The following is a 110178-nucleotide window of genomic DNA, read 5'->3' on the forward strand; positions in this document are numbered from 1 at the left end:
CAATGCTGAAAATTTGTTTTTAGAGAATCATATGCTCCCATCCAGACAATGTGTCTTGCATATTTCAGCAAGACAATGCTAAAGCACATGCTACATCACAACAGCATGGCTTCAGAGAAGTCCGGCTGCTGAACTGGCCAGCCTGGGGTCCAGGTCTTTCACCAATAGAAAGCATTTGGCCCATCATAAAATGGAAAATACAGAATGCAGCAACTGGTCTGCTCGGATGTTTAGTTTTTTTTTAAAAAGAGGGGATGGTACACAATGGTAAACATTGCCCTGTTGCAACTTTTTAGAAATGTGTTGCTGTCATCTAACTGAAAATGAGCTAATACTTTCCAGTGTCTCACTTTCAAAACCTATGATATGTTCTATTGTGAATATGGGTTAGGATTAGAAAATTATTGCATTCTGTATTTGTTTTACACATTGCTCCAACCTTTTTAGAATTGGGGTTGTACATTTGTGAAGCTATCACCAAAACGCAGTATTTGTATGTTTTTTCACTGACTAATAAAACAGACTGATTGGTGCAATACCCATACTGACATTTTTCCTGGTACAGTCTCCCCAACACAAAAATTCAAAGACTAACTCTGTAGTGTAGAGATTTTCTTGTGTATTATCAGAATTCAGGTCGAAATCCACCAAAATGCACACAACACTTTGCCACGGAAATTACTTTATTACAGACAAGTGGGAGAGAGTTTTACTGGCTATTAACCATATACATAGTCATCACAGTTGTACATTGTTGGACTCTGGTGCATCTGAGAGACTCACATAAGCTGTGAACCACATACTGTAAGCAGTCATAAAGATAAAGGAAGGCAGACAAAGCAGTGAGAACGCCACCAACTACAAGCCTGAGTACCTGCAGAGTTCCTGAGACAAGTTGGCTGTGAGAGATTAGACTGCTGGAGCAGTTTTCTCCAAGTGGGCAATATGTTGTTCTGGAATTGTGTTCCCCAGCAGTTTAGCCAGAATTCAAAAGGCCTAAATCCACTCAAATCATGAATGCTGACAAAACTATTTTATTAAAAAGAAAGCTAAACCTTTAAGTATGTAACTTTAAAAAACATCACAAATAAAGTGGTTAAAGAATCTAACAGGTGTATTTATTGTTATAGGAGCCATATTCTGAATTATTTTATAGATGATTGGAAAGCGAGTGTTCTTCAAACAACGGCTTTATCAACTATTCAGCCATGTTGAAAGGAAACTGCTTAACAACCATTTCTTCTCACTACTGAACTCAAGCAGTAAACAGATTCTTCCACCTGGACTTCCTTACAGATGCAGTATTTGACATTCCAAATCCCACAGTCCAGTCATCTTTAAACCACTAACCACTTTTAACAACCACAACAGATCAGGAGAAGTAGAAAGAAGGTATGAAAGCCCTTTTGACTACAATGTTCGTCCTTGTGCTCCAGCAGTGCAAGTCTTCAGTAGCTGCGTCCAAACAGGGTGTAGTACTGAGCAGGTTCCTTGCCGCTGATACACAGGTGACCAGGCTGTAGAGTCTTCAGCGGAGAGAAGGGGATGCAGAGGCTCTTGGCTCCCATGGATGGAGCTCCAGGTTCCAGGTCCTGGTCCCTGATAAGAACAAGCCACGAATATGTTAAATTGTAGAAATTGTATTGTAGCAAAATGAGGTGAAACCAGGTAGAAAGAACTAATAATATTTTGTGTTTTCCAAAAACCTGATATGAATAAAAAACTATGAGTGATTTGAAAAAAGGAAAGACTATAAAAAGAAGCTAAATATTCCAGTTTGACCTTCTGCGACCAAAAGTCATCACTTTTTGCATAGATATATACTGTGTATATATAATGCATATTTGATAGTTACTCTTTTGTGTTTTTCATCGTTTCTACACTTTATGTGCCTTTTCCACGCTCAACTTTTAGAGCAAGACACTGACTCTAATGTCAAGCTCTGGCATGTTAGACATACTTAGCAGTGGTTTTCTTGATCCAGTCCTCACACTCAATTTCTCCACAGAATGGGATCTGGACAATCTGTAAAGAGAGACAAATATATTATCAACTAATTACTTGGCAAGAACAGATAATAAAATGTACTGCACTGACTGGATTGTGTTACTCACTTTGCCCTGGTCTAACTCTTTCTGGAACTGTTCCATTGTGTCTGCAGTCACCATGTGACTCTTCAGGTCATCTGAAGCCCTGATGAATAAAAATAAAGCCCTCAAATTCATATTCTTATTCATTTTTATGGACAGAATACAATTCTTGTACTTTGATGCAATTGCCTTTGACTTTGTCGTGTCACATTTATAAGCTCTCTGATAAACCATAAATGGGATGATGCACGTGGATGAGCTGCGTGAGAAATCGTCAGCATTATTACTCGGGACTTAGAGCAGGTAGGATTCACTGCAGTTTTTCCATTTATAAAGTAAGCAAAACCCCTTTTAATACAACAACACATACTTTTCTTTAGTCAGTTGTTCTTGACTGGCCAATAAAGAATAATTTGGTCTGACCCTGCCATGTACTGCGGCATCTTACTTTTTGAAAAGGCTGCTCTGGATGTCCTCTAACATAGCAGCCAGCTTCTTCTCCACCTCAGCCTCTGGAATTGTCACCTTTGCACCTGAGTCTCTCCTCACTGCAACACACTGCTGCTTCTGCATATCTTTGGGGCCTACTTCTAGACGAATAGGAACTCCCTGAATGAGAAATGCATTCAGAAGAAAACTTAGAGATTAGATGATAAAACTGCAGCAAATACTTATTCCAGTATGATGGTCATATATGTAAACACCTTTACATACAGTAGGTATAATAATTTTTTTGTGCTACTGTACATTTATTCTAATTATTAGTGACCTTTAGTTCCCAATGGTTGAACTTCCACCCTGGGGAGTAGTTGTCTCGGACGTCACTTTTCACCCTGATTCCAGCATCCTGGACCCTTTTCAGGTATTTAGAGCATTGGTCCATCAGCGCTTCCTTCTCCTTCTCTGGTAGGGAGGCAGTTATTCCACATGGGATGATGACTACCTGGAAAAGGAAGAAGAAACTGTCTATACTCGTATATCATTGAAAAAAGTAAATCTCTTCAAATGTAATTAGTAAATATTAACATTTTAAAAACTCTAGATTGTTGTACGGTGTGTTTATTTATGCCTTCAATTTAGTATATGTGGTGTATTTCAATATCTGTGTGAGTGACAGTCTACCTGGAGGCAGGCGACCCTTGGTGGCAGTACAAGTCCCATGTTGTCTCCATGGACCATGGTGAGGACTCCAATGGTCCTGGTTGTGATTCCCCAGGAGTTCTGGTAAGCCAGCTGCTTCTCTCCTGGCCTCTTTGGATCTTCAAACATGATCTCAAACATCTTGGAAAAGTTCTGGCCAAGATGGTGGGATGTGGCACCCTGAGAAAGCACAAAGCAGCTAAACCTTTCTTTTCCTGGACTTCCTTTATATGAGAATTAAGTGAATTGAATCCATATACTACAGTACCTGAATGGCTCGACCACTGGCAGAGATAAATGCCTCCACAGTAGTGGTGTAATCTCCTCCTGCAAACTTCTCCTTTTCTGTCTTCCTGCCCTTTACCACTGGTATTGCCATCAGCTCTTCATATACTCTGGCATACAGATCCAGAATCTGCATCACCTACAAACATTTGATATGCAGACACAAGCATAGACATATTTCAGGTTTGGTGCCATTACAGTTTAGTGAAGGTACAGAGTACTGTGAAAGTTCTCCGTGTACTGAACTGAAGTATTTCAATTGCTGCGTCTCTGCACTTATGCATCTAGATCAGAGTTTGCAGGTGTTTTACCTCCTCTGCTGCCTCTTCTTTCGTGGCAAAAGCTGTATGTCCTTCCTGCCACAGAAACTCTCTTGTCCTCAGGAAGGGTTGGGGATGTTTGAACTCCCATCTCTATAAGGGCAAGTGGGGGAGTAACAGCAAGAGGAGAAAAAAAGACTTGCTGTGAGATTATGCTCTTCATCAGCTGTGTAAGTCTGTACTTGTTGAAACATGAAAGTGCACATTTGGATAATGTAAATATGAGATTTCAGTTTATTTAGTAATTATGAGGATACTGACCACAACATTACACCACTGGTTGAGTTTAATTGGCAGGTCTCTGTGGGACTGGACCCATTTAGCGTAGGCTGGGTACATCACTAAGGTATACAAAAACAGATCCCAGGTTCACACCAACAACAAAACCACACCAACAGTATCACTGAATTAAACAGTGTTTCTATAGTGTAACAGATTAAAATAGTGTATATGTTCAGTCTGTGTAGTAGCAGAGTTGTATACACTTGGCTCTATTAAGTGGCTGTGGTTCACACCTGTCTCACTGGTGGGTCTGACAGCAATGGGCTCTGCCAGCTCAGTCTTTCCTGACCGGGTTACCCAAGCAACCTGACAAAAAACATCAGCATTAATAGATTTTAAACATTGTGCTGTGATATTTTCCTATTTTGATTAAAAGCATCTAGTTTTAAACAGTAAATATTTCATAACATTTTAAATGTTTTTTACTTTTTTTAGTGCTGCAGTCAAGTTTTTTTTAAACCATTACTTTGTCTCAAAGAGGTCATCTTTACCTCTGGAGCAAAGTCTGCAATGTGGGACTTTTCCTTCTCCAGGGCCGCTTGAGAGACAAACATAGGGAAGTAGCAGTTCTCCACACCTAACTTCTTAATTTCCCGGTCAAAGAATTCTTTAATGGCTTCCCAGATAGAGTAGGACCATGGCCGCAGCACGTAGCAACCACTGACATCATAGTACTCAACCATCTCTGATTTAGTGATGACCTAAATATGAGTAACAATATTATATTAAAAAGGAATATGGAAAGGACAAAATCCAGATAGCAATGACAAACATGTATGGTCTGTTTTAGCAGAGTAAAAGAGTATCTGTGTTTATTTTACTCACCTGTGCATACCAGTCAGAAAGGTTCTCCTCTTTCTTTGCCTCCAGGCCCAACCTGACAGGACAGATTTAGTTAGTATATGACAAACCTTAAGATGATAGAATAATTTGTGAAAACAATTAAATAAAATCACACAAATTCAAGCATAAATGCATGTTAAACTCTTCACCGCCGTCATATTGTTTAATCTTTTTATTGGAAGAATTTGTCAAATGAAAGACAGTGGTAATGAAGCACTGCTGCTAAAGTGGAATTAGAGCAACTTGGGAAGCACCAACGCCACAAACACCTCATTTGCAAGGTCATGCCTGATTAGTAAGTCTACTGTACAATGACGTCCAGGTAAAATGATCATCACTGCATTGAGACAAATAACAGACCCATTGTCAATCTAACATAACCTTACACAGACAGCAAGCTAGTTTTCTGCTGCCACGGACAAAACAGAAATACAGTAGGATGATCATGATTATTAGTTTTGTTTCAAGAAAAAAAAAATTCTCTACTTTTTGCATCATAAAAATAAAAACAACTTTCCACTTTCAGCAGGACTTCAACTTTAAGTTTTTAAAGATGCTAATGTGCCAAAAAAAACACAACAAAAAAACAAAAAACAAAAACACTCCAAAGCGATGCCAGCTTGTCTGTGAGGCTGAACCATGCTAACAATCTCATGTTGACCATTGTGTTTGCATGTAAAAATGTGTTAATTAGCACTAAACACCAAGTACAGCTGGGGTTGATGGAATTGTCCATGCTTTTCAATTATTCAGTACAAGGCAAAATTTTGACCTAGTGGTGGTGCTAAAGGAAGTTAGGTGGTCACTAAAAATATCAGGATTCATCCTTAGGACACTAAAGATATCTGAACCGAATTACACGACAATCCATCTGCATACACAATTAGTAGTGCAGCCTTCCTTGAGACGGACAGCACACAAGAACTGATGAAGCACATGAAAACCACAGCAAACATTTAAACTCACCGAATCTGAATATGGTAAGTTGTTAAGTTACAGCCACAAGAGGGTTGTGCTTACAGATGATCTGTCTTCAGTATCCAGGCAAAAAAATCCAAGTCTTTCCCAGTTTTGGTTTAAAAGCTAAAATATGCAGCTTGTGGCATTATAAGGTTGATCTCCATCAACTTCCAATTACTGTACATAAAGTGTTTTTTGCAAAAAAATTCAACACTTCCAAACAAAGCATCTTGCTAACAAGGCACTGTAATATGTGAACATGCTTATGAAGGGAGAGATCTTTCCATAAACTTCAGGAAAAAGACTTTATTTGCTTCACAATTTCATTATACATACTACCTATAGTGCCCATGTTTAAAGCTTGCTGGGCTTTGTTAAACACAGGACTGATCAAAAATACAGATTAAAGTAAAGATGAGCAAATGAAAGTGAAAAGCATTTTCAGAACTCCATCCAGCCATCATTTTAACCACTTATACGTGTTCAGGGTCGCAGGAAGTTAAACTTTTACTCCTAGTATTCACTGTAGTAATACTGCAGTATTACCAATTTACCCAAATGTTTTGAGTTAGCTTGCCTTCCCGAGGGGGGGAAATAAATAAAAATCAAACAACAGCAAATGCTGAGTTTAATCGCTGACTGGATCAACTTCTTTACCTTTCTTACTTGTTTCTAGACTCTCACCGTGTTTGTTTCTTAGGTCCTTGACCCTCTCCTGAGCCTCCTGCGCCTCCTCCTGATGACTCTTTGCCCTGACCACCCTTGTCTCCTTTACCCTTCTTTCCTCCTCCTGCTCCTCCTCCTCCTCCCTGTTTCTCAGACTTGTTCTCCTTTTCCTTGCGGTTTTTTTCCTCTCCTCCAGTGGGTCCAGTGGCAGTCACTGGTTTGTACTCCTTTCCAGTAAGCGTCTTGTACTTGCCCTTCAGGTCCAATAGAGTCTTCACTGCTTCATCTACCTGGTCCTAATATGAAAGAGCAGTTAACGGCTACAACACTAACTGGATTTTATTGCACCCAGACTGGCCACTTACCTTGGGGGCCTTCTCTGACTTCAACTTTCTCACCAGCTCTCCCTGTGTTGCTACCTGTGAGAAAAGCTCCTCTGACTGTGGGGAAGAATTGGACTTTGTTGAGGAAGAGCTGGAATGGGCCTGGGCAGGGCTAGGTGGGGCTTGACCTGGTTTGTAATCCTGCCCGGTCTGCTGTTTGTACTCTGCCTTTAGATCCAGAAGTTGTTTTACTGCAGCATCAACCTGATCCTGATGAACAAATCACAGAAAGAAACAACCATTCAAGTCAATAAGTCAAAGAGCAGTAAACAATATCAGGACTAAATTTAGACTAGATCAAGTCTGAAAGTAGTGAAAACTCAGTTTTTTCACCTTGGGAGCTTTTTCAGCCTTCAGTTTCCTGACCACTTCTCCCTGCTCAGAAACCTTCTCATAGACCTCTGTGGCAGCAAGGGCAGAGTTAAGGGTTTTCTGGACTGGAGTGGAGGATTTCTGAACTGGAGCTGCTCCAGGCTTGTACTCCTGGCCTGTGACCTGTTTGTACTCCTGCTTCAGAGTAAGCAGCTGCTTCACTGCTGCATCAATCTCTTCCTAGGAGAACAAAATACTACAACTTGTAACTTAAGTGAAGGACAAGATGCATGTGCAAATAGAAACTTGGTCTTTAACCAGAAAGACTATGGCTCTTGTGTTGCAGGTAATTTTAATACTGTCACCTATTCCAACACTGACTATTATGGGAGTGAGATTTACCTTCTGTATTTTGTAAACAAAAGTTGTCAATTAAATGAATTATTAGATTCAAGGTCATAAAGCCACAAAATAGCAGGTTTCTCGCAAGTTTTACTTAAAGACTATTTGGACAGAGTACAGATGTTAGTAAGTAAACCTAAAATAAATCATGACTACGAATATTGGAAAAGATTTTCAGGCAGCAGTCACAGTGATTCATGGCATCAAAATTTAAAAGAGGGGAATGTGTGATTATAGGTGAAGTAGGCTGGTGATATTCTAGTTACAGTTCAGTGGTCACTTTTACTACCATTTCGCTGAGAAATGGTAGTAAAAGTGTAGCAAAGTTCTTTCTTTTAAGAACAAGAGTTTAAAACCTTGAGCTACTTAAATTATAATTTTTTTATTACAGAAACAAAAATAAAATACACCAACCATTTTGGAAGCTACAGCCGGAGATTGTTATAGCTAATGTTAATAATTTACTATACATACAAACAAATCAAGCATTTCACCTATAGCTTGTTGCAATTTACCAGCATTTCTTGAGGTCTCGTGGCCAATAATCACTCTGAAGCCTAATGTTCCCCCAATGCCCTGCCACCACTTGGTTGAGTAGTGGTCTAAGTTAATAGGCCTCAGTCAACAACTCCACCAGCATAAAGTGTATATAGTGTGTGTGTGTGTGTGTGTGTGTGTGTGTGTGTGTGTGTGTGTGTGTGTGTGAGCTCCTAGTCATCACTGATAATTGATATTTGTCATAAGCCGCATCACACTAATTTTTGTTATTATTCTCTAAGCACCTTTTTTTCCACGATAGATACCTTGGGGGCTTTTTCAGACTTCAGTTTCCTCACAACTTCCCCCTGTTGTGCAATACACTGATACAGGTCTGAAGAAGAGGAGGTCGCTGGAGAAGGAGCTGAGCAGGCCACGGTGGGGAGAGTCATTCCTGGCTTGTATTCCTGACCAGTCAGCTTTTTAAACTCTGCCTTGAGAGCGAGGAGCTGCTTCACAGCTACATCAATCTGGTCCTGGTACCATCAACATATCATCTTATAGTTGCATAGTCGTAAAGGAAAAACTTGATTGGCATGCAAACAGCATGCGGACATGACCCGTGACTGGACAAATAGTTTAGAACAACACCAGCAAGCAACAGGACCAATTAGTTTGGACATGAGAATTTACTCAACAGACGCATGAAGGTGCGAGAAATAGTGGGACAATTTGTGATACTGATATCAACAAATGGACAGTGGAGTGCGATTAGTAAAAAAATGAGTGTGGACCTCATTAGTGATTGGACAAACATTCTGGTACCTTAGGTGCCTTCTCTGCCTTCAGTTTCCTGACCAGCTCGCCCTGCTGGGCAACACGAGTGAATGGACAAGAGGGGGAGTCTGCAGAAGACACGGGGTGGGCTGGAGCGGAAGTGGGAGGAGCCATTCCTGGCTTGTACTCCATACCTGTTTGCTCCTTAAATTGTGCCTGCAGAAAGACAAAAAAATAAGATAATTAATAACGTATTCAAATGAAGTGTCGTTACTTAACATAATATCAGATGTACCTTTAGAGAAAGCAGCTGCTGAACTGCCTTGTCCACTTCGTTTTTGGCCGCTTTGGCAGCCTTTAGCTGGCGGACAGCTTCACCCTGGGCTACAATGCTAGAGAACAGGTCACCAGCTGAGGTTGGGGCAGGTGTGGGGACAGAGGCTAGAGTGGGTGCTGGGGCAGAGGTTGGGGCAGCCTTTATAGGGGTGGAAGCATAAGACAAGAAGCAGATTTAGAGATGATGAATGACAAGAAATTGTCCGATACCAGTTTATACTATAATTTCTGCTTTTTTAAATGTTATTTTGGATTTTAAAAATAAAAGACAAAAGCAAACAAATCACAAATCCTCATCGCATCCATTTCTTTCTCACAAGCTAGTAAGTAGCTTGCTAACTAGCAAACATTGTGTAAAATGCACAACCAGCACTTTTCCCAGCATGTTTTGCTGAGCTGTAACCTTGTAGGACAGGGACTTAGAATATAGTGACCAAATAAAGTTCAACAAACATTCTCTGCACAGACATGCATCCGCAACAGGTGAATTTTAACTATTTAGCAAATGTCAAATTTATTTTCGGTGTATTTTTTGGGGGGGCTAAAAGATGAAGCAGCCACCAGGCAAACATTTCCCTAATTTGTATTACAAGTTACACAATTTCAGTCAGTAATTTCATAACCAGTGAACACTAAGGAACAAAAGATCTGGGTGCATCTGGGTGCTAATGTCTAAATAATTAAGTTAAAGCTTTGTCCTTAACCCTGAGTTATCGAACACCTGTAGCCTTAGTGCTACAAATGTCATTTTAGATGTTTTTGATGCCAAAATCAAGTCTGACACCGACTACAGGTATATAATTAGTGTTAAATATAATAGGTCCTGAATCTCGTTTTGTCTGAAAGCACTTACTGTGCTGCTGGAGGCCTGGTTCTTGCTCTTATCCTTGGATCCAGCAGTAGGCATTTCTTTGGTGTGACCATCAGGAATATAAAGCAGAACACAGGGACTGTCCTTACAGCTGTTCGGGCTAAAGAGCACAGAAACCAGAACTATCAGAACATTACCCAAAACATCTAGGACCTAAAAACAGTAATAGGACTTATTTTGATGATTGAAGCAAGGCTCATCCCCCCCCCCACACTAAACACAGTTTCCCTCACCTGACTGGCTCATAGGGCTGGTCACAGATGTAGAAGCCTCTTCTCTGAAGCTGGATGATGTCACCTTTCTTTACATTCTTCAGACAGGGATCACCAAGCATTTTCTCCTCGGACTGAAATATTAAAACCAGGGGAAAGAAAATATGTTAAAATGACTAAAATAAACATACTTTTTGTACTGTACAGTAACATATGAACAAAAGCTGCAGAACAAACCTTGCTGTTTTTATTAATGTACTGTTTGAAGTCATCATCTTTGGTGATAACAGCTTTGGAGATAATAGGCTGGTAGGTGATGCAGATGGTGGGCAGCAGGGGGGCACTGTTTGTGTCAGTCAGCCATGTGATCTTGGTTGTTTTCTTGTAGTCCTTGTTGTCCAGGTTGAGACGAGCCTCCAGGGACGTGACCTTACCATCAGGCCCTCTAGGTGGTGAGAAAAGAAAGACAACAATTTAACACAACATCACATGCTTATTAAGAACAACATGAAATAGCTGAGCAATTGTACATACTTGTTGATCTTGGTGATGATTAGGTTTCCCCAATTGATAAAGGTGACCACCTCGCCCTCTGACAAGGTCTCAGCATCTGCCCCCTCAATCAGAACATGAGGTCCATACCAAACCTCCTTCCTTCCCACATCTGTGTTCTGGTTGTAAAACATAATTAACTTTAGAACTAGCAGGTCTTTTTCTAGTAAAAGATTTAAGAGCACAGCACAGCCTAATGGACAATAACAGCGATTTCACACAATCAGCCTAAAAAAAAATCCATTGTGCTGACAGCTTACATTACTGAAAACCACTGCCCAAGTCCTGTCGTAATTTTAAGTACATTCTCTCTCCCTTCCAAGGCCACGCTTGTTTCTGTTTCAGAGACCTAAACATGCTCACCATAGTTAATTCTTTTTAATTTAGCCTGTTTTGCATTAAAGTTAGTCAATGTTACAGTTGTAAAAGCATTAAAATCAAATGCTCTGTCAGTTGTCTGTGATAATAAAGGTCTGATGACAGAGCTTTAAATGTAGCTGAATGTAGCTGCCACATAGGACCTTATTATCATCATTATCATTCGGAGTGTCTGGAGACTTACTAGTTAATAAAATATTCAACATGAATGTGCTGAAATGTTCTAAGCAATACAGAATTGTGTTCAATTGTCTACAGGACATGGAAGGTGTACAAAGAATATTTGGTTTGAAATCAGCACAACCACTAGTTTGAGAGAAATGTAGTGTCACCAAGTACTGAAAGTAAAACAAGGTGTTGTAAGCTCATCAATTAGAGAAATGTAATTTGTATGTTTGTGTGTCTACCTCTAACCTTAGGGTGTTTTGCCACTTCTTTCATCTCCTCTGTAGCCTCTGGGACAGAAACAGGAACCACATAGGAGGCAGACAGAGCAGTGTATCTAGGAGCTACTGGGTCAATAACCTAACACACACAGACAAAGACACACACAGACACACACAGACAGGTCAGTAAAAGAAAACTTTACAAAAATCTCCACATACAAAATGCCGAGTAATGAAAGGACAAAGCAGAAAATGGTGGTTTCATTAGGCTTCAATAGTTCTGTCTGGGGGAGAAAAAAAAACAAAAGTAAAAGAATAAATAAATCAAAATCACATAAATATTCTAGTTTAGAAAGTGAAAAGACAAACAACATAGAAAACAAGGGGAAGAAAAATAAATGCTGATCATGAGTCAGTGACTTGTTTGTTGCACATCAAGGTAACAAGCTTGTATTTCAGCTGCTTATTCAGCCACCATCCAATTTCACTATTTTACCAGCCAGCTAGAGTGACTAGGAGCCCAAATGTTAGATGAATGATATGCAGAACTGACTAAACATTACAGAAACAAAGGGGTCACGTTGTTTAGATTTCACGAGAACATCACACAAAAAAAGATGATGCATGCTCCAAGTGTTACAGCATTATATTTTGCACAAAGCACATCTGAAGTCTTACATAAATGATAGACCTGTTAAATTAGGTGGATGTAGTCAATTAATTAAGAGGGAGCTCCTCAAATACTTGCTCAAAAATATGCAATGGACAGTAAAAATAAAGGAAAAGGGATAGATGGAGAGGAAGATGTGATGGAATGACAATTTATCTAAGAGTACAATGTCCTGGAGTTTTTAGTTTGACTACATTTTTGCCTCACATACAAAAGACACAAGAGAGAAGTAATGCTAATGCACCTTATTGGTGTTTTTTTTCCCCGTCCTCATAAATTTAAGTCTTGCAAACTTTTTTGCAGTGCTCACAAAATTAAACTTTTGACCTTATAAATGCCATAAAGAATGCAATGCAATACCCCTGTCAGTGTCATGGGGGCAATATAAATATAACATAATTCTTCAACCAACAATTGTTTATTCATTATAAAGTACATAAATGTATTAACATACATTCGTGCATCCAAGTGGAGGTTGGGCACATGGAATCTGAATGGATCATGTTCAAAGCTTTTATTGTGGAAGCAGCTACTCTGTGTTTTGGCCACATGGTTGTTGGTGCCTGTTATGTCACCAGCCTGAGAAGGTGGAGATGTATATAGCAGCCAGGCTGAGGGAGAGAGAAGGCAAGGTTGAAGGACTCCTAGAGTTTAATTCTCCCCCATCTCTCCGGCAAAGCTCCTCAACAGCCGGGTGCCAAGTGTGGATGTGATTAGACCTGAGATGCTGAAGGCTCTGGACACCGTTGGACTGTCTTGGCTGACACGCCTCTTTAATGTGACATGAAGGATGAGCTACGTGGCATGAACAGAGAGACTGACAAACCAGTTCCCATATTTTAAAAGGGTGATTGAAGGGTGTGCTACAATTATCACGGTATTACAGTACTCAACTAATGCCAGGATGCTGAAAAAGAGACACTGACTGTTGAATGCCAAATTCAGAAAGACCAGCGCTGTGGAACAGTGGACCAACTCTACTCTTGCAATGCTGCTGGGAGGTCATGGGAACTTACCAATAGACTCTACATGTGTTTGGTGGATTTGTAGAGGGCACATGTTCTCGTGGGGACTACTGCATAAGGATGGGATGCCTTTGTTATCTAGACCTTATATTACTGAAGTGTCCACTAAGGTGCACAAAATAACCACAAAGACAAAACTAAGGCTTTTTAATAACTTCTCAGGCCTTTTTTTAAATCCAAAGGACACGTCTTTCACTACTACATAAGTGGTGCCCTTTGCTTCCTAATTTTCTTTATTAAGAGGTAAGTTATTTGGATATATTATACCATATACATACACTGATCAACCACAACATTGAGTACATCTGTACAGTCTAATGTAATCCAATACATCAACTTTGACAAGGTTACAAATTTCTCAGTTTTTAAGTTGAAACTTATTACTTATTCTTAAGGTCTTAGTGGATGGTGAAGTCTTAGTGGATGCATTAAATTGGGATGTGGTTCTAATGTTTTGGCCACTCCACCAAAAACGATGATGGGGGCAAAACATTAGAATCACCTCTCAATGAAATGCACTCCAGTACATTAGATTATACAGTCGTAACTAATGTTGTGACTTGTTGGTGTATACATGCTGAACATCTGTTTGGCTGGTAAAATAGGCAAAGCTGTTGGTGGACTTTCAGTTAAACCAGCCCATGATGAAAGCAGGGAGAGAGTTAGTGAAAGTAAGAAGAGGAGAGGAGGAGGTGGAGGAGTACCTTCAGACAGCTAATTGGCAGCTTGGAAATAGAAAAGTGAGATGCTGTTTAATGTCAGATACAAGGAGGGAGGAAGAGAAAGAGGAAAAAAGGTAGACACATTTACACGGAAGGGCCTATTTATAAAGGTCTTCCCTCGGCATTGCACATTTCTGTTTTTGCTCATCTCGTCTTGTCGAGCCCTTGTCTAATTATTTTTTGCTGTTTACTCTGCCTTTTATTAGCCTGAGTGTAAAAATGTAAATGAAACTAGTTGTATTTAACTTGCAAGTAAAGAAGCTGCAACTGTGTGGGAAACAATCAAGTTTTATAAGAATACAATTAATCTTAAGATTTTAAAAAGGGTTCGCATGCACGCGGGTTCGCACACGCACACGCACACACACACACACACACACACACACTTTGTGCAGGGATATGTTAGTCAGTTACTCAAAATTGATTTATCATTTCATTTAGGTGTTCTGGGAATTATACCTGTAAGCCTGTGCTGTAGTGTGTACTGTTATTGCAACATTTTGAATATTGTCAAGGTGACATGAAGGATTTTGGGGCATGACACTGGCTGAAGAGTGTAGGGAGGAGCAGGTTAGTTGAACATGCATAGGAGAAGCAGCTGTTAGTTCACAGATCTTGACCTCAGTATAAAATGATACTGCTACATTTGGGCCTGCCACATAAATGATATTCTAAAGATAAGCGATTAGCATATTCAGCCCCTCTGAATTTAAATATTTATTTAAGGACAGTTTTTTCTTTTTGAAATAAGTATAAAATATGACATTGATTCAAACTGGATCTCACTTGTCAACTTCACACCTGACCTGGGGATGAAGCAGCACATGCCAGCGAAGAAAGACACAAAAGAAGCAACACTAATGTCCTCAAGGAAGAAAAGAGGGTAAAAACATGAACGCAAACCACAGCGAGACACAAAATGAAGCAGCTAGCTTATTTTTCCAAAGTTCACATGGAGGGTAAGGGTAGGGTAATGTGGCAGGAAATGTGGTGGCAAAATTAAAGTATTCAAAAAAAATGAGATTACAAAGCAGAAAGCCATGCCAGCGGTGAACCTACAGGTAATTCTCTAAACCCCTGTCAAAGACAGGGTTTAGCCTTATAGCATGTTTACGCATTACATTGTATACTGATCCATTCAGAACATCTTCAGGGGTAAAAGTGAACCAGATAAATAACTTTACCCTGACCAAGAACAGTCTTTCGTTAACTGAAACCAGTTATTTACAATGGACTCTTACCTTAAACACCCTAGCTCAGTAGATTCAATTAAAACAATTGCGTGCACAGGAACATTCTAACTAACTAACACTACCATCTAAGTAAGCAAATGTATCAATTTGTGTAATGTGGAAAGTACTAGCTAGTACAATTAACTTTTTCTATCTCTCAATTAACCTACACATTGGTAGGGGTCAAAGTGGTCTACAGTAAGTAGTATCTAATTGTTTTATTTTTTATTTGCAAGATTAGAGAAAAATTAAAAGATGTACCTTCTTATTAAAGGCCCAAATCTTGTCCCACTCCATGTTCACTACTGACCGTGATCCACCCTACAAGGAAAAAACAACATAAAATGTATTTTTTTATTAATATTATATATAGGATCAAGTTAAAAAAAAAAAAATATATATATATATATATATATATATATATATATATATATATATATATATATATATATATATATATATAAATAAATTTTTCTGGGACTGTTCTTCAAACAATCCAGGCAAACGTGGAGTTAAAAAAAAGGGGCTAAAATGATTCTTATTTAGCTACCCAGATCTGGCTAATTGTTCCTCTTTTCTGAAAGAAAATTGAGTAGAGCAGTAATTCATTAAACCTGAATAAAGATTTAACTTAAACTAAAATAAACATTCTTTATAGAAGACAAGTCTCTATCCATCAAACCATGCTCCTATCTTTGTTTAAAAGAGCTATGCTACCAAAGTTACCTGAGCTGCTATGAACTGTTTCAGACCCTCCACAGTCATTCCTCTCCTCAGGACTCCTCTGACAGTGGGAAAGCGAGGGTCGTCCCTGGAGGATGAGGTGAGAGGGAGTTAAAAGAGAGCACAGAATTCGAGATGGAGAGAACGTCAAGTGAAAAGAGGAAGAGAAAGATTACTGAGGGAATCTTATCTAAACCCACCATCCATCGACATATCCCTGGTCAACAAACCAGGTGAGCTTCCTCTTAGACAGCACTGTGTTGTTGAGGTTGAGCCTGGAGTACTCCCATATGTGGGGCTTCCTGAGGCGCAGGGCAGCGATTATCCAGTAGAACTGCTCGTCACGATCATGGTACTCGGTGGTTCTAAGAGCGTGAGTCACACCCTCCAAGCTGTCCACGATAGGGCAGGCAAAGTCATATGTTGGGTAGACTCTGTAAGAGAAGTTATGCAGAGTTAGAAAACATAATATTTGAATGAAAATACTCCATGTTGAAGCACATGGCAAACAAAAGTAAAAAGTCCAGTACTTGTAAGTGTTTCCAGTACGAGGGTGGGGAGCATTCTTGCAGCGGTAGAGGGTGGGATCTCTCATGCAGCCATTGTTGGAGCTCATGTCAATCTTGGCCCTCATGCAGCAGGTCTGACCGTACTCTGTCCCAGCTTTCATTTCTGACCACATCTGCATGTTCCTCTCCACCGCTACATAAGAGAGAAGTTGCATATTGGATGTTCATAAAGTTTTGCAAGTGTGGCATCAAAATGTACTGTGATTGTTGCCATGTGTTCCAGGGCGTACTGTTTTTTCTGCATTCGGACTCAATACGCTGCTCTCGCTCCTGCTTCATCTGCTCAGGAGGGGTGTTGTCAATGTACGCTTTGCCCTCAGTAAGCAGCTGTTCAGCAAATTGCAATATAATGGGAAAATGGTCGCTGGTGTAGGTGAACTGGTCTGGATGGATCTGGAGCATGGCAACATCCTCGAGTATGACCTAAACAGAAGCAGAGCCATTCAGGAACAACACCACCAAACTAATTTTGAGGCATTTTGTATAATTTGAATAAGGACAAATTCACCAGTTTTCATTTTCTCAGAGACCTTTACTGTCTCACCTTCTCAAAGTCCTCCTTTTCCTTCTCTGGGTTGGTGTCATCAAAGCGCATAATGAGCTTGCCTTTGAATGTAACCTGATAATGTTGGTTGAGCAGTGCAGCCTTAGCATGGCCGATATGCAGGTACCTAAACATAGAGTGAGAGAAATGTTCCCGTTAAGAAAAGGTACCAGGTGCCTAAAAAAAAAAAAAGACTTCGAGAACTATCGGTTGTCTACTTTCTGAGCTTCTGATAAAATCCAGATCAGGCCTTACCCGCTGGCTTCAGGAGGGAATCGAACCACCACTTTGCCCATTTCAGCTCCTGGCAAATCCACAAACTTTCCAACGTCCTGCTTTTTCTCATTCATCTATCAAACAGAGACACAGTCAGTCAGTCGTTATTGATTATTGGGTTAGTTTTGAATCAGGGACAGAGCATATTCTTTGTTTATTCAGTATCCTAAGCACAAAGCCCAGGTCTGACCTGTGTTGCTTCACATAAATGATCTTCACTAACAAATATTATGTTGCACACTTACTTTGGACTTACTCACTGGAGCTTTCTTACTAGTGTACTTGGTGCCAATGGAAGTAAAGGGGACCTGTGAGCTAAGGAAAGAAAACCAACGATTGACGTGGGAGAAGGATTCGCTCTGTCTTGGCCATTCCTCATGACCTGCAGAGAAACAAACCCAACCCATAGTTTAACCACAAAAAGTCCATACTAACAGACAGGCAGCAATGCAAAGTAGGACTTTTCAGGTACAACAGACCTTGTAGGGCAGCCCAGATGGATAAATCAGCTAGGGTAAGAGCATGTCCAACCAGGAACGTCCGCAGGGAAAGGGCCTTATTCAGTTCATCCAGTGCCACAGTCAGACCAGGCTGACCGCACAGACGCCGAGCACTGAACTCTAACCAGTGGTCGACCTGCAGGAATCAGACAGCAAATGAGAACAGAGAACGCAAAACTGTTACAAAATATATCACACACGGACATTAAAACATAACAAACCTCAGTTTGCTCCATCATATTGGCTCCGTAGAGGCCAAGAGCAGGAGCCACTCGAGCCAAGTACCGAGAGATAGAGTTGGCATCACTGAATTGAATGGAACTGAGGGAAGGACACAAATGAGATACATTAGTAATAAACTATTACAGCAATAAATTTCACACCCTCAAACTCAAACAGGTCCATTTAAAAATTAATTGCACACATCTTTTTTCACTTTTTTCTATTTTCTAATTTGCAGATGAATACTAACGAGATCAAAACTATGAGATAAAGGCTAAAATATGCAGCAAGCAAATTTAAAAAAAATAAATATTTTATATTCCTAGATGACAGTTTTGCACAATATTTGTAGTACCTTCAATAGCTACATGAGATCATCACTTTGAACTTAAGAGTGACAAAGGTTAATGGGTAGAATTCCTTCCCTTCACCATGTGTTCGGTGCAATCAGTTTTGTTATGCCAAGGTGAAGGTATTAGTAACCGTACTACTGTAGTTATCTGTATTATAACAAGAACCATTAAAGTAACTAATGAAAAATAACAGTTCTCCATATCTTTAAGATATAGAAGTTAGTTAAACCCAGAATATTTCTTCAAGTGCAGTTGCAAAACCCATCAAATGCTATGAAGACCTTATGAGGACCCCTGCAGGAGAGAGATAGACCATGTTTTACTGCTACAGCAGAGCAAAAGCTGAGCAGTGTTAACAGCAACAAAAACACTAATTAAAAGGCAGCTCAGACCAGAGCCTAGACGAACACATCTGCATTTTTTTAAGTGGTGGAAAGATACAAACATGGACTTCAACAGAGAAGTTTGTGCTAGTTTCACTCGAGTCGGACTTTGAGAGAGAGCCCTATTTATTACATATTTCTAAATATGTTATTTTACAGATGTTGTCAGTATTAATACAATGAATAAATAAATAAATAATCACGGAATTTGTCCACACTGTTGACTGATACTTTACACCCATTCACTTCTATGCCTTAATGCTGCATGTTTGATCAGCTAAAAATATTTATAAAAAAATAATTATGTCACATACTCTGAGACATGAAGCTGCGTGTCGTTGCCTTCTTTTACTGACACCTGCACACTGCCCTTCACGTGCTCAGCTGCCAGAAGTGCCCCTGCAGGACAGACGAAGAGGTTTAACATTAGTGTGTTTGTGCAGTGATTCTGAAAAATTAAGTTACAGCCTGAACCAAATCCATTCACTTCGTTTAGTTACTGGTATGCTACCAGTTTCACATCATATCCAAAAGATCTTTTCAATTCAGACATTAATGACTTCCATGACTAAACCTTCAAATATTTATTAAAAACCGGCTAAACTGGTCTTTCATCTCAGCCTGCTTCAACAGCTGTTCACCAAATACAATGTTAATGTTTAGTTGAAAACTCAAATTGACTTGATATTATTATTATTATTATTATTATTATTATTATTATTATTATATTTAAAAGGAATACCGCTTCATTGCAAATGTGCAGCATCATGGTTCCTTGGACATAAATAACAGTAGGAATGTTTATAAGATAATCCAGCAGGACAATAAGCCTTAATAAACTACATTAATAGAATGTTAAATAAAATACTGTCAAAAACAAACAAACAATGACAGTTCAATTATGCAGTTCAACGCAGGTCAATTGTCTGTTTTTTCTTTTTGGTGTCTATGATTTTGATGTAATGTAACTTCTGCATTACAGTAAAATTGGAGCTGCAGAATGTTTTCTACTTTCGGTAGATTCTTCCCGACAGAAAAGAACTAGGATTGTGATCATCCTCACGTGCCAATGATCAAATCATCTTCCCATGATTTCCGGTGCTGGGGAAAAGCGAGTGAAATAGAAATCATTAGGCTAAATTTGCACTCCCTCTCCAACTCTCCACGTTTCACGATGCTTGCATCAGCTTTGCTGTACACTGCCAAGGAGGAGCTGTTAGCCACTGCTAAAGCTAGTCATTACAGTAGCTAATGGTGCAGAACACTATCCCTTAGAAAACCTAGTCCCGACTTTATTAAACACTGTGCAATCAAATGTTGCATATTAATACAATGGGTGATAAATTCATTTTAGTTTAGGTTGTCGAAACGCAGAAAAAACAAAAACAAAACAAGTGAGCTAACCAGAGTTAGCTAATGTCAGGCTGGTAACTCATTCAATACGAGTGTCCATTGGAAAGATATGATTTCTCTCCATGTCATTTCCAAGTTCATTAAGACTTTTTGCACATAATGAAACAATGTTATGTGTCTGTCACATTGCACGTTTAGAGTTTTTATGTTATGTAAAATGTCAGCTGCTGATATTTAAAGGAAATAATAAAAAAAACTGCCCACATGTTGTGGTTTTGCGAGTGCCACGACGGCAAGCTAACGTAACTTTAGCGTTAGCTTAGTGTAGAGCCCGGAAAGTAAAGAAATCCAATACACACCCCATGTGAACATACATGGACATAGAGTCCAGCCAATGTCAATTTATATACAGGTCAAGTTACCGGCGTTGCTATGCTGAAAAAGACCACTCCGTAAATAATGGCATTCTTCAAGTTTCCTTCCCCTGCTATTTATTTCGGCTGATTTCGAGACAGCAAAGTTAAATTGTAATTACAATTGTTACTTTTGTTTTTTTTTTGTAATAATGTTTATGTCTGCTGCATAACACAGACGATCCTAATGACAGTACCAATATCTCAGTTTTGAGAGGCAGCTATCTACGTTGGATTTCTACGCAAACACACAATGAATATGTACAATTTCCACATGACTTTGTCAGGATTGCACGTAACGCAGCTAACAGCTAGCTAAGGCAGCTGTCACTGGGTGCTTTCAATGCACAGTCGCAGGCTGCAACTCACCTAGAGGCGGATTGCTTGTATTGATGGTGAGGTTTAACGCCATACTGTGAGATCGTTCTTCCAGCCAGGTAGTAACAACCCTGCTCACTGTTTAGGACACAAACAAGAAAGCCAAAAGAGAGGATGGACTGATTCTCCACTCCACACCGAGTACCAACCACGGCATGAAGAGGCAAACGTTTGTCTTCTTCTTCAATTGGTTTTGCGTTTTTTTTTGTTTTGTTTTTTGCAAACTGCCGCCACCTACCGAACAGGGGTGTAGAGCGGCGATTCACAATAAATTTCTAAAATTGTCTATTTATGCTTGTTTTTAGAAAATATTGGATGAAGTGACTATATTAAGGTATCTAATGGAAAGAAAAACTTCACTTGTTTTAACTATCAGTCTTTTCTCCTAAAACAAATGCAATTTAATAACACGCTTAACATGCTCTTGTTAATTTAATGCAAACTTAAACCTGTTAATTGTTTGTCTGTTTTATTGTCTGATTAAATCATGTGTGCCCTGAGATAGGCAAGAAGTGTTTTGGTTTTCCAGTTCCTGCCTAACCTTCTTCCACTAAAACATGATTTTCTATTCTTTAAAACTGCCTTACTTCGTCACTAATATCCCAGTGTTTTTCTGCACTTTTCCTGTTTTGACTATTTATGAATGTTTCAGCACAACAGTATATAACAACTTGCCTGCACGATGCATCAGCCTTTATTGTAAGTCTCAATGAAGGCTGTTGTATTCTTATGGATGAAATATATATATAATCAGTTTATAATCAGCTCCACCTTTCAACAGCTTCTTTTTTGTTCCACACACCAAATCGCTTTGTCCTTGGTTTTTAACCCCCCTAGAATTGTTATTGTTTACCATAATTGCTCATTTGTTGTTGTTTTTTTTATTTGTTGGACTAGACTCATCAATATTGATAAGCAAAATCAAGTTTAATTCTTTCGACAAGTTTGCACTTTTAACTTATTGAGCTTGCATTTTCACCTCCGTATGGAAGAGTTAATGTTATTTTCTTATTGTAATTGGCAGATAAATGAGCCGCAGCACAGCTTAATAACACTGGAGTTTGCAGACACACTTCTCAAAAGATAAAGAAAACAGGAAGCAAACCACCACTAGGAATATCAGTTCGGGCGGAAACAATGTTTTTCTTGAGTTCTTCAATTTACTTTAATCATGTCGTTTAATAATTTCGTTTTATTAATAATTTTGTATTTTAGAAATTGTCACATGAAAAGTTAAAGACTACGCTCGTGTGACCAACTTCAACGGGAAACGGGAATCATCGTGTTGCCATGGATACGGAGAGTCACAGTGTCTGCGGCAAATAGAACCTGGCTTTATAGCCTAAATTGAGATTTAGTGTGCAGCCTATTTGTTGACATTGTGTATTGAAAATTGTGACTGAACTATTGTGATACGGAAGACATAATGCTGAATCTATGGCAGGCGCTGAAACGGTCTCATATTTATCAGATGCCGAAAGTCATAAATACGAGAACTGTACAATGTATGAAACGAAATGCTGCATGCCCTTGTCTTTGTCCACGGACACCTACACACTGGCCCCTTCACAATTTGTTGCATAGCACTAGGTGTATTGATAATTTCTTTGGTCGCATTCATTGCGGCTTAACTGATTGAAAATGGGCTCATGCCCACTCTGCAGATCCACATCCACATGAACTCTCTCATTTTCATGTGGCACTGTCTGAGACATGGCAGCTTTTGTACAGTAGACCAGAACTCATTTTCTTTAAGAGCCGGGTCTTTGCAGCATGTATGAACAGTACACTCGAGATTAATAATACATAAAACAGGACTGTGCGAGTAGAAGGCATGAGGTTGTGCAGTGTCCTCGGTACCAGCAGGAAAGAATAGCGCTTAATGGAGACTAGTAGCGAAACGATTTAGTCAGAGGAAGGTAGTTATTATGACTCTCTGTGGCGGTAATAAACGTAGAAGATTTTTGCGAACTAAAAAAGAATAACATTGTTTCCACCCGGACTGATATTTCGAGTGCACCCACTGCACTGTGGCGGTTTGCTTCAGGTTTTGTTTAGCTTTTGATAAGTGTTGAGTTTTTCATAAGTGTGTCCGAAAACTCCAGTGTTATTAAGCTGTGCTGCGGCTCATGTATCGGTCTTGGTAAAGCAAACACCGCGTTTGGCCGGTACGTTGTTTAGCCTTCTGTCAATAGTAGAATGTTATCGTTTCTGTTTGTTACTCATTGAAAAGCACGGATTGCTTTTCCGTTGTGATCGTTGCAGTTTTGCTGCTTAATCTTGAACAAGTTTGTCCGTTTTCGCTGCTGTTTATATGTGTTTAGTTAATTCGTATTTATATTGTTTGTGAATCACGTGTTTCATCCAAACATGCCAGTTTGCAGATCTGTATTGTTCCCATTCACACCTTGGCTTTTGCACTAGATCTTCGATTTGATATATTTGTGCATTTTAGTCAGAAGCACTCAAATGTTCTTAGTGCATTTCTTTGTTCCTAGCTACAAATCAACAATAGACTTATATGCAACAGTCAGGTGAATATTACAGTTCTTTAAAACTCAGGGTCAAGTTTCAGCAACATCAGAATGTACCTAGCCTTTGAAACACTTGGAAACACATTTTGTCTAAATTCAGGCCCAGCCGACGTGAATGACCAGTGGTTTTACTTCCTGCTGATCCGCTGACATTTTACCTCTCTGTATGTCTGGACAGGCATGTCTCAAGACAGTCAGCACGGCAAGTGGACCATCTCCAGTAGTGATGATGATGATGATGATAAGGACCTTCCCCCTTCTGGGACTACAACATCAAAGCCCCACCAACCCTCTCAGTCTAATCAAAGCTGCCATCGGTCTGCCTCTCCCCTCAGCCTCAAACTGGAACCAGAACCAGCCACTGTCGAAGTGAAACCAGAACTAGCTAAACACTCTGTATTTTCACTAGTCACTGTCTCGGAGGTCAGAGAGTCAGCTGCAAAGAACCAGCTGAATCTGCAGAAGAATGAAACTAGTCCACTGTTGGCTGGAAAGCGGAAGAAAGAGGTGTTAGACGCTTCAGGCTGGGCTCTGTCAGATAGTAGTGATGATGATCGTGTAGATGTGAAAGAGAAGAGACCCATTAACTTACCAAAGAGGACACCCCCAAGCCCCAAAACAAAGAAGCCTAAGGTGGAGAAGGAACGCCCTCCCAGTCCCCATGGTCGACTCTACTATATTGACGAACCCGAGGACTTCTTTGAGTCCAGTGTTCCTTGTCTTAATGACACATACAGGTTTTATCTCAACAAAGTGACAGGTCTGGACAGGAAGTACAACAGTGGAGCCCTGCACATCAGAGGTGAGCAGAGTTAACTGTTATTTGATGTGATTATGTTTTACATTTCAAAATAAAAACAAAACTCAATGACTGAGAAAGAAATGAGAAGTCTTCTCCACAAAACAAAGGACTAAAGGTTACACCATTTGTCATCATCAGTCTTTTTATATCTATAATCTGTATCTTTACTTTTTCTCTTTAATCCAGACATTCTCTCTCCATTATTTGGAACCCTGAAAAAATCTGTTCAGGTGAGAAGCCATGTCATGTCTGTAAACAAATCTAATTTGGTGTTTAAAAGATTGTTGCATTCTGCAGCTGCAAAAGTAGCTTGTGACTTTACAGCTTCAATAATCTGCTATCTTTCCTCATAGTTTAACTACTGCTTTGACATTGCCTGGATGGTTGAGCAGTATCCACCAGAGTTTAGGTAGGGGTCCATTTGCTACACGTCACATTGTGACAAACATCTGCTGTCTTTCACATCATTCTTTTTTATAGTTTTTGTAAACATGGCTTTTTAACGTTTCTGTGTCCAGCTGTATTTGAGCATTTTCGCAAAGGTTATCCTAGACTTTGTTCTTATGGTGGAAAAATGCTGAAACAATTTAAAACATTGTGGTATAAAAAAACCTATACTAAAAACCTTCTTCTTTTGCATGAATCTAAATCAAGTGCGTAACATTGCACATAAAAAAAAAACAACATTAAAATGAGTCATTGCTATACCAAATGCATTTGAATACAGTACAAGTTAAATTTTCATTTTGGGTTGTGTTTTTAGGGATCATCCAGTACTGATTGTCCATGGAGATAAGAGGGAGGCCAAGGCACGGCTGATCCAACAGGCTCAGCCCTTCCCTCATGTTCAATTCTGCCAGGTACAGACTCACCACCACTCAAAGCACTTTTAGACGGGTGTTAATTCAGTTATATACTTTTTTACCAAAAAGTGGATAAAATACTATAACACCTGTAAACAGCCCCACAAATGGCAATCTGATCTGATATCTTGTGGTCATAGTATCTTCTGTAAGGACTTTGGATTTCTCTTTAAATTGGACTAATGGGGTTTTTTTTCTGACAGGCCAAGCTGGACATTGCTTTTGGAACTCACCACACGTAAGTATTTCTGTCATGCCCACTTTATCTGTGGTTTCTTTTTTATGTTTTTGCTCACAGTTATAAAGACGACACAATAAAATGGTTACAATTAGTTTTAAAATAAGAAGCAGAATATTGTGTGTTTGCAGGAAGATGATGCTGCTGTGGTATGAGGAAGGTTTCAGAGTCATCATTCTGACCTCCAACCTCATCAGAGCTGACTGGTACCAGAAAACACAAGGGTAAGCCATTAAGTTGTAGATTTAACCTTAATTTACTTATTTAGGGCTTTAAGGAAATGAGTATTCAAGCTGTGAAAGACAATATTTTAATATCTTTTGCACAGTAAGATTTGGGTACAGCAATGTCCCCGATTCTTTTATTTTCAAAATAGGATGTGGATGAGCCCTCTGTTTCCACGGCTACCAAAAGGCAGCAGTGCGAGCGCAGGTGAGTCGCCAACTTTTTTCAAGAGGGACCTGCTGGAGTATCTGGCATCGTACCGTGCGCCAGAACTGGAGGAATGGATCCAGCGAATCAAAGAGCATGACCTGTCAGAAACAAGGTAAATACATGTGCTTCCTGCTAAACTCTTGATTTTGATATTGAAGTAGAATCAAAATTGGCTCATAGACCTAAAAAGATAACATTTACACTAGTTTGTATTGAAATTATATGTCTGTAGTTCTACGATGTTTTACTGAATGGGCCTACTGGGCACAGGATCATCGGGGCCCTGGCAGGTCAAGGGCCTCTGGGTCCTCTGTATGATATAGATGTTAATATTACTTCACAAGACACAATATGGTCAAAAACATAAAAAAATTTGACCAAAGAAATAACACAAAATGACCACTAAGCAGCATGTGACACCTATAAATAGCCAAGAGAAAACCACCACAAGATTGTACCAAAAAGACACACAATATGAATACAAATGATTAAAAATGTATCAAAATGAGACGAGAAATTCACTACACGCAGTTAAAAATAAACTGTCATTGGTGCAGCTGTTGATGAGTCAGTGTAATCAATGTACTGCAATATTATTGTTTCTTATCAGAGTGTATCTGGTTGGCTCAACCCCAGGTAGGTATGTTGGTTCAGACATGGAGCGCTGGGGCCATCTAAGGCTGAGGAAGGTAAATATTTCCTTTTCCCACTGTCTGGTTTCCTCAGATCCCGCTATTCTCTAATAACTTTCACTAATTTACAGTGTTTTTGCAATGTTTAGTTTATTTTATTTTTTTAGCTCTTGCATGACCACACAGAACCTATTCCTGGTGAAGAAAGATGGCCTGTGATTGGTCAGTTCTCCAGCATCGGCTCCATGGGAGTGGATAAGACCAAATGGTTGGCGGGCGAATTTCAGCGCACCCTGACCACACTGGGGAGATCTTCTCTTCGCCCAGAGCCCCCTGTACACTTGGTATGCTACTGCAACACAAACCTAATGTGCTACATTAATGTTTGTTTTTGTGATACAAACCAGATGCCTTGAAAAAAAATGCTACTCCTGGCTATTAGGTTCTCTAGTGTTTGCCTCACCTTTTAAACTGTTAAATAATCGATGAGAGTCATTTTAAGGTGAAATTTTTTATTTTTTTAATGGACATTTACTTGCTTTCACTTGCTGCAACTATTTTTTACCCGTTACAAACACAATAATCAGCTGCTTTACAATTCTTTTTAATATTCTTTATTGTCATATGAAAACACATGAAAATGTAACACCAACCTGATACAATGGTGCAATTTTCTCATTGCACCTTTTTTCGTCAAGTGCAGAAATGCTACGTACTTTATGTCTATGTCAAAAGACCTTCAGAAATGAAAAGTGCTGAAATTCTACAGTGATGAGCTTAATGGGTTGACATTTTGCAGGTGTATCCATCGGTAGAAGATGTGAGGACTAGTTTAGAAGGCTATCCAGGTGAGGAATGTCTTTAATACCTGAAGTTGTAGTTATAAAATATATGGTTTGTCCTAGATGTTAAATGGAAATAGAAATTTCCTTTACATAGTGCAGGATTATTTCTTTTTTACTACTTACTGAGTTTCTTAGTTTCTTTTTGAGTCACTTTGGAAAGTAAAGTCAGTGTTTATGATTTCGTGACTGTTGTGTTTTGGTTGATATATACATCTTTTTTGTTGTTGTCCAGCTGGAGGCTCTCTTCCCTACAGCATCCAGACAGCCCAGAAACAGCTTTGGCTCCACTCTTACTTTCAGTATGTTTCATAATAATAATAATCAAAATTAAGTCCATTAACATTAGGGTACTTTTTAGGTAACTTTTCATCTTTTATGAAGTTTAATTAAACAGATTAATGAAATATTGTGTGTGTGTGTGTGTGTGTGTGTGTGTGTGTGTTTAGCCAATGGAAGGCTAATACAACAGGCAGAAGTCACGCTATGCCACACATCAAGACGTACATGAGGGCATCACCAGATTTCACTCAGCTTGCCTGGTTTCTTGTTACAAGGTGGGTGTGCAATCTTCAGCATAGGTGAGGAACTCACGGGTGTGTGTATATATAGTGGTTTTGCTCTTTTTGTAGCATTGACTGAAGCTGCTCTACTGAAATACCCCCCAGGTTACAGCCATATGACAAAATGGTACAGAAACAAACTGAAGTTGTGGGACTCACAAATCTAAAATCAATCTCTATGAAAATGATAGAGAGAGAAAAGCGTGAGGAAAAAAATTACCAAAAGCACCACTTTGTCAAATGTGGTGATTCTGTTGTGGCTTGGACAAGATTAATATTTATGCATTCTCCCACATTCTGTAAACTCAGATTTAAACAAATGAAATAAAATGCACTAGACAACATTGTGTTATTCAGAAAGACAATTATCCCAAACAGGCCAGGCAACCAGAAGAGTTTTTCAGAGTAAAGAGGTAAAATATTCACAACTAGCTGAGTCAGCTACAAGGCAGAGAGACGCCACAACAAGCAGGAGCCAAATGTCTCTCCAGTGAAATTAAGGGAGACCTTCACAATGTTAAAAACTATAAAAAGGATTATTTGTGGGACAGATGTATGTATGCAGTTCCTACTCATGCCTGATAATGCCAATATGTTGTCTCTTTTATGTGACCCAATATGTTGTGTCACATAAAATAAATTTTAATACTGTAATAAGAAATTATAGAAAAATAAGCTCAACTTAAATGAACATTTGAATATTAAAAATATCTTTAACAATTCTATTACAAAAGTAAGCATGGAGCAAAATAAAGGACTTTAGAACAAGATTACAATTATTATTTGTAGAGCAGCAACAACAATATCTGATAAAACTGCTTCACTGTATTTTTAAATCATCAAATGCACAAACTCAATTTGGTACAGAAAGCTGCATTTTTAATAAAAGTTTGCTGATAAACTATTTCCTTACTTCTGTTGAGCAGAAAGTTACAAGTCAAGTGCTCTGATGTACTACACGTAAATTACACATAAAGTAATGTTTATAGACTCCCTCTGTTTCTCCACCTTATGGAAGAAATACAGTCTGAATAAGTTGTTAAGCCTCAACATCTGGTTAAACTCTGTGTGTGTGTGTGTGTGTGTGTGTGTGTGTGTGTGTGTGTGTGTGTGTGATTATAGTGCCAACCTGTCAAAAGCAGCATGGGGTGCACTGGAGAAGAACAACACTCAGATGATGGTCCGTTCATATGAGCTGGGAGTCCTGTATGTGCCCTCTGCCTTTGTAAGAACTGCACACACAGACAAACACTGTTCCTGACCCGACATGTCCACTGCTGGAGAGACGAGGCCTACTACAGGAAGATGATTTTAATCATGTGTCATATGTCCCCCTCTCCAGAACATGAAGACTTTTCCCATTCACAAAAATCCATTTCCTGTCTCCTCATCCTCATCTGGCTTCCCTGTGCCCTTTGACCTCCCCCCAACATGCTACTCCGCTAAAGGTACAGGAATGTGTGTGGTCTTTGTAAATGTGTGTGTTAGCCTTATTTAAAAATAAAACTTTCCTCCACTTCTAATTGGTTAAATTCTGAGCTTTTTAGATTGATTGTTTTTTTAAGCACAGCCATTTAATTCAGTTTCAGTTAGCAGATCAATGAATTTGTAAGGCGATAATACACAATCTAAGTGCGCTGATTATGAATGATGAGGTGTAACAGGTACCACTTAAATGTTTGGCGTTGTATGCAGCATGTTTGTCTACGTACACAATGTAGATGCTTAAGCAGGAAAAATCCTGCCATTTTGTGGCTCTGCGTAATGTCTTTTAATGTATTAACCCAGACTTTACTGACCTCTTTTCTATCTTTGCTTTCAGATCGGCCCTGGATCTGGAACATACCATACAACCAGGCTCCTGACAGACATGGCAACATCTGGGTTCCCTCGTGAACAAGCACACACATGCGCACACACACGCAAACACACACACACACCTTTTATTACTTTAGAACTTCTATGTCCCTGCGAGTATTTATTCTATGTGTTAGTTGTCAGTAACATTATTTTTTTTATTTTATACTTCACTGTTTACTCACGTTTTCTACGAAAAAATAAAATACTATTGTCCAGTGGTACTGTTATGTTTCTGCAAATGTTGCTGCCAGATTTAAATGTGGACATTTAAGGACATTCTGTATGAGTTTGGATTATACATGTTGAGGAATAATATTAATTAAAATTAGGATTCCGCTGAAACTAATCTTTATTTGTTTACTGATGGCCTATCAATAAAATCATGAAAAGATGGAAAAACATTATACACTAATATATTCTTTAGCTATGTCATCACTCTGTGTATTTGTATTAATTTTTACAGTAGGCCAGCGAATTAGCAAAGAGAAAACACATCTATCCTTAAATGTGTTATTTGGGGTCACTTCTCAGTTTCTCTTAGTTCCCTAAAATGACAACTCATCATAGACCACCTCTTTCAAACCTGCTGTATGATGTGTAGAGGTTTTTTTTTTAATATTATACTAATCCATCATCATCAAGGTTTAATTTTAATAAATAGACAACCTAATAACACATTTGCTAGCAGACTTCCATGGCAGGGGTTTTAGTCCAACAGCACTGCTTTCTTTTCTAACCTACCAAAGAGATGAAGCATTTCTGTAGTCTCCCAAATGTAAATTTGTCTCTGATTAAGGTCCTTTCTTTTCCGAGTGGTAAAATAACTTTTTTTTTCAAAACTTAACCAGTATATAAAGTGGTCAGATGGGACCTTTTACCTATAAAGTCACAGTGAAAACTATAGTTTTATAGGCCCAAATATCCTAAAATAAAGATTTCTTCAGGAGCTGCACTTAATGCAATCACCATATTATTGTGCCTTTATATCAGAAAGAACCTAAAAATAACCATAAGCCTGTGCATAGGGATGTAAAAACTTATGTTTCATTAAAATTTGTTTTCACAATGGAAAACAGTCCCACCTGCTGCAATTGTTTCATGTTACTACGGGGGGGAAATAGCTTTGGATGGTAAAATATTAGTCCTATGCACATGCATGTGTCTGGTCCAGCATTTTGCAGCTCTGAAAGTATAGGATAAGTATGATAAGTTTATAATGTTAGATTCATTTTAATGATTAAAAAAGGAGCTAAATAATTGGAAGGTTTGTCATTAAGCTGCAAAACTATCCTTAGACATACCCAACCATACGTATATCCTGTAGTAGCCTAGAATCTCCAGATTAATATATAGTCGAAATAATACATGTACAGAAACGATGAACACCATAAACGTCATAAAAGTTGGTAATATTGCCATGATACTGTATTGAATTTCCCTCAGAAGTCGGGGTACCTAATAAACTGGCCCACCTGTGAAGCACAATAAGCTCTGTAAACTACGACTCCCGTCGTTCCTTGCGTTATAGCGTCAACATGGCGCCTGTTTGCTGGACAAAAGGCGAATCTGTCTGACGGTGGGTTGAAACCCAATTAGAGACGGAGGAGACATTTTGGGAAAACTGTCAGTGTCCGTGTGTCCCGGTGCTCTACATAGTAGATATATGGTAAAATAAGAGTGTGTGGAGGCTCTACGACTGGGATATTAAGGTAAGTCCTGCAGCTCCAACTACTGCGGTCTTTCAACGGTCCTGCTAACATTAGCCCGATACGTTTCCTTTTCTCTGAATGGTGAGAACGTTGACTAAGAACTCCTTACAAATTCTGGCAGTGTTGCGGTATTTTACTCGATGGTAAAGGTTTACATCACCTAGGCTGATATTCTTGAGCTCTCTGAATACTAAAACGCCTCTCTCTAATTCGGCATGGCCCTAGTTCACCCATAAACACTTCAAATCAAATACAATGTCAACTTTTCCACTCGGTCTGTTTTACTCCGCAGTCGAACCTGTAACGTTAACGTTTGTAAAAATGTCCCATTTTGCTGTGTTTAGAATGGGCTGTTTATTATAAGAGCTGCCAAAATAAGGACTTGTTCTGCATTATCCACGAAACGGCTTAAGACGGAATCTGCTGTGGATGTGTTGGTTTTTTCCCCCTGGATTAGTGGAAAATTGAAATCCAGCATTTTACAACGCGATTTGGCGTTAAAGTCGAAGATTTTAAGAAACCATTTTGCATCGGGACCGACGCTAACGTTACTTATGTATTTGGAGCTTTTTAAAGTGTCGTCCACATAACTAAGCTGGTCTTTTTTTTTTTAGTTGAATTTCAGGTTTCAGTAACTATGTTATTGGTGTCTAACGTTACTGTAATTACATGACCTCTGTGTATGTGCTCAGCTGGGGCATGGTCTGCAGACTGGTTGCAGGGTTTGCCACGTCTGGGCAGGATCTACGACAGGTTACCGGGTTCAGTAGGAGAGATACAGTCATCTTCAAAATGTTCCACTTTTCTTAGATTTAAGCCTTTATGTTTAGCTAGCGTGGACGTATTTAGTTTTAAGAGACAAGTTAAAGGGAGGTCTTTAGATCAAACTAGATGGTGACAGAAAGCCGAAACCCAGAGTCAGCTGTAGAGCTTCTTCATACATTACAACATCATTCTCTAGAGACACCGTGGGGGAGATGTTCAGGGGGATGCCAGAGGTCAAGTTCAACTACAGGGGCTGGTGGGTGTCCCAAGCCTTGTTTCAAGGACAGGTCTCGGTTGTGTGAGTTAAAGGGGCGCATGGCTTTTGGACTCGGACTGTTACAGTATTGCTGATTGTGACCTCAGTGTTGCTGTTTGTGTATTTCCATGTGTAGCCGTACTCTGTACACTTAATCTGCTTGTTGCTGGTGCTTATCAGAGATCTCTTAAGGAGCAGTGCCAGCACTGTTTGATTACTAGTCTCTCTATCCCAACTTGCACACATTGCTGTCAGTCCTTAACTCTCAATTCTCCCCAGCTAATGTTGTTCCTACCAGAGCTGCCAAAGCTGCTGACTTCCATTAAAAATTAGATCATGTGATGTAAAACTTTATGGTTTCTGAACTATTTCTGGCATTTTCTTGTGTTTTCTCCATTATAGTTTAAAAGTTATAAAATAAAATGTAAACAACTTTGACCACTTTGAACCAATGTCATTTTACTAACAATGACTGTTTCTGCTGAAAAGATGCTGTGATATACTGTAATGTTCAATGTTGGTCATGATCTTTAAGGCAGGGAGGATTGAACTGATCTGGTAGCCACGGTTGGCGTGTGTAAATCATTCTATGCACTTTATGTTAATACTATTTTTTAACTTGATGCAGTTTTGGGTGGCACACACTGTTGTTTGCTAGTCTATAAGAAATGATGTGTCCTAGGCCTTTCTTAGTACAAGAAGGAATAGCTCCTATTTGCTGTTTGGGCACATAGTGTCATGCATCTGAAGCCACTGTATTCAAGATGAATCCCATAGGGAATTTGCATATCTTATGACAGTAAGCACCTTTTAAAGTTAGGGTGGGTTTCTGGCAAGAGGGCTAATATATTGTATATGTTTTTGCCTAACAGCTGGTTGTAAAGATACCCCCCCCCCCCCCCCCAAAAAAAGGCACAATGGGTTGACAAAACTAGACAGTGTGGTGACGATAAGTCTAGCTTTGCTCCAAGTTTTGTCTCATAGTGTAGTTGGACTGGGCTTTTAGATCAACAGTAGGCTGATGCAGACAAACAGTTATGTCACCATTTTTAAAGAGTCAGGTTATCTATTGCAACCATGCCTTCTATTCTGCATATAGAGCACACATGTATTGTGTGGAAATTAAGAATGTCTTTTTTTTTGTTTTATAGTGAAAATAAGTAATATGCATCATATTTTACCTTTTTCTAAATATTCGTGGAGATGATGAGGAGAGATCAGATGTAGAGTTAAAACCGTATTCTTGTTGGCACACTATGGTTTTATTGGACTCCAGAAAGGCACAGTGTTAGTGCATTGTGGGCTTGTCAAACTGCCCTTAGATGCACCTTGTTTCTCTGGTCATGCTGTATTTGTCTCCACATTGCATCTGGCAAATATACACATCTTTTGGAGGCCTCACAGTTCAAAGTGCATGTAGAGCAAAAAGAGGTTTGGAGTCACTCAGTCTACTGCCAGAGATGAATGAAAACAATATAGCTGAGAAAATAATTTTGGCATAATTTCACAGCCCTGTATCGATCCTGTGTATAAGTCTAACTTTATACAGCATGACTCATCCTCTGCAGCAGAGGGAGAAAGTATGGTGCTTGGCTGCTTGAGATGTAAATTTTTCTTGGCTTTTTGCCCAAGACGTACACACACACAGATACACCCTCACCCTCCCTATTTATGTAAGTGTTGACGTGTCTGCTGACTTTGAAACTCTGTTGTAGCTTGTTTAATTTTCTTTGCATGAGAAAGAAAAGCATCATAACAGATGTGTTATCTCTTTTGCATCATCTTTTGCTTTGTGTTTTCTCAATTCGTTACAGCAGCGCTTATTATGACAGTTTTTTCAAAACACTTTACTCTAATATAAGTCTGATTTTAAAATGGAGGAATGCACCTCATATCTGGAAAGCAGCTGCTGAGGTCTGATGTTGTCTTGTGTTTTTCATGTGTGCACTGTAATTCTGTAGACAGGAAGCTAACAGATGTCAGTGTAGATCCATTTAGCTCTGTAATTCTCTTTGTTTTGGGAATGAGCTCAATGGGTCAAAGTCACACTTTGAAAAAACCCATTTTCTTTGTATCAGATTTCAATTTTATTATTATTTACATTCACCATTGCATGAAATAACCAATGTATTTGTTTCTTTAATTTCCATGTGTAGTAGTTTCTACTATTAGACTTGCTCACTCTCGCACAAGCAATTTTTACAGAGAAGTATGCATACACATACTGGATGGTATTTGGAAAACAAAAGCCATTGCATGCTCATATTTCATGCAATGCAGAAGACTACTTTTAATTCTGAGTTTAGTTTCACTCTGTTGGATAACATTCCTGACTGTCTTCTCCGGTCCCCTGTATTTCATATAGATGGATTCAGTGCCCTGTAACAGTGAATCCTTTATTTTGTTCTTTCTCACATTGATCAGTGTGTGTTTTTTTTCAAACAGAACTATAAAATGCACTTGCTATTGGCACCAATCAAAATCACTGAGGACTGAAGTCCCATTAAAATTCATAGTGCTATGTGGTTTGCACATTGTCTGAGAAGTGTGGTGATTTTAGTTTCTTTCCTAAGATGATTTAAATTTAAATATACATTTAAACAACTTATTGTTTAAATCTATTTTCTGATTGGTCTTTGTTGGTGCATTGCTGCACTTCTTTGTCGTGTTATTGGCACCAGCAGATAGCAGGATGCCTCTGTGTGCACTCCAACAAAAAAAAAGAGGGAACGGCTCATAAAAACACTGCTTTGAAGCAGTACTAGTGGCCATAAACGTCACAGGCTACCTTTACATACGGCTCATCAGTGAAATAATTCTCCATAAAATTTTACTTGCGTGATAATTTATGTTTACCTACATATAGGTAAAAATTGTGTACAACAAAATGTACATATTAAATTGTATACAATTGTCAAAAATGCTTTTAGTAATCTTTTAGTACGTAGATACAGTTTACAATAACAGATTTAGTACAATTGTACTAAATTACAGCATCTAAATAAACAAGTCCTTCTATGAGATTAATGATATTGTTATGATCTCCTGATCAGGATGTTCCAGCAGTGTGAGGAGCCTCGTTTTACCATCGAGCAGATTGACCTCCTCCAGAGGCTACGAAGGACAGGAATCAGACAAACAGAGGTCCTCCATGCTCTGGACACCCTGGAGCACCTGGACCGGCGGCATGGACACAAGTTGACCCATAAACCCTCTTACTTGCCTCCCTCATCTTCCATGTCTTCCTCGAGAACCATCGCCGCTTCTTCCTCAATGACTTCCACTGCCACTCAGACAAGTTTTCCTGAGAACCAGCTTTCACTGTCACCTAATACCAACTTCGACACCACATCTCCACCTATGCCGGTTCCAGTAGCATCTCCTGTTGTCATGGCAGCAGTAGCTCAGAATGGTCTAGTTGCAGTCACCAATGGGAAGCTGTCACCACCCCGATTTTCTCTGGGGGTGCTTAGTGGCAGTGTGACAGGACCAGGCTATGCGTTTGAGACCACCGAAGAGGACATAGATGTTGACGACAAGGTGGAAGAATTGATGAGGTATAATACTAGATGAGATTTGTTTTAACTTTTAGCTTTGCCACTAGACCAGGATAAACCACACTAGACCAGCAAAGTGCCCGAGAATGTTTTATCCTCTGTTTCGTAGATGGTTCCTGATGATGAAATCTTTATTAATCTTTATTCATCTTTTATTATTCTTTGGCTTTGGCTGAAATCTATTAAATGCATTTGTCATTGCTTAACATTGTATTCATATTGACAAAGGGTGGATTCAGTTATATACTGTATATAATACACACAATATGAAATTGACAGCCTGTGTGTCACTCACTGTGAATCTTAATGCTATGTGAGGATTACCGCCTACATGCACTTACACATACGACACACACAAACACAGACCCTCCGGTGCCTTTCATCTGTAGTCAGCCAGATGGCAGCAATCAGAGTTATATTGATTTCAGGGTGTGCAACGATGAAATGAAACCAGAACAGCAGAACATATTACATCAAGATCTAGCCTCCAAATTCCTATACATATTTAGCTGCAACTGTTACTGCAGATAATATACTTGTGGAAAAGCTTCAGCTACAGTATTTAAAGTATATGCTTTGTAATGTGCGTTAGGAATATCAGGCTGCAATGTGCCTGGATATTTGAATATTTATTGTAATTATTGTGTGAACAGTACAGTCTCTCTCCTAACAGAAGAGACAGTGCTGTGATCAAGGAAGAGATTAAGTCCTTCCTGGCAAACAGGCGAATCTCCCAGGCCGTGGTCGCTCAGGTAACAGGTGAGTATCTAATCATCTCTACTTTAACCAGGGTAATGTAATCACCACCAAATAGAAATGCATGTTTCATTGCTGCTCTTCCACTAGGCATCAGTCAGAGTCGGATCTCCCACTGGCTACTACAGCAGGGATCAGATCTCAGTGAGCAAAAGAAACGAGCCTTCTTCCGCTGGTACCAGCTGGAGAAGAACAATCCTGGTAATATCACAATTCACCACCAGGCCCTCCTCTAAAAGATAACCTTCTCCTTTTTCCACTCATAAAAAATACTGTAAACAAAAGCAACTAAAACCTTTTTTTAAATTAGCAGCAGCTCCAGTTAATGCAGAAGCATCTCTACCGTTTTCAGGGTCCTAATGCTGACTCAATAAAAATCTGACCTTTTAGACTTTAGCTGCCATGACTGTAGCTCATTGAGTCCCAGCCCTACTGGCTACTAGTCAAGTGTCTCAGGTCAAGTGGCTGAATCCCAAAATATTCCATATTGTCTGCTGGATAGTTGTAAGTCGCTTTGGATAAAAGCTTTTGCTAAATGACTAATAATTTGTCTAACTAAATGATAATTAGACAAAGTCTTTTGAGACCTGTTAAAAGTATTTTTAAAAATCGTCAATGTACATGTATATTTGTCCACTACATATTGTCATAGTTGGACTGAGTTGGACCCAGGACACCCATTTTGACATCAATGTAGAAATGCGAATTTTGTAACAGTTTTTTCAGCCTTTTAGCTCAGTATGCAGATGTGACACAGGTTGTAGTCATTCTTTTAAAAGAACAGTAACAAGGGCTTTTAATGATTTTTTTTTTGTCCAATTTTTAATTGCTTGATGCCCTAAAATAAATAAATATAGGAATGTAACAGATGGTGTGCAGTGACTGATATACAATAAGTGGTTTTAATGATTATAATTCACTCAGAGTTTTAGGTGGAGAAACTGATTAGAGAAGTGCTCATGAAAAAACAAGCATTACCTCTGTTCAAAGACGCAAAGAAAAACCGTTTAAAGAATTACAGTAAATCTGCTGTTTGTTGGGCCAGGCGCCACACTCGCTATGCGAGCTGCCCCATTGGCTTTGGAGGACGTGACGGACTGGCAACAAACACCACCCCCATTTGGCGCAGCCCCAGGGGGCTTTCGACTACGGCGAGGGAGCAGATTCACCTGGAGAAAGGAGTGTCTGGCTGTAATGGAGAGGTGAGAACGATGTAGTGGAGCTGGGAGACGATATGATGATAAGAAATTTAAAAGGATGAATTGAGTAGTGGCTGAACAATCAACAAAACAACTCATATTTAATTGGCTTTGAAATTAAAGCATGGAAGTGTGTGTGTGTGTGTGTGTGCAGCTACTTCAGTGATAACCAGTACCCCGATGAAGCCAAGAGAGAGGAGATTGCCACTGCCTGCAATGCCGTCATTCAAAAACCAGGTAGGTCAAAGTACTGACACCACTTACTTTTGTAAAACTGCTGTGTATAGAAGGGGTCATGACATGGCATAACCTAAAAGATTAATGAGTTCTTGTATTGGTAGCTGCTTTTAATCTGTGAGAGGACAAGAATTTATTGCCGTGCTCAAGAGCATAGCAGTTTAGTGGCATTTTTGAGGGTCCACATCAAGTAAGCAAATGGTTTATTTTGGTACATTTTTTTAATACTTTTTTCAAAATAAAAGTAACTGACTTTAAGATGTTTTTAGTAACTTTAATTAATTATTTTAGTAATAAGTTTAGTTACTTATTTACTTACATAGTATAACAATAATATGCTTGAGTCAGGGAGAGACTGAAGCAATAGAAGATGGTGAAGCTTAGCAGTTGTGATCTGCTGCATATGTCTGTGTGTGTGTGTCACAGGAAAGAAGCTGTCTGATTTAGAGAGAGTGACATCTCTGAAGGTCTACAACTGGTTTGCCAACCGCCGCAAAGACATCAAGAGGCGTGCTAACATTGGTAATGTCCTCCTCTGTGTGATTGTTTGGAGTCACTAAAGAACTCAACATGAAACTAAGGCTAAGAAAGTCCATATGTGTCCATTAAGAACTCTACAGCCTCTTGTGCTGCACGTTCTCTGAAAGAACTCACTTTATGATACGTATGGTCAAATAGACTAAATAGTTATACAGTCATCTTTTGTATTAGTGTCTTAATAGCAGCAGACTAATACGCTCCCATCCAATGTTAATATATGTTAGACTGCAGGAAAAAAGACTATATTGCTGTTTTTGTTAAAAGTTTATATCTGTTTTATTGTGCATATAATTATTATTGGTTATCGGTTATCTCCAGTGTGTCTCACCTTAGCTGGGCTGCCTCTCTGCCTGTTGTCTGGAGGAGCTGCACTGCGCCCTGATGGCATTAGTGCCACAACTATAATGTCATATCTGCTAGTCTCTCTTGCCAATAAAACAAGAAAAAAAATCATACTTGGAGTCACTCACATCAAATGAATAAATACATTTTCAGGCGCATTTATGACGATCCTTTAGATAACATTTTTGCATGGCACATTCTTACTTTGCTTTGCCATGTGCTTTGATGTGAATGAGTTGTTATTTGTGGTCAATATGCTATAATGAAGTTTGTGTTTTTGAAGAAGCAGCCATCTTAGAGAGTCATGGCATCGAGGTACAGAGTCCAGGAGGTCAGTCCAACAGTGATGAGGTGGATGGCAATGACTTTCCCGATCAGGTAAAGCGGATGTAGTCAGTAAAGTTAACTCAACACTAACAAAGACACTACCTCATTTTCCATATTTCATACCCCTACCTCTTTTTGAGTGTCCACTCTAAACAGAGTCAGGACCACTGTATGTATTCAGACAAAAAATTGACAGATTTCAGATAAACACATGCAATGTATTAATAACCCTCAGTTTTGAGTCTCTGAAGCAATTACCTCTGTTTGAAGACCGAGACAGCCTTATGACTTTACCCCCTTGCTGCAAAGTGAAACCAGACACCCCTTTTTATTTAGACTTTAAATTTAATTTGAAAAAGGCATTATAGTCAATTTTGTATTGTTGTGTGTTTGTGAAAGAGTTTACACTTTGTATTAATCTAGTCATTCAGAATATTCAGGCTACTCATCAGTTAGGGCTGAATACATTTTTTGCTAAGCATTGAGCCCTGAATATATGTAAGAGTAAATATGCCCTCGAGCTTAGTGAACTTTGTATGGTTCCTTAAAGTTAAACAGTATTTGAACACTACACATATGGTATGTTGATTACTAATAGTAAATACAATTCTTGTGGCAGTGGAACGACCTGCTTATTTCATAAATTCTGTGCTACTCTGTTAAAGGGTTGTGACGTGTCCTTATTTGACAAGAGAACTTCAGCCAGGCAGTTTGGTTTCAGTCGAGCAGATCTCTCCTCTCCTACCCAGGTACTACTCCACTACCCATGCTGCTTCTACAGTATGTCACAACCACAATATCAATCAGAGAGACGAGGGCAGATTCACAAAAAGGAAAATCCCGATTGAGCCACACATTTACTTATCAGTCACCATTAATTTTTTTTTTATCTTTGCAGGTTCCCACACTGCTTCCCAGCTGGTTTTCCGTCCTGGGTAGAGGAGGCTTGTCTGGACAGAGGGGCACTTCTCTGATTGGCCGCACCCTTGTGACAGGGGCTGGTCTTCAGCCAGAAGGTTCAAGACTGACAGGAGTGTCCTGGTCTCCCCCCTCCCCTTCCCTCCAGGATGAACCCACGATTCACAGCGCGCTGTCTGAGTCCCAGGACAGAATCAGCTTGGAGAAGGCTTCTAGTAATCACAGCAACCAAGCCCTGGCCAGTCAGGAGGATGGGGCAGGGTCCAGTATGGGTAATGACATCAAGACAGAAACGCTGGAGGATGATTGAAGGGGTGGTAGATATCGGAGTTGTAGAAGTCATGAATACAACAGGTGTGTTAATATGCAAGCAGATTTTATAGGAATGTAATGTGAAAAAAAGAAAAAAAAGACCAAAAGTCGTGTAAACTCCAACCCTGATATACCTCCCAACCCTACCTCCAACCACCAACCTGCTCTGCTTCGCTCTTATAGATGCTTCTAGTATATTGTAATTATGATGATAATGATAATAATGATAAACCTCCTCAGCAGACAGTGGAGGATTTAAAATGCCTAAATGTAAAGGAATCAAAGAAAATGAATAAATTATAAATTGCAAAAAAAAATTATTTACAGAAAAGCATAGACGCATCAACCTGTAGTGTTTTTTCACTTTTCTTCTTGGTTGGCTTGTTTTTATTAAGGCATTTTAAATCTTCCATAGAATTAACAGGACATAATGCATTGTGCAGATTTCCTTGAAAACTGCATTTTCACAGCAGTTCCAATAGTTTCAGGGTCTTGCACTGTGATAACAACTGAATAGCCTCAAAAACTAAATACATCAATTTGAAAGTTTTAACTTAATTTTAACTAATTGTTTTAAAATTATGTAGCACATTTTTACCACAGTTTATTATATATTTAATTCCTGCTGTTAATTCCTCCCTGAGAATAGGAGAACGAGCTTTAAATCCTTAAAAAACAAAAGCTCCAATATACTGGTAAGATTTTTGTGTTGCATAAAGATCCACCCCTCATGCAGCCTGATTAAAGAAAGCTCAGGATAAAGAGTCGAGGCAACATGAATTTAAGATGATTTGGATTCTGTAAATAACAAAATAATCAAATACAAAAAGTTACCCCCCCCCCCCTATACTTATTGTTGAAATTCAAATACCACAGATAAATTTGCACTGAAATATTTTGATCTGGAAGCTACTTTTCTGACAAAATTCAGTTGTCTGAACTTTTCTTTACTTTCAAATGACAACATGTAATTATGGCAAACGTTACAGAATCCGTAACTGTCACAGGAAGCTGAAACTGACTACAGATTTGTATGGAGGGGGGAAAAAAAAACTATAAACTTAGGCATCCAGGTGAATGGGTGGTACTTATTTATGCCCACTTACCCCACATGTTATGCAGCAGATTGATCACTGTGAGATCATCTATAATCAATACAAATCAGTCAGCTTAGAGGGATTTAGCAGTGTAACAAACCGTTTAAATAATGCAGATTGAAATGAAAGTGAATGCATACATGTATTCTACATGCGTATGTATGCATACAGTATACACATACGTATATACAGTATATTATATAAACTGTGAGGGTGTATCTACCCTATCTATTTCTATATACAGTATAAAGACATATTAGCTTCAGATGAAAGAAATTATGAGTTATTCTTGTTGGTGAAAGGCAAGTGAAGCTTTAGCCAAAGTATTAAGTTTAAACTTTGTATATGATGGTCATTAAGGAAATGCGTATTAGACAGATGCTAATTAAAGACGCATCAAATGTGTCAAATTATTGCAAGATAGATGCATCATTTTCCTTTTTTGATATGTGTTTGTGCTCGAAATGTCATGTGTTCTAAACACATAGTCATGTTGAAATTGTATTTTCATTTTTAATGACACTTTATTATATCGACACCATGGTGCTTAGATTCTCTGCTGTTTAAACATTTCAGTGATCAGTGCAAGTGACAGACAAGGAAGAAAAAAAGATTGTGAAACGGAAGTTTCCCACAGGAAGCCAGCGAGTTAGATTCTCTTGCAATAACCAAAACAAGAAGTCTAGTTTACGTGAAAAATAAATATTTGATCGAATCATGAAATGTTTATCCCAGTACAGCCATTGTTGAAGTCCCAACAATTTTCTGTATAAATGCATTCCACAATACGACGTTAAGTCAGGCGCTTCCCCTTGTCTGTGTTTCGAACAGATGAAGCACGAGAATTTAGTTTTAAAAGGCCAAATTACAACATGCAAACATGTCACTAAGTGGATATTCACTAGTTTATCAGAAACATTGTAGCTTATTGTTATATATCCCACTACAATATGCAGTATTTATTTCTCCCAGACACTTTTTGATTGAAAGTTGGACCTTAAAGTAATATTACTATTTGCGGTGGTCACTTGGGGGCAGTGACATACCTTCACCTTTTAAAATTTTGACTCATATGTTATCAGTTATGAGGCACTTAACAGCTGCCTCATTACTCAGGCACATGTCTGTTTCACAACACTCAACACTGTAAGTGCAATATATACTCTTCTTATAGCTTTGTTTCGAAAGAATTGCATTTACTTACATTTGAGTACTTGGCAGTACCAAGGACTGACATCAGTACTAAACTGTTTTGCTTTTAATATGACTCGCTGGACAGTAAAACCCTCGTGCATCAACTGAGCAGTTAAGCTAATGAAAGACAATTGACAGACACTGCTTGTCCAGATTTGGAGGAATAAGGATGAAGGCTGGGGACACACCTGAAGACTAAGACTTTCAAAGACTGGACAGTTCACACTTACTATTTTCTCTGACTGGCACAGATATTTAGTGTGTCAGCAAGGAGAACACACAAGGAATAAAAATTCTTGTGTGCTCTTGTGCCAAAATAAACTTGGCAGCAACCGGTAACTTGTGCTTTAGCACAGCTACATGTGCTTTAAAAGATTAAACATCAAAACAGGGCTTACAATAGCACCACCACTGACAGATGTCCACCTCTTCCCATTCAACCAATGTTATGGAGGTTAATGTGAAGTGGTGGTAGTAGTAGCAGTAATACTAATAATATTTCACACCATTTCATAACTATTTTATATTTTTTAGCACTTGAAATGTACTGTATTTAAGTTGAAGTGCCTTATTTTTTGCATCGTACTAACCCCATGATCAGTGCATGAAAGAGGCACTTCAGCAATGGCTGTACACACATCACTGTATCAGTACTAATGCAGGTTCTTTAACTGCAGCAACACTAAACTGGCTTCATTCATACTGGTTCATCATTGCTCATCACCAGGTGCTTTACAGGCTAAGCTACTAGTTCAGAGTTGAAAACTCAACATAAATACCTCACTCTACCACCCTCAGCTACAGAATAAGCTACACCCCTGCATTATTTTCCACAGCTGCTTCAATGTGAAACAAAACCTAAACTGTTGGGAGTAAAAAATAATGGTAGTACCGATGTTTTGCGATGAGACAGACAGCAGACTGTGATGAGGTTGTAAAGGTTGTTCATGATGGTTTATCTGAAACAACAGAAATGTCAGTGTCTTTTTTTTAAAAGGGAAGTTTTAAGGGAAGCCAATTAATATTAGATTGGAAAGAAAAGGGAAAAGGTGTTTACTCATTATTAATTTTGTGCGTTCACCCGAGTCCATAAAATACCTGTAAAATACTTTCCCCCTCAGCCTGGTAGAGTATTTACACAACTCTAAGTTTTGGTTTCAGGTTACATTTTATGGTTTAATTGTAAGACAGCAGAGCTGTCTGGGTTGTCTTTGCTTTAAGCACTTATAAAACTCTGAGGCATCATGCATTTTAATTATGTACACCAAAATATCAAAGTATGCTATGAGTTTTTTGTTTGTTTGTTTTTGATTATCTGCCAAGCAGAGGCCTTGAGAATCTTTTGGGTTTTTTTTTTTTTTTTTTCGGGACTTTAAATTGTTTAAGTGGCTGGTTTTATCGTGTCTTCATTGAGTTGTACTTCTACAGTCCTAAAGCAGCAAATTGATTTGCTTGTTTGTGTCACTTTTAGTCATAATAAAGCCAAAACATCTGAAAGCAAAAAGAAATTCAAAGCATAACACAGAAACAGAACATGGAAAAATGCACCCGTTGAAATGGAAACCAAAACATAACTGTAACTAAGGAATGAGAAGAATAAGTGAGGATCATCTAGTTTCCCATTCACCAGTTTTCTTTTAATGGTGTGGAAATACATGAAATACTATCTTGACTAATTACTAATATGTGAATATTAAAAACAGTAGTAGATAAACATTAATTGGAGCAGCTGTAGCTCAGTTGGTAAGGCAGTCGTCCACGGACCCTGTTCGATCTCCGGTCCTGGCTATATGCCGGATTGTCTCTGGGCAAGACACTGAACCCCTGACAGCCCGTTCCCACCCCCAGCTGTGCAGTGCTGGTCCAAGCCCGGTAGAAATTGGGGAGGGTTGTGTCAAATTAACAATTTTACATAAAAATCAAAACTAATTTCGTGATCACAATCTCACAATTGCTTCTGTTGTTTTGTCTCCTGTTGTTTCAGTCGTTTTTGTTTCATTGTCTCTGGCTTGACTACATTTCGTTTTGCTTTCAGAGTTTGATCCCAAACTGCCTCCATACATTTTGTGCCAGAAAATATGTATTTCTTATATTCAACTGTAAGTGCTAATTAAGTCAACATTAAGATTATGGAATAGAACTACAATAATACCATGTTTCGTTTTGTTTTTCTAAATGAAACAAATCCTGTGCTCTGTTGTTTCGTACTGTCTTGGCTGTTTATGCACGTGTCTTCTCATTTGTCAAAATGCTGTTTTACCATCTGCCTTCTGTTGTACTGTGTTTTGTTTTTTTAATCCTGGGCTTCCTTCAGTGGTTCTTCAAAGGAACAGAGCAGCTGATGATTCAGATCGAGTCCTGTTTTATACTTTGCTGCATGTGCACCGCTGGCATTGACATTGACATATTACACATTTGTCTTTGCCATTACTGTCTCTTCCTCTCATCAAAGACAGCACAGTAAAACACTGAGATACTGACAAAGTAATGATCCATGCTGATGAGGTTAGCAGGGTTGTTGAGATCTGATCTGAGATCTGTTTTCTGGACAAAGAGTAAGCACGGGGATCTGGTCTTTATGGTTTCAGTCAGGTCAAGCCTCAGGACTGAATGTAAATGCTCACTCCCACCTTGCTCCTTCTAATACCATAGTCAATATTGTGAAACCATGAGATGCAGTATGCCATATGAAGTTATAATGGTGAGAGATATATTCCAAAATGCTGTTTTTATTTAAGCGGAAAAGATGTTATTCATGTGTGCACCAAAAGAAATGTAGATGTTCCAGTCTTCATGTTCTCATTTAATCAACCAGTGACTGGAAATTTTACATCTTGTTCAGACCTTTTATCAATCATGTGAAGTCTTCTTAGTTTTAAAACTCAGACATTTGTGCCGTTTTATTCTGGCAATAAACTCTCCAATAATTCTGTGTAAAAATGAAAAGTATCAAACCTCAGCAGGATGTCTGTCAGTTTGAATTGATATTTTTTAATCCCCTCTTATTCTCTTATATTTCAAGATTTAGTGCCTTTTTTGGACAGTAGACTGTTCTGTAATTGCTATGTAGGAAATCTACATATGCATTTTGTTACTTTTTCATCTGTTGGATAAACCTTTTTTGTTATTTTTAAAGGTGTGTTTTTATTGATATTCTATTTACCAGGGAATAAAAAATGATCAATCCACGCGTGTTTTGGTGGTTTGTTCATGTGATCGTTTGTGCCACAGTAATTTCTCATTTTAAAGCATGTTAGCCAGTATTTCCCACAATACTTTATGGCCATTGAGCGCAAACATTTACAAATACGTGTTACAATGAAATGTGTTCTCTGCATTTCACTTCTGCCCCAGGGGATGAGCAGTGGACAGTCATAGTGGGGGGGCTGAGATTTGAACTGGGAGACTTCTGCATCCCACCAGGGTCCGTTTTGTTTTTTTTAAAATTGTTCTATATGTACTGATTTGAACTGTGTGATCATCTTGGAGGCCGTAGTGTTTGAAGCTGTTGTTTTACTTACAGGACTTTCTCTTTACTACAACTTGTATCAATGAAGCCGAATGGAAAGTACAGAAACACCTCTTTAAAGACGCAGTTTCAAATTAAACTGAACACCATCACCTTCGTTAAGTGAGGACTTATTACAGGAGTGTTGGTTTCGACTGACGTTTAGCCGCAGTTGTCCCTGATAAATTAACGAAGTGAGAAGTAATTATTGTCTGTAAAACTGGAGTTCATACGACAGCACAGACTAAATAGCTCCCTTAAATTGAACATTATAGATAAAAACACTAGGCTTTAATCACTGAAAGTTCAAAGCTGAATATAGAAATCAGTAACTAACACCATCACTAAACCTCTTTTCCTGTCTCGTTTCTCCACCACGATGAGAAAGCAATTACATAATCATGGGATTAACTTGACAGGTGATCTCAGCTGCTTTTACACAATTTTCATGCTTGTATGCAAGATTTCAAGTAACAGGTAATCAGGTATCTTAGTTACCACTTACCTTGAAGAGCTGTGATTGGATTTGGTAGTTGCATTACAGTTACTTACTACTACACAATCTCCCACAACTCACTTCCATCTAGTACAAATACAGAACAAATGCTGTGTTAATCTTGCTCTTTTTATTATTTTTTTTCTTTCCTGATTATGGTTCTGATGGAAAAAAAAAATTATAAATGTATTATAATACATGTTTATTCTTTGGATTGCAGCATAAAATTACATAAAACAATTAAATTAATCAAAACCTAAACTTGTGCTCAAATGTCTTTTTATAGGTTTTAATATGCGCATACTGTATATACACATACATAGAACCACTCCGATGGTGCACACATACAAATGACACATCAAGACAAACCAACTCATGATTGGTGATTAGTTAGAACAATTGAGATACAGTAATACTGTCGACCAGGCTAAGGCCACATTAAAACCACAAACAATTATTTAAATTTATCTTCAGATGAATGTGGAGGGTTTTGTTTTGTTTTTTTTGCACTGGTAACATGTTTCTACTAAAACTCCCTGACTTAGCAAGCACCAAACAGTCTCTGTAAGTGCTCTTATAAGCTTTCCATTACACAGCTCAATTAAATGTGGCTGCTGGTACCTAGAAAGAATATTGATACCAACTGGCCCTTATAATGCACCAAGAGGAGGAGCTGCCACTCCACCTCCCACCCCAAAAAAAGAAACTAAAAAGAAAAAAGGTCAGAAAAGGCTGTGCACCTGCAAAACGGCTGTACTGCATCACCTAACAGCCACATATTGCTCATTTGTGTGGTTTAGTATTAGAATGTGTGAGAACAAAGTGAACTGGATGCAGCCAGTTCACAAGTGACGAAGATATAAATCGACAACTCTTGTCAGCTAAAAGGCCTCAGGGAAGAAGTTGGCAGAGCATTTTGGATAAACAAGACCAAGGACAGGAGGTAGTAACAAGGTGAGAACTACCAAGGCAGGAAGATTTTTTTTGTCCAACACAAATTCAAAAACATTTTGTACTTGTATGAATTGAATTCCCTGTGCGGAATAACTGAAGGCTGAACAGAAACGTCTTTCTAGTTGAAAAGAGTACCAGAGTACACCGAGATATACAGCATGTTAAATTACAGCTGGGATCTGGTTCCAGGTTAAATGCCACATTTTGGCCCATGTTTCTCCAGACCAATGATCCCATAGTTGGTTAGCGCAGAGCTGCAGGGAATGTTATAGGAGATGTGTGCAACGAAGATATGGGACCAATTGTGAGCACAACAAAAGAAACAAACAAACAAAAAAAAATCAAACCATTCTGCAGGATTGAAGATTATTACAGATCCAAATGCACTTTGCATATACTTGGACACAAACCGCCTCAATAAAACTACAACTAAATGTGGTTCTGATGATTGATTCAGTCACATAAATAACACTGCTGCTGGCTTTGCTCTAATCTGCACTGTGGCACAAATGCAGACCACCACAAAACAGTCATTGTGATCAAAACGATTACTATTGCTATTTACTAATCTCCTTTTACAGTTTCTTAACAAAACGGTTTGCACTGCCCTGGGCATCACGCCGCTCAGGAGCTGCACATTTCCTAACGTCAGCACTGCACTCTGTCTAATGAAGCAATAAAATAATGATGCAGCAAACTATGTGGCGAGTTCCAGAGGAGCATGGTGTGTTTATGTTGTCATGTCTTACTGCTACACTTGAACCTAGCACTGCTGTCATGTAGAACACTACAAGTGAAGGAATATTGCTCCAATAAAAAAACTAAATAAGAACTCGAGGCTGAAAAAACAATAAAACAAAAAACGGTACGTTGAGAACATTTAAAAGCGTTTCAGATCGGACATCTTCGATTCACTCTGGAGATAGGTTTTTTGTGCAAATAATTAAAATTTTGATATGAAAACAGTGTGTGGAAGATAAATGGTCACATGGTTTCTGAGGCACAATAACATAAAGGAACATCCAGAAGCCTGAAGTGATCTCAAACCCCTACAACAGCGTCCAAGCAGAGACCAGGATGGGAAATTCCACCAGGAACAGAGACTGGAATTTTAGATCTGTCAGAAAAAGCAGACGTCTAAAGGGGCAGCTGCTGGTGGCTTCCCATCATGGTGAGGACAAACATCAACACAAACACACACACAAAAAGTCAAGACTCACTATCTCACACACAATACACATGGAAACTTAACTTTGATCTTCATTACTACATAACTGTTATGAACCACAATATTTAAGAGTCCAACCAATAAACCACTTCACATCCCGCTGACCAATAACAAACCAAACCTAATAAGCCACCTACAGTAACCAGCCAACCAATCAGAAAACTCCAGGGTCCTGCACTTCAAGCAATGACAATATGCTGTATATACACTTAATGACTCAACTGTGGTGATAAATATTTCATCTCTTTACTTTAACTTTAAAATTAAATGCACCGACTTACATTTCCTTATCTGGGATAAAGAAAAAACAGAAACATTAGCTCGTACAGTAGGAGATAGAGAGTGTTAAATGAATCACTTGATCCATTTACAGATAGATTTACAGTGCTAATAGCAGCAATTTTCATGGAATCATTTGTGCAAAATTTATTAAAATTAAAAAAGGCATTCATTTATATGCAATAAAGGCATGTGTACAAGCATTTTAAATATAAATAGTAAAATCATGCCTCTTGATATAAGAAAATGATAAAGAAATGAAAAGATAAAGATAGTATCCATAAAGATGATAGTGTTCAGACATACTGTGCGTGAATACATGCTCATACATTATCCCAAATAAGATATAAAAGCATCATCAGAAATCTTCATAGATTCTACTGTGTCCAATAATTAACTGTTACCATAGAAACAGCCTAAAGAAGGCAATCCTGGCTTCGGGGAAACCAATGACATGTCAATGTCAAACATATTCTAGTTTTTCCAACATCAGAATAAGCTTACGCTGCTGTAAACAGGAGGAATTACCCAAATACTGTGGATCAATTCATTTTCAACCATTAAATGAAGCCGTCAGCAGATGCCTTTAGCTCACTTGGTGAGACTGCACTGACCTTACACTAGTCCTCCCAAAAAGTTCAAGGTTTCGATTAGATTGGATTTTAAAAATAATCAAACAAATTAAAGCAGCAGATCAATCCTCAGTTTTAGTATATATATAAATACAGGGAAAGCTCCAAAACACTAGAGACTAATTAAGATCAATAATAAAATCCTTTCCTCTCTTCCGCAGACTATTTCCCATCTGTGTGTCTGTAGCACAGGGATTCTACTTTGTAGATGTAGCAACCCCATCAGGGAGATTTGTTTAGACTCCTCTGGAATCTTTAATAAACTACTTAAGTCTGCTCGTCGTGTTGTCCTGTCTTTAACTGAGTCAGAACTGCTTCTGCATTTAATACTCTCCCAAAACGTACTTGGAGCTCATTGTCCCACATGAGTCCTTTTAGAAAAGAAAAGATAAAAACTAGATTCCTTTCAATCAAATGCATAGAGTCAAACTAGTTCTTTTCCCATGAGTGAAAACACCCACCATCCATCTCACTTTCTGTTCCTTAACACATACACGTCCTCATTTCCACCAGTACATCACCAACATCCTCGTCCAGGCAGCACCTCCCAGTGATCGCGTCACTGGTCACTTGCAGAGGATCACCATTATATCTGAGGTCAGAAAGCGGCATCCAGACAGTCCTCTTAGATGGAGAATATCCTTTAGTTAAAGGCTTTCAACAACCATCATCATATTTCTAAAACTAGTTTGAGGTAGGGCTGCAACTATCCATTTCTTTTATTCTCAAGTAATCTGCTGAATATTTTAATGAATCCTTATGTGTATAAAATGCATCAAAACCTAACATCTGAGAAGCTCGATCCAAACAACGTTTGGCATTATTGCTTTAAAAATTACTAAAAAACTGTCAAAATAATAGCAGATTAATTAAATTGTTGCAGCTCTAGTTTGAGGAGTCCGTCAACACATCATCTACCTCTCTGTCTCACTGCATCATGGCCACACACACACGAACGTTCTGTTTACATACAGAAGCTACTTATCCAACATCTCCAGTGCAAAATCGACTTTTAAAGCCTCCCAGTACAACTCGCTCTCATAGTGGCTTTGTCCAATGAGGACATGACTTCACCGACAAGACTATGACAATATAAAACACTGTACAACATTTACAAATACACTCACAAACGTGCACCCCCCCCGTCTTTTTTCCTCTACAGTCCCTGAGATCACCTCAAACTTACCACAAGGCATCCTCTAAATTAAAAACACAGAAAAAACAAAACAAAAAAAAAAAAACACAAATGCAAATTGAGCGATGGTGAAGGCACATACTGGGAGGATCTATATGTTCAACAAAAAAGAAAACCAGTCCAAAAGGGAGTGACTCGTTCTAACAAGTGTCAGTCTGGATCAAGAGAAGTCTACTTCAAGAATTCTGGCACATGGTCTAACCATTAACTGCAATTTGCAATTTACCTTGTAATATTTTCCCACATGATAAACTGTCCTTCCATAATCTTTTATTCTCTTTAAAAGTCTTTAACTTAGTTGCATTGTTCATAATAGTTTCTTCACTGACTTTGATTCTATCCATTTTGTGAACAGATGTAGCAAATTTAGTTTAGAACTATAGGGAGGTGGGCAGTAAGTTCTGATGTAGGAGCCTGCTGCATAGCTGGAAGAGAAGATGAAAAGACGAGGAGGAAGAGGCTGTGGGGTGTTCATCTCTTGCTTCCAGATTCGGGTGTCCCTGTCTCAACTGCTCCAGGACTTGCGGTTCTCCCCCCGCCGGGCAACAATGGCTTCTCCTCGCAGGACGGGGACGTGGGCAGGAGGGGCGCACTCTCCAATCTGCCGAGTAGTCCGATCGCGACAGGACAGCCGGTCTGGACGAACTAGGACCCCATATCCTGGTTTACAGTGGAAATACCGATGACCCCCAACGGAGCCATCATTCTTACCTGTAGGAAGAAAACACATTGCATCACTACACTGAACAGCTCCACCAATCAAAAGCAGTAGTTTTTAGGTTATTTGTGTAATTTGTAAGTACCTACCTACAGGTGTGTCCAGCTCCACCCCCACCCACACTCCCTCAGCAAACTGTGCCACTCCCACGTAGCGCACTGTCCCAGCCTTATTGCTTCCTACTGTAACATATGCCCCCTCAATCAGCCAATCAGGCACTGCATTGTCACGGGTATGTTCTTCATCGTCCACAAGGATCTCCAACCTCTCATAACTTTCACTACCTCCTCCTCCTGAGTTTGTCAGCATGTGTTTAGAGCAGGTGTTTTCCACTGTGACGGTGCAATGATTGACTGAGCTGTGGTAAGCGGGGGGAGCAACGATGGCCACTCTGGAATCACACTGAGAAGCAGAGGTCAAAACATCATTTCTGTCAGGATCCAGCAGCTTGGAGTTTGTGGGTAACGCAGTCTCAGTACCCATGAGGGAGGAAGAAGAGGAGGAAGGTTGGAGAACTTCAGACAGGGTAACTGTAGAAACACTAGTGGAGAAGTAGCCACTTGATGATTGGCTGAGGGGGCTGAGGGGGTTGGTGTCATGCGGGTCATGCACAGGAAGAGGAGGGACCTCTGGGGACTCTGCCTGTCTGTCTTTGGCTGGGGGCCGCGGAATAGCAGTCTACAGGAAACCGACAGTTCACGTTGAAAGAGAGACACAGTCAAGAGCATGCAGACAAGACAAAATAATAAAACAATCAATTTCCCCCAAATTTTTAAAATTACCTTTTGTAATATTAAGGACTCTAGGTTATGTTAAGTGAGTTATTTGTAGGAGCATCTGCTGCATCACATATTTGACATTTGGAGCCACATAGTGGTTGACTACACACTAATAAGCTAATAAGTGAATTAATTAAAAAGGTCAAAAACAAAGAAATCTACACATGCAGTACTGCAAAATATAGCGGAACCAGACAGAGGTGGAACAAGAATAAACAATAATCATGGTAGCAGTTGTAACACAGTACTGACATGCTCATATACAATGAGTGTAACTGATTCTGGGCTGTTGTAATTCTGATTCTTTCCTAAAGTGGTTTTATTGTGAGTGATTTGAAACAAAATGCAGAGTCGTCATTTTGAGTAAAATCCGAGCCCCAAAGCTGAAACGAGGCTCCAGCAGTCAAATCCCACATTTAAACACCCAGTTCTTTTATTTACTGTATGAAATGACTTGGTGGTAAGTTGCTCATCTGATTGGTCTCATTCAGACTTGTCTGAAGTCCCATATTAACTCAACTTTTTCCCCCCCACACTGCAATTCTGTAAAAGGGGCACTTTGCACATTAGGCAGCATTGGTAAATACTCATGTATAAATACTCAAATAAAATCTCATGTTGTGTGTCAACCATGAGGCAATAAAACAAACTCAGATCAACATTTGAGGGGAAGAAAGACAGGACAAAATCTCACCGTTTCAACCTTTACTCGACTGTCATCCCCTCCCGAGGAGGTCACGATGCGAGGCACATGCTGTAGAGGAACAACAAACTAGGTTGGGACAAGAAGATAAGAAAACATGTATGCATACACAAACACCGAGTCTGCTGGAAATCTACTGGTTTTACCAGTTTTGCATAGTTTAATACTAATAATATATTTTACATTTCTTCAGCCAAGATCCCCAAATTCTACACGTGCCACATGTAAACACCTTAGTTAATTTGGTTTTAATTATAAAGTCACAAGAGCTGCTAGAACTGTCAAGGTGAGGCACTGAGCTGAGCTGTACAACAACTAGACCGTTTCTGTTGACCTGCTGGTTGTGTGGTGAGGGTCTCAGCTCCTTCTTGTCATCTCGTGCCGGAAACAGTGACTTGAGCAGTTTGGGCATCTGAGGAACCAGCGCCTTAACTGAAAAATAAGAGGCAGCAAGTCCTGAACGACCTGGGGAAGGGAAGTAGGGGGGAAAATCCAGAAAGGAGAAAAAATAGGCAGAAGAGTGGAAAGAGGCGAGGACATGAAGAGGTGTGGGAGGTTGGGGAAGCATGAAACATTAAGACAGGAAGTTGATAGCAAGTCCAAGAAATGGCAAATCCTCCAACACAGTGATAGACTGACAAAGACATCAGCTGGATGGTTGATCTAGCATAACAATGTGATAAAAAAATAAAGAAAATCATTGGATTGAGAAATAGATTAAACAGATATATATTAGATGACAACCAATTATCAATTAATTCTGTTTTTTTTTAAAACAGGTTTAATTGAAACCATGTTACATAAACATGAATTTTGACACCAGTATGTTAATGACTATGATGAGAGATGAGAAAGAAGTTGATGAGAATAGAAAGAGACCCAATATTGTATAAAGTAAGAACAGGATATGCAAAGGAAGAGGAGGAGATCGTCTGGAAAAATGAGCTTCAAGTCTAATTAAGATAAGCGTACGTAGAAAATAAATAAATGTAGTTCGAAACCAAAGAAAGCAGAATGAAAGAAGAATGGAGTTAAATAGACTTTATGGGGGAGAAAGGAGTAGAGGGGAGTAGACATAATGGAGGTAAAGGGGATTACCTGGCTCTGGTTCCTGATTCTGTGGGGGAGTCGTGGCAAAGGGAGTAGGGGATGAAGACGGGGAGGTGGAGTAGGTAGAAGGAGAAGAGGCTGGGCGGGGGAGGGTGCGCTGAAACTGAGAAGGCATGAAGATATCCTGCTGACTTTCCCATCGACCCTGAGAAGCAGAAACATGACAGGTTTGAAAATAATTTTAAAATATCAGAAGACTCAACTATACTGTGAACAAGAAAAAAACAAAACAAAAAACGTGCATTACCTTTTCGTCCAGAAGGCAGGTTGTGGACAGGTCCTGTCTACTTCCTGAGAGCTGAGGATGGACAGAAAGAAAGCATATTGAAAAAAAAAAAAATATTATTATTATTTTTTATTTTTTGTCCTTTCGGCTTATCCTGTGAGTTCAGGGTCGCCACAGCGGATCATTGTCTGCATGTTGATTTGGCACAGTTTTTTATAACGGATGCCCTTCCTGACACAAGGGCTTGGACCGGCACTGCACAGCTGGGGAGGGGAAGGGGCTGTTAGAGGTTCAGTGTCTTGCCCAGAGACACTTCGACATATAGCCGGGACCGGGGATCGAACCACTGACCCTGTGGTCCGTGGACGACTGCCTTTACCAACTTAAAATTATATGATAATATATCGGCATAATCTATGGTAAAACATATTGTATTAGTGTTTTACCCGATGGACGGAAGGAGAACTGAGGCTCCGTCTGTTGCTCCTCCCTCTGCTAGCCAGTTGCTCCTTCACAGCCACCTCCTAAAAAAAAAACAACACTAAAATGTAAAAAATAAAAATACTAAATTGACACAGTAAAAAGCAGAATGAATTAAAGCTGCTGGGTTTGCTAAAACTTCAAACATTCATAGACACTGCATGCTTGACCACCGTTTTCCACCTACCTGTCTGAGTCTATCCAGTGTCAGGATGTTCTCAAGACTCAGGACACTTCTGAGGTATTTCTCAATAGCAGCCTCATCGTCAGGTGATTGGCTGTTGTGCGCGCTGGCAGCAAGCCGGGCCAGCATCTCCCTGTCTTCTGATCCAGGGGCATCCTGATGGCAAAAATACATCATGCTCTTGTTATCGTCAGGAAAATATTAGGGCTGCACAATATATGATTTTTTTGTTGTCGAGTTTGACCTCATTCAATCTCATTCTGGCATGAAAACAATACTGTTTGCATGCAAGCTACCCTGCAGGGGGTGTACACAACAATCAAGATGTTCATATTTCTGACCAATGAGTCAATCATCAAGGAGTCGCATGCTGACTGCCGACTAGCTTGGTTTTCAATGACTAATCACGGTCATTTAGCAAGGCGACTCCGCTCATTCATTTCAAGAAATCTGCGTGGACTTTTTGCCCCCCATCGTACAATCCTAAAAAAAACTTGCTTTGCAGTAGACCCCCACCCTAACCATTATTTCATTCCTCCATTTTACTGTCTCTTCACTGCCAAGTCATTTCAAATCTCTTACTGTATATTTATTTAGTAAGTAAGTAAAAGTCACATTAAATGTCAAACGTATTATTTTTCAGGTAACCACAACAGAAAGAGATTTTGTGTGTCATTAGGTTTAGAGAGACAGACACACACGCATTAGAGCAGGAAGAAAGTAAGAAGAATCAAAACAAACTTTACACTTCACTGCCGATACCAACACACACACACAAACATTTTTTATTTATAGTTTACCAAGAATCATGCAGCCCAAAGAGACAGTTTTCATTTTTCTCACCCCGGGGATGTTGGAGACCACTTCAAATGTGACCCCGCAGCCAGGTATGGTGCTGCGGGTGGACATCCTTCTGAGAAAGTTGTGAGCAAATCCCTGTCGTCCCGGATTAACATTTACGCAGATTCTCTTCCTCAGGACCAGTTGCATGTCAGCTGGGTGACTTAGCTGAACCACGACCCTTATGGTCAGGTACACACGCTGCTCGGGCCATGCTCCCCCACGACTGAGCTGGGGACAGTCATGGACAGTGGAGTCCCACGATGCCTCAGCTTTTACCTGTGGGGTGAAAAACAGTTACTTACTGACTGAATAAATCAGGCCCTCAGTGGGCATTCACAGAAAGATATTTGATGGAGATACGTCTTTACCTCTCCATCGTAATGTTTGACAATCTGCAGGTCAAAGAAGTCATCCTCATCCTCACCACTCAGGGTAGCATCCCAACCACCAGCTTCAGGAACCTCAAACTGGTCTTGAGAGCTGAGGTCATCAGCTGAAGTAACAAAAAAAAGAAACAAAACTATTAGAAAGCAGACTGAGGAAAGTGAAGTTACTCCACCAATAAAATTGTTAGTGTTTATTGTAAAACTCAAGTTTTACAATAAAGAATACAATACAATAATAAAGTCACATTGTAGTATTAGATCGTTTTTTATAATCTTAGCAAGGAACCGACGTACGTTTGAGGTTCAGAAAGACGACAGGAATATGAGTCTCCATGCCTGGCAAAGGAACCCTGTAAAAAAACATACAAACATTGTGACCAACATGCAAACTTGCTGGTGCATTTGTGCCACATAAACAATAAAATAACAAGGTCAAATATAATAACATAAGGTCACAGTGACAGCCACAATGGCATATAGAAAAGCAAACAAACATATATCCTGGCATGTGTCGTACCATTCAGCTGGTGCGCCAGGAATGCCACTGCCAGCAGAGGGCACCATAACTGCATTTCTCTCCTCTGTCAGAGTCAAGCGCCACTCCAGGAGCTGGGCCTCTCTTTCCATGTCATCCTCTGTCTTTTCTGTGTACACAAAACCACAGCATACATTAAACACATTTTATACTAATCACCAGCAAATCTAAAATGGCCTAATTCTAAAGATACCTGAAGGCTACAAACAAAGGTAAAAGCCATACAATTAGTGTTTTTTTGAAGGTCTAAGTGATTTTATCTGTGGGCAGTGAGAGTCCCTGAATGCACAATATGTTTCCATGTTACCTGCTTTGCTGACAAGACTCTGCAGGTGTTGGTCGAGGTATTCCTGTCGCTTGGTGAGAGCAGCCAGCCACTGCCGACGCAAGCGCTCCAGATCTCTTTCCTGCTCAACAAATCAGTCAGTCAATCAAATCAGCTGTACCTCAATTTAAGATTCCTAAAAGGAAAAAAGGCCGTAGACGGAGCTGTATTAAACTGGTCTACCTGATAACTGTCCATCTCATCTCCTTCATGGTTTGCTGTGCTGTTTCTGATCTCCACGCAGCCCACTGACACTGCAAGAACTATCTCTGCTATCAAAGGCATGGTACCCGAGTCCTGAACTGAACGCACGTCTACCTGGATCCGTCTCGACTGACCCTAGAAAGTAGGGAAAGAAGGGGGAGCAGGATACAGAAGCTTAGAAGACAAAACAGTCTGAAAACATTTAGATTATTTTTAAGCTGGCTTTACAGCTGAAGATTCCTGTTGTGGCATCCAAGATTATGTGTAGAACTACCTGCCGAAGCTGGAAGATTCCCCCAGTTCTCACATCTCTAGCAGGAACCACTTCCACTGGGACAAAGTCTCCGTTCTCATTTATCTCTAGGATTTGAATCCAAAGCTCCAGGCGACGAGTTACCTCACTCCATCTGCAGAAACATAAATTATTAGTATATATCAGCGACACCAGTGTCTAGGATTTTCCATTATTTGCTGTAAAGCTGGTCTGGCAGGACAGAAGAAGAGGACCAAAGGATACTGAGAGTGTGTGTGTGTGTGACTACCTGTCTCGTAATGTGCGTGTCTTGGCCTGGATGATGCTGAGATCCCAAAGAGCAGGGTTCCTGCCTGCATCTGCCTGCCTGTGTCCGTATACCTCAATGGCAACTGCTCCTTCTGTGAGGTACTCAATGAATTCCTCTGTGACTGACACTGCCAGCTCCTACAGCATCCACAGAGACCAGTGTCAAACCATCAAATTTTCCAGTCTTGAAAAAAGTAGTGGCAGTGTTTGAAATTTCATGTTTTATTTGCATAAATTGGTCATGAAATTTGACCTGATCTTGGGCAAACACAATATCACTAAGCTGGCAAAATCATGATCTTTCATATTTTTACTGAACACAACCATTAAACATACAAAAGCAACGGAGGTGAATACTTATGTACATGTGATTTCATTTTTTATTTGTAATAAATTTGCAAAGATTTCAAACTAACTTCATTATGGGTCATTATGGGATATTGTTTGTAGAGTTTTGAAGAAAAAAAAACAGGTTTATCCATTTGGAATAAGGCTGAAACATAACAAAATGTGGAAAAAAGTGAATACTTTCTAGATGCACTGTATAACTAAGTGTGGCCTAATAATTATCTTAAATCTTTAAGATTACTGTGTGATTCTGTCCAGCTACATGCAAATCGTATAGTACATAGACACAGAATGTTTTTTTTTTTAAGTCAAGGTAGCTCTAAACCACCCCTCCTTTCTCGATTCATTCATTAAACAGCAGGTTAGCTTCATCTGACTCTAGTTGATTTTTGGTGACACTAGCAGGCTAGAGTTGCCATTGCTTTTTTCACCATCACTTTGTATGAGTAATGCTTGTGTTCAATACACACATTAAAAGTTCATGATCATATTTGAGTTCTATCTGGAATTTATGCAGAAAGGCAGGAATTTGTAAACAGTGCCCTTACGTTTTTCTCATGACTGTAACTACTGTTATACACAACAATGCTTCAACCCATACACAGATCTCAAAAACTCTTAAGCTGATTGTTAAAGGCCTCATAAGAGTTGTCTCCATCTGTCACCAGTGTTCACCTTGCAGCTGTCAAACACCACCATGCAGTGTGGGTCCTTGGTGCTAGGTGATGAGGATGATGGGTCGACTTCAGGAGCCACGATGGTGGGCTCGGGCTGATCCCAGAATGAGTACTGACAGAAGACAAAATTGGAGAGGAACTGGGGCAGACCAGTGGCCTGCAGGATCTTAATCTGCAGATGATACAGAGGTCAAAGGTTAAAAAATAAACATTTATATTAAATTAAAACACAAAATCAGATTAGAACAAAGACCCAGGAATGGTTGGTCAGTAACTGCTGACTGAACTAGTTCGGAATAGTACAAGATGATGCTTTTTTTCTCTGATGATTCATTAAAGTTACCATGCAGACAAGTTTGCGATCTTGGAATTCAGTGTCTTGGTTGTGATCTGGTTCATCTCCTCCGGCCATGTTGTCCTCGAAGCCCCCTCCAACTCTCACAATCTCCACATGGAGTCGCCCTGCAACCTGGCCACAGGGTAAAGTTGCTATGGAATCATTCTATTGTCTTGAAAGTCACAAGACACAGGTGTTGGAGATTTTTAAAATATACATGTGGAATGGAAGTATTTTGTGGGTTTTTCTAAAACCGCACTAAAGAAAGCTGCATTTCTCACACTTAGGAATACACCACTCCTTTTCTCACACACACACACACACACACACACACACGATGTTTGCAAACCCTACCTCTCCCTTCTGGTTGATTATGGGAACAGCATACTGCAGCTTGACATCATAGAACAGACAAGACAGGAAGACATTGGCAACGCCGATGAGACTGTGATTTTCCTGCTCGTCAAAGAATGGGTCAGCTCGACGGAAATACGAGCGCATAACCTACGTAAAGTACAAGGAGAACAGAAATTTTTTTTTACTGGAATGTAAATTTTAAAAAAGACATTGACCGTGAGTGTATAATAATAATAAGGTGTTTATTATTTATGATTTCAAAAGCAGAGCAAAGGCCATGTCATCCAGTAAAATTTGCACATTTCGCATCCAGCTTTAAAACATAAAAGTGCAGAAATTTTGCTCACAGTCTTAAACTTCAACACATATGTTGCATCTCGTCTTAATAGATGTATACAGCCATGAACTGCACTGCTGTGATAACCAAGCAGGGTTACTGGAAAAATTGACATAGCAGATTTGTTAAAGGGCGACTTTTTTAAGCCTTTTACTTTCTATGGCTTTATTTTTGGGTGTAAATGTATATTAATGCTTTTAAACTTTCCTCTATATATATTTATAACTGTCTATCTATAAAATATTTCTCTGCTTCTAGCTAAAAAAGCCCCCCAGATGACATCACCTGGAGGAGTTTTTAAGTTTTTCATTATGTGTTCAGAGGATGTCATGATGTCAGGATGTATGAGCTCTGGAAAAGAAGGTTGACCATGATTAAAAACTCCATAGTGTGAGCAACAAGAAAACATAATCTGAACTAAATGTTCCTCCAAGTGACGTCATCTGGAGGCATTTCAGGATACAAGTAGAGAGATATTTTGATACAGGGAAATCAGAGGGAAGTTTAATGGCATTCATTTACATGTACTACTCAAACTAGACCCAAAAGAAGCAAGTTAATGAGTGAAGGCGTCCTTTAGGTTCACTCACAGGGTTATCATTGTGATGGAGGTTGTAGTCCTGCCACTCCTGATACAGCTCTCTCATGTCCACCAGACGGTTCTCCATCTTCTCCAAACTCCAGATCTGTTTCCCTCGACACCGCCTTCGAACCTGAATCGCTGGTTCACTAAGCACAGCATCCCTCTACACACACAGACACATTTAAAGAATGGCCTGTGTTAATAACAAGAATAGTAAATCTGTACACGAGTGTGTGTGTGCGCTTGTGTGTGTGAGACCTTGCGGTTTGCATTGAGGTTGTCTGATGGGATCTGCAGAGTCACTCTGTACTCAGTGTGTCTTTCCAGCTCCTCAGCAATGAAACAGGCTTCTTGCACAAAGAGGTTTGCCCTCACTATCTGCTCCCTCAACCTTCGCAGACTCCTCACCAACACTGCCTCCCTGCAGGAGGGAGCGAGGAGGCAGCAAGGAAGGAGAAATGAAGAAGGAGCAAAAGATATAAAGGAATATGGGCTCAATTTGAATTCTTATTCAAACAAAGCAAAAATAGCTAATTAGAGAAGCATTGACAATTTGTTTTTTACATGTGCATCCACACACACACTCTCTCCCTTACCTGTCCTCACTCCACTGCTTCAGTCTACTCTGGGCACTGCTTGAATGGCTCATCCCTCCCACACTCAGTCTTTCCAAGCTGCGGTAGTGAGACTGCTGTCCTGAACCTTGCTGACCAGACAGCGGTGCTCCAGAATGGCCTGTGGACAGACGATCTGGATTCAGCTTCTTACGGAGCTGTTGGAGCTCCTGCTCGTACATCTGCCTCTGTCGTTCCAGAGCAGAACGCTTCTCTTCTTCATGCTGCCTCTCCAGAGACTGGAGGACTGCCTGCATGGGGTCTGATGGGAAACAAGAGACCAGTCACTAAACACAGTCAGGACACTAAACTAATTTATTCCTGTCTATGAGGAACATAAATATAACATTTTTCTACTTACCATTGTTTCCGAGTGCCTTCATCATGACCTCTGTCTGGGCAAACTCATAGGAGAAGCTTACGTCACTGGACACTTCACTTGCTGTGTCGCCATCTGCATCCAGTTGCTCACTGCTGCCACTGTTCTTCATCACCCCACCATCACCCTCCTCATCCTCGACTCCCCGAGAGCGCCGCTTAGGCAGGTTGATCCTGCAGAGAAGGTGTCCAATTTATTAACTTCTAATGGTTAAAATGTTAATTGTACTAAACACATTGATCTGACATAAAAAAAAACTTAAACTACCTAAAGAAATGGTTGTTTCCCCAGAGAATTCGGTCACCATGGTGAAGCTGCAGAGCACTGGTTGCTGGAGAACCATTAACACATGTCCTGTGTAACAGTAAAAACAGCAGTGACATTAGAATTTACTAATGTGTATTTAACAATGTTATTGCTAGAAACATTGACAGTGTTTGTGTCTTCCAGTGAGATCCTAAGTATTTATTTTCTTCTTTTCCCCCCCAAGTTAGATGCATGTTCTCCAGAATTGGCATGAACCCTGGCTCTATTACTTTACGGTACTTACCGAGCATTGCGGTAGGGGGTGAGGATAACTGCAGCATCTGCTGTAATGTCAATAACACAGTGTTCTGCCTGGATGCCCATCCCGCATAGCTGGATGTCCTGAGAGTCTGCAGATCCCACCCTTGTGTGTTCCTGAGACAAAACAGTCAAAACATTAGAAGATGACATTAAGTTAGAGTTTGACAAATAAATAAACGAGTCATGTCTAGTAGGGCAAGGAAATTTTTTAAGTGCATCCACTGAAATTCACTTGCCCCTCACTTTATCCGTTTGGATTTAACCCATCAAATAATTTTGTTCTTGACAACTGTTTATTCACTAACTGATGAAATTTGTCTCTTGATGATTCCCAACACACAAAACACTTATTTCTATAAGTACCCATCATCAGTTACCAAATTAAAACTTGATTTCCTATGAACTGTGGGAGATGTAAAGATTTTATTTTATTTTTTTGTCCTTTCGGCTTATCCCGTGAGTTCAGGGTCGCCACAGCGGATCATTGTCCACATGTTAATATGACACAGTTTTTACGCTGGATGCCCTTCCTGACGCAACCCTCCCCAATTTCTACCAGCCTTATATGTGAAGGGCAGATAAATTGGAAACTGTTTCATGTGATTAGTGATTTTATGTAAATAGGACAAGTTAATAAAGAATTAAATAAGACACGATAAAAAAGTGGTTATGCGTATTTACCTTCAGGTAGTACACCAGCAGCTCGTTAAGGGCAGGGTCAGCGTTAAGGTTAACAAGAAAACTCTTATCGTCTCCAACTTTAATCCCTGAAGACTGAAGAGAAATACCCAGACTTTCTAACTGCTTCTGACGCTCCTAAAAAAAGACAAATACAAACATAATTTTTCAATAGCATGGGACATAGTATCTTATTGATTAAAAAACTCTATTTTACTATTAAGTTTTCACAAGTCTCATGTTTCTTACCTGTGCAATCTCTTCAGTTTTGCGAAGCTTTTCCTCCCAGGTGATGGTCATCTCTTGAATCAACTTTTCTGACTCTTCAAGACGGTCTTTAAGCTCAGGAGCCTTTAACGACTGAAGAAAAACACAGAAGTTGACATTAGTCTAAAAGAAGACATTTCTACATCCCAATTTCTAAACATTTTTGAGAAGTTTCACCTCTGCCTGGGTCAGCTGAACTCTGAGTTTCTCTACTTCCTCTCGGAGCTCCCTGATGATGCGAGCATTGGGGTCTTCGTTAACAACAGCATGGTTGACAATGCTTTTTGCCCGGTCTGCATAGCGCAGTGTTGACAGTGTCTCCTCATAGTTGTCTGCAGCTGGACTCACAGTTGCAACCATTGCTGTGCGACTGTTGCCACCTAGACAGTCCTAAAGAGAGGCAGACGAAAGAAGACAGGTCATCTTAAAAAATAATCATCATCATCATTCTCTTTCTCTCTAACAGTTACGCTAATCATATATGTACCTTTAGTAGCCATGTGAGAACAGAGTCCCTGTAAGGAACAAACTTGGTCTTGTTCTTGGCAGTTCCTTGTTCAGCCAATGCTGAGATCACTAAACCCAGCGTAGTCAGCGACCTGACAAACACAAAAACCATCAGGTCAAGGTCATCATTTTAAGTGCTTGTTCATGGGTATGCATCATTGTGTTCCTCCTTTTGCATGTGCAGCCTTCTCACGTTACGTGTTGATGCAAGCTTGTTTCAACAATTCAAGGTTGAAGGTTGTAAAAAGATGTATAGGTTACATGTTAGAAAAAAAAAAAAAAAGAAGATTGCAAAACAAATTTAACACAGGCAGTATTACAGTGGAAGAGTCTAGACTTCAGACTCAGGCAAAAAGTCTGGTTGGGACTTTTTGTAAACAGCCAATAACAAGTTTGCATATCTGCATTTGGTTGCACTCACGTACTTGTTAATGTTGCTTCCCTCCTTCAGGCGTTCTCCTGCTGCTCCAGTCTTTGCAGCTCGCTCACTTCCAGCCAAGTCTACCAAACTCAATCGACTCACCTTCTCTCCACTTGTCTAAAGACAGAAACATAAATGACATCATTTGTTAAGAGTCACTGACTTAACAGTTTTTAAAATTGAAAGAGACAAGCTATATAGTGTTCTAGAGCACTGTAACACTGTAGCCTGCTGTAAGGACATCCACATAAGGTCTGACAAATCTCTGATGGAACTTTATTTGCCAAGAAGGTGCCACATGAAGGCAATGTCTGCCTTTTTTTCCCAGCAGCTTTCAACTGAGAGTTTCAAGCATCAGAGCGAATCATGAGGTACGGCTTTAACATTCTCAACAACATTCCCTGCTGAGTTAGATGCTTTCCTTCACTCTTGCTCAGTACTTCTCTTCCACACAGCAGCAACCACATAATTTAAAAGCTTAGTGAAGCCTTTGGTTTTTCAACTTTTGGCCTCTTGTTGAGAGACTGTCTGTCTTCCCAAGAGCTGATGAAAATGTGGATATCACTTTCACTTGTGTACAAGGACAAATCCACTCCAGGCCAAGCGTGACAAGCCAGTAGCTGACAAGGCTGAATATAAGATCTGATCCATGCCTACAGCAAAAAAAAAGTATGTCAGCAGTTTAATATCAGCAGATACAGTCTCCTGTCAGTCATTGAGTCCACTCCACATATGGCAAGTCCCCAAAACACTTTCATTTACTCATGGTAGGTTCTTCAGTTGTTCTTCGGGGCTGACAAAGCTCTGTCAACTTTGCTTTTACTCTTAGTTATTTTTCTCCAGTTCCTATTTTGTCTTGATTGTTCCTAACAGGTCACATGTCCAGGTATTGAGCAAAACAAAGAAACAAAAAATTTCAACTGAGCATTCAACAGTGTAGCAAATCCATGTGAAACTAAAGTATCCACAAGAATAAAACCGATAAACCAGATGAAAGTACAACTTTAGCTCCTTACTACTTGTGATGTTGGAGAAATTTGGGGAAAAAAAAAAAAAACAACACAAATATCACTAGTTCTGGGCAATACAGTACATTGTAAGGCTCCAAAAGTTCCAGGAATTATGGGACATAAACTCTAGAGCTACGCTGGAAACTAAAGTTTTGGTTACTGGAGAACCATTAATAACAACTACAAGTTTTTGCCGCACATTTCCACCACATCTCAGGAACTTTGGTTTTATCTTCAATTACCACTAGGGCACATAAAAAAAAAAATTGCAGCAGTGTTATGGTTTTCAAACATAACAAAACAAGTCAAAACAAATCATCATTTTGTTGTTTGAATTTACTGCTGCAATTTGTTTGAGTTCTCCTTGGTTAATGAATGAAAAAGGAGACATGCAGTGGAAGAGAATTACACTGGACATTCCAAACCACGATACACACCTATGTTTCTGCTTTCCTGAAACAATCAGCAAGTTAAGTTGTATTTTTCTCTCACTCGCTTTGTTCTCTGTATGGCCACGTGTTGCTTATATATTCACTGATGTTCTCGGCTCATTTGCGTTCTGTTCCTCACTCTCTTCTTTTAAAAAAATTTAGAAAGACAACAGCAAAGCTAAAACATTTTAATATTTATGAACAACAAATACTGTCATGTTCTCATTTAAGGTCAAAATATTTAATTTTAAGAACTGCTACACAATATGAAGCAAATCCAGTATCTGAACAGCACTGGTCAATCCTGAAAACCCTGTTGTTACGGTTCCTGAACCTATAACCTATAACTAATCATTAAACATGCAGATGTGAAAATAAACCAAACTTATGTTTGTATGTATGTTTTAAAATGGGACAATTGTGTATATGTAATGAGAGCTGGTGACTGAACACCAGCACATAAAGCAGCAAGCTGAAATTAAATAATTATACGCCCTTATTGCACTGGTCAGTGATTTGATTGTAATCTACATGTGCCACATCTTGGTGGAAAACCAGTAAACCAACCATACTATTTCTATGTGCGTGTTTGGGTCACTACATTTTAATTTTAAGTGTACAGTATACACACACTCCTTAGTCCTTTTCTTATGCAATTTTAAACATCTCTGCGAGTGGTGAAATAATGAATGCGAGAATATTAGCAACAGTGTTTGAAGGTAGAATCATGTAAACTGGACTTCTTTCTTATTGGTTTCCCTAGTCACCCAGTCCAGTTAACATAATAAACCAAATAATCAAACCTGTATGACTGAGAACCTTCACCGATGTATCAGCCGCAGTGGCATTTTACCTGTTAAATAAGGGATTCTGTAACAAGGAGAGCTGATACCTGAGGCAGTAACCAGATCAGCAGGAAGAACATGCAGCTTGTCAGCCTTGACAGCATTAAAGGACCAAGACAAAACAAATGTCAGGGCATCCACATACTGAAGGGCTTTAAGACACTCATGGTAAACAATCTACTAAATGAAACCATAGTAAATCATAATTGTTTGAACACTTGGGACTTCTGCACTATACTAAAGTAAAGTTTGACTGGATTCAGTTAAACAGGGAACAAAACAGCCAACGCCTGCAGGAGGATTGGTAGCAGATAGGGCAAAGTGCAGCCTGAGTGAACTTTTGGTTTACAAGTTTGAGAAGGACCTGCAACTGAAAGGAAATCCAGTGATCGGATGTTGAGTATCAGAATGACTCATCCAACATTGAGCGATTGTGCTAAACAGTTCCTTCACACTGCATGAGCCATTAGAGGGCACAGAGGAGCTCAAGTAATGCATTTAATACAGTTGAATACTACAGATTCATTTTAATAAAATAAAGAGTCTATAACAAATCAGAAATGTATTATCGAAATAGTAGGTGACTGTTTTTGATGTAAATTTTAATTGCCGAGGTGACGTCTCTCTCACAGATTAAGAAATGTTAAAAAACCAAGTTAAGATAGATGTTTGATTGATTACATACACACTCTGCATGTATTCAGCGGAGATGATTACTCATTTGACAACTCTATTTTTGCGTACTGTTCACAGCACCGTTTTCCTTAGGCTTTATCTCCACTTTATAAACAGGTCTAACATCACTCATAACTGCAGAGTTTAACTAAGGCAAAAAATATGGAGCATAAAACAGGTATTTCTTTCAAAAACTTAACAACTAGCACTGCAAAAACCCTCTGAACATAGTTCCAATTACAGCAAAATAAGGTGGCATGAACTAGCTACAAAGAAGAATGCAATCAATTGTGAATTCTTCCATTTATTTCTTTTTTGTTTTTAAATTAATAATTAAAAGCCAATTTAAAACAAACAGCATGTATGTATGATATGTAATAAAATTGACTCATGCATTTACAGGGCGTGATTCACTTACTCACTACACAGCCTGTGCATTAGCTCTTGGCTTGATGAAGCTACTGACTGAGTAATGTAATGACTTGAAAACCAAACAGCCTGTATCAGCTGACAAGCTCAAAGTCGTGCCTGTGAATTATTAACAGGATTCCCTGGCAGCAAATTTGTCTGGAAATAGGAGAGAGGAGGAGGAGTGGCCAAGTGAGTCAGTGAGGATGGAGAATTAGTAATTTACACTACTTCTTTCTGAGAATGCCAGATCAGACAGCTGAGGATGACATCAACCCATTTGGTAACTACCTTTTCACCAACCAGCAGCAGTAGCTGATGGATCAAAAACTTGGCAGACATGGTTTGTCCAGTCAAAGTGCACATAATTACACACCCTGACAAATTCGAGGAAAACAGAAGGCCGGGCTGATATGCGAACTAGAATTAATTTTATGGTGCAACTGGGGTGGAAACTGAGAAATGGTGTAACATGTAGAAAAAGACTTGACCTTTACCAAGTACTGTAATAATGTAAGACCTTCTGGAATGAAACATTCTCATTATATCTTAAGAGAATAAAACCTCTAAATACTGCACACATCTTGAAGTACAGGAGCAATCATTGACTTACTACAGTTTATTTCATGTTTGCTGACATACTGTAAAAAAGTAAGAATTTTGAATGCTGCACTTACTGGTCTTTTTAAAAAAAAGTATTTGATTCTGTAGAAGTGTGTGCTCATTATGCATTTGAGGCACATTAATTGTGAGCGAGCTTAGAAGTGGGTGGATAAGAGAGCAGCTGGATAGAGCAAGAGAAAAATCCTCTTTAAAGAACTGGGTGAACAAGGCTTAAATCCCATTTAGTGCAGACTGTAACATATTGTCTGAAGCTTTAGTTTTTTTCCATGAAATTTAAAAAGAAAACTGCCATGGTACCATGAACCTCGGCCATATATTTTTCCCTCAATGTATACACCCAATTTGTATCTGTATACTGCGTATATTCTCCGCACCATGATTGTCAAAACACCAACCCAGCCCCAGTTCTATCCCGTGGCAAGAAAGCCCTGCTCCCTGTGGAGGCTGTGAAGCAAGCAGACTAATTATCTTGTGAATGTTTCCAATCACACATGATTTGTGCAACTGCAGCCACCACACACCCCAGAACTATCTAGAATTAGCTCAAACTGAAGCTCTTCTATTGCAGGTTTCAACATCAATTACATCTTGAGTGATTAGCTCAGGATTTTAAGTATCCACTTGGGGACCACAACAACCTCAAAATAAATCTAAATACAGTTAACCTGGAAAGTTACAAAAATAATTCAATTGTGTTTAATGTAAGGGTCTTATATGGAATATCTTACCCCGGACCGCAAATCTTTGAGTGTGTGTGTGAGGATGATGTTGAAGACAGCATGTGATCGACTACTCTCCTCATTCATGTTGGTAGCAGCAACAGTCCGAGACTTGTTCCCCTCTGACATCAGAGATTCAATGTCCTGCCAGAAAAAAAAAAGGGAACAATCTTAATACTACTACTACTACTACTACTACTACTACTACTAATAATAATAATAATAATAATAATAATAATAATATATTTCTAATGCAGACTTAGTGTTGACTAAATCAAATTTTCATTGTCATATGAAACTGCACGATAAGCACATAGCAAAAGTGTGGCTGAATTGCATTAAGAGAAGTTATTTTGAATACACATACTATGCGTTCATGCCTCATATGCGAACATTTGATCAGTCCGTTTTTTAACATACATTTTATTTGGGTGCAACAAGTGAGAATAGTCAATTTGAAAGTATAGTTGAGCTGCTGGAATTGCAATCTCTATCTCCTGTCTGTGTCGATATCGTGCCCTGGAGTGCAGTGCAGCTCCTCCAGAATGTGGCCGGTTATTATGTTAGGGTTAGGTTGTAAACTTAAGACTTAAGATTGTAAAAGAATGTACTGTATAATAAGAATTACACAACGAATTTTGGCTTGTCCCTTCAGGGGTCGCCACAACGGAACATTCCGCACATTGATTTGGCATATGTTTTTAGGCCCCATGCCCTTCCTGCCGCAACCCTCTCATTTTTTTTTTGTCCGGGCTCAGGACCGGCACCAAGGTTGCCCTTGGTGGCTGGGTGGGGTCACACCTGGTGGGGTGGCATTCGAACCCGCTGCCTTCTGCCTCCCCACCCAATGATCTACCACTGAGCCACCAGGCCCCCTATATAATAAGAATTACACAAAATAAGAAAAATTAAACAGAAAATTTTTTCCCTCCCATTCATAAAATTTGTTTAAACATTTAATTATATTACTAAAAATTATAATCTATAACGACTCTAAATTCCCCATTGGAGTTCATGTGATCGTGAATAGTTTCTTGTCTATCTATATATCTCTCTGTATTGGCCCGAGATAAATTGGCCAGATTGTACTGTACAGCTCACCAGTCTCTTTTGTACCCAACTGTATGCACAACCAGTCAGTCTAATTTATCACATAAATATAAAAACTGAAAAACTTCTGAGGACTTACTCACTCAGACTGCAGCTCACACACTCTAGACCCCTTCCTCTACCAGCTGTACCCACCCCAGTCCTTGACTTGCCTGCTTTCCTAGGGCAAACTATCACTGTGCAAGTGGAATCCGTCACTCAGTTAAAAAATTGGGCGTGAGAAAGTGAGAAAAAAATGGATGTGGCAATCTGCAGTGTTTCCCAAACACTGATTTTTGTGTGTCGCTCTGCTATAAATTTTTTCAAACTTATTTAATTGTAGACCTGCACATAGGATGTTCACTAAAAGTACACCAGAGACCGGTTAATTTTTCTGTCATTTAATACTGTCCCAACCCTATTTACTAGTGTCACCATAATTTCACGAAGAATTAATACCCTTGATCAGCACTACAAATGAAGTGCTCACCCTGTTGAGTGTGGGTAAAAAAAGTGTAGTGCAGTGTAGAAAAGTTTCAGAAATTAGCTTCACATTTTGCTGATGATTTAGCGCTCATCGATGCCGTTTCTGGCTAAAACAGAACTAAATGGTGCGTAGACAAATCAGCCACAATCCCACGAGTACTGTATTCACTGAATGTCCGGCCTATAAGGGGGCGTATTAATATAACTGACTTTAAAATGTTGAAGTCTTAACTATTTAGGACAAAGACTTTTACCTTGTAGCAGGCCACAGCTAGTCGAGACAGACCATCCACGTAGGGACCTAAAACTTTATGTTCTCTCACTCTCAGGGTTTGTCTGCCCCTGCAAAAAATAAAATAAAATAAAAACAAGTGTAAAACAAACTGTTGCTTAGTGTTTTTCTCTTGGTAAAACACTTTGCATCCTATGTATTAGCAGGCGTGTACTAGTTCAGAGAGCCTATGCTAGCATTTTGCTCTCTTTCCGTAATTTAAACTTGCTCCAGGTTTGAGAACTTCATAAACTGCTGCTCAACAGTAAAGCCCATATGGCTGTCAGATGGCCTCCTTCTCTTTGGCCCATTTGACTCAAGATAAAGGTCACAAAGTGAGTGAAGGTCAAAGGTTATGCTGTCTAGGGCAGTAGACACAGGCCTGCACTCCTGATTTACTGCTGACCTCCTGGACACAAACCTCTATCAGTGACTACAGGACAGAAGAATAATTCTTTTATCAACTGACCACAGCAGCTGCTGCAATCGTAGTCAATGCTTGACTTTCTTCATTCTACCACCATACTAGCATTTACATAAAATGCAGGTTTACACAGAAACATAACATTACAGCTGTGTGATGTGACAATATATATTGTTTGACAAAAGAAAATGGTCTGTTGTTCATGTTATGCCCTATCATTTATTTAGTTGTGTCGCAAATTGCAGTCTTTTGGCAGCTTTCTTCCACATGACACAGATGCAGGCAGTGTAGAAACACAAACAGAGGAGCGTGAAGGTGACTGCACCCAAGTAGTTTGTTTTGAAGGTATTCATTTACTTACTTGTCAGGCAAATAAAGCAGGGTTGGCAGCAACATCCATTCTGATCAAAAAATTGCAGTGCAAACAGATGTTATGCTGATCTATAAAAATGGAGCTCAAGGTTTTATGTGTGTATTACTAGGTGCCAGTTAGCTAGCAACATACAGATATAATGGTCTATTAGTTGCATGACAAATGCTTTACCAATATTCAAGTGCTCTTAAAAACTTTAAAGAATTTTAACCAGATTTTGCAAATCCTTCTCATCAACTGGAGAAAAAAAGGGGGCAGAGCTACCCCTGTGCTGAGAACAGACCAACGTCACTGCCACCTATAGAGGAACCCATTAAACAGTATTAAATGTTTGCCTCACCATGCGTTAAGTTAACTGAATATACATAATAAAGCTTGATAATGATATATATTGTTATTGGGATATGACATTTTTGTCATTGCATAACCGTTCACCATTTTTTATATATAATACATAAATAAATAAAAGTATTAGCTTTGAAGTTATAGGATTTATCAAAGCCGCCGTATCATCATTGAATTCATGAAATCTGCAGTAGGAGGAGGTCGTACCCTTTGGGGTCAAGGAGATCCCGGACTTTTTCATTGTAGATCTCCATGTAAGACACCTCAACAGTAAAGCTCTCCTCCTCCCGCTGTTCCTTCTGGGTGCGTTCAAACAAAGCACTGCACAGGCGTGGAATCAGACCTGGCTGGTCCCCTGAACCCATCATTGTGTAAGACTTTCCTGAACCTAAACACATGCACAGAAACACAACACAAGGATTCTGTTAACGAGAGCAGGGTTATTATAATCAAAAGTGAAAATGTCATCTTTGTGTCAGCTAATGAAAAAGTTTTTAGTAATTAAGAGAGGTTAAGTAATAATGATTATTGTTGCTGATTATTTATTGGCAGGTCATTCCTGTTGCCAGCTTACTTTCCTTTTTGAGAGCAAGACAAGTTTGTTTCTTATTTTGTTCAGAACAGAATTAGGTAGACTGGTTTTCATTGCTATATGAATATTTTATTGTCTGTGGCAAAATTGCTATTTATATTCATTTGGCTTAAGGTAAACTCTGCGCCTAAGCCGTTCTATGGTAGCGCAAACCCTGGACTTTAGTGTTCAACCGATGTGGATGTATTAGATTATGAAAGATATTTGTGCCACTCCCTTTGAATCATAAACTATTAAAAATAATGTCATGACCTAATCCTTCTGTATTGGACTTCATTGATCAATTCTAACTTGGCTCCTGAATATTTGCAATGCCGAGATTATATGTGAACTACAGTAAGATTAAATTGTAAATTATGCTTTTTACATTCTGTCAAAACAGCACATGACTTTCTGACCGAACAGAAACTTTCAGTAACTGGTACAGATATTTATTGTACAACTTTTGCGAAGCACTACTTAGGTATCTTTGCTTTAACCAAAAGGGTGCAGGCCCACAAAAACTATTTAAATTTTTTGAGCTGTTCCTAAGCAGCCTGTCACAATGCATACGAAATAACACTCCTTTTATTCATTTATACAAAAACCTTATCTGCACCTTTTTATAAAAGGAACATATTTTATCATTTTTATTTACTGTGCCCAACATATGTAGTTATGCAAAATGTTCATTGATTTGTTCTTTGACATAGTAATCAATGAATCAGCACCTCTATAAAACAAACAGGACTATTGTCCTGTAATAAATAAACTGACAACGGTGTATATTTACATCCTGTTGATGACAGAATTGTGAGGCTCATCATCATAATTTACCAGTTTGTCCATAGGCAAAGATACAGGCATTGTAGCCCAGGAAGGCATTGTGGAGAAGACTTTCCCCAAGGCACTGGAACACTACCTCCTGACCTGGAGAGCGACACATATAAACACAGGCGCAGACCATATCAATTATTGGATAGGGTATATTTAGTCACTCAATTTAATGTGTGGAATGACTTTTATGGCAAAGTAGTTTTTAACTCAATGTCAAGTGGATCTGTATTTTAAAAACCAACCTGCAAATTTCTCCTTATCCGTCTCGTCCATGGACCAAAAACAGTAATCATAGGCAAAAACCTGAGCAGCACATGGAGAGATACGCAGTGTGAGACAAAAAGTAAAATGACATATATATCTAATTGGAATGTTTAATAAAAATCAACATTTTAGTGTGAAAAACAGAGACCACCAATTGTTCATTATTGTAAACAACAATTACTGAAAAATGTTATCTAGATATTGAGCATCTTGAAAGTGCATAACACTTGATTAAACTTTGAAAAATAAAATAAGACATTAAAAAAAAAGCTGATGCTTTAAAATAACTCAACATATTGTACTGTCAGCATAGTGTCATGTGGTTTTTGGTGGCCAGACAGCCAAAACTGCCCCAGCAACAAGTACAAGGTTGATAGACTCTTTTGAAAAAGAGTCCAATCCTATCAGCACTACTTTAACAGATACACACAGTTCCCAAACTGAGTAGAATATACAGCGGCTTCTTTTTTTTAACCGCAGAGATGACTCATAATCATGGAATTAGCTCAGTGGATAATATGTCTGTGTGTTTGCATGTGTGTGAGTGCTTTACCTTGGACTGACTCCTGATGAGGTTGGGAGGGTCAAAGTCCACAGGAGCATGTGGAAAGACAAATGTCAGTTGTGCACATGTTAGAGATGATACAGATACAGTTAACAGTCCACTCTGAATGTTGGCTTATGCGGACTAAGAATAGAAATCATTTATGTAGACATCTCTCTGACAGCTCTTTGTTTACTGATCTCATGTGTCTCACTAGAAAACAGAAATAAAAGTAGGAATAAAAACAACAGCATGAGAAAGAGACAGTGGTAAACAAACAGAGACAGAGCTACTGGCCTCACGATTTCCTGGTGGTACACATTTAACTCAATATCAACCTTGTGTGTGTGTATGTGTAGCTTTTTTTGTTTTGTTTGTTTTTCACATATCAAAACCAGCTTCTAAGTGGACTTAGGATGTCGGGGTGGGCACTGCATTCACTGAGGGCTTGGGGAGACAAAAGAATCTCTGGGTCTTGGTGAACTGTTGAGGGAATGTCTGTGTGTAGGCATGTGTGTGTGTGTTTCGGCATGTGTGTGTGGGTGTAAGATGGGGGGGTGACTCGGTGATAGAGGAGGTTGGTATTTAAGTTGGCAGAGGATAGAGATACAGTGTGTGGTGGAATCAGATGGTGGTGCAGAGGGCTGAATAGATTAATCTCAGACAGAAATTAAGAAAGCTGTGGGGGGAAAAAATTTGAAGATGAAGAAACAACAGGGCCAATCGACTATAATCCACATATGAATGCCAAACAATGAGGAGTGATCCATAGTGATTATGCATCAAGTGTGATCTGTTACACTACTATGCCTGATGGTTCCAAAAAAATAAAAAATAGACCGTGATGTCATCACTGCAGCACTGGTTCCACCCACAGTGCAAGGACAGCTGCCAGTCAGAGAGCTGAATCAAGTCAAACTGTGAGGCCATAGGTTAGACACTACTACTAGTGGCTTACACACCCAACCAAACATATAATTACTTCTATACTTCTGACTTATTGTTATATTAATTTAATATCTCTGTAATGCTGAGCATTACTGCCAAGTGGCTGACCCTGATAGCATATATATAACCTTTATGCTATATCATACAGTAAAATACATGCATGTACATTCTAATATCGACAACTTAACAAGCCCTTGTAATGAGGAAAGCACATGAACCCACAAACACACACACCTGTTTTGTTTTACCTATGCACATTCTTTAAAAACTGCTAAAGCTGCAGCTCTTGCACAAATCATCTAGCATGCAGTCCAATTTGTAACACTTCATATTTCACAGACGTTCCACTGTTGACGTGCTGCACTCAGAGAGCAAATACATGCAGAGTAAAGCCTATCTGCAGCCTAATTGATCCCAGTAGCTCTTCAAACGAGCACACAGTTAGGGCCTCTTCTACACAACACTGACTTTATTCATATTATTCCTTTCAGCAGTCACTGAGGGTATTCTAAGTGTACCAGAGTATAATCATGTCGACAGTGCATTCACACATACAGATACAAAGTATTTGGCAGGAGCTGGGTTCTGGTGAATTGGACATTCTGGGGAGGAGTTGTGCTGAGCATGTAATTTACTCACTCTGCTCTGCCTGGATAGTTGTTTTCTGACCCATCTGCCTCTGCCAGACGTACTATCAATGTCAACAATTTGTTTGCAAGTTGTTCCTTTTCTGCGCACAGTGGCAAAGCTGGCTTTTCATTTAGTGCATTTGCATGGACTTAAGTAACCAGGTTACAGTCTGCTTACTAAGGAAAGCTGATTTCTGAAGTGTCATGAAAGCCAGTTTTCGAAATTCGGGTAAACGATTAACAAAACCCAGTTTTCCCAGTTAGATTTTCGTCAGAGAACGCAGATTTCTTTGCCACCTATAGGCACAACCAGATTTCTAAACGGCTTTCTCCAACTGTTCATGTGCTTAACAAAAGGCTGCAGATAGGAACGTGCAGCTGATTGAAAGGAGAGATCATTAATGGGGCAATACTGCCTCATTTTTAAAACCAACAGCTGTCACTCTCCTGTTACACGAACACACACACACACAAAGAGAAAAGTCAGAAAGCAACATATTAAGTCGGAGCTTGAGGAGAAGGTAGATTACTCTTCTGCTGTACGTCTATGGAGATTTACAGTAATCAGGTTTCTTAAGAACAGCATTCTTTACAAAAATAGCTAATTTGAGTTCAATATGTCAAACTACATTCCCTTATTTAACAAGTATCTATAGGCTCTGTTTATTTGAATCTAAGTGAATACCTGATTTTCAGATATTTTTGTTTCTCTAAGGGCTCCTTCGGGGTTTAAGGGCATACATGCCTACTATCTCCTCACAGTCATCTCTCCAAACGCTACAGTAGCGCATAAATTAGTGTGACAGGTTTTGACATACGTAGTGATGACAGCTGTCATTGCTGCTTCAAAGCCTGCAGGCAAGAAGACTCGGGTGTCTTGCGCTGAAGCACCCATTAACGAAGCTAGGGGCCCCCTCTCCAATCAGAGATGAGAATAAAATGGTCAGGAGAGAAATGAACCCGCCTCCATCGGTCCTCAAACACTTCTATTCGTCCCTGCTCTCTACAGCCTGTAAACTCTGCACTGATCACAGTCATTTAAAAAATAACTTAATGCATGGTTGCTTCCCCCCCCCCTCCTCTCGCTTTCTCTACTGTTCTTGTATTCTATTTCCCCCCCACTCTTTGGGACTGTACCATCCACGGCTGTGTAGGGAGTAATAAAGAATGTAAGATAGAAAGGAGGCTGAAGGTAGCCATGGGGTTAGGAAGGGAAGAGTGTGGAATGTAAAGCAGGAGCAAAACAGCATGAGTGTTACACAGTAGCAATATTAGATATTGCCAAAAATATTATCCTGTTTTATTCCTTATTGATCCGTCTCAATAATCCTCAATACTGTATGTATAATGGTGAGTACTCCTGAATATGGATGTCCTGATCAAGGTTTTTGGCCCTGATCTCAACCTGAGTCCTCATAGTACATTATCTTCCTGCAATCCGTGGTTGTGACCCCCCACTTTTATTTCCGTACAGTAAAGGTTTATTAAAGTGACACTGAAATAACAAGGCCATCCTACCTAACCTGTCACAGTATTTCCCAAGAGATTCCCAAGCTACTTCAGTCCAATACTAAAAAACTGCCCGCTGATTTTAATGTCAAGGATGCCACATTACACCACCCAATCTGAGGCTGGTTTTAATCACAGTGCCTGAGAAAATTTGCTCAGGCAGTATCTTGCATATTTTTCTGCTAGCATTTATATCCTATTGTAAATATTACAAAAGTTATCACCTTAAGACTGATGTGTGTTGTGTAAGTGTTCTATGAATGCATGCCAAGAATTAAAACTATCAAATTTACGAAAGTCTGCAAGCCTTAATACAGAGAAAAGTACAACTTTCTAATACATTGTCATTATGTAATCCAGCATTACTGAGTAATACTGAGCCTTCTATTTCAATTCTATTTTGACTTTTCTTTGCTGCTATGTGTCAGTCAGTAAGCCATCAAGGTTCTTTCAACCCAACTACAGGTATAACATACTTCCATAAACTGGTCAACTTCGATTGGAAAGGCAAGCATATTTATACAAAATACCCACTGACAATTACACTTACCAAGCTCAAAATAATGGCTTTGAAAATGTAAAACAGACTAATCTACATGAATCATTTATTCATAATTTGTACAATCCTACACTGATAGCAAAAGGATTGTACAGGATCCATTTAAACCCATGTGTCTGGATCCATCACATAAACTTAAATAAGTTTATATGATGCACTTGATGGTCATGCTTTCTCAGGCTTGCTGTTTCATTGTTCAGAGAAATCTGACATAAGTTGACCTAGAAAAAGCATATAGTTTGTTAATGGTTAATAATTATTTCTTAGCAATCAGTTTACTAATTTATATGCAAGTGAGACATTTTCTAGCTCTGTCAACAGTTCAATGCTGGGCATTTAACGGTGGGCACAGATGGATTGTAAATTCACTTTGTGCTAAAGGATTTTTCACACAGGATTTAAATTAGTCACAATGATCTTAAGATCATAACTCTGGATGTTTAGATGAGAGCCATACACCACACAGTGATTTCCTGTTTAATTCAAATTTTATAATCTTGAACCATCTCAGAGTATAGTATCTGAAACTTGGATGCAATATTGCTGTCTGTGATGGACCAATAAATATGGTCGCAGTGGCCTCCTTACATATTAATGAGTTGGATAAGCCTTTTCCTCTGAAGCTACGAAGTGGCTCAAGAATGTAATTTATTGTTTCCGCTTTTCAGTCTGCAATTATTAATGCTTAGTTTAACTCTTTCCACAACCATGTTGATGTCTAGCCAGGATTCAAAATGATGCGTTTACACTGTAGCTCAGTACGTCTTTACTACAGTCTTGATAAACTCAATTTAAGACCACAGTGATGCATTTAACAAAAAGGGCCTTTAAACAAACAAACAAGCAAACAAACAAAAGACTACACAGAGACTTTCCATAATGTGAAAATAATCTTCCAAAGCGACTTTACATTCTTACACCCATGTCATACACACACAATCATTCCAGCATATGGGCCACACAGCCTCTTTTGTGTGTTTGTCTCGGAACCTGTTGGGTTTGCTTCCCTGACACCTGACAAGAGACAAATCTTTGTCAATGTGTGTCAACATCTAGTTACACCAAAGCAATGCAAACACCCTCAGATCATCATGCCAACTACCCTGTAGTGTGCAGTAGCTGCAGGGAGGTTAGCTGCCTGCTTCTCCAACCTTTTAGTTCAAACTCTGAAGTTTGGAACAACCTTTGAGGATCCAATGTGATTCAGGCAGGTGCACAAGCACACAAGAAACCTAATAAAATATATGAAAGATATAATGTAAGACTTTTAGTACCAGACAGCAAAAGTCAAAAAGCACAGAGCACTCAGACATCATAGCATTTTTAGTTTCTTTATTGGTCTCTATAAGAAGTGCTTAGAGAAAGTAAAATATTTAAACTTCATAAACAACATTATTGCCAGTACTGCCATGAGTCATTGAGGGTGGCAGTGAGGAATCTAAACCTGGCCAGCCCAGTGGATGCTGCCGGTGGAAAAAATGAATCAGACCCACAAGCGGAATACACGGAACTGAGGGGTACAAAAATTACTTTAAAGTATAGTTCTTTCCTATTATTGAAGGAGGATCCACCAACAAAAATACTCTGGGCATGTTTTGATCAGGTAAATTAGGGAATGCAACTGAAAAAGTAAAAACCCTACCTTCATGGAGTATGCTTGTGAAAAGGAAAATGCAGTTTCACTTGTGGATTGGAACTTGTGTTTTAATAGATCCCACATAAACAATCAAATGATTTAATATTAATCTGTGTCTTGAGGCAATGGTAAAAAAAGAATAATTACACAACAACATAGAATAGGGGCAGGATGCAGCTCCCTGCGGTTGGTAATTTAATAAATAAAGATTTTCTACTGCCTCTTCTGTAGTTTGTTTTAGTAAATAAACAATATTAGAAAAGACAAGATTTGGGTTCAGTCAGGAAGCTGCACCCTCACCTTTGTGTGTCATCTTTTACACATACTTTAGGTCTTCCCCATTCCAAACAAAGGGCATCCTGGTAACTCAGTTAGCTTAAGAAAAACAACATGCACCTGCGATATCCTAACATTATTGCACACTTCCTCTTTGCGCCCGCTCATCTTTTTTAACTAGTACGAACCAAGCAAAATGCTGAGTTGAAGATTAACCCCCAATGTAAACACTATGTGAATGAAAGCTGGACACAAACAAACAAAATGAAAAGAGCATCTGCAGGCTGAGGTCAACAGCCCATCCTTCTGCCGCTTCCTCACTCCTTTGTAACTGACAGACAGAGGGAGAAGCTACAGCTCCACTCTTGTTCAGTCCTCTATAAAAGTCAAGGGAAGAAGTTTATAGTCGACAGATGCTCAAGGAAAGAGAGATTGCCCCCTGCCAAAATCATCTCCTCACTCAAGTAAGGGGCTCCACAGTTACTAAGAACGACCCAGAGTTAACCTCCCCCAGTGTTGCCAAGGAAACGGAAGAGCTGACAAAAAGGGAGGAAGTCGGGTGGTGGGGAATTACGACTCGACGGAGTGAAGGAAGAGAGAAGTGGAGTGGGATCAATCTTTATAATGTGTAATTGTCTGTGTTTAGCTACTATCGGCTTTCTTACAGAAACAGGAACCTCTGACATGCACTCTCAGAGAAACACATGCTCCTAACCCTCTGCCTGAAGGCACCGTTATTCACTTGTTCTGATGTGGCAGTCTGCTGTCAGCCCTGTCAGTCACAAGTAGATTTTCCTTCAATATAGCTGGTTTCCTCCAAGATGGTGGTTAAGTAATCGAACATGACCTAATTCCTAAATTTAAACCATTAAATAATTGAATTTAACAAATAGCTATTCATACATACAGATATTCCATTGTTATACTGGGAACGATTTTTGCATTATTCCCTTACTCGGACACAGATCTGACAGCTCAGTCTCACACACACATTAGTAGGTCTATTCTTATTAGGACTTTTACTGATCTAATGCATTATCCAACCCCTTACTTTAACCATCCCATCTAAATGTCTAACCCCTACCTAAACCTAATACCAACCCTAAAACAAGCTCCTAAACAAGCTTTCAACTTCTTAGGACAGAAAAAAAATCTCCTCACATTGCATAAACTTACACACAAACACAAACACAGATATACACACACAAAAAGGATGAAAACACAATAAAGGCCTAGAAAGAGAAATGATTTGAGGTGAAATCCACCTGTGTCTGGGAGGTCCAACAGCTGGTGAGTTAGACTTCTGCCATAAGCTACATCATGACAACAACGGAACATTTCAAACTTATCGGAGACAAGCTTTTTCAAAGTAGTATTAGGGAAAGGATTAAAAAAAAAATTCTGTGTGAGAACAGCGGAAATAGGCATGTGACAGCTCATCAAATGCTGTAGAGGTCCATTACTTAAGCTTGAATTAAACTTGTCTGTTGAATCAATGCAGAGGCTACACAAGTGGGCTACTCTATTGTGAGCATTTATACTTGTGTGTGCCATACTGCAACTACCCTGCCAAACCAGGGTGGGCTTTCTGTGCCACTGTGGTGAGGGATTTTTGTGTTCTATAAATAACAGTAACTAACACTGAGTGGATAACGGTGAGTTGGTGCTAACAGACGTTGAAAAGTTACTTTTACTGAAATTACTGCTATGCAGGAAGGAGACTAAGTGTTGAATGAGTTCGTCTGTATGACCACTGAACTGACTGAGGCAGAAGGACTAAGTGGACCAATAACAGATGTTGCAGTCCACCTCACTGTGACATGTTAAAATTTTGTGAAGGAACATAACAGACTACAGTGTAGGGGTATGTGTAGGGTCAGTGGGTACACAAACCTGTGTGAGACATACTCTGTAGATACAGCGCAAAAGTATAAATCTAGCTTGAGAATGCACATATCTAGTGTAGTGTAGACTGAGGATTTTCAAAGTTTAAGGACAGTCTGATACTGTGCTCGCCCCACTTCAGGCAAAGGGCTTAAAAACTTGCTGAATTAACTATCAGTGCTTCCTGTTCACTATACAGCTCTATCACCTTATTAGTTCTACACTATATTGGTGATAATCACATCCTAGTAAGTTGAAGTTACACTGTCACAGTATATCTAAAAATGATGTGAGTTATAGGTGCTGAACTCTTTTATAATAAATATGTAAGAAAATAAATGCTTGTTGTGGATACAAAACACACAAGTGTACCTGGAGTCTGCTTTTCCCAGGTTAGTTCCTGCAGGATGAAGGATCGTCTGGTTCTTCAACATCTCCACAACACATTTAGTGTTTAACTCCTTTTCTGTGAATCAGACAACACATAATAGTTTTACAAATATCACAAATAACCAAAAATGCACTATTTGTACCCTTGCTTGTTTGTAAATGATTACATTAGTGTAAAACATGACTTTTTTTTTTTTAAGTAAAAACACCAAAGTGGATAACCATCACCTAAGCTGCTACAGGAATCTTTTCCAAACACCCATCCCATGATTTGAATAAAACATCTACAAGACACATTTACCAGTCCCAGTGATACTAAAAATAAAAAAATAAAAAAAAGTTAGAATGTTCAGTGTCTTATGAAACATATTATTTTACTGATACTGTTAGTTTCCAGTCAGAGCAGACTGGAAAACAGAGATTCTGTAAAATGACCTTTTCCCTTAGATTGGCACCAATCAATGCACCAGTTCTTACAGGCTCTGTCTTTCTCTCACCATGCAGACACACACACACACACACACACACACACACACACACACACACACACACACACACACTTAAAGACCTCCCATTACTGACCCTGTCCTGTGTGTCATGATATAGCACCTGTTCTTCAAAACACCAGCTGACCATTTCCAACCCGGCAGTTATTAAAGCCAACTAATTTATCATTGTTTAAGTTGTCAACTACAAGTCCACTGTCCCAAAAAAAAGAGTCCCTTTCTTACAAAAAGAGTGTTACAATATTGCAAAAAGTCCAAGAGTAACTACCTGAGTGCTTTTAAACTAAATAAATAGACATCTTACAAAGTCTCTAAGTATGAAGTATGTTAAATATTTGTTTGTTTTGAGTGAATCTATTTTTGTTGTAAGCCACACTGAAAATTCATCAGGCTGGTAAGTTTCTTCATTAATCTGTGTTGCTAATAAGACTTAATGATGGTTCTACAAGCTGGGTGCTGCCAGCACATCCTGACAATCCAGTATCTGGCAGAAAGAAAACATTTAAGTATTTACTTGCCTAGGAGACTCATTCACCAATAGAATAGTAATAGTACCAGTATTTTACTAGAGGCTACTAGTAAATACTTGGCAATTTGGCAAATTGACAGTTGACATACAGATTACAAAATCTTTAATCAACGATAATGCCTAAGATAGCTGTCAATCATTTTCATCATTATGCAGACATGCAAGAGCATGCAAGGACGTTGAACTTAGCAAATGCAAAAGACATTCTGTGGTTTCAATTCCTGTCTGCCAAAAGGACTCTCTAAGGCAGTAATAAACATTTTTTAGTTATATCTATAGCTTCAGTGTAAGGTATGGCTACTCTGTGAATAACCAGTCTAATTGACTAACCACAATAAAGCAGGTTAGCAATGACTTCATGAGCTAACAATGTAATGCTTTAGATATTAAATATGAAAACTGTTGCCAGCCATTCTTAAACTTTCTGCTAGTGTTTCCACCTGCTGTGTAGGTGGTCAGCAATGTTTTTACAAGACCATATTGTTGGGAAAACAAGGCTGTGCTAATTGTGAACAGGTCTTGTTTTCCCCAAAACTCAATGCAAATCACTATTTTATCTGAACACAATGTCTAGCACAAAGAAATAACACATGAGCATTTATGTTTGTGACCCTTTCTAAGACAACATTTACATTAAGTCGGGTAAATCTTGTCTTTCATGCTGGTGTTGTATGAGATGTGTCTCTCCTAATGTTACATAAACCAACTTGCAAACGGGGCAGAAAGAAATCTAATAAGGTGTGGTACAAAACTTAAACCCAGTCCTTGTCCATAACTGCCAAAATATCTACAACTTTCTATAAATTTAAATTAGACTGTTTGTGTGCCATCTTAACTCTAGAAACACTTTGAATGTTTGTTAATTATAAGTTAAGGACAGACATATGTAGTAGATGCTACTAGTACCAAAATGCAGGATATCTGACTGATATATACTCAGAAACAACCTAATCTCCCTGGTGTGGATGCATATTCTTTCAGAAGAAAAAAAAGAGAATGTACCTTCGTTTAATAAAGATGAGGTCTGACAATGGTTATTGAAGTAGACCAGTGTGAAACTTGCTCTCTGACAATTTGCATGATGAGCATTCCTTTGGACACAAGAGGGAATCCAAACCCAAGCATAAAACTGCTTGGGTTGGGATTCCCTTTTGTGTCTAAAGGAATGATCTGAGGCTAACTGTGGCTATTTGAGGCTAGAGTGTCTGTTTAGACAGCGTCAACACTGCTGTTTCTGGTAGGAACACTAGAGCAGAACTATGAAATATATAGTGTGAAAGGACATCACCCTTTAATTCCTACAATATCATTGAGAGTAAAAAAAAAAAATCGGGACAAAAAGACAGCGAGGGTCAAAGAACAAAATAAATTTAAACAGGGAACCTGAAACATACATTGAGGTGCTGAGTGAGAAAACTTTTTGTTCTGGCATTTCTTTCATTACTGCCTACATTTACCCATGTGCCAATAGTGCTGCAGCTGTATGTCCTGCAGAGGGGAAAATGTGATGCCGTGTTGTATGGAGACTAAATGTATCCATTGTTATCTGCCTATCCCTGCTCCATGAACAGCTCCCACTTTCCAGTGGCCTTCTCTCCAGCCCTCCCTGGGATACCGGTGCTGAGGTTTGGCACAACTGCCCTCACATGAGCCAGGAAGCCAATTGGCTGTGGTTTTGCTGTTGCTACGCATGGTGTTGCTCTGTTCTTCGAAGGACACAACCATGGGAACATGGAGCATTACGCAACGTTAGCAAATATTCATTCAGACTGACTCCCTTCCTGCCTTTGTCTCTGCAGCTTTGCAGCTCCGCCACCTCTCCTCCTCAACCTGGACTACACAGGGACAGTGGCCTCAAGGTTAAAGAAGACTACTTATTATTTCACCATCACAGGTCTGAATCACTGCACCCTCTGGGGAAATGGGAAAGAGGAAAGTGAATGAATACCCCTCATCCCTGCCTCAACTACAGCTACTGTGTCCTCAGGCAGCTGTCTGACAGCAGGAGACAGAGGAATGGCTGTGTCTGAAGTTAGCAGCTCCAAGGTGTGAGTATGTCACGGTTTGAATACCAAAAGATGTGAAGGTGGAAAAGCACATGCAGTTAAATGTTTCTCTAAGAGCTGACAAGATCTGATTTTTGATGACCTCTTCTAAACCAGCATGTAAAGGAAGTGTTATTTGTCAATGCTGATACTACTTTTGACTTAAAAGTTACATCAACAGAGGACCTATTCAGACAGGGAAACCAGTTGAAAGACACTAGTGGAAACGTGGCAATGCTGGTTCCAAATGCTTTCCGACTGCCTTCAGCAAGCCAGCAATTTGCCTACTTGTTCTCTTTGACAAAAATCACAAAAATAGCTACCAACCCTAAAAACAGGTTAAATTATTTGTTGGTGGAATATTAACTTTAATTACAGACTATTAACTAACACACTGAGGTACCTGGCTATCTTTATGACGTAACCAAATACACCGCAAGAAATAATTTAAAGTGCAAGGATATTGTAATTAACTAATAATTTAACAATGTAGAAAAAGCAAGTTAAAACTTGGAAGTTGCTGTTTGGTTTAAATATAAATTACCATGACAATCTACAAACAGAAGCACTGTGGAAAGAATTTTAATAACACTATAAATATGGTTATTTTGAAAAAAGAAAAATCATGGTTTCTGGTAAAGCAAATGCGGCCGAAAGTTTGCCATTACAAATACTTGTCTGGTGAAAGAGCAAACTGACAGGGAAAAGGTAGAGAAGGACTTAGAGATTCATAGAAACTGTGGCCAGAGAAATGTATTTACAGTAAACCTCTCTATGAATCCAAATGCACCTGATTTGATAGGGGATTTCACCACAGTTAAGCTGTAGCTTCTACTTCTCAGTTTCATCATCTACATAACAATGCTAATACTGAAAAATGCCTACCATTAACTAACTAATACTTTATACATCAAAAAAACAAAATAAAGCTAATCATTAAAATGTCAATCTGTCTGCAGAGTTTATCCATATTAGAGTTTATTGATGGTAAATCTCTCCATATGGGAACAGTTCCACGGCTTTGGTCTTGTGACTGACTTTTGCAGCCCAGAAAGCAGAGAAAGAAAGAAAGACACACGTGATCCATTCTGCCAGTTGCTGGTCAGCCACTCAGGAGCTCTCCTCCTCCTCTTTTCATGGAGCACATGATGTCCCACAGCAACAACACAACTTACTAATTGACCAGGTAATATCATTGAGGACTTCCTGCATGTGGCATTGAAAATGTATAATATAATTAACATTTTATTGGGCCTTTGTTACCCCGACTTTTCTAAAACTAGACATAGGGAGTTGAGTAGACATGTAAGTACTACCCAACTTTCTAGCAAATGATAGCCCTTTGGACTTCATTAAATCACAGAGTTATCCTATCAACTGATTAATCCCTCCACCACCACCACCACAGTCAAGAAGCTACTGGCATCTGTATTAGCCAGTCAAAACACAAAGAGTCCTGGCTTTCTAGAGAGCAGCTCTCACACAGCAGCTCATCTTTAAATCTAGCTTGATGGCAGGCGGCCATGAGGGAAGCCTTATAGCAGCACTGTACAGGCATTTGCCATCCAGAAGACAGCATTTTTTATCTGGAGGAGCTCATTTCACTAATGGATGGTGATCTCTGACTGCCATCCAACTGCTAGGAAATTAATCAGGCAGTACTTAAGTCACTCCAGTGTTTTATGGATAATGTTGTTGTTCTATGTAGTTTTTTTACATAAAGGTATCTCAGTGATACATTATAATGCTTTATTTTAGTGTATACACTGCAACCAGACACTGGGTCTATACATAATCCAGTTTAAGTGCATCTGTCATGATGAGTGCATGATAGTCTGAATTCAGACTATGTAGATAGGAAATTGTCATATATAGAATTACAGTTTGAGTGAATATATCATTAACAATCCAAATCCGACAAGACAGAAGCCCCCTCACCTCTCCTGTTCATGGGCCGTACACGAACAGCCACCTTGACGTTGGAGTCGTCCAGGCTGGGCTCCCCCATACTGTCTCCTTAACTCAGGAAGGGGATGTAGCGCTGATCCAAAATAAACCAGCTCTTCAGCTAAACAATCATCCAAAAGCGTGAAAACGTTACGCTAGCCGGACTGTCGGCCAGCTAGCTTTGCTCAGCTTTGCTCCATAGACCAGGCATGTCCGCAGAAAAACAAAAAGCCTAATCAAAATCCTTCAGAAAGCCTGACGCTGCTCCTTATCGTCTCCTTCTTCTGTTCATATTCCTTGCTAATTTACATCCATGGAGCTGTGGAGGCTGAAATGGAGAGAAGAAATGCAAATCAAGAAGGATATTACAACAGCTGCTGGATGTGGCTGAGCAAACATATGTCATCTCCAAGGCAAAAAAGGCTAGCCAGCTAATTTGCCTGGCAAAATGAACGGGAAGAGCGGCAGGAAAGAGAAATGTTTTGGCTATTCCCCACCATTTCACTACATAACATCAGTGGACACTGCCCAGCCTTCGAGCTACATACCTTGGAGGACTCATCCCAGGGGGATGTGGGAAACCACGTACAATCAATAGAGATCACCAGAGAACCGCCTGGCGATGATCTACAGCTTCCAAACGGAGCCCACTGAGTCGAGTTACAGGCAGTGAGCGTTAGCACCCTTCCGCCTGAGCCTGTGCCCTTCAAAGTAAAGGAGTCTCCGTTACATTTCCATGTGTCAAACAGAACTTTAGGTCCGTCTAGAATAGAAAGCGAATTTCCTAGCGAATAAAAATACAGATATATCGGAGTAGTGTCTGGGCAGCTTACGGCCTTTATTCTAGCAAACCACTGTCAAACGCTGCCCAATAGTGGTTCATTAACGGTAAAGGACTAATTCTAGTTAACGTCGCACAGCTTTCACAGCCCCGTCTCTTTTAAACGAATAAAAAGCCTGGGAGTGGAGTTCAGAGAGTCATCATCACCTAACGTTAACGTAACCATAACTTCTTCTCCCGCCGCTCTCTTAGCTATGTTAGCGTTAACTGCTGATCCATTTTCAGCAGTGATACGCGTTTACACTAACAAATTAAGCGTAATTATGTTGAAGTTATTCGTCGAACATGTTAAGTCTCCTCTTACATTTGCGGTTGAAGGTTTAACGCCATTTAATCGGCTTTCACTGTGCGGTTCCCACCCGTTTCCACAGGGGGGTCATCATTAGTTTCACCAGCCCCGCCGGGAGCCTTTACCGTCAAATTAGCACGTTAAAAGTACAGCTCGAGCTCACTTAGTCAGAGGACCACTTTTTGATTTCACACGCTACGCAGTCCACACGAATACCAATGAATACTAATTCAGTCTTAGCAACACTTTTCTATAAAACATGTGATGAAAGTTACTTGTTACCAGAAGAGTTGAAGACCCCAGACAGTCACGCGACACTTCCGGTGTCCACTGTCAAACGTTACGCCATAAAGTAAACACTTCCTATCATCATTTTCAAAATAAAGCGCAACTGGTATAATAACTGTGTACAATAAAACACATTGATGGGACAGTTGCGACAGATGCTAAACAAAAACAGCACTGAATTAAAAGTTAATTAAACGGCTACTTCTTTGAGTATTACGATGTCCTAATGTCAAACATCATATTATGATAGCTGTCCAACAGTCCAAAAGATACAAAGCTTTCTCAACTTTGGTAGAATTTTGGAGAACACATAATAGTATGCAGTGCTGTTTGTGCTTTTACTTTTGTGAGGAGTTAGGGTCACTTTCAATATGAATTTAATGTTTATATCAATAACAATGCCTCTTACTTTCTGATAACTGATAACATAGAGACAGAATAACTGCTGTTAGAATTTAAAATAAATTAAAAAACATATTACCTATTGAAAAACAAGTATCAGACATACAAACTCATCATTTAGTGAAACAAAACTTTACTGTTTATTTCCACTATTGTGGAGCTGTTAGTTTTTGGTGCTGTGGGCTTGAAAGACTCTGGGGTTTTCCTACACCCTCTGATCACTGAAGTCAAATCAGGAGACAGTAAGTAAGGATGTACATCATGCACTGAGCTCCTTTCCTCCTCTTGTCCCTCTCTCCTCTCCTCTCATGGTAGCCCACCCTGAGCCTGGTTCTGCTGGAGGTTTCTCCCATTAAAGGGAGTTTTTCCTCTCTACTGTTGCCTAGGATTTGCTCAAGGGGGAATTGCTGGGTTTTCCCTATACATCTTGACATTTATGAGTTTATTCTGTAATGTGCCTTGAGATGACTTTGTTGTGAATTGGCGCTATATAAATAAAGTTAAATTTAATTGAATACCCTACAGAAAATAAAGTGATTCCTAATACAAAGTTGCTATACTTTATTATAGTTCCATAATGACAAATGTTAGGCAGGGGCGGCTATAGCTCAGTTGGTAAAGGCAGTCGTCACAGGGTCAGTGGTTTGATCCCCAGCCCTGCGTATATTTCGAAGTGTCTCTGGGCAAAACACTGAACCCCTAACAGCCCATTCCCATCCCCAGCTGTGCAGTGCCGGTCCAAGCCTGGTAGAAATTGGGGAGGGTTGCGTCAGGAAGCGCATCCGGCATAAAAACTGTGCCAAATCAACATGAGGACAATGATTCGATCCAACGATCAATGAACTCACGGATAAGCCGAAAGTACTATATATATATATATATATATAATATCATAGAGCATTATTGTGGTAGAATGGTTTCATGTTTTGCATTTGTTTCTAAGAATCTGGATGCAGGAGCGCACAATTATTTAACTCTGTGGCTGGGTGTCATAGCTGGAAAGAGTGAAAGGTCACTTAAACTTCACCTGTCCCAGTTGATCTTCGAATGTAAGCAAATGTGTGGCCATAAAGCCGGATAATTGATTATACTTGGTTTAGGAGATAAGTAAAAGGATGATGATTGTGGAATGTATCAATTAGTGTTACAACTTGGATTGTTGAACACACTTCGGGATTTAAACCCTCCTGAGAAGCACTGAACCATAATAAAATTTAAAATATAATGAAGACTGGAGCTCGATTTTAAATACGCACACAAGTGACAGTTATAACTCACCCACTTCTATATATTTCAGTCAGCTTCAACACTCTGAAAATGTCTTTTTACTCATCACTTTTCCAAAGCAAATAGGAGCCCCAGTCTAAATGCTTCTCATACTGAAAGCTAAGTTTGCCTATGACAGAGAAACTGTGTTTAGTTGCATTATAATAGATGTTCTAAAAGCAGTCCCGCTGTAGCTGAGAAATAAGTAGTGCAACAGTGATACCACTAGAGAGCACTCTGCTGCAACATGTACAGAGCCGTGAAGCAGTAGATACCGTGACAAATGGCTGGCAATGTCCTAGTTGGAAAACAAGCAGAGCTGGTGTCCTTGAGGAATGGAATTGAGAACCCTTCAAGTACTATACATATGGAAAGAACTAAATTGTAAACTATATATTATATTAGAAACCATGTAGTAAAAATCTAAACAAACCAAGTCGGCAAATCAAAGGTTTTCTGAAAACTGAATCATTTTTGTTTTTTCTTTCAGAAAAAAATTTACATTATTGTCCCTTGGGCTGTACCCTCTAGAAGGCCACCTTTGTACCCTTCACACTAGGTACTCATTTGTATCCTTGTAGTAACAGCTGTAATTATTATTCAGCACCTTGCTACTTGAGTGCAATTGTTTCATTGTTTTTCATTTAACAATGAAGTCAAGTCAATGATAATCGCATTATTGACTTGATAATTGTAATAGCAGCTTCTCATATACACTTTAGACCATCTCCTGAAATTGCACCTTAACTGAATAAATGATAACTGCTCGGGAACATATATTTACATTTTTGGCCCTCAAAAAGTGAACAAAGCTACCTTGAGGTCCAATAATTAGCCATAGGGGATACAAAGTGTAGACTGTACCTTTGGGAACACGGAGCATTATATGCACTTTTTTTTTTAAGTCACTCTAAAATTAGAAAAGTTATTTTCCCAGTAGGTTCCCTAACTATCAGAAATGGCTGTCGGAAAGAACAGTCTGTATTCAACTCGTGTCGTCACACTGTGGAGCGTTTAGGCAGAGGGGAGAAAAATGCAGAGAGATGGTACCCCGCCTCTGTAGTCAGGAACCACGTACATACCAGCATCTGCTCTCATCACTCACATCTGAAGGATTTGCGGATGTCATTTTTTTCCCTTCATAGCTTCTTTTTTTCATGGCGCGATATTAAAGTATTGCGAGTGTTTGTGTAAGCCAGAGTAAACAAATGAAGCACCAGTGTAAATGTGATGTTGATGAGATGGTGCTCTTAAGCAGTAAAACTTGTGCCAGTGAGGTTTAGTGTTGGTCAGGAATATTTGGTAACACTGAGAACATACTGCACACTCAGTCACTATTTAGAGACTATGGATGAAATTCTAGTCCTTTGCAATTTAAGAATAATGATTAAAGTGCAAATCCTGTATACTGTAGTCTCACACACCTGCTTGAACATCTATGACTGTCCTTTTACTTGTGACATTGTGACATTATTTTTCAAAAGGGATACACAATTTTTGTAGCTTATCCTCAGATCAGGTTAAATTAAATTGCAGTAACTAAGTTAATATACTTAAGCGCTGGACATGAACAATTTTGAGTTATTAAAAGTAATTGATGTGAAATAAGTTATTTTACATAAAAAGTACTCTTACTTTGTATTTTTTGAGCCATTACTTTTGTACTTTCAATACTTTCAATGCATTTTTTATAATATTATTCCTACACCACTATTTTGATAGTTTTACTTAAGTCACTGATCTCAGTACTTTTAAACCACTGTCCATTTGCAAGCACTTTTTGCAGAGTCTTTAAAATGGGACAGACCACGTTTGCCTAGTGTGACATCTTTGGTCTATAAAAACAAATTCTGGACTGTCCAGCCCTTCGAGTGAGACACAGAGCAGGCCAATGAGGCATGGGATGCCTTATGATCTTTCATAATTTTCTTTGCACAGTAAAAACTTTTTCATGAGCTGTCACGGCAGGGAAATCACAGACGTAAATAATAAAATTAATGACGGGTGAATTCCATTTGAACTGATTCCGTTTCAGCGTCCTGGTATTGGGCATGCTGCCTCAGTGTCACATCGTCATGGCTCACTGGAACCAATCATTCATGGTTTTAGAAACATCTTACTACTGTATAACTGGTCAAGGTCTGCACTGAAAAAGTCTTATGGGCGTCTAAAGATTAATGTTAAATGTATACAGTGCAAACATGTCTTCCATTTAAATCCTATATCTGGTGATTAACAACATGATCAGGCTTCTCGCAAGCGATACCATTCACTGAGAATAGATGAAGCAGCGGGGGGGGGGGGGGGGGTGGGGGGGGGGGGTGGGGGGTGGGGGATCAGATGACCAGCCAGAGAGGGAAAATTGATAAAGGCCTTTCAAGGACAGATGATGCTATATTCATTACAAAGAAAACATCTAATAGACTTTAGACGGGCTGAGGGACTGAGTGTTAAATAAAATGTTTTTTTCTTTGTATGGTGGAAAATCAATTGGTTAATAAATATAAGTAAAATATATCTACTGTGTTTACAAAGGTCCTGCATCTTCTAGTTACTTTACCAGTAATTTAATGTTCCCAAATGATGGGCCTGATTTGGCCAAGTGCATTTCATTGTGCTCCCCTACCCCATCCCCTTCATCAACCACTTGAATGATGCACAGTGCTACGTAAGTGATGAGTGGAAGTGGACGATGGGGGATGTGAGATACCAGGCCTCTTTTACTTAGGAGAGGTGGAAACAGCAGGTTTAAACAGAAGAAGCGGATGGCACAGTACAGAAGAGAGAAGGATGTCGCGACGTCACCATGACACATTGTAAGTGACTGGGTAAAAAAAAATCAAATGCCCCACAGGTCTGTTTACTTTCCTTCAAGCTGGTTAATTTAAAGTAAATGTTTGCACCTCATAACCAAAGGAGACCTGGAGGGCTGAGAGTGATTAAGACCCCCTGGGGTCTTCCTTTGCAAAGGGCATGGGCTTTGAAGGATATTAAGAACACTCCTACTGTTTATATTATTCAGTTTCAATCTGCATTTTCTATCAGGGTAATGAGGTATTAGCTTCTTGTTATCTGCCTCATGCAGATACATACAGCAAAAACGTGTCAAACGAGAGGTCAGCAAGGAGGAAGACACTGCAAGAGAGCACACGGTACAGTTAAAGGAGCATCCAAATTTATGTTGTTGTTTTTTTTGTCTTAACTAAAATTAAGACTATTCTTTTTTGGTTTATTAGGATCATTGGTTTTTATAGGCAAAAATACTACTGACTAAGACACTGAGATCAAGTAACTCAGTAACACTGATACAAACATGACTCGGAGCTAAAACCTGAATATAAGCACGTCTACAAATTCAGTAGTTATCCATAATTACAATGCTAAGGCAAATTTAACTGGCTAATGGATGCCCTGATGTTAGTTTTGAGTAGCTTTTTGCTTATTTTTTAACCTTTTGTCTATTAAGTAAAACCAATGTGCCAATAAATAAATAGTTATTCAAATTTCTTTTTAAAGACTTAAAACCTTTTTGATTGTAAATAGTACAAAGATAACTTATCAAATGTTGTTTCAACTAAGATGAGTGATTATTATTTTGAAACATGTTTCAAAAAAGTTGGAACAAGGTCGTGTTTATCACAGTGTTGCATCACCATTTGCTTTAATTTCCAAAAACTTTTTTCCCATTATTGCTGATTTTTGTGGCTCAACAGTTCAGAGCATGTTATGTCATAATATTTCAGTGGGTGACATATGTTAACTGCAGGCAGGCCGGTTTAGCATGCAGACACTTTTTATGTGCAGAATGTAGTTTTAGTTTGTCTTGTTAAGATTAATAAGGCTTTGTCTGGCAACACATCTCTGCATCTCTGTATTCCATTTGTCTCTCTCGTCGGAGAGGTCCCTGGTTCAAATATACCAGCTGACCATAGCCTTTCTGTTTGAAGTCTGCATATTCTCCCTTTGCTTGTGTGGGTACTCTGGTTTCCTCCCGCAGTCCAAAGACATGCATGTTAGGTGAATTGGTGACTTCAAATTGCCCGAGGGCTGAATGTGAGCGTAAATAGTTGTCTGTTTGTGTATGTCTCTCTGTGTTGGCCCTGAGATTGGCGACCTGTCCAGGATGTACCCCGCCTCTTACCCTATGGCAGCTGAGATAACCTCCACCTTCCTGCAACCCTGAACAGGATGAGTGGTTACATATAATTGATGGATTTACACAACAATTGCTCTTTTTGTATTAAAGCTAATGAGCTCTGGCAACCAGTTCTTTGTCACCTCAAGCCTCAGCTGTTTCTTGCTATATGGCCACTTACTGTACTTCGAATTAACAAAACGTTTCATATCTTGATATTTTCTACTTTACTCACTTCTCGCTTTTCTCTATTATCTAATAACTGTGACCGCAACCCTGAACGGTATAAGCGGTCAAAGATAATGTAATGATGGGATGTTTCAGAATGGGTGGTGGGTTGCAAGCATTGGGTGTTGGCGCCCTCTTGCACTGTTCCTGATCTATGTGAACACAGATACAAATATAAGTTTCAGTTTCAAGGTTATAATTTGAAATTTCAAGGTTTTTAAAATGAAGACTGCATACATGTGGATGCAATGCATATAGTGGCTTTCATATTGGTATTTAAGCTTTTACAAAAGCTAAGAAAAGCTATGCTTTGTCACTCTTTTTAGAAGTAGTTCTTTTCTTATAGAAATGCTTACTCATGCTTTATTGGTGCGTCTAAATTTAGCCCGAAAGTGATGATGAACATCTGCAGGAAATTGAGGTTTCTCCATCTCAGTATTCTATTTGCCCTCTGTGTGTGCGAGTGTGTGTGTGTGTGTGTGTGTGTGTGTGCCGGCGCACGTGCATGTGTGTGAAGAGGTGGGTGTGGTGATAAGGGTGGAGGGGAAGGTCTTACTCCTTATCGACTCCTTTGTTAAGATGACACGATTACAGTAATTGTTCCGGCCACTAATCAGACCAAAGACGAAGATACTTTGTGTGTGTGTGTGTGTGTGTGTGTGTGTGTGTGTGTGTGTGTGTGTGTGTGTGTGTGTGTGTGTGTGTGTGTGTGTGTATGTCATAGTTACCTGGGTATTAGGGATTTTCAACATTATCTAAGCTAAACTAAACCTGGGCATATTGTACAAAAAAGAAAAAGAAAAGTAGTTCAATTTGTGCAACCTGTTTGGCCCCAGTGGTAGTCAAAGATTAGTAGCAGTGTTTTCAATAATGTCTGCGGACTTATTGCATTCTTGTTACTACTATTACACTTGTCGACCAATTTTCAGATGTATAGTTTTCATCTTATCCGTTTTAGGCACTGATATTGTTTGGGTGTTTTTCATTATTCTTCAACTATACAGTTTTGGATGCCTTGGTCTGCTCAGAGTTGTCCTGATAGCTGTTACTAAGTTTCTGAAGGCCGCTAAACATTCATTCTCTCTGTGCAGATAGTTGAATCCATCTATGGTCTGTAATTGCTTATTCTGTTTAGGGTAGCGGGGGGGGGCTGCAGCCTATCCCAGCTCCCAGCAGGATAGAATTTTTACAGTTAAATATTTATTTTGGGATATAACTCTAAATGTGTCAGACACAGATCTGGATTTGGTGTCACAACCAAACAAGAGAACAATATATTCAGTAATGTTTCATATCCGAACATGATCTGACATCTGTTCACCTGACGACATAGTCATGACCTGGGTCGTGGTACTTTTATCTAAAGTGCTTTACAATGTTACTTTTCATTCACCTACACCAGTGGCAGTGGCTGTCATGCAAAGTGCTCACCTGATCCACCGGGAGCAACTTGCCAAAGGACACTTTGACATGCAGCTGGGACCAGGTATCAAACCACTGACCCTGTGGTTCCATAGATGACTGCCATGCCAACTGAGCTACAGGCTCAGTCAGGCTGCTCATTACAAGAGACAATGCAAACAATGCATCTCACATTTCCTAAACGTGAAGCAAAAACTTCCAGCAAACCAAAACCCTAATAGGATCTCAAATACGAGCTTAATATGATTGTCCTTATTGCCAATTGCCTCTCTGAAGGGTATAGCAGTGGTTGGGGGTGCAGTTGGTGCTGGGTGGTGCAGGTGAGGGTGGGGGAGTAGGGGCGGTGTTGTGATGGGAGAGTGGGTGGCTAAAAGCAGAACTATGGTCAAGAGACAGTGGAGATTGCTCTTTATGGCCTCAGTGGTGGAGGGCCATGCCAGAATATGGCCGCCCATTACGGCAGGCTCTATTAGGTTAATGACTTTAGCAGCTTTATGGCCATGAGCTCATTACTTAGACAGGCCAATCTAATCAGCAGCTGCACTGACATCGCAAACCGGTTTATGGCAAAAATGGCCCCAAGGGTTTTCCACATGAAAGCCAAGATATTGTTTCTATCATGTTTAGTTTACGGAGCTCCCAAAAACTACTAACCAGGACTAGTGTAGCTTCACATATCCTCTTCTGCACTTAAACTAGACTTGCATTGGTAGAATTCCAGTCAATATGATGCTCGGGATTAAAATCTCTTTCCACTAACATTTTGAATGGACAGACACGGACACATGATAAATGTTCCCTGGCAGTACTGGGACATTTAGAAATAATTAATATAGATTTGATCTCTTTGGAGTTTAGCTTTTTACTTCATGCCTAAATCCTCAAACAACTCTATGACGCACAAACCCTGACAAAAGGTTGTTTAATGTATTACCTGTCTGTTCGGTTATACAGTATTCGTGCATATACTGTGCAGTATGTATGTGCGTTTTTTTTTTTTAGATGGTTTCCAACAGACTGGCAGACAGTGACAAGAAACAGCAGCAGCATCGTGATCGACTGTTCCTGCATCGACTCATCAGCCTGGTGCTTCCTGGGTCTGCGCCGTTCAATAGGGAGCTGCAGGAGTTTGTTTGGTTCATCTCACACATCAAGCACTGACAGGGCTATTTTAAACCGAGGGTTTGATGGTACACAGTGGTCCAGAATTTATGAAAGCAGCTTGGCCAAGGTAAAATGTAATTTCATGTTCATCAGCACACATCATTGTGCACTTCTTTTGTGCCCTTTTCCATTGTCTCTGATCCACTTCAGCTGCTTATTTCCTCTTGTATTTGGTCAGTAGATTATAACAATTTTCGATCTGCAATATTTGTGTGTGAAAGATTAACTGTATTATCAGTGGATGTAGTAACAGCCTGGGAACTTCAGCTGCGAAGCATAAAAACTGCACTGCACTTCCATCCACCTCCCAAGCTCTCACAGGTTTTTTATAAAAACGTTTACTGGCATGTGTGGTTTGTAATGCAACCTGGTGGTCTGTTCATTTGACGAGCTGAATTCTGATTTTACTGTAGTTTACGCTACAACATTGTCTCTGTGTTTGATTATTGTTTATATTTTATTTGATCTTTAATTTAAAGATCTTAAATTTAATTTTAATTGTCTGTCAAAGCATATTTCTTATGTCTGTCCCAAAGGTGCTACATGGTGCCAAATATACTTACTTGAATTTCTTGAAGATGTTTGCATCTTCAGGTATTTGTACCAGAATTACTCTTGTGTAACACAGCTGATTAGCTATGAAAAATGTCATGACTGTCAAAATATTGCTTCGGTCAAATGCTGTGAATCTGCCAATGTTTAACCTTGTCCATCTTTTTGTGTCTAGACCTCACCATTATTTGCCTAAAATCTTTTTGATAACTAAGCTAATTGTTATGGTTTCCAGATTTACTTCCCGTTTTTGCTTTCAATTTCAACTTCATCACCTTCTGCCACACCCCATCGCAGTCTTTCTAGTTTTATCTCCACCATTAATATCATTGCTCTCCCCTCTGTTTGCCCCTCTGTATTTAAGCAGCACCGTCTCCCTGTTACAATCGCCACAATGTCTGGTCACCCAGTCTCAACTAGCCAGCCTGCTTGCCTCTGCCACTAATAGATTGTTTCTTGTTAAAAAGCCATGCACCTTGAAATAACAAAAATTTTCATAGCTTGAGTTATTTTTAGTTTACTCACTTCTCCCTTTTCTCTAGTCTCCATTTATTGTAAAGCCAGTACATGGCAGCAGCACTCATCACAGCACTGAATGTCTGTAAACTCTTCTCAGTGTCTTTGTTGATGAAGATCACCCAGGGGAGGTGATTGGGAAGTTGAAACATTCTTCACTCTACAGTGTGTAGACCTACAGACTTTGTTTTGTGAACACTTACTTGTTGAAATGTTGTTGCTTCTCAGGACATTGTTTCTGTCCTTTTTTTTATCAATGCATGTTTCCAAATGTTAACCTAGAGGATTTAACCTAACAAGAAGTGCTCAGTAATCAAATGTAGGCGGCTGCTGTGTGCAAATGCGCTTTCATCTGCATTTAGGAGCAGTAGCTCAAGTCAGTTAGTGTTTTGTGTGTGTGTGTATATGTGTGTGTGTGCGCGCGTATGTGTGACAGCGACATGGAAGCAGAAGTGAAGCATCCAGGGAGCACTGGTAGATAACAGAGTCCTTCTGTTCTCCACTCGGCTGAACACCAATCACTTCTTCTCCCAGATAAAGTCCAGAGGGAGGAAAATACACTAGTGAGTGTGTATATGTGTGTTAAAGTCTATTCAAGGATGTCTGAAAATAAACCACTTACTATTTTAAAAGTACTATATTAAATATTTCTCCAGTTTTGCTGAGCCAGCCGTCCTTGAGTCACTTTTCTCATCTTAGTTTGGACTGACTCTGAGCCAAACAAGTCAAAAACCACTGGGTTGGGCAACTCTCAGTCCCTGGAGCTTTGGCCCAATGTCCTTTTCCAGGTTTCTTAGCTAATGGTTCTGACCTCTATTAGTGCCCCTCTCCGTCGCAGACTCACCTCGTCTACTTTCCTCCACATATAGGTCTCCCGTTCTCCTCTTAACATACTAGTTCTTAAATGTAGATTTTCTGTTTAACTAGCCTCTTCTCCAAAATTCCACAAAGGATACAGATGACCCTTACATCACAGCAGGAATGGATCAAGACATCAGGGTTGAAGGTTGAACCATTATCTTGACACAAACAACAATGAGTTTGGTAAACATAACTACAGAAATGAACCACACTGCCTTTGATTCTAGACTCTTTATGGCGAGGAATGAAAGCTTTAGGTTTGTAGAGCACACCAGCAAAATGTATTAAAATGTATTCCAGCTATATCTGTTCTTGGTCTCTACAATTTGTCTTGTGGGAACATTACAAACGGGTAAAGAACTGTTTCTTTCTAAAAACAATCGATGTGTCTGTCTTTTAGCTGCCTCCAAATTCTTCTAGTCACTCTTGTAGGAATTTCCTTCCAAAGGTCAAGAACTATGCCGGTCAACCTGCCCCCCCAATACTTTAACCTCAGCCTATATACACAGTCCTTCAGCTCTATCATTTTTGTATAGAACTGTGGAGAACTGTGGTGGGCTAGAGAAAGAACACACCAATCCATTTCACATAATAATCTCAGATGTCTCACTGGGGCATGTTTAGTCTGGATTTTCTTTTCTACCTCTGTGAGGGCCACCTTCTTTTATTTGTCTTGTTTTCCTCCATCACCGTTATATAGAACAACCGATGGCTCTATTATTTACGATCTCATCACTGACCAGCTAAAGTTGCCCTGCTATGGATTATGGGTATTGCACTAAATTTACAGTGCCATCCCGGCTCTCTGTCATCATTAAACTCCTAGGAAGCAACGGGCTATCACAAGACCGTGATGGAGAAAAATATTCATTCAATCATTTGCTCATGAGTTCTAGCTGATGTGGCCATCACACTGTGGCTTTTAGAGGCTGATAAATCAGTCATTGTGGTGGAGGTGTGATTAAAGCCTAATTGGCTCTAGGCTGGATATCTTCTGTTGAAGGGAGCCAGCGAAAGTGATGAGAGCGACAAAAATTGACGGTGTCGTCATGAGCAATTGCCAAGGCTGTGACAAACAGGTGCAACAGGAATGGCAATAAAAAAAGAATTGTACTTTTTTGTATGGACAATGTGCTATGTATAGACATAGAAGAGAAAATCCAACAGTGGTTTGTCCAATCATAGCTTATCAATCACAGCAGGCCTTTCTTACATTCCAAAGTAGTGTGCATGTAGTTGTGTGAAAGGTAAAGAGTTTGAAAAATAGTGTCTCCTGTTTTGTTTTTTCCAAAACCAAAAGGAGGAAGAATGGAATAAATAGTGAACTAGCCATAGGTTTCATTTGAGGAGATATAATTGGTTTCCTTATTTCAGATTAAGAACATATTGTTTTGAATATTATTAAGTGGTACATCTAGAACCAATAATGTGAAAACAAACTGTGTTGTTGACTGTATAAAAGTCTTTCAACACTGCAAATGAAAAGTTTAATAAATGCACAGAATATTTTTGGAATGAAACTAGTTCTACAATGCAGCAATAACTTTGATCCACTGAATCAATGGTAGGGCTGTGTTTCTTCTAGTAATGGCAGCACATAAGTACATAAGGTACAAAGAAGCTGTAGTGTCTGCGGCGAGAACACTCTTCACATCATCATCAGATATGACGGAAGATGACCATTAACCTTAATAGACAGCACCTCAATTAGATGAGAAAGAATGGCAGCAGTGTACTGTGGAGAGGAAGGGGCAGTCACAGTAACCTTTTGGGCATCTTGGTGGGTAGAAAAATGACAAGGTCTGACGCCTTGTGAATGAATCACATCTGTGACATTTGCTCCATAGAGGTTTTGTAGGTGTGCTGAACGCAAGAGGCACAACCACAATGGCAACTAAACAACAACCACAAGCATTAAGACGGCGACATGTTGAGTATGGAAGTTAAGACCAAATAAACAATTACTACATGCTCTACTTTGTTTGATGACTTATGAGGTTTAGAAAGTTGTGTCCTATTAAGTGTGGATAAGTATTATATCCATATGCTTAGTCATTTAAGGAAACAACTTTAATGTACTTGTTCTTAATCTAAACACACTTTTTCTCTGGTGGTGGTTTTAACTTCTTTTGAATTTAGTCTCAAAACTTAATGCTCTTTCCCTGCGAGGCTCCTTCAAGATGACATGGAATTTAACAAAATGAACCCCTCCACTCCTCCACCCCTCTATCAACATCTTTGTTTTCCCCTGAACCTACATCTTATTGAGACTCGGGTGTAAAAGTCGATGAATACTTTTAACCAGGTCTCGATTGGATCAGGCCTCTCTGCGTCTGGCAGAGAGAAGATAAGACCTGTTATCTTTTTCCAACCTACATGCAACCTCCCTCTGTCCTCCCTGAGCTTGGACCAGAAAAAAGAAGAAAAGAGAAGAGAGTATTCATGTGATTAACAATACAAGCAACAATAATTATACAACAGAGTATATAATAAACTGCCGAAAGTATTTAAAAAAAAAAGAATTTAAAATGTGAAAAATAAATAACGTATTTTATGTTTTTACCTGTTCTTCAGCATGTGTGGACAGTGTGTTTGCAAAGTGGAGCTGCTGTTGGAAACAGTAAATAACAATTGGTTCAATTTTCTGAGAAAAAAGCAGAATACTGAACGGCTAACCTTCTGTCACAGTGACCAGTAACTTTACATAACTACGAAAGGTAGTGCAGCCCTGGCCCTGATATCCTAACCTGACAGACAACATACAGTACAATAACTTGAGAAAGTATTTAGACTTCTTCACTTTTTGAATATGTTGTAGGTCAAATTTTGAATAGATCTAATTGCTTTTTGTCTATGCACCTAACAAATCCCACCACATCAGGTGTGGCCCCACCCAACGACCAAGAACCACCATGGTGCCTTTCACTACAGCAAACCTCAACCCTTGAATTTGATTGGAATCTACTTGTCACGAACTTAATTTCTTGACAAGTAGTTTTTTATAATCTTTAAGCTTCCATCATTCTATCTGCATGTGAAGACAAATGTCAAAGTGTTAGCTAAAGGTAGTTCTGTACATTGTGGAGCAGCTACTTGTGGTGCATAAACTTGTGGTGCAGCTAACTGTGTATCAGAAAAAAACTATAAAGCCATTTTAAAAACTTTGATTATTCCCATGGAGAATGTGAAGTTGATGTCACACCGTGCTGAATTTTCATCTTTTGAGCCCCCTGCATTGTTTGTTGGTCAGTTAAGAGCCTGTGTTTTGACTTTTGTCACGTCACCAAAGTAGCAGAGTGCAGCTGTGCCACAGCTCCATTAGTTTTAACTGATTTAAACAAAGTTTTACCCACACAAAACAAAAGAGACTGAGGTAACTATGTGGTCAGGTAACCTAATGTTGTAACCTCAGTACATGGCACCAAAGTCCACAAACACTTTACTTAATACTTTACTTAAAATTACTTATTACACTGCCACCATACAAGGTAAAATGAATGAAAATGACACATGAATAAAATGCAACAGGATATAGTGTGTGAAATATCAAAAGAAAAGGGAACCCGAGTGCAAATCACCATACGTTTTAAGTCTAAAATTCAGTAACATACAGGCAAAAATCTAGGGTCAACAAACACTAGGAGTTCATCCATACACAGGTGAACTAAAGTCCATGAACTGAACAACTGCGCTGGAGACTTGTAAGGCACGAGTCCCAAAGGACAATCAGAAAATGAGTGCCTGTAGTGTGCAGGTTTAATATAGTGACTGATGGCACTGATGTGAATCAGGTGGTAGCGACCAGAGGCGAGTCACGTGAGACAAGCATGAGAAAGCAGAACGTAGGCAGACAGAAGAGAGTGGCAGTATCTGGAAAAGAGGAAGACGATGGTGAATGCATGACAGATATGTTGACCCCAAGATTTATTTCACTAGAACAGAAAACTGGACAAGAAGCCACCAGAAGAATTTGGATTCAATTCCACTTTATTTATATAGTGCCAATTCACAACAAAGTCAATTCAAGGCAGGCAAAGAATTGGTTTGCTGATTAAAAGGAGGATTACACAAATTTACATGTTGCTTGACTCAATGGAGGATAAAACAGAAGGCGATATTGACTTGTATGACAGGAAGTAAATCCCTGGAGTGCCCATTTTAAGGGATCCTCACTGTAATAACTCTGACATTATGATAGTGGCTTATTTCAAGTGAAGGCAGACACAGAGGGAGAGGTAGCTAAACCCTGATTCATACACTCTGCTTACTGTGTATTAAAGGTCTAATACTAAGTATCATATTTGTGATATATCACATGTGCACTGCAAGAACTGTGATTGGCTACCTAAACCTTTGTGATGCCAGGGGAGTTTGTTAAATGAAAACAGCATTAAGGACTTTTAGAAGCCATCTCCTTCTCAACCACAAACATTTTTACTGATTACACTGTGGATGCCCAAGCTAAAATGGGGACTTATCTTAAAACAAAATACGCTTCCACTCTCCATCTGACATAAGCTCAGGCCTTGAGAACCCTGAACAGAAATCATGTACCGTGCATGATTTCTGTTATCAGAAATCATCATCCCTCCCTAATCATCATCCCTCCTACATAATACATTTCTAGGTTGGATTTTGGGCAGTGGCAGACAGTGTTAAGTGACATTTGTCCAAATTACTCATGATGGTTTCTCATGCCATGCTGCTTGAAGGTCACACATTCAGTGTTGTTTCAGCCCTTGGCCTTTATCCACTGAGATTTTCCCCTGAGTACCTGAATGTTTTCAGAAGACTTCATTTGGTATACAGTAGATGGTGAAAGGCCTCAATTCTTTGCAATCCGGCATTAAGAAATAATGTTTTTAAACTCACCGACAATTCTCCTTGAGACTCTGTGAGCACAAACCTGCCGATTTTAGAATCACCCAGACTGGTATTGCTTGATTATTTTATGAACTCTTCTGTCTTATCTTGCATTGACTCCATTGCTGAAAAGTTTTGATTCCCCAGATGGCTTTAGAAAGAGCAAGAAAGAAATAGAAAGAAAATGCCATTATAGGTAAATAAACCAAAGACAATTGCATCAATCTCTACTAGAGATATCTACAGATATTCTGTCATTAAATATGTTGTTGGGCATGTGGACATTTAGATAAATTCTCAGTTGCCAGATAAAAAATAGAAATGCTATGTCACAAGAAATCTGCAAGATATACAATAATGTCACAATTTCGCTTTAAACTTCGGCTGTATTTGGTCAAATGTACGCCACAATGGTACTTTAAACGATTCTTCTAGTTGTTTTTGAAGCTGAAATAAAATTAGCATCTGTTGTGGTTCTGTCTAATTTACTGCTTCGCTATCAGCCATTTCCCACAGGAAAAGTCTTAATGAGTATTTAATTAATGACATTGATTCATTTTGGTGGAGGGAAATCTGCTTGGTGGATCTGACACTAAGATCAGACACAAGTTATTCAGCTTGTGTTTCACATAAGCATTTGTTTGCATTTCTTTCCCATGTCAAGCTGCGTTCAGGTGACCTGTGTGTTACCTTTGGAGAAAGAACCATTTCCTTGTGGTGTTGTTTGGCTTTATTAGAGGTCAGCTAGATCCAGCCGGCTCCGCAATACAACCTAATTGCTCGTTTAGCCTTTTGTGTCTCTTTTTAGATTGCCAAGATGCCAGAATGTGTAATCAGGGGTGAGCACTTGATGAGGCAGGGCAAATAAGTCAGCCTTGTAGACCATCATTATGGTTTGGGTTGGGTGATCGTCTGATGCCGCTAAGGTTTATTTCCTCCATTCAGTTTTTTCTCTGAAGATGGAAAGGAGCGTGAGTTTGAACTGACAGACACATGCATCTGATGACTCTGTTTCTCCTCTCATTATTACGCACTATCTGCTCTTTGCTAATCTAATTTGTGTGTGAGTTGATTCTTCATTATTTGATCTGAGCTAAGTTGGGCTGAGTTGACTCAAGTCAAATTATTTAATTCTTTTTAGCCCATTTCTGTCAGCCAAGCTACCACCGCTGTTCATCACTGTTAATTACAACACTGCTCATCATCTTTTTTAAGACCAACCAGGGAAATTTTATCATTCATTTCTCTGTGATTATTACAAAAGTAATTAGGCAAGTACTGACAAGGCACTAAAAAGCATATGCTTAGCAGTGATGTCATGTTCTTAAACTGGAGAAGTCACAATCACAATTCAAGCGCCCAGTCTGCATTAAGTGTTTCCTTTGAGCAATTGATAAAAAAAATATGAAATAACATTTAATAATAATAAATTAAGTTCCAGTGCCTTCTCCAATGACATTTTCCAAATGTTTTGAGGTGCAAAATGATATGATTTGTTGTTTTAATACACTGGACTGGAAATGTGTGAACAGGTAACTTGTGTCTTCTAGATTACTTGACCAAGTCACTGTGTCTCCTCAGATAGCTATCTACCAATTGAACAGTGAAAACACAATAATGGCCTATTGACCTCCAAAGGGCTGTCTTTACTGCTGCAACAAACAAACTGATGTTTGTCTGAACTTGAGTTAATTTTTTGGGGTGCGGAGTACATTCTCGAGTCCACTTGACAAAGTCGATCTAATCATTACCTCATGATAATAGATTAGTAAAGGTCAGATTTGTTACATAAGAATCAAACGGGGTTAATAAAAAATGGTCCTTACACACAAAACAACATATTTTGATTTAATTTAGAAAGTATAGATTAATATAGATCAGTGATAGCTGTTCCTATAATGAAAGCATTTGTTTTTGTAGTGGCCATTTTCTTTTCAAGTCTTAGAAATCTACTGGGTTAAGATTGTAGATTTAGTTTTTCATATAAATGCACCACAGCTCAGATTTATACTAATTCAGTGTCTGGGCAATTTCTGTTGGATAGTAGTTATAGACAGAGGTGCTCACTTTTTGCCCTATGGAGAATGTGAAGTTACATCATGCCAGATAAACTTGTTGGAGAACGAAGGCGCCATCTTGTGATCCATGTGGTCTGTTTTCCTGTGGCTGGCACAGTAGTTAGTTGCATACATGGTAGCACTGACCTACCAAGACCATTTTCAATTACAAAAGCCATGTGGTCTGTTTACCTGTGGCCACAGTGCTTACAGTTGTTACTAGCATATTTTTTGTTTAGTTTGGCGAAGGGGCATAGTAAGGCAGTGCTCCTCTCTGACCCACTGTGACAGCAGCTCTGACCTACTGTGGTGAGACGCTCTTCAGAATCATGACAGAAAGTCAAAACACAGCGTCCAACTCAGCAACAGAAAGGCAGGGGAAATCTCAAAAGATGGTTTCAAGCTGCATCCCCCTACAGTTAACATTGTGTTATATCAATGTCAATTCTGTTTATAAAATGGATAAAATAACTTAATTTTTGGGCTCAAGTATTTTCAGTTATGAAGATATTATGAAGTTATAAGATTTGGACTTGTTATTGAAATTTGAGTCACTGAATATTAAAAGATACAGTAGATGTATTTGACAGACGTCTGTGAAGCTTCTCAGTCGTCTCCTTTGTTAAATCTGTTTAAATAAAACACCCATTTCACCTAAATTTTGAACTATTTGTTAAAAGTGACAGAATATGTCAGCTGGCCTTTCCATCGGAAGAACTGACATTGTGTTTGTGAGTGTGTATGTGAAGGTGGACTATGAGATAGACCCAGCGCAGTTTGTAGATCACATCTTACAGAGCCTCTGTTGACTTACGGAGGCCAAACACAATGCACAGAACCTGGGGCAGGAGCTACTCCAGAAATAGTAAACTAACCCACCAGGTTGACGTGGATCCTCATGAGGAATGACCACTTGACAGAACCGATTGTAGGTAGCTTCAGCTGTTATACAAATGACTGCAGCCCCTCTGAACAATTCTCCCTGCCAGCTGAGATCAGGCAGCTTCACTGTCATGTGGTTAAAATGCACACCGATGATGCATTTTACAAGAAATATTTATGCTGCATTTATACTATTATACGTGGTGGTGTATGTGCCCTCTATGTGACAGATCTCACATAGAGGGCAAAGTGTTAAACTCTTTTCACCATGATCATCAGAACACTAAATGAGGAAATGTCTTTCGAAAGAATGGTGCTCGTCACACATAATATGTCACAGTTTCACACATACTGAGAGAGTAAATGTGATTATTTGGCTCAGTAGAAAACCAACAATCCAAAATGATAAAAATAACCTGATAAATGAAACATGGATTTTGAATTCCTTGCAAAGAGCTGCTAGGGTGTAATGTGATAAACATGTAAACTAGGATTAGTTCATGTGTGGTAAATTACTTTACTCACAGCTTTGATTTATAATCATCTGGATGCTGATGAGTGAATGTGCCTGGGGTTGTTTGGAGTCCCGCTCTTTTGTGAAGATGTAGTTTGCTGATGAAATTGTTTCTGTTTTACCTTCAAGACCTTTAAAACCTAAACGTTTTATAGACTGTGTTTGTAGTTGGGTTTGAATCAGTGGACATCTATAGACATGTAACACTTATTTTAAAGAACACGAGAGTCCACGGACAGAATCACTATCTTCTATTAATACAATATACACAAGTCAGCCACAACACTCGTAGATCATGGCCAGCATAAAATTTTTATCATGATATCCCTTGTCCAATACACCTTTAACACCAACAGATGGTAATAATGCTGTGGCTCATCGGTGCATTTCAAAATATCATATAGTTAATAATGTCAATGTATTCAGTAGTTTACAAAGACATGTGGCATTAATCTTTTGAATCAAGATGCTACTCAGACCTGTATAAAAAAATGTGACTTGCATTTAGTTTATACTATACTATATATAACATTTATATCTTTATTTGGTGTAGCTCATTCTGCCTCGGATTCAGGATAAGCCAAAAATGTTGTTTCTGCATGTACAAAGCTGCTGTACGACACATTTTTTCAATCACCAATTTTGCTATTTCAGAAAATAGCTGGTTCCCATTAAGAACACCCAAAATAATAAAAAAATAAAAATATTTTTTTTAAGGCAACAACAAGTTATAGTTTTGTCATTTATGGTACAAAAACAAAAAAAAATCATCATGTTTTTCTTAACGTTGGTGTAGGCTCTAATGTTATTCAAAAGAAAACTGTTAGTATGTAAATGTGTGTGTATTTTATTTCCGCCAAAGAACCAACGATTAGTTAGTTTGTTTTGTCTTTTGTTTAGTCTTTTTGGTGTTGACAGCTTATGCAGTTCTTTTACATATTCATTAAATAACAGTACAACAATTATAGCCACATGTGCAGAACAGTCCCTGTCTCAGGCCACAGTCTACCTATTTACTCAGGTGCTTTTCAGGTGCCAGTAATGTGTATTTCATTTCATTTCATCCTGTGTCAACAGGCAAACATGGCTGAAGTAAAGAAAACCTAATCAGGGAGAAACAGGACGCATCCTGCTGATAATGAAGGCCGGACAAACACATAATAAGAAGCTCTGGAACGCACGCTTATCGTGAGTCTTTTGTTTCCTGCAGTGATTTTTGTTTGTGAGCAGAATGACAGTAATACAGTCCTGCCACTGCCTGAGGAGAGGTTGGAGGACATCTGACTGTCACTCCCACAACATGGTGGAGGAGTGACAGCCAGATGTCCTCCAACCCCTCCTCGAAATATCTCCACACGCTAGGTTGACACTTTCTTTGTTTGTGTAACAAGGAACTGGTACTGTATAAACTGTATAAACTGAGTGTTTTATGTTAAACATTAAGTAACACTGATGTCAGACAAAGAAGATGTAAACACCTGTACAAATCACTGAGGTTCCTTTTCATTAAAAATAATGTTTTACGTATTGTTACTGCACAGGGATGTTTGACCTTCACTCTTCAGAGGTTAACGTAAAGGTTATTTTTCACCTGAATGTGCTACAGGAAGAATGTTGCTCACCTGACATCTCACTTTAAGCCAGAAGAACATGCTGAAACATAAAACACAAGAGTGAACAATTATTTACATGCTCAAGTATATTGCATTTTCAATGACAAAGAAATGATGATATTATTATTGATAAAACCATATCGGGCACAAAAATTATTATTGCAAATTTTCATTCATCATAGATTGTGTACCGTATACTATAAATTAGCATAGATATGTGATACTACTTTATTACTATACCCACAACCAAACAACACCTTTTACTAATACATCTAATCCATCTAACCAGCTTTATTTTTTTTTACATATTACTTTATCGGCAGTTTCTTTTATATTTTGCTCAGAGCACCTTAAGTGAGACACACACACACACAAACACACACACCCACACCTGAAAACTTACACAAGCATGGAGAGAGCATGTACCCCCACATAGAAAGGCCACAGCTGTTGGATTTAAACCCATAATCTTCTAGCTGTGAGGCAACGATGTAGACCACTGCACCACCGTATCACACCATTCAGTTCATTAAATGTTTCATTCAATCAATAAGATGTCCCTGTTTAATCATGGCACAGAGCTACTAGATGTTTGCCTTTCAGACATTATTCTATTCTTGATTTCAAGAAACATTTGTTTTGTTCATCACGAATGATGATAAGACACTGAAAATCTTAAAAACTCTATAAACACTTGATAAGCAGGGACACACACTTAGTCAAGTAGCACTAACTGAGGATTCTTTGGCCACCCTTGCTCTCTAGACCTGGATTGGTACAATTGGCTTCAAGTCCAATTTTTACCTTTTCCATACATTTTTGTTTTGTAATCTAAATCTTTTCTTTTACTTATCACTTCTATTTTGGAACAGGATATGAAGTTTACACAATAGAGGATGGATACTTTTGGATTGGGCCAAAGACTTCTCTGGTGATCTGGATTTATTCAATAGAATGAAAAAAATATAAATTTTTCAATAGTAAAGGTTCATTTTGTTTTAATGATTCTGTTTCTGAATCTAAACAAAAGAGAACTGGGATCTGGATGAGATTCAAACTCATTCTATTCCATAAAAAAG

The 110178-nt window shown here is 39.2% G+C and overlaps 4 protein-coding genes across 15 annotated transcripts; 2 read left to right on the plus strand and 2 right to left on the minus strand.

Annotated features, from left to right (window-relative positions):
• Nucleotides 1-664: 664 nt before the first annotated feature.
• Nucleotides 665-21231, minus strand: eprs1 (glutamyl-prolyl-tRNA synthetase 1). 7 transcript variants are annotated; one of them, XM_067495041.1, is made up of 36 exons: nt 21027-21211; nt 19206-19290; nt 18155-18254; nt 17913-18069; nt 17694-17815; nt 17413-17507; nt 17158-17284; nt 16844-17036; nt 16575-16746; nt 16245-16478; nt 16048-16132; nt 15583-15642; nt 14072-14092; nt 11701-11811; nt 10891-11027; nt 10594-10801; nt 10378-10490; nt 10127-10244; nt 9233-9412; nt 8986-9153; nt 8487-8696; nt 7303-7521; nt 6952-7179; nt 6605-6882; nt 4943-4994; nt 4609-4818; nt 4351-4423; nt 4097-4176; nt 3827-3928; nt 3499-3654; nt 3213-3410; nt 2860-3033; nt 2539-2699; nt 2115-2193; nt 1961-2025; nt 665-1599 (listed from the first exon to the last, which is right to left on the minus strand). In XM_067495041.1, exons 1-36 carry the CDS (start codon nt 21067-21069, stop codon nt 1449-1451), a joined length of 4965 nt encoding a protein of 1654 aa, XP_067351142.1. In that variant the 5' UTR covers nt 21070-21211; the 3' UTR covers nt 665-1448. The 7 variants fall into 7 exon arrangements, with proteins under 7 accessions (XP_067351142.1, XP_067351141.1, XP_067351145.1 ...); XM_067495040.1 differs by having other exon boundaries at nt 17679-17815; XM_067495044.1 differs by lacking the exon at nt 19206-19290 and having other exon boundaries at nt 17679-17815; nt 21027-21231.
• Nucleotides 21232-23027: 1796 nt separating this feature from the next.
• tdp1 (tyrosyl-DNA phosphodiesterase 1) lies at nt 23028-30362 on the plus strand. Its single transcript, XM_067495047.1, has 16 exons — nt 23028-23203; nt 23748-24371; nt 24558-24601; nt 24725-24780; nt 25135-25231; nt 25438-25472; nt 25604-25696; nt 25849-26019; nt 26518-26596; nt 26707-26883; nt 27339-27387; nt 27617-27683; nt 27831-27938; nt 29067-29169; nt 29287-29392; nt 29767-30362. The coding sequence occupies exons 2-16, from the start codon at nt 23750-23752 to the stop codon at nt 29838-29840; spliced, it is 1881 nt and encodes a 626-aa protein (XP_067351148.1). The 5' UTR covers nt 23028-23203; nt 23748-23749; the 3' UTR covers nt 29841-30362.
• A 977-nt stretch (nt 30363-31339) lies between these two features.
• Nucleotides 31340-46985, plus strand: LOC137110961 (homeobox-containing protein 1-like). Of its 3 annotated transcripts, none has more exons than XM_067495053.1 (10): nt 31340-31513; nt 35588-36091; nt 36765-36850; nt 36938-37048; nt 37893-38049; nt 38201-38283; nt 38710-38805; nt 39449-39543; nt 40158-40241; nt 40391-46985. In XM_067495053.1, the coding sequence occupies exons 2-10, from the start codon at nt 35589-35591 to the stop codon at nt 40718-40720; spliced, it is 1545 nt and encodes a 514-aa protein (XP_067351154.1). In that variant the 5' UTR covers nt 31340-31513; nt 35588; the 3' UTR covers nt 40721-46985. The 3 variants fall into 3 exon arrangements, with proteins under 3 accessions (XP_067351154.1, XP_067351155.1, XP_067351156.1); XM_067495054.1 differs by having other exon boundaries at nt 39452-39543; XM_067495055.1 differs by having other exon boundaries at nt 39455-39543.
• Nucleotides 46986-47292: 307 nt separating this feature from the next.
• On the minus strand, nt 47293-88675 carry kif13ba (kinesin family member 13Ba). 4 transcript variants are annotated; one of them, XM_067495048.1, is made up of 40 exons: nt 88619-88654; nt 87755-87910; nt 87198-87534; nt 82162-82255; nt 74358-74370; nt 73783-73843; nt 73541-73633; nt 72340-72520; nt 70974-71061; nt 69154-69288; nt 64437-64549; nt 63992-64103; nt 63682-63894; nt 63487-63597; nt 63241-63375; nt 62543-62673; nt 62260-62346; nt 61975-62165; nt 61596-61875; nt 61258-61420; nt 61007-61162; nt 60077-60226; nt 59729-59854; nt 59384-59557; nt 58341-58498; nt 58073-58205; nt 57778-57933; nt 57577-57676; nt 57252-57378; nt 57029-57084; nt 56717-56841; nt 56349-56624; nt 55509-55661; nt 55288-55365; nt 54863-54913; nt 54604-54760; nt 53840-53970; nt 53497-53556; nt 52113-52701; nt 47293-52016 (listed from the first exon to the last, which is right to left on the minus strand). In XM_067495048.1, exons 3-40 carry the CDS (start codon nt 87265-87267, stop codon nt 51811-51813), a joined length of 5433 nt encoding a protein of 1810 aa, XP_067351149.1. In that variant the 5' UTR covers nt 87268-87534; nt 87755-87910; nt 88619-88654; the 3' UTR covers nt 47293-51810. The 4 variants fall into 4 exon arrangements, with proteins under 4 accessions (XP_067351149.1, XP_067351153.1, XP_067351150.1 ...); XM_067495052.1 differs by having other exon boundaries at nt 53840-53937; nt 88619-88652; XM_067495049.1 differs by lacking the exon at nt 87755-87910 and having other exon boundaries at nt 88619-88675.
• Between the last annotated feature and the right edge of the window lie 21503 nt (nt 88676-110178).

The sequence above is a fragment of the Channa argus genome, chromosome 2, assembly GCF_033026475.1.
Source record: "Channa argus isolate prfri chromosome 2, Channa argus male v1.0, whole genome shotgun sequence".
NCBI lineage: Eukaryota > Metazoa > Chordata > Actinopteri > Anabantiformes > Channidae > Channa > Channa argus.

Coding starts and splice junctions, on each gene's coding strand:
- eprs1 (XM_067495040.1), bottom strand. CDS start 21,069: ATGGCGTTAAACCTCACCATCAATACAAGCAATCCGCCTCTAG. Junction 10,245..10,377: donor CAGCCCTATGAGCCAGTCAG/GTGAGGGAAACT, acceptor TGTGCTCTTTAG/CCCGAACAGCTGTAAGGACA. Junction 7,522..8,486: donor AGTCTGAAAAAGCCCCCAAG/GTATCTATCGTG, acceptor TTGTTCTCCTAG/GAAGAGATTGATGCAGCAGT.
- tdp1 (XM_067495047.1), top strand. CDS start 23,750: ATGTCTCAAGACAGTCAGCACGGCAAGTGGACCATCTCCAGTAGTGAT. Junction 24,781..25,134: donor CAGTATCCACCAGAGTTTAG/GTAGGGGTCCAT, acceptor TTGTGTTTTTAG/GGATCATCCAGTACTGATTG. Junction 29,170..29,286: donor TGTATGTGCCCTCTGCCTTT/GTAAGAACTGCA, acceptor CCCCCTCTCCAG/AACATGAAGACTTTTCCCAT.
- LOC137110961 (XM_067495053.1), top strand. CDS start 35,589: ATGTTCCAGCAGTGTGAGGAGCCTCGTTTTACCATCGAGCAGATTGAC. Junction 36,851..36,937: donor CGTGGTCGCTCAGGTAACAG/GTGAGTATCTAA, acceptor CTCTTCCACTAG/GCATCAGTCAGAGTCGGATC. Junction 38,050..38,200: donor TGTCTGGCTGTAATGGAGAG/GTGAGAACGATG, acceptor GTGTGTGTGCAG/CTACTTCAGTGATAACCAGT.
- kif13ba (XM_067495049.1), bottom strand. CDS start 87,267: ATGGGGGAGCCCAGCCTGGACGACTCCAACGTCAAGGTGGCTGTTCGT. Junction 55,366..55,508: donor CACTGGATAGACTCAGACAG/GTAGGTGGAAAA, acceptor TTTTTTTTTTAG/GAGGTGGCTGTGAAGGAGCA. Junction 53,557..53,839: donor CCTCACCACACAACCAGCAG/GTCAACAGAAAC, acceptor GTTCCTCTACAG/CATGTGCCTCGCATCGTGAC.